The 144,179-nt window shown below is 41.4% G+C and overlaps 2 protein-coding genes and 1 long non-coding RNA gene across 5 annotated transcripts; all 3 read right to left on the bottom strand.

Moving 5' to 3' along the window:
- Nucleotides 1-52,923: 52,923 nt before the first annotated feature.
- On the bottom strand, nucleotides 52,924-70,226 carry LOC117261948 (uncharacterized). The gene is made up of 4 exons (XR_004502085.2): nucleotides 69,920-70,226; nucleotides 63,859-63,927; nucleotides 57,197-57,258; nucleotides 52,924-53,244 (listed from the first exon to the last, which is right to left on the bottom strand). It is a non-coding gene; the product is annotated as an uncharacterized LOC117261948 (long non-coding RNA).
- A 7,467-nt stretch (nucleotides 70,227-77,693) lies between these two features.
- Nucleotides 77,694-117,175, bottom strand: grxcr2 (glutaredoxin and cysteine rich domain containing 2). 3 transcript variants are annotated; one of them, XM_033639735.2, is made up of 7 exons: nucleotides 116,681-117,175; nucleotides 109,916-109,985; nucleotides 89,468-89,619; nucleotides 88,857-89,040; nucleotides 85,490-85,599; nucleotides 81,889-82,107; nucleotides 77,694-78,900 (listed from the first exon to the last, which is right to left on the bottom strand). In XM_033639735.2, the coding sequence occupies exons 3-7, from the start codon at nucleotides 89,522-89,524 to the stop codon at nucleotides 78,727-78,729; spliced, it is 744 nt and encodes a 247-aa protein (XP_033495626.2). In that variant the 5' UTR covers nucleotides 89,525-89,619; nucleotides 109,916-109,985; nucleotides 116,681-117,175; the 3' UTR covers nucleotides 77,694-78,726. The 3 variants fall into 3 exon arrangements, with proteins under 3 accessions (XP_033495626.2, XP_033495607.2, XP_033495615.2); XM_033639716.2 differs by lacking the exon at nucleotides 109,916-109,985; XM_033639724.2 differs by lacking the exons at nucleotides 109,916-109,985; nucleotides 116,681-117,175 and having other exon boundaries at nucleotides 89,468-89,790.
- Nucleotides 117,176-119,851: 2,676 nt separating this feature from the next.
- Nucleotides 119,852-121,791, bottom strand: LOC117269563 (7-alpha-hydroxycholest-4-en-3-one 12-alpha-hydroxylase-like). Its single transcript, XM_033646662.2, has one exon. It carries the CDS (start codon nucleotides 121,741-121,743, stop codon nucleotides 120,214-120,216), a length of 1,530 nt encoding a protein of 509 aa, XP_033502553.2. The 5' UTR covers nucleotides 121,744-121,791; the 3' UTR covers nucleotides 119,852-120,213.
- Between the last annotated feature and the right edge of the window lie 22,388 nt (nucleotides 121,792-144,179).

Here is a 144,179-nt window from a genome sequence, read left to right as displayed (position 1 = left end):
TGATGCCTTCAGTGAGAATCTACAATGTAAATAGTCATGAAAATAAAGAAAACGCATTGAATAAGAAGGTGTGTCCAAACTTTTGGCCTGTACTGTATATATATATATATATACAGTACAGGCCTGTACTGTATATATATATATATATATATATATATATACAGTACAGGCCAAAAGTACAGGCCTGTACTGTATATATATATATATATACAGTACAGGCCAAAAGTTTGGACACACCTTCTCATTCAATGCGTTTTCTTTATTTTCATGACTATTTACATTGTAGATTCTCACTGAAGGCATCAAAACTATGAATGAACACATGTGGAGTTATGTACTTAACAAAAAAAGGTGAAATAACTGAAAACATGTTTTATATTCTAGTTTCTTCAAAATAGCCACCCTTTGCTCTGATTACTGCTTTGCACACTCTTGGCATTCTCTCCATGAGCTTCAAGAGGTAGTCACCTGAAATGGTTTTCCAACAGTCTTGAAGGAGTTCCCAGAGGTGTTTAGCACTTGTTGGCCCCTTTGCCTTCACTCTGCGGTCCAGCTCACCCCAAACCATCTCGATTGGGTTCAGGTCCGGTGACTGTGGAGGCCAGGTCATCTGCCGCAGCACTCCATCACTCTCCTTCTTGGTCAAATAGCCCTTACACAGCCTGGAGGTGTGTTTGGGGTCATTGTCCTGTTGAAAAATTAATGATCGTCCAACTAAACGCAAACCGGATGGGATGGCATGTCGCTGCAGGATGCTGTGGTAGCCATGCTGGTTCAGTGTGCCTTCAATTTTGAATAAATCCCCAACAGTGTCACCAGCAAAACACCCCCACACCATCACACCTCCTCCTCCATGCTTCACAGTGGGAACCAGGCATGTGGAATCCATCCGTTCACCTTTTCTGCGTCTCACAAAGACACGGCGGTTGGAACCAAAGATCTCAAATTTGGACTCATCAGACCAAAGCACAGATTTCCACTGGTCTAATGTCCATTCCTTGTGTTTCTTGGCCCAAACAAATCTCTTCTGCTTGTTGCCTCTCCTTAGCAGTGGTTTCCTAGCAGCTATTTGACCATGAAGGCCTGATTGGCGCAGTCTCCTCTTAACAGTTGTTCTAGAGATGGGTCTGCTGCTAGAACTCTGTGTGGCATTCATCTGGTCTCTGATCTGAGCTGCTGTTAACTTGTGATTTCTGAGGCTGGTGACTCGGATGAACTTATCCTCAGAAGCAGAGGTGACTCTTGGTCTTCCTTTCCTGGGTCGGTCCTCATGTGTGCCAGTTTCGTTGTAGCGCTTGATGGTTTTTGCGACTCCACTTGGGGACACATTTAAAGTTTTTGCAATTTTCCGGACTGACTGACTTTCATTTCTTAAAGTAATGATGGCCACTCGTTTTTCTTTAGTTAGCTGATTGGTTCTTGCCATAATATGAATTTTAACAGTTGTCCAATAGGGCTGTCGGCTGTGTATTAACCTGACTTCTGCACAACACAACTGATGGTCCCAACCCCATTGATAAAGCAAGAAATTCCACTAATTAACCCTGATAAGGCACACCTGTGAAGTGGAAACCATTTCAGGTGACTACCTCTTGAAGCTCATGGAGAGAATGCCAAGAGTGTGCAAAGCAGTAATCAGAGCAAAGGGTGGCTATTTTGAAGAAACTAGAATATAAAACATGTTTTCATTTATTTCACCTTTTTTTGTTAAGTACATAACTCCACATGTGTTCATTCATAGTTTTGATGCCTTCAGTGAGAATCTACAATGTAAATAGTCATGAAAATAAAGAAAACGCATTGAATGAGAAGGTGTTTCCAAACTTTTGGCCTGTACTGTATATATATATACATTCACAAGCATTGCAAAACTGTTAGCTTTTCTGACTTCCAAATAGCCACTGCTTGTCATTAATATCCATAAAGTTTGAATTAAGTAAAACAGTACAGTGAACACCACGCTGATTTGTGTGTGTGTGTGTGTGCGTGTGCGTGTACGTGTGCGTGTGTGTAAAGCTACAGTATCGATGCAGTTATGTAAAGTATGCATGACTTACAGTGTGGGCTGAAACATGAAAAGAACACTAGTTTGGTGATTTCACAAAATGCATTGTAGGTGATGATCATGGAAAACTATCCTTTCACACTCTCCTCTTTTATCCCAAGATATAAGAACCCCTAGGGATCCATGAACTTTGCAAACCATTAATTATGTAAGTCTGGAATATTTAAAATTGCAGTTTGTATTTTTTTTACTCATCTTAAACTCCCTTTCTTTTCTTTTGTACACAGGGTGCATTATGGTTAGGGAACAGTTCCAGAAATTGTTGCTTTCACAGCCACTTTTTACAGTCATTATAAACATAGACTATAAGATCAAACTGCGTTTTCATAATGTCATAAAACTGAGTGTGAAAAAGGGTTACAGCAAGATAAACAGAGAGCGTTTTTGTTGTGTGTGCATGTGTGTGCAACAACAAAAGTCCCACTCAAAAGTGTATGCACTATAGTATTTCACACAGGGACCTTTAATTGTTAGGAAAACAGCTGGGTAGAATCTAAAGAAAATCTGCAAAGTAAAGAATTCTTCCACTTACGATGTGTTTTGCATCTTTACACAGTACTCACGTTTCTTGAGCATGTGACTCAGCTTTTCTTCCTCCCCTTCTCTCTATACCCCCCATATCCCCATCTTTTCCTTTCTGTCCACTTACCTTACCTCCCTCGTCCCTTTATCTTTACTAAACCCATCAAACCCCTCATAAGCTTTGATCAAAGACCTCAGCCCATGTACTTGACAGCCTGCATACATAGTGAATTACCATCAGCTGGCGAAAGCGGTCATTCCCCTAACTTATTACCAAGCTATCTTCCCTGGAAGGCAATTGAATGGAGATTGATGTCTTGGTAATGGTCATTCAGGTATCACTCTGCATTAAGGACTGCTAAGGGGGAAGATATCCACCCCGCAGACCCAATATGATAAGGGTCACACTGGTGGAGGTTTAAATTGATCCTGTTTGAGAGGAACACCTGCTGACTCGCAGACAGAGTCAGATTGCTCAATATGTCATGGTTATTTTAGAGTTAAGTCTCCTAATTTCCACATGCCGCAACTTTGGTCTACTTCCAACATCACTCCAGTTTGGTTTGATGAGAGAATATTTCAACATGGCAGGTTATAAAACCAGTCAACCAAAAAAAAAAAAAAACTTACTACAAGCTCATTGTCAAGATGTTATGGATAGACTGCCAAGGAATTGCACTAATAATATACAGCTATGCTTATTACCCAATCAGGGAAACCATAATTACATATCCTAAAATAAAACTTTCAGCACTTAATTTATCCCAGCAGTCCAAGTGGGTCTATTTCAAAGCCTCCGTTGGTGAAACAGCTGCTCTGAGCTGTAGCCAGAAGATTGTCTGTGCCTTTCATGACAGCAGCCAATGAAGGAATCTGTGGAGAAAGCTATCAGGTTCAAAGTAATAAGCTCAGAAAGGCCCGACATAGCAGACAGGTACCAGCAGTCTAGACAAACAGACCCAAAACATTCTGTGGGCGAGGATTTTAGAGAGTCCTTGTAGAAAAAATCTTAGTTCTTAAAACTCAAGAACCAGACTTTAAGGATTTCCCAAGATGCAACTTCCAGGGCCAACACAGAAGTGCCAAAAACTGCAGTTCTTTGAACGGCCACTTGAGCCTGACTCTGGAAGCCAGTCAATCCCCATAGACCCCCATGTTCAAATGCCCAACTTTATAGCTGAAATAAACGTATTTTACTGCCTTGTACAGAAATGCTTTTGGTATCTGTAGCTAGTATACTCATTTGTGACAACTGTACAGCAGGTGAATTTTTTTATAAGTCACCTGTTCACATTTGGTTTAGGCTTTAAATTGTGCATAATTAAGGGTGGCCTGCTTTGAGTGTCCAATAGTGTCCTCGGGTTCTCAGTCAGATCCACCCTTCTCTCCTCCACAGCTCCAGCTTCTCATCCAAATATGGTCACTTCTGGCTCCAAATAATCAAGATGTCGACAGCCGTAATGCCGAACTCGAAGCAGGTCCATAAATTAATGGGTGATGTCATGGTAGGTACATCTATTATTCATACAGTCTATGGTATGTCTTGATCCTCACTGTCATGCTCTGTGTGAAAATGCTTGCAGCTCAGTGTACTTGCTTTGAGTATCCTTGCCTTTCCAATAGCAGCAGCAGCAGCAGCAGCAGCAGCAGCGAATGGACCTTTTGCATTGCTGGAAGAGCCATTGAACAAAGGACAGCGCTAAAGCCATCCACAGTGGATGCTATTCTCTTCCTTCACAATGACTCCAAAGAAACCATGGAAGACTGCTGATGGCACTGCATAATATCAGCATGTGTGAGCTGTGTGTTAAAACAATCTACCTATAGCCTATACGAAAAAAAAACAACAACAACCTTTTGACGGTCATTTTCCAGGTGACACGTGTGTAATCATGCAAGCTGTAACCATGGTAACACCTATAGCACGACAGGGACTAACTCAGTAAATTAACTGCCTCAGGCTCGGGTTGGGCTTGGTTACTGCTTTCCCGGGCTTAGGTCGGGTTTGGACTGAAATATGTGCCCTGAGCCGCACTTCTTAATGCACACAAATAGTATGCAGATGAGTGTAAAGTGGTCGGGCTGAGGGTCATTGTGAGGCCATGATGAAATCAGTAAAACAGCCTTTCCATGTAGGAAGAAAGTTGCTGGTCCAAGTGGGGAATTTCAACCATCTCCAGGTCTTGCTCTTGCGTAGTATGGAGCAGAAGGTGAATTGGTGCACCTGCAACAGTTATTGCACATGACTGTGGTGGTGAAGAGGAGCTGAGCTTAAAAGGTAAACCTCTTTGTTTAAAAGTAACAAACATACATTAAAACCTGGCATGAACTTTGGGTCATGACTGAAGAATCAGACTGCAGATACAAGGAGTCTGTATGATTCCTTGGCTGAGTGTCCAGACTGGGCAGGGTGAGGTGCTCAGAGCTCATAGAACTGCTGCTCCTTTGCAATGAAAGCAGCCAGATGGGAGGGTACGGGCATCTGATCATGATGCCTGCTGAGCTCCTCCCTGTGGAAGCATTCTAGGCACATACAACTGGGAAGAGACCTTGGGAAGACGTGCTGGAGGAGTACAGTACATATCAATCTAGTGTGCCAAATAGGTGATGCCTTTGAAGGATGTGTCTGGGCTACTTTGCTCAGTTTGCTGCCATTGCTCATGACTCACATATGCCATGGAGAATGGATGGGTGGATTGAAGGATGGATGGAGGAATAACTCAAATGCCAAAGTTTTTCAGTTTTTCTTTATTTTATCTGGCAAATGGTAAACTGCACTTTATACATTACTAACTTAGTATTACTCTACACCTGGTTAACAATATTAAAAAAAAAAATACAGCATACTGTTTGGATTAAACGCCACCCTTTTAAAAGCACGAATCTACACTTTGTGAAAGGAAATCTAAACATTTAATTGCATTGTAACTTTTCCTTTTTATCGTCAGATTTTCCTGCAAGTTATTGATTTAATTTGAAGGAGGGGGCTATAAACCTTTACTTAGTGTGACCCATTAACTGCTCTGCAACTCCATTATCATATTTCATCTGGACTACCAAAATACTGTTTATGACTGTTTCAGTGGATTGTCTGCCAGTGTTCTAGTCCGCTCCACTTGAGAATGGCATTTTAGTAGGTGCAATCTATAAATGCACCGGAGGAAACCATGGCTGACCACACAGACATTGACACTTTCTGACACTTCAGCACATCGATCGTCCGGGCTGATTTAGAGGAGATTAATTTGTGTGATCTGACAATGACAGCTGGCTCTCTGAATTTCTAAAGCAAGCAATTGGTTCATCAGAAAGTGAAAGAGGCAAAGCAGTTCAATCATTGCTGTGGTCACAAAACACTTTGGTTATTGGAGAGAGCTTAAAGCTGAAAAGACCGATTATCAGCAAGAGAACACTTGACTGCCTCTGCCGAGTTATTCTCATGGGCGAAAAATCACAAGCTGTGCCAAGATTTGCACAAAAGCTGTTCTCCATTCTGAGACACCACATGGCTTACCTCAAATTATGCTCACATTTAATACACCCTCCCTAATTGACCTTAACAATTAATACAGCTAAAAAAGCGTTAGGAATAGTTCAGAGATATGAATCACGAGTGCACAAGAATTTGCGATAACGTTGACTTGAAAATACAAAAAATCTGATAATGACAAATTTAAGTAATCAATTAAACAAGCCAAGCCACCATGGCAACAGGATTACAATTATTCTTATGAAAGAGCTAAATACACATATTCACGAAGACAAACTGACACATACACACCAGAGCGTAGGATGAAGTGTGAGGTTGTGGGGGGATAAACATGGATTGAGGTGGGTGTGCTTTGATAATAGATGCAGTTAATAGAGAAAGAGGATAATTTGAGGACAAGAGAAAAATGATGAGAGAAGAAAGAGATTGTGGCAGGCATAAAGAAGAGCATCAAATAAAATCATCTAATATACCGCTGATGTCTGTCTTTAATTTACTCCCAGAACTACTTTAATGTGAATAAGTTTTTTGGTGGAATGAGGGACAAATGTTGGTAAATGGAGACAGCAGCCGTCCAGCCAGTCAGCGAGGTGCACCCACGGCTTATTAACCTTTGAATTGAGATCCGCTCTGGGAGCAACCTTGTCAATCTTTGTGTCAGAGAAGTGGGATGTGTGTCAGGCGCTCTCTGTAGACTCTGAAACAAACTGTTGCAGATATGTACTGTGCTTCTCAGAGGGAACTATTGATTTCTGTTGGATGTATTCCCAAAAGGGGAGCTACGAGTGCAGATGCTTTATTTATATTGTGTGCATGACTTTATTGGTGAACAGGGAGACAGATTGATCCTTCTGTTTCTTGTTAGAGGCTGAATGTTGTTACAAAGTCTCAAGGGTCGGTAGGTATATTACTGTTACTCTGGATACATTTAGCATTTTATCTCTTTAAACGCACATATTTGACAGTTCAGGTCAAACTGATAATTCAGACAGTGAATTTTTTACTTTAAAATCTCTGATACATCCGACTCGGCAGTAAATAATAAATAAGTGTCTGAACAGAATACAGATATGCTTCCCTCATTTTGCACATTTTTTTTCCCAAACAAATCTGCTCCTAAAACAGCAGTAGCTCTGTGTTAGATAACAATTGCTTGTGCCGGTTGCACTCCGTATCACTTATTTGCAGAATTAGTGTCCAATGGCAAAAAGATTTCAAGTTATAACCACAAGGATCTTTCCCAGTAGTACACTCAGTCTCGAATAAGAAACTTTTACAACTAGTCCCTCCATTCTCCCTGTATGACTGAGGAGAAACGCTTTCTATCTTAGGTAAGTGCTGACTTGGCATTTTAAGACTCCATAATTACCCTAAAGGTTGAATTCCAACCAAATGTTACACACGCTGAATTCACTAATTACCTTCCCTGAGGAGGGTTTGTGGTTGACAGACAGAGTTTTTGTGAATTTGATAGTACGATTGTTTTATTGAAAGTACAGTAGTACCATTGCCAATAGTGGGATAGTTAGTGGGCTAAAACTGTACATTAGTAGTTGAGGTAGCACATTGAAAGGCAGAAAGTTAAAGTGTTTATATGTTGTATTGACTTAAAAGTGGGGCACACTGGTAGAATGACTGACTGACAGAATGACACACTTCCCGTGATTATGTACAGCATACCATACCATGACTTAGTCATACCAAAAATTAGAAAAAACCCAACAAACATTGGTCCACAGGGGGAGCCACAGCGATTGGTCACATTTTAGCCATTTTTAAGCATTTTTCTGTTACAGCACCACCCAGTTGCCAATTAGAGTTCAATTTCTCCAGCCACCTTGAGGCGTCCTGTTCTACATATCTACCAAGTTTAGTAAAAATCAATAAAGCAGTTAGGCCTAGATAAGAAATTAGCTCTCTAGCGCCCCCATTTTTTTTGATTGGCTCAATAATGGAGGGGTCCCCTCAGATTATGTGTGGTCATATGCCTACAAAGTTGCGTGGTGATGGGTGAAACCCTTGAGATGTTATACACCTTTATGTGATGAGCCACGCCCTCCGCAATATTCATTGCCTTATAGAAGCTCAGTTTTAGTAAGTTTTCCAACTTTTGCCAAGAGGGAACTTTAGATATTGGTCCCTAGATTATGTTCACCCAGTTTCATGCAGATTGGTCAAACTTCCTATGAAGAGATCGATTTTAAGTGTTTTTCAAAAAAATTAAAAATGGCGGAAAATCTATATTACTGGAAGTTATGGGTTCTTGAGGCAACTTTGTTCCTCATGAGGAGAGGCATCTCTGTGCAAAGTTTCATGTCTCAAGGACATACGGGGCACGAGATATGCCCATTCAAACTTTGCAAATTCAGTCGGTTGCTATAGCGCCCCCCTTTGGCCAACTGATGTAATATTGCTTCATTCACATCCTCCCATGACCCTCTACCACTGTGCCAAATTTCACATGGATTGACCAAGTCAGTGAGGAGAAAAACATGGAACAGAGACACAGAGACACAGACACACACCCACACACCCACAGACTTTTCGTCATTATATAGTAAGATAGTCTTTCACTGGTGTCAATTCTTGTGTCCTCCATGATTTCAAAACAAAAACAGCCAAAGATGGAGCACAGATAGAGATCTCATATCTAATGGGATCAGATGGAAAAGCCCATTATTCATTATGTAAAAGGGAAGTCTCTGAAGCCATCAGCTGTCGGTCTGATGACAATGGGCCTCAAGGGCCAATATTTCAGGATATCCAGTGTAGCAAGCACATATGTGGGCCAAAACTTCTTCTGTGTGTGTGTCATTTCTCCTAACCTCCAACCAGATATCTGAGTGAATCCTGCTAATAAATAAAAAAACAAATATGAAGCTAAATTTTCAGAAGAGAGCCGATTGGTTACTAAATTGCACTGCGGCCAACTGCTGCTCAAATGGCGAAACTCAGACTACAAATGAAACCCAGAACACCTCCAATGATAAAACTTGTCCCTGATGCTTACAGATTCTGCATACATGTGCAGGTATCTGTTTAGAGATTATGAAGGAGACATGATTGAAGAAAGCTCTAGTGTGTCAGAAAAACCAGGTGCAAGATGCACCTGTGTGATTTAATGAATGGTGCAATCTAGATCACAAAGCTTATCTCAAACTGTGGAGACTTTCTCTTCTGTTCCTTTTCTCCATGTATGACTGAGGAGAAACACTTTCTATCTTAGGTAAGTGTTGACTTGGCATTTTAAGACTCCATAATTACCCTAAAGGTTGAATTCCAACCAAATGTTACACACGCTGAATTCACTAATTACCTTCCCTGAGGAGGGTTTGTGGTTGGCGAATGCTGCATGTGTAACAAAGTGAAGGTCTTTGACACCGATGACCAGGGTTTACTGCCTGTCTTGTCAGTTTTAGAAGACAGACATGTAGGTGATTACTGAGACGCTCTAAGAAAAAAAGCACTTCAAAGCATCTCAAACTGTTGGTTGTCTAAACTACAGTTTGAAGTTAATTTTCAATGACTGAATAGCTTTATTGAAAATTCTAAATCTCTCTAAGAAAAGTTTCCAGCACAAAAGGGGCTTGCTGGGACAGTGTTATGTGTGGCCACTAATTGTCATCAGTGATGTCGTGATCTGGTTCCATCTTTGTCCTTTGCCAGTACTGTGTCCCCCAGATCCTTCAGAGAGACAGAAGCCAGTGTCATGGGAAAGAGAACAACAGATGGCCACCTTTAATCTAAGCAGCAAAGATGAATCAAGTTTAGAGTGTAAAGCAAGGCTGCTGTACCACTGTGGCTCTGAAGGTGAACAGCAGTCTTCAGGGCCACACAGTTACTCAATGGGAAATGCTCACACAGAATACTGAGAGTGCAAACTTTGAAATCATCAGCTTTTGATGAAATGTGTGCTGTGAATGAATCGTTCATGACTAGTTTCTGAATAATTCTGACTTAAGAACTAGATCATGATGAGTTACTTGGGAAAAGACTGGGAGATACTGCACTGCTCCAAAAAAAAAAAGGGAACACTCAAATCTCACATGAGATCTTGATGAATGAATTATTCAAGCTGAAAATCTTTACTGATCTACATTATATAATTTGTTGAGAACAAAATGACATAACAACAGTCAATGGAAGCCAAAATCATCAATCCACTGAGAGCTGGATTTAAAAATCTCACCGAAAATCAAAATAAAAAAAAATTGAAATCACAGGCTGATCCAACTTGAATTTGGATCAGCCTGAATTATATCACACAACTCATAAATTGACTCAGTAGTGTGTACGGCCCCCGTGTGCCTGAAAGCACTCCCAAAAACGTCTGGGCGTGATCCTCCTCCTCCCAGGCCTGGGTCAGGGCATTAGTGAGCTCCTGGACAGGTTGTGGGGGTACTTGTTGGTGTCAGACACACCGACACATAATGTCCCAGTTGGATTTAGGTCAGGGGAACGAGAGGGCCAGTCAATGGCATCAGTGCCTTCATCATCCAGGAACTGCCTACACGCTCCGGCCACATGAGGCTGGACATTGTCCTGCACCAGGAGGAACCCAGGGCCCATTACAACAGCGTAAGGTCTGACAGTCACTCTGAGGATTTCATCCCGGTACCTAACAGCAGCCAGGGTACCGTTGGCTATGACATGGAGGTCTGTGCAACCCTCCAACGATATGCCTCCCCAGACCATCACTGGCCCACCGCCAAACTGGTCATGCTGGATAGTGTTACAGGCAGCATATCCTTCACCACGGCATCTTCAGACTCCTGTCACATGTGCTCAGTGTGAACCTGCTTGCATCTGTGAAGAGAATGTGATGCCAATAGCAGACCTGGCAATTCTGGTGTTCTCTGGCAAATGCCAATCGAGCTGCATGGTGCTGGGCTGTGAGCACAGGTCCCACTAGAGAATGTCAGGCCCTCATGGAGTCTGTTTCTGACAGTTTGGTCAGAAACATGCACACCAGTAGCCTGCTGGAGGTCATTTTGGACGGCTTTGGCAGTGCTCCTCCTGATCCTCCCCACACAAAGGAGCAGATATCGGTCCTGGTGCTGAGTTGATGCCCTGTCCAACTCTCCTTGTGTAACGGCTGGTCTCCTGGTATCCCCTCCATGCTCCTGAGACTGTGCAAGGATACACAACAAACCTTCTTGTGACCGCACATACGGTTCAGAATCAGTCAGGAAGGATAAGGAGAGTGTAACCATCTGTGGCCACCACATGCAAAAACCATTCCCTTTTAGGGGATTGTCTACCTCTCCAATGCACTTGTTGTCACTTTTATTTGCACCAAGCAAATAAAAGCAGGTGAAATTGGTTCACAATCACTTGTGCTTCCTAAATGGACAGACTGAGATCCCTGAGGTTTAACTGACTTGGTGTTATACTGTGACCATTAAGTTTTCCCTTTTTTTTTTGACCAGAGTGTATAAATGATTCCTTAGATAATGATTGGTTCATGCCTGATATCACACTGTGACAGATTACTGTGAAGGAGGGGGGATTCTATATTCCATAACCAATCACTGGAGACCAACGTATCCACTTGAAACATGAAACATAGACTGATCTGCAGCTATGCTAACATGTCTGTTTTGTCAGGGCATGGGAAACATACCATACATTGCCAAAGCAAGTGTCAAATTACAATTGAAATTGTACAATAAATAAAGATCTATTTGAATTTGGTTTATATATACATTGCTACTGATTAGGTAACACATCATTTAACTTGTAAACCGTAGCAAAACAGCGTACACTGTTTTCAGATTGAACATGGCCCAGATTGACAACAGCGTTTGTCTTGCCTGTGGTACTGATTGGGTAATTGTTAGACCCCCCACACAGTGCTCATTGGAGGAACAGCTGTTTCATGATGCCAAATCAATCAGTCAACTCCGTGGAGTGGGCAGATTCTAATGTCTGGACCCAGACATGATTGGTTCACAAATATCTGTGAATGAGAATAACACCTATTTCCTTTCTGGGTTGGGTCTGAGTTGTTCTTCATTACTAAACCAGCACAAAATAGTAACAATTCATTAATTCATTACTTAACCATTAGTTACTGTTTTTTGTGCAGGGGAAGCTCACTTTAAGTTTACATCATAAAATTTGTCATATTGTAGCAAGGCAGTAACTTATAAAAGGAACATTTAATTGAAGCCGTTTTTCAACCACACTCATGCCATAGAACCACAGTAAAACACACCTCAAAGATTTTCAGATGGGTTTAAACACGATAACCCTTGTTTATAGTGTGTGTTGTGTGTACAAACAGTGAAAATTAGTTATATAGATTATGGAAATAAAAAACGTAGGAACGCACGTCACCTACATCGTTGTGAGCATTTATACTTGTGCAGTGGTGTGTCTGTGTCACTCTGCAGTTACACCTCCAAAACACTAGTCGGCGGCGGAGGTTTCTGTGAAGTGCCGTTAAGTTGATTCAAAACACACATTAAACATGGCTTAATAGAGACAATTTCAAACACAAGTACACAAATCTGTTTCACTATAACTCGCAGCATTGACCGACAAACACTTGTCTTTATCTGGACACATTTTCCCCACAAATACAATATGCTAATGTTATTAGCACGAGCCTATGGCATTTTACATTGTATAAATTAGCCTAGCAACTAGCGATCTTTTCCTCTTCTCATATAAAACCAGGGACAAAAGAAACATTTAACAAAGGTAACGGCACACAATGTGGCTCCATTATAACTCACAAGGTTCACTGACAAAACAACTGTCATACTAAACACGTATATATATAAATATCCGGATGGGACTGCGCTCAAAATGCGAAGCGCTGTCAATCACAAAGTATTCAGCCTTTTAGACAGTTCCTCCAATCATCATGCATACACCGAGCGTCCTCTCCTGCCTCCCGCTCCATTAGGTCCCAGGGAAGCTGAGCCTCCCTGGAAGTGATGATTTTGTCACATTTATCCAATGACCATCTCGCTTTGCTGCATGAAAAAAACCTTCTCTGCACTGTCTCATAGGAATGCTTGGAAGCTCTGCGTCCGCTGTGCTGACACAGGGAGGTCACATTTGAAAACTGGTGATAAACACGTTTGAACATCATAGTCATGATGTTAAACGCATCCTAGCCCACGTTTAATGCAATGTAAATTCTTATTGTAATGTAAATTCAATAGTGCGTATTTGACCATTTCTTCTATGAAATTCTAGAGGAAGTTCAGCCTCCCTTGTTGTCTCAGAGCAGTCGCCCCTGCTTCAAACCAGTATGTCGCTGCAACTGTAGATACTCAATAATTGTCTTTTCACTAGTCTTTGCTCTTATGGTGGAGAAACTTTTATTTTATGTTGGATTCTTGATGCTGGTATGTTTATTAGACACATTAAAATTGACATTACTGTACGTAACTATGCTGACTGTAAATAGAAAACTGTGGGAATTCTTCTACTTTTTGGCTACAGGAAAAAAAGAACAAACAAATGTACAGTATGCCTTGAAATGAGGGCTAAAAATCCAACATGTCCATTTTTCTAAGCTTTAATAAACGTACCATTTTATTTAAACAGAGGACACGTGTCACTGCCTGTTAAATGTGCTGGTGCTTGATGCACAGCAGGTGTTAGAAAGGCAGCCTTTTACCATCTGTATAACACATTAGCAATCATGGTGTTGTTCATTAGCCGGACAGCACCAGTCATGATATCCCATTGGCGTTGGCCGTTAACCCGGTTCATGTTTTTCTCAATTAATTGCTTGAGCATTTAAAGACTTAGAAGCCAGAAGATTTAGAAGCTTTATTTCTCACTTTTGACATAATTGGAATCGGCCTTTCAGTATATCTGTTCTAAATCCACATGCACTGATGCCATACGAATGTTCGTGGAGTCAGTGGAGCAGTATGGTGTGCACACTTGTCTGCTCAGTGACCAGAGTAGCAATGTTCAGTAATTAAACAAAGAATGTGAATAAATCAAAATAACATCCTTCACTATTTCAGTTTGCATTATTTGAAAACAAAACAAAACAAAAAAAGAAATTCACCAGTGTATTGACTTCTTGTCTGCAGCAATTTGTATGTGTATTTGTGTCTGCATGTTTGATTATATATGGCATTCACTATTGCATATTCAATACCGGAGGGAGAAATGGTGAGCTGCAATGTAGAGGAAACAGCAAGTATTCAGTGTTTTTGTTTCTTTGTTTTCATGCTAATATATCTAATTAAAGGGGAAACAAGAGAAGCCATGAGTAATAGCCTAGAATGAAAAATATCTAAAATATGCTGTCTGTATATGCATGCATGTATGTTTATGAGTATTGACAGTATCTGTGAAACATGCTTTTGTGTTTCGGCAGAGGTATTCATTTGTCTATATAGGGCTCTGGGCTGGGGTGTATCACTGAGGGAGAGAGGAAGAGAAGAGAAGAGTGGACGATGCGGTGCTGCTCTCATTTAGTAGTTCAGTCTTCAAAGAATTGATTCCCCAAGGAGAACTTGCAGGGAACTAATAGCTGTGAGCTTCAATAAAAATGAGGATACTGGCAGTGTTTTGATGGCATACACACCAGCCCAGTGTGAGAGAAGAGAGGAAACGGAAAATTAGTGGAGTGGAGGTACTAAAAGTAAATGCTTAAAATAATACTCGTTCAAAAAGCAGTGCTGGAACCATTCCGGCCTTCAAAGAGGAAATTAATTTTGATGTTTTGCAAATTTTGTTAGGTTAATTAAAAAAATACTTCAGAAATGCCCATAAAAGGATCATTTCTATATCAGTTACTCACCTTGTGTTACTTGAAATTTTGGTGATCCTCCACAAATATCAAAAAAGGACAGAAGTTTTGAGTTGATTTGCAGCAAAACTACATCAAAACATCCCTTTACAAACTCTCACACAACTCGTGCAGTATATTGCCAGTCCCATTTATCTGCTCTGTACTTGCAATACACATGCATTTTTTACTAAAACCTTACTTTTTGAAAAAGCTCCACATATGAGTAGAGTGCCTGGGCAAGCATTTGAACTCTGCTTGTGTATTCCATTGAGCAGAGTTTAAACACACATGCTTACGCTGATGTGCTATTTGCAGTGTTTCCCATACATTGACGAGACTATGGCAGCCCGTCACTCAGTAGCGCACCGGCTAGAGCGCGGCATCCGTCAAAAATAGACCCGGCGCGTATTATTAGCAGAGTGGAGCGCCAAGTCGCTTCTAGGCTGCGGCTAGGACGCGCCACTAGTGTTTGTATCAGTAAAAATGGAACATTTTTCACACATAAAAAGCACAAAGATGTTGAAATCTAGGCATATTCTGCCATCATAACTTGGCTCTCACACCGGAATTCCACTGGATGCGTGTCCATTGCGGAACCGCAGCGCTGGTTATCCGCTGTGTGCTCTGCCGTCCATCAACATCCAACGGCTGCGTTTGCTGTGCAGAGCAGTGCAGCTCCACCGGAAGACATCTTGACATCCTGACATCTCGGTGCACCACCATGATTAACATCTCCTCATCCATGGTGTCAACGGGGTCAAATGACATCTGAAAACCTGTTGACTTCAGGCCTGTCTCTGCCCATGATGTAGTTTTCAAGGTGTAGTGCAGGGAGAAAGAGACAGAGGGAGGCTGCTTAGTGAGAGAGCGCAGGGTGGGCGGAGGGGGGGAGATCAACGCCTCCGCCCACTCGACACTAACGCACATGTTGCGGAGCGGTGAACAAACTGAAGAACACAATGTCAGGAGAAACTGAAAAGATATGCCGTCTATGTAAAGTCAACTTGCTAATTAAGGAGCCATTACATGTTCAAGAGTTTTATAAAGCTGCTCAAACGCCAAAGAGAGGCTATAAGTGAACGTTTCAGTGGCGACTCGTAATGACTGCGACCCCCACATGCATTTTTATCTCGGATGTCTGAAATTTTCTTCACCCCTTCTTCGTCCTGCAATGAATGAGTGCACCGGCTTTCTACTGCGCCACAGCGCCACTATAGCGCTATTCCTTTCCTTTCTGGCATCTTAACATCTTTTCCCTCGCTTTCTCCACTCAATGCGACTCAACTACTGCATTTGTTTACTGCTGCCCGTAGCCATCAACATGGCAGCGACGTCCATGGTGACGTCACTGTGCCCGTTCCCTACTGGGGGTCAGAATTCACCAGACTGATGCCTTTAAAAATCCTGTGGGAAACATTGATTTGTCCATGTGTGAGACTATTTATGGTTAAGTGTTGTGAGATTTTATTGAAAAATCATAAGTTTGGTAAGTACTGACCATGACTGGATAAATGAGACTTAAATCATACTGCATGAGTTGTGTGAGAGTTTGTAGTACTCCTTTAAATGACAAGAAGACATGTAGAGGAATAATTTACTGACAGAAAGGTGCAAGGCAGTGAAAAAAGATGGGCCGATCACACCTCCTTTTAGTGTGAGTTTGGCTGAGAAGAAAATGCTGCAAATGTTCCCCAAACATTAATTAAGCTCCTGAGCAGCCTTTGTCTATTAATATAATAGCAACATCCTCCTACCAGCCCTGCACGCCTCTGCTAAGTGAGAGATATGTCAAGATACAGTAACAGACAATATTGGTAGTGAGAGTGCGTTTTCTGCCAAATAAATGAGACTAATTTCCAAGCATATTATATCAATTAGGCACGGCAAATCTCGCTCATGATGATGTTTATCAACAGTGAAGTTGTACTGAAGGCTGCAAACCAGCTGGGTGACCATTATTCATGTGCTCTCATGTTGAGGAACCAGGGAAATACGAAATAGATTTGCAATAACATGTTAAATGTAGATATTAATCTCTACTCCAACATTAAATACTGATTTCAAGCAATGAAATTTGATCTATTACACTCTTGAGAAGACGGCTGTGTTTGTTTTAATACAAGCTTGATACAATGGTAGCATTTGTGATGGGAATACTTTATATAAGCACGATTTAATGGAGGTGATAACTTACAGTATACTTTATCTAACAGGCTGATGTTGAGGTGGGCACTTGCATTGGAATTGCATCAGCCGGCATCTCTTGGTGGCCAATATACACAGGAGAAACTGTTACAGCAGCCAGTGTACATATGGGCATGTGATGGAATAAGATCTATGTTGGGCTCCTTACTTTACTCAGAAAATGCAATTTATTACTCATTACTCCTTTGAAAAGTAATATTGTTACTTTACTTATTGCTTATTCATCACACTACTAGTTATATTACTTTTCAGTTACATCCCACAAAATTAGTATTTGCGTCCTTTCGCCTCAAAGTTCAGACCTCTCATGTGAACCTCTGTGTGTATGTCGGGGTGATATCCATTAAGCGCAATTAACGCCTCGTTTCCACTTCCGTATGCGTATGGAGACGAGGCACTAGGAAGTCAATTCATGCGTATGGGAATCTCCTTGATATCCGATGTGCCTGCGAAACTCCTCCCCTCCATAATATTTTAGTCCAGGAGTCGCCTTGAGAACATCAAAGACATTGAACTTTTGGTGTGGATTTCGGAGAGACCGTATGATGGTGTGCTAGCTTAGCTAACAGGCTGCTAACTAGCTAACAGGCTATTTCTTTCAATGCAGTTGCCTGTGTTGATCGTCAAGTGAGTGTATGATTAAAAAGAAATTATTTAGTTTGAACAAACTGTGAACCTGAGTAATGTCGTTCTGCTAACATATAGCTATACATTATGTACAGTCAGACTGTCATTATGACTCGTTCAGCCGTTCATACGTCTTTTTAATAAAATATTTCACAAAACATGCCACATACCTGGCAGGTCCTGTTTCTGTCCCTGTAATACTCCAAGTGCATATTCCAAACTACTGGATGGCGGAAAACTATACACTGAAAAACTGACAAAATTAGCCTCCCCCCCATGGCTACAGGTGGTTTCTTTCAGGTTTCTAGCCATCTGTAAAGAAATGCACTTCCTTGCGTTGGACACTAGAGGCATCATCCATATATTTATGGATCTACGGACACCAGTCACATACATAAGTGGAAACGAGGCGTGAGGCTAGAAAGCTTGTAAATTATTTTTACCTGGAGATCTCCTGTTGCCTGTGACTGGTATTTTCCAAAGGATCTATCTGAAAGACAAAAAACCCCATTGATATAGGCAACATTTCATCCACCACATATCCAGCCACAAGCTTCATCCGGTGTTTGTCTCCTGTAGCCTGCAGCTGTCCATGATTAAAACCCAGTTTTGGTTATTTGTAGCCGCAGAGGGCTCACCTATGGTTGGTTATATTCCCACGAGATTCATCTTGTTGTGCTGTCTGTTGCAGTAGAGGACTAAGTACAGTACAAAGAGTCTTAGTACAACTATGTGGAACAACAATGTTCTTGTAATCTTTCCCCCCCGACAAAATCAAAGTAATAAGAATATTTCCAGCTGCTGAATGTACAGTAAGTGGTGCATCTAGCTTGCTGCTTTGTGACGTGCATGAACAGCTTGACAATTACAGAAATGAATCCTGGAATGTAACTGATTGTTGGATTTCAAATCTGTAGGGGGGTGTCAACAAAAGCAAGGTTGTAAGGGGTTATTTGTTTTTGTGGTGCCTGTAATAATATTACTGGAATTTCAGTAGAAATTCATTACTGGGTAAGGTTATATTATACGGAGCCCCTAAAAGGACATGGAAGGAAAAAAAAATAGACGGTTGGAAAAAAAAAAAGTACTTTTGCGAGATCTCACAAAACTTTCCTTTAAGTAATGTACTTCCAGGTCAGTTTGGCCCGTAGAGACTGCAAACAAACGCAACAATGGAGCGCATTCACCCGTGGGAGAGGCTCATAGAGTTTTATTTTGAGATTGGCCTCAAATATAAAGACATTAAATCAGTGTTCGTGAGTAAAAACGGGTGAATGCACTCCATTGTTGCGTTTGTTTGCAGTCTCTATGGGCGAAACTGACCTGGAAGTACATTACTTAAAGGATAGTTTTGCGAGATCTCGCAAAACCTTTGCGAGATCTCGCAAAACCTTTGCGAGATATTGCAAATGTTTTGTGAGATCTCGCAAAAGTACTTTTTTTTGTTTTTCAATCGTCTATTTTTTTTCCCTTCCATGTCCCTTTAGGGGCTCCGTAATATTATAACTGTATCACTGCCAAACATTAATTAAGATAGACTCGAAAAAAGTGAACTCATCCTATAGGTTTAGTTAAATAAAATAAAGTATCAATTGAAATGCATTGCACTGTCCTCCTCTTCAAAATACTCTACAAAAGGCACCTGAGGTGTATTGTCATGAGTCAGAGACACAGGAAATGCTACATTTAACACAGTAAAATGATTATTCATAGCACTATGCCTATGTATTTGTCACGTCATAATGGTCTATAACACTTTCCAATGTTCTCTGTACGTCACTGAGGGTTTCAGATGTCGTTGGGTGGAGAGGACTACAGGGAGACTTTGGCAGAGATCAGGCTTGTTTTCCTCTCTCCGACTGGGGGCATCACTATAGCAGACTGCTGTTGCAGTTGACAACTGCATTTCGGAGGGCCAGTGGATTGCTTCAATTTTATGACATGTTGTCAGAGTCAAAGTGTGGGCTACCTTTATGAGCCACTGTCCATCACTGAGGGAAATTCCACATGGAGAGGCAGACTGAGAGCCAACAGGTGGAGCAGACTGGCTGTATTTCTGCCCTAGCTGCCCTGTGCTGACTGTGTGTGAGTCAGCATGTGTCAGAGTAATTCGCAGCATGTATGTTCATTTTCTTCCCTTAATCGAACACAAGTAGCCATATTCCATTAAATGTAAAGCCTGTTTTGTTCTGAGTTCAGCAGGTGGGAAGCCACATATAATGTAAATGTCCACTGAGGTCGATCTGAGGGTTTGACACATAATGCATGCTGGTAGATCAGTGTTGAGTACTGTCAGTTTGAAGGCAAAGTGGTTTGTCATAATGGACTCAATGTCGAAATGTGGCGTTTTAGAAAATGGTAATACACATGCAGTCATCTCTTCCCTTCTGAAATCTCTTATCCTACGACTGAAATGTGACCAAGAAGCCAAACGTTTAGTCAATAATGATGCAGCTCAGGACCCCAAAGTAGAAATTATGTTCCTTGTGAACTTAACTTACCTCTGCCTTACATATGCTCGTTGAACTATTTACATTTGGTCTGTAGGCTGATCAAAGGCCTCAATCTTGAGATGGTTTTAATGAGAGCTTCCAGCAGCCAATTATTCAGAATGACCTAATTGCATGGGATACTTCTGCCACACACACACACACACACACACACACACACACACACACACACACACACACACACACCTCTATTCCTCTTCCCTCTTTCTCCCTTTTCTCTCTGCTTGCCTGTCAACTCTTATCTCTCTACTCTTTCCCTCTTCCTTGACCAGTCTCACACTGCTATTTCCTGTTTTCTTTCTCTCTGCAACATGCATTCATCGTGTTTGTGCAAAAGAGAAAGAAACATTGATTGATCCGATCAAAGACTCACAGACGCATGTCAAAGAATAACAAACATGTGGCCTATTGATTTCAAGCCGATTCCCCTGCTCCTTACAAACCCCACTGCAGCACTTGAAGTGGTTTTGCTGCATTCAGTTAAACTTGAGGTCAAATGTTGCAGCAGCATGGCGATAACTTCTATAGTAGCTTTTGTTTTCAGCAGTTTGGGTTAAAGTTGCATGGAAGCAGCATCTGGATGATATGATCAAGCAACTTAAACAAAGTTGAAAAAATAACTAAGTTCATTAAAGTCCCTGCACAAATAACAAATAATACTTCCTCCATTTGTTTCATGGTCCATCACAGTCCTTTGCTTCAACCCAGGGCCATCGCAACCGGACAGGCAAACTAGGCAATTGCCTAGGGCCCCAAGCTGGAAGGGGGCCCCCAGAGACGGCTGACATTGGTCCATATCAATGACAATATGATGGAACCCCTATAGACACTGCAACAACGACAACACGTTAGAATCCCCCCTAATGGGGCCCCCTACCAGCTGCTGCTTGCGAGTGGCTAAGTAGGGTGACCAGACGTCCTGCACTGTGCAGGACTGCACAGCATTTCTGTCTCTTCTCACACATCACGCAAATTGAGACCATGTCTCGCATGATTGGTTGCCACCCACGCTAGCATTGTTGGAGTACCGTAGTACTACGGTACCTCACAGTACCACTACTGTGGGATAAGTTCAAAGTCCAATCGCAAGAGGGTGAGTGTCCATGCGCCGTCCAATAACGGTGCATGCTGGCCACCTGGCACTCAATATGCTGCTGCAGTGGTTTGTATCCAGTGACATTTCAGGTATTAGCTGAGCTATTAAGTATCTTTAAGCAGTGAAAGTTATTATTTATTTCTTTTTACTTGTAGGTTAGATTTGTTTATATATGCTACAGTGATTTGTTTTCCACAGAGCTCTACAGTGCGAGCATTTTACTCGCATTTGCAACTAAAAATAGTTTTGTGCGAGCAAAAGAAATCATTCAGGAGCACGCTGTGCGAGTACAGATTTCAACCAGCAGCAGAAACTAAAGGCGAATCCTGCCGGTTGTGGGTTGAACGGGGGTCACAGACGCCGTATTCCTGTCAAATAAGGCGCAAGATAAGGCTTACCAGTGACGGAGAAGTCCAGCTCCAGGTCCAGTAATTTCCTCTTTGTTGATTTCGTGATTGCCCAGAAATACCTGAACAGCCGAGCCTCTTGGCTGGGGCCCCCAGAGTGTCTTGAAACAGCCCTGCTTCAACCTGCTTGATTTCTTATCTAAAGTTTATATACAAACAAGAAACTAAATATAGTCCGTATTTATGTCTAGAATGTATTTTCTGGCTGAAAGGTGTGAAAATTGTAGGTGACAGACAAGAAGATATTTGACACTCCCTGCATTTTTCTGCAATGAAACCAGACTTCACACTTCAGTAGAGATGCAGAATTATACTTAACTGTGAATAAAATTCAAGTTTTAATATAATATCGGTGGTGCATTTGGTTTACTTTGACATTGCAAATATGATTAAGGTATTTGAAGTACTTTCTTAAAGAAAGCAGTCCGGCTAATGAAACCATGTGAAGCAAGGTCAGCATTGCTTTCCAAACCCTTCTCTCCTAACATTCTCCACTACTTATTTAAGTCTTAATGCTGTTGATCAAGAAATCATTGAGCTCACAGCGTTTTACCTGCGAGGTCCTTTACAGAGTCACACGTCATTGTCTTTTACCACAGATAATGACTCCCATTGCTGCCCTTTATTCTAGTCTCCGTGATGGATGCCTCTCTCCCTCTACAGATAACAGCTCTGTTTGGTTTCCTGTTCTGCAGTATCACGGCTATAATTCTTAAATCATGTGAGTACCGCTCAAGATGCATCTATGAGCGTGGCGTGGGAAATGGTTTTGTGAGCAGCAGGATGGAAACAGGGAATGCATTAAAAAAGAAGATGGTATGCGTTTGGGAGCTGCTCTCCCTCTTTCTCCACTTCACTGTGTAAATACACACGTTAGATATGTAAATGATCTCCATATGTATGCAAAGCTTAGTCAAACCATTTGTTTTCAGTGATTGTGCTGTCATGATAGCAGCAAAAAGACAAGAGCTCCCCCTTTCCCATCAACATCTGTGCTAGCTGATGCTGAAGTGCCGTGCGTGTTTGTGTGTGTGCGAGTGTATGCATGTGCGAAGGTATGTGTGTATGTCTCTGTGGGCCTCTGAGAATGTGCCTGTGTGAAAGAAAAGGTGCTTGGCAACTGTGCATAAGGAGAATCAGAGTTTTGTGTGGAATGGTTTGATATGCTTGGGGTCTTGTTCACGAGTGAGGGTAAAATGGAGCAGTTGACTGGACAGGCAGATTGGGGTGGTGTTGCTGCGGGCGTTTTGCTGGTCTGTTGTGGCAAGGAGGGAGCTGAGCCAGGAGGCAAAGCTCTCCATTTACCAGTCCATCTGCGTCCCTACCCTCACCTGCAGTCATGAGCTTTGGGTAGTGACCGAAAGAATGAGACTGCTGATACAAACGGCTGAAATGAGTTTCCTCCGTAGGGTGGCTAGGCTTAGCATTAAAGATACAGTGAGGAGCTCAGTGGAAAATAATGCCGTGAAGAAGGATGTTTGGAATGCCTTGCTTAGCGTGCTGCCCCCAAGACCTGGCCCCAGGAAGCAGAGGTAGATGAATGGATGAGTGGATAGGTATACCATATACACAAGTAAGATTGACTCATTTTTCAAGCTTCAAATCTTAGACCTGTCTAACAAACTTCTGGGGTTTGCCTTAACTGAATTGGAGGTGATACAGTCACCGACTGAAGGTCTGTCTCCTAAACTGCTGCAGGAAGGGGTTGTGTTTTCAAGTTCTGCCATTTTTTAAATTTTGTTTTTCTACCTTATCTAGATTTCTGCCTGCCCCAGTTTTAATGACACTGCAGTATTGCACATTATAATATTTAAATGTTTAAGGTGTTTTGTGACAGCGTGCCGCCAGCAGCGATGTAAGTTCTGAGTTAAGCAAGGTTTATGCCACTGCGCACCTAGGACGCAGAGGGCTTTGCGGAGGCATTGCATCCCTCTGCAACCAACAGAGACATGACGTGCAACTCCAAAAAATTGTAACCATGCGTCAAGGCAACGCAGACCCAATGCAGACTGCAAGAGCTATGATTGGTCCCTCAAACTACATCATTTCCAGCATTTCGCAAGGTTTCACTTCCTGCTCCAGTACCACAACACCACCTTGAGCCATTCAACGGGCATACAGACCATCGGCGCAGTCGCCTCTCTCTTCGTCGTCGTCGTAATATTTGTAATAAGAGCATTTGTTGTTCAATGTCGATCATTTCGAGCTCCAGCAACAGTCTTTCTCTCTTGGTCGCCATCTTCACTGTGACTAGAGCAAAGCCGGAAGATAAACAAACAATGAACGAGCAACGACCACAGACGTCACAGAGTCTAGGTAGGTATATAAAAGAACACCACGCCCCCAAGCGCTTTGGCGGGGAATTGCATAGCAACATAGACCAACAGGACGTAGAACTACGATAGGCACACAGCAACTGCGGAGCAACTGTGTGCACGTTGCATGGAGTGTACACAGACGCATAAAGAAATTTTTAGTGGCCACAGAGGAAATTTACAGCAACAACTGCAGATCTAAGTAAGTAACACAGTAAAGCTCAATGTGCAGTACATGAGACCTACTCAATATAACCGACGTTTAGCATTTCTGTTTTGTTTATCAGCAGATTTTAATTTGTTCATCATCTGCTGCTTCAGCATCTGTTTTGGCTTTGTCAGATGCCAGCCAGCTCTGCCTCGGGGCTCGACAGTGTTTCAACATAGACAGCTCATCCACATGATGTACAGTATGTGTTGAGAGGACCATCTGAGTTGGAAAAAGAACAAGCACCTCTTTTCCTTTTCAAAAGTTAGAAAGATGTCAATGTGGAGGACTTTTTTTATATAGATGAAAAACCTTTCATCTTGAATGATAAGATTGTGAGTCATGGCTCGGCCCTCTGCATTTTTCAGTCTACACTGAATTGCCTCGCCCTCAGCTCCCCCTCATCTCCCTGATCACACTCCATTCTTCACTGTTGCAGACGATTTTAGGCATCATCTTCAGCCACTTTTCATTAAGTTGCTCTGATATCCTAACTATGTTTTTGTGACACAAAGTTAAATATTTTCTGGCAGGTTATTTTGACTTCCAGCCTGTGTAATCTCATGCCACATGTCAGTTTCCTAATTTAGTCCTCCAGTTTCCATCCTACACTCTGCAGTCACCTGCCAGCTTTCTCCTGTGCCCTGCCTCTTGTTTACCATTCTCCAGTCAACACCTACAGCCTTCTGCAGCAGTCTGCAGTCCATCTTACTCTAATGACTGGTGATCTTTTGGTGTGCAATGAGTCCCTCCACTCTCCTGACTCTTCAGTACGGAGTCCTAAAACCTAACTGTCTCTGCATTGTTGAGGTCAAATGTTTTAGATTCAGAAGTTCTTTGTCAGATTTTCTGATAAAGTAACTTAAACTTTATGCACCATTTGTCTTTTCTGCATCCTGCCGGTTATCATGAGCAGGTTTAGACAAAGACTTAAAAATACTGCCATACATACAAGTTAAATTAGGTAAATTGTTGAGTTTTGACCTATATTTGCACTCTCAAATGATGCCTGATAACTAATCTTTCATTTGTAGTCTTATTCACACTGCAAGTATTAGCTGTGGACCTGATCTGATTTGTAATAACTGCAGAGATTATGTTCTTAATCCCATTTAAATCTGTAAAGTAATAATTCCTCTGCAACTGACCTACTACTGTGCATTCAGCCCCAAAAATTACATCTGATATTAGTCCAATGTGTATTTAATTGTATCAGTAATTGGTTTGTCCAAACTTTATTCAAAGTATTATAAAAACTGAGAGAACACTGATTTAGATAGATGTTATTAGCTGCACAAAACATGGAGATGGAGTGGATAAATAACAGCATGGCAGACCACATAGAGTACAGGCATAGCCATGGCTTTCATCAAAATTAATTGTAACATTTTGGTCACTGAAAAATGCCTTGTTCAGCATTTGGCCGTACTGAAAGACCCTCTAAGGAGTTGGATATTCAGTTTTTCATGTAAGTACATTTTATTTCAATGGTTCCATGTCTGTTTTTTTGATAGTGAAAATTATCTTTAGCATTATCACTGTTAACCATAGCTGTACATGAACCATCCTAACCAAGCTAGCAGTAGGGTTATCTCCACCCTCTCGTCCAAATATGGTCACTTCAGGCTCCAAATATCCAAGACTTTGACAGCCAAAATATCAAACATGAGGTTTCAAAATGGGAGTCCAGAAACCAAGGGGTGACATCAAGGTAGGTGTGTGTTATTTTACAGTCTATGCTTGAGAAGCGAGAATGGAGTTGGAGTTGATCACACACTAATCTTTATAAACACATATCTGTATATGAATGCTGAACAATTTAAAATTAAAATAACCACACCCATGGTTGTATGCCTCTAAGTTTCTCTTAATGTTTAAATCCATGTCTGTATAAGCAAGTATGCTTCACACACATCTTCCCCCTGACAGCACAAAGGATCTATACCATCAGCACAGTTTCAAGGTGGGTGCCCAAGATTAGTGTCACCAGTTCAGTATCAGACCAAATGTCTCCCCTTCTGTTCCTGAGATATGACATTGAGTTATGGCCAGAAATGTGTTTAATGCAGAATATTACAATGTCACAGTAGAACTGACCTTTGACATTTTGGAAATAAAATGTCATTACTTTACTATTATATCCCATTAGACATTTGTGTGAAGTTTTGTCATGATTAGCGTAAGAATTTCTAAGTTATGGCCAAAAATATGTTTTGTGAGGTCACAATGACCTTGACCTTCGACCACAAAATACTAATTGTTTATTGTTCAGGCCAAGTAGATGTTATGTCAAATTTGAAGAAATTCCATTGAGGTGTTCTTCGGATATCACGTTCACAAGAATGAGAGAGACAAGGTCACACTGACCATGCCCTCTTACCTATGACCACCAAAATCTAATCAGATTGTTGTTAAGTCCAAGGGGAGGTTTGTGCCAAATCTGAAGAAATTCCCTCAAGGGGCTCTTGAGATATCTCGTTCACCAGAATGGGATGGATGGACAAAAGCGTAATGCCTCTGGCTATGGCTATCACCAGCGCAGAGGTATAAAAAGCTAATAAAAAACACTATTGTCATCATGAGAGGTTCAGAGCCAACGGGTACCCGCAAAAACAGCTGATTTGCGGGTGGTTTTTAAAAAAAAAAAAAAAAAATTCCCGGGTTCGGATCTGGGTGGAAAAAATAACATGCGGGTCGGATCGAGGGTTTTAGATAAACACATCAGTCATTAGTTCGGTAAACTACAGATAACTATCTTGGTCATTATTTACTCTCTGAGGATCGCTTCCGCTATTTCGCAGCAGTCATTGGTTCAGCTGTTTACACGCGTTTCACCATCTAATAACACAATTTGTGATTGGAAGACAGAATCAACATGGCTGCCATCATCTGACAAGCGCCACTTCCAAAACAGTAAATAATTATTTAGGTATTTGAGAAATAAGTGGATAAAACGTACAACTATCACTTTATAATGTTTCTGAAGTGTTTCCCTGATGGATTACTTCTCTCCTCGATGGATTCTAAAAACACGTGACGGCTCGTAACTGCTGAACGTCGCTCTGGACAGAAAGTAAGTCTATTATTAGACATGTAAAGTTCCTTTACATAGATTAAAAGTTTAAAAGCATTAAACGTAACAAACGAGTGCTTTTACACTCGTATGGGAGAAGAACACAGAGGATTGATGATGGAGCTGAAGTCAGGTTTTTATTGTGAGAGCTGCTTCATTCAGGTCGTTGTTTACTCACTGGCACCTTAACTGTGGCGATATGCTGTTCAATATTCAGCCAATATGACCCAAAATGATTACTTTAAATCCGGGTTACGGGTCGGGCTGCGGGTCGTGTTTCAATGGATCGGACCGGGTACTAATTGGCCTGATGTGTGGGTTTGCGGTTCGGGTGTGGTTTTGTACGTCCCCGGGTCGGGGCGGCGCGGATCTTGAAAACTGGACCCGCGCAGGACTCTGGTTCAGAGATTACTTTAGGCAATAGCGTTGCGCTGCTTTTGCTCTCTCCACACGAATTGTTAACCTGCATGCATCCAAAGCCCACTTCAATATAAGTTAATGTTTATCGGACTGCAAATGGAAACCAGAGCGCTTCCGATACCAAAATCTTGTCCTATTGCCTACAGATTCTGCATTCATATACAAATATCTGATGATAGAGATTACCTGGTGAACTTGGTTGATAGTCAAAGATGGTGTAATCACTGGAATGTGTCCATGAATTAGAAGTCCACATAGACCAGGCATAGATGTGATGAATGTATTTCTTAATCACATAAATTCCTCAAATAATTCTGGTCCAGTGATAAAAAGACTTAACTCAAAAGAAATAGCTTGAACTTTCAAAAAACTTACCTTGGACTCTGGATTACTTGTTTTATGGATTACATGCTCAATATGAGTACTTAAATGACTATTAAAATGTCTTACTCTGAATTAGTGGGTTTGGGTGTAATTTATGAGCCTGTGTAATTCATTACGTCCATTACTGTAAAAGTATTTCCACAGGCCTTATTGTGTGTGCCTGAGAAGTAAGATCTGAGTTCCAGTCCATGAGGTTTAAGGTCTTTGTGGATAGTCTGTTCAACCAAAAGATTAATTATAGTGGAGAAAAAAGACAATGTTTCTACCCCTCTGCTAATTATATGATCCATTATTGGACTCAAATGAGCAGCCGACATGACAATCCCATCTATTATCACTCTCTTCAAATGGATTAATTATATGATGGCTTGTCCACTTTTCCCTCACCGAGGTCCCACAAAGCAAATCTCAAAGTTCTTTCATTTGTTCTTCACATACTGCAGCGTTACTTTAATTGATTGGCAGGATGATTGGTCGCGCTCTGCATTAGATGCTTGATCTTTGTGTGATACATCATTGCAGATACTCAAAGTGTTTCTGCAGACAATTATAGCTAAGAATTAATCCTGTTTTCCCCCACATAAAATGTATTTCTCATTCACACCTCCTATGGATATGTGCTCTATCCACTGTATATGTTTAAATGAATAGGTAACAGCTAACACTGAAGCCCCCAGCTGCGACATATTAATATTTTTAGTTATGGGTGGGCGATATATCAAAAATACTTGATGCATCACAGCTTGTCCCAGGTGGGTAATATAAAATGACTATATTGTGAACAAAGTATAAACTGCCATGTCATTTTGTTAAGCCGCTGGCATGAGACTTGCTCTGGCCTTCAGTTCACTCACTCTCTTTATGGCTCTCTCCCTCTCACAGTCACAAAAAAAAGATTGCAATTCCAGCCCTGCCCATACAGACTACTCTGTCCTGGGTGATAGTGTGTGAGCAGATGTGGCGAGTGGTTTTCTACCTGCAGGGTCCCACATTAGAATTTAGGGGAATTGTGCGACCATGGAGCACCAGTGTGACTCACAAATATTGGAGTTTGTTTACCACTCACAGTGAGTAAATCCTACCATTTAATGCTGCCGTCTTAACATTCAGCTAACAGCTAACTGTTAGCTTCAAGCTCTTCACAAAGACATCAACACCTCCAGCCAAAGATGGGGCAGGTGCTCCCAAATAAAACACCACTGATTCTGCTTTAATTCATTTCATTATAACAAGCCTAAAACTACGGCGATACCATTTATAGGCCATATCGCCCAGCCCTACTTTTAGTCAATAAAACTATAGGTAGTTCCAGATGTTATAAAGCTGTGTAGCTCAAATAGAGCACTTGTTAGTTGGGCTGAATTTTTACTTTTATGCAACATTCATTCTGTTGAAGCTTTTGTGCCAGAAGAGCAGATTTTACAGAATAAAGAGATTCACTTTTTCTACACACCCTGCTTTTAGAAACAAAAGCACGCCATGGCATATAGCTGCCATCTAGCTCCATAATTCCCGCTCTATAATTCAGTTCTCTGTTGAATCTATAACCCGCTATCAATCGTAATGGAAATGACTTGCTAATTTTCTCCCGATGCAGCAACCAGAGGAATTCAACATCTTCCAGTGACAGACAGACCCAATTCTTTCCCTCTGCCTCATCTCACATTTTCATACTCTCATATATTCATATTCTCAAATGAATTGTCCGCCGGGCCTGTTATGAAGCAGGAAATATGTATGAATTTGACTTGATAGCTAATAAACATCCTCAAAACAGTATGCACACAAACACATATAAAGGAGAGAGGGAGGGGAGGGAGAGAGGCACAGGAGGTGGAAGGAGAGAAAAAAAGAGGATATGACCGAGATAAAGAAAGAGATCAGTGAGGAAGGGATATCTATTATAGACTCTTTTGGCAGAAACATATCATCACAATGTCTTTGCAGAGAAAGGAGGAGCAATTGTGCCATTGATTAGCATTTCCTTCCCACAGCCAAAGAGCATCAAAATGGACCGGGAAGTCAGGGAGTTCCCCAGCAGCAAGACGTACAGTGCAACACTACAGGACACCTACAGAGAGAGAGAGAGACTGGACTAAACTGCCAAACTATTCTAAACCTCCCAAGATGACAAACTGCAACATTTTCACAGACCCAGAAACACATTGTGTGCCACATACATTAAAATGCACATCAACCTACTATAATTTCACATGTTGATATTAATACTGGACATGTACAGTATGTATGCAACCTAAATTGATTAATGTGCTTTAAATGACATATATGACTATTATCTTCTTTTTTTATCCTCTTTTTTACTCCTCTCTGGTTGAACAATTCATACCCCAGTTCTGGCATCATTTGCAAATGTCATTTTTTAATGCTCTGGGCAGAAAATTCGATTCATCTCCACCATAGTAGAGCAGTGGCAGAAGTCTCAGTTGCACATTGGCACATAAAATCAAATAGATCAGCCTTGATTGATACTACAATGGCAAAGTTGGACAGTTTCCTGACTGTGATTTCAATGAACTGACCCTTAAATGTATGCCACTGATCATGCCTACCATTCTCTCCCAGTGTAACAGAAATCTAAAATCCCACAGTGGCACATGCAAAATGCTGTAACCAGGCCTCCCAACCATTTTTACCAATGATTTTTAAACTTTCGAAATCTTTTCAATAATATTTTACCTAATTTCCATGACTTTAAGTTGTTCAAACTGGTAATATTAGGCCTATATAGCGATCATCTTAACCCAGTGTCCAGTAGCTCAGTGGTTAGTGCAGGTGCCCCATGCACAAGGGCAATGTCCTTGCTACAGCAGCCATGGGTTGGATTCTAGCCTGCAGCCCTTTTCTGCATGTCATCCTCTCTCTCCACCTTTTACACTTAGGTCTGTCCTGTCAAATAAAGGCAAAAGACAAAAAATTCTCTGTAAAGAAAAAAAAATGCAGCATGGAATATGGAATGATACGTCTTTGTTTCTACACATACAACAGACACAAAGGTAACATTATCTGGCCTGGCAGGTGTGAAGTATGTGTCGATGCTGGCAATCTGTTACGTGGCCTTTTGGTTTTCTTGATGCTTTTTTCCTTTAGCATGGCTGACCAGAGCCACTTCCCCCTTGTTGCCAATAACATCAAATGTTTAGGTGCAGAGTTTACATCCAGTGTGGCTTGGGTCTGCCTCTCCCTTGAATCGTATCGTATTTGTAATTCAAATGCCATACATCATTATACATGAACTTCCCAGGCATTTGTGGGTAAACAAACTGGGAGCGCTCGCCAACTTTACTGCCTTGTTTGACATTTAGTAAGACAGTAGACAGTAGCTGCATACGCCAGTAATGTGATACTAGTGATGTTTCAGCACCTGATTTTGAATTAGTAATATAAGGAAGTGGAACATTTTGCGTAACATGAAAATACGTTTTGGCATTTTTCTGAACATATTTTAAACAACAGCCAAAACAACGTAAATTGAAAACTTGTCCAACACATTCGGCGTTTCTCAATACCAAGTAGGCTACGACAACTTCGGACTTAAGCACTTGGGAGTTTGGACTTGGCAAGTAGAGCTGGGTTGAAAAAATTGATTTAATCAATTCGAATCGATTTTCCTTTAACTGGCACAATATCGATTCATTAATTAAAAAATCGATCTTTTACTATAACTATTTTCCTCCGTGGACGTGTTGTACAGCTGGTAGCAGACTGCAGCAGCCTGCAGTACTATCAACCCAGGTAGTCTCGCGAGATCAGCATTTAGCACCTGAGGTCATGGCGAGAGATCTTGCAAGACGGCCAGACACTGAATGAAGACAGAGCAGCAAACAATGGTGGGAGCGCGTCCACTGAAGGCATGGGTCTACGGTGCGAGTATTTTCACTTGCATTTTCCCCTAAAAATATAACACTAATAATGTACGAATGTTTATTAAATGCACATTAGTTTCACAGAAAAGATTAAGAAATACCACTAAGCATCAGCACATTGCTAACTGTAGTCTCAGTTTGTACCTCATACAGATCTGCTGGTAAAGTTAACTTAGCGTTAGCAAGCGTGATAAAAGACGGCAGAGAGGCAACGTTGTGCAAATAAACCAAAGATTTATTACTTCTCTGTAGCAGTAAACACATGGTCCGATAACAAATGTGTTAACTAACTATGCTAAAGCTTTACAAGCTATTCAGGGCTGCCGACGATAACGTTAACATGACAAACAGCAAGGCTAACGTTCTGACGCTCCTCAGACACTCACTCACACACACACACACACACACACACACACATACCGGACAGCCTCTCAGTCCTTAGCCGCTAACGTTAGCTCATGTACAACACAGGAGGTACAACACAGAAACTTTTACAAAGGGTCATAATGTGCTTCTAGTGACTGTCAAATCGCCAGCGAACGTTGTTTACACTGCGGACATGGAGCTGTTAGTGCCTGCTCTCATGGGACAAAGATCCTCTGAGAAGAAAGACGGTTCACTCTGCTCTGCCGCCAGGAACAAACTGGAAGGCAAAGATCCTCTCTGAGGAAGAGGGTTTACTTTGCTGCAGGGTTCACCTACGCATATTGTTTCTCTTCTGATACAGTCAATGTGTGCATCACAACCACTGTAGTGTATTGCACAAAAGCTTTATAAGACGGTTACAGGCAGCAAACTTGTGGATGTCTTTGTTTATATTTTTTGTAGCCACTTCATTTAAATTGTCTGCCTTGTGATTAGATTTAACCTAAAATATTTATTTTGTATGTGTTGGTCAGGTAATGTTAAATAAAAGTACATGATGACTAATGTACTGCTTTGGGGTCAATTCTTAATGTAAATAGTATTTTTAATAGTAATGCACCAGGTCAGAGGGTTCCTTGTTAAATATACTTCGTTAGTTCTCAGAAAATATCTTAATATCCAAGCAAATTCTGTATCATAATTGAAATATACTTGACTGAATCGATTTTGAACTGAATTGAATTGAATCAGATCGAACTGAGTCCTTGAAAATCAAATCGAATCGATCTGGAAAATCTGAATCGATACCCAGCCCTATTGGCAAGTTCGACTCAGGAGTACAAACTCCCAAGGACAGCTGCCATTGCCGCTGGTCTGTGAGAAATGCATTCTGGGATACCTGGCTGTCAAAAGTCCACACAAGTCACCTCCCGATGCATCCCCGATGGAACGGGCAGAGCAGGTTCACATCCGGGCATTTGGACTGTACTTGGCTGGATGCGGACTTTGAATTGGAACAGCACTTGGGCTACAACTGATGACGTTTCACAAGTCCGCAAGAACTCAGATTGAGAAAGGCCTATTCTGTTGATTCCCAACCATTCTCAGACCTGGAAAACATAGGATTTGTGGCCCACCACAATTAAAAAATCTGCCACTCCATTTTGATTTTCTATTTTTTGAGCTCAACTGTTCATTAGGAGTGCTGTTGTAAATCTTATTTTCTTATTATTCAGTCTCACAGCAGAGCGTACTCTGAGCACAGATGGAGCAGCAGCAATTCAAGTGAAACTTGACCGTAAAAGTATGCTTTCACTTACAAACAGCTGCTTCTCCCATTCATCAATCTGATCAGACTGACTGATGCGTTATCCACTCCAACTCTACAAGCTGCTGCTGAAGAAAAAGATGACCTGTCCATCTGTGTTACCTTCATGGACCCACAAAATCTCAGAATTTAGAGAGAGAGGAGACACAGATTGATACAAAGGGAAACACAGGCAAGGAAAAAAGAAAAGAAAAAAAAAGTATTACCACCCCATACTTGTATGCCTCCACACCATGTCTGTATAAACATGGCTGCTTCACACACATCTTTCCTCGGGCAGCACAGAATATCTATTCAATCAGCACAGTGTCAAGGTGGGCATCCAAGATTAGTGTCACCAATTCAGTGTCTGACCAAATGTCTCCCCTTCTGTTCCTGAGGTATGACATTGAATAATGGCCAGAAAAGTGTTTAATGCAGAATAATATTATGCCACAGTGAAGTTACTTGCTATTGACCTTTTGGATGTAAAATAGCACCACGTCATCATTTTATCATATATTAGACATTTGTGTCAAGTTTTGTCAAAAATAACCTAAGAATTCCTGATTTATGGCCAAAAGCATGTTTTGTGAGGTCACAATGAACTTGACCACCAACTTCTGATCTTTTTTTTTTCTTCAGTCCAAGTGGACGTTTATGTGAAATTTAAAGAAATGCCCAGAAGGTTTTCCCAAAGACACTGTCTTCACAAGAATGGGATGGATGCAAGATGACATCGATCTTGATCTTTGACCATCAAAATTTAATTAGTTCATTGTTGTGTCAAAGGAAATGTTTTTGCCAAATTTGAAGAACATCCCTTGAAGTGATCTTGAAAAATCCTATTCACAAGAATGAAACAGATGCAAGGTCACGCTGACCTTGACCTTTGACCACTACAATCTAATGATTACATCATAGAGTCCAAGTGAACTTTGGTGCCACATTTGAAAAAAATCCCTCAAGGTTATCTTGAGTTTAGGGCTGCAACTAACGATTATTTTCATTGTCGACTAAGCTGTCGATTATTTCTTCGATTAGTCGACTAATCATTTTATCGAAAAATGTGTCAAAATGTTGAAAAATGTCGGTCTGTCTCTCCCAAACACCAAAATTATATCATCTAAAGTCTTGTTTCGTACTCAAGTCAAAGGGTTTTAGTTCACCGTCATGGGAGAGTATGTAAAGCTGCCAATATTTGAACGTAAGAAACTGCAATAAGAGTATTTTGGGGTACTATTATAGTACTTCTCTATGAAAAATGACTCAAACCGATTAGTCGACTACTAAAATAGTCACCGATTATTTTAATAGTCGATTAGTCATCGATTAGTTGACTAATCGTTGCAGCCCTACTTGAGTTATCACGTTCACAAGCATGAGACAGACAAGGTCACAGTGACCTTGACCTTTGACCTTTGCCCACGAAATTTCATCTAATCAGTTCACCCTTGAGTCCAAGGGGATGTTTGTGCCAAATCTGAAGAAATTCCCTCAAGGCATATTGACAGACAACCCAAAAACATAATGCCTGCAGCGCGTGCACACACACACACACACACACACACACACACACACATCAATTCTAATTCTGTGGGGAACAGTTTTTCAAATTTCCTAACTTTTCCAGGAATTACACAACCATGAGAACCCTGTGTAACCGTGAAATTGTTAGTCATGTTACAACTTTTTGAGCTATGACAGCATTTCTTGCATTTAAACCTAAACTGAAGTCCCCAAATGTGACTCAGCAGATTTAATTAGGCACACAGACAGACACTCAGCTGGAGCCCTAAATATACTGGCAGATCTCTCTCCCCCTCTGTGACCACTTCCACTGCTAATAATACTAATTAAGTGGTTCTTCAGTTACTTCTATACTCATTCTGTTTGCTTAGCTGCAAACATCAACGTTCAAACAGTCTGTGTGTCTCTCTCTGTCAGATTATGTAATTATATAGGCTTTCCCCCATGAAAAAAAAGCACATCACTGAGTACTATAAACAGGTCAATAAATAACTGTATAAATCGAAGAAAACAAAATACTGTTTCTCTGAAACATCCAAATGTTTGGACCTTCCAACACCGCCAGACTGAAAGTGATGATAAGTGATGAGTGGTGATGGCTGTCCAATTCTCAAACAAACTGTCCAAGGCTCATGAGGACTTTGTGTGTTTCCCAAAATTCCTTTTACTGTGGATGTGACTGACATGAAGACATTTACCTTTTTTTAATGAATCATTTTAAGAAAAAACATGAGTATTGATGTAGCAAAAGTTGAAATTGCACAGATTCATAACAGCTTGTTAGCTTCTTTGCAGCTAAGCCACGTTGTTGATCACAGAACATTAAATAAAATGGAAGCTGTGTGGATATATTATGTTTTCAATTGGTTCATTTTGTAAATATTGGTATTGAAGAACTTTTTTTAAGCCATTTCAGGGCAGCTTGATGTTGAGCTGATAAAGGCTACCTAGTGCTCCCTCAAATTGGGACACAGGCACAGCCCTCTGTCCCCCTTCATTCTTCAATGCACTATTAACCGCTAATCTTCCCGCCATTTTGATGCTGCATCTAGAATACTATAGCAACTATGCAGAGACGGCCTAGCAAGCTACTTAAACACAAAGAAAGGCTAGGTTAACATCGTAGCAGTCATGTAGCAACAAGCATTTAGCCACGTTTAAGCAAAGCATTGTATAAGACTGTTCTCCTCAAACAGGAAGTGCAATTAAAACTTCCTCAGAAAATTCTGACTTTCTAGTTTAACACTATGGATTTGTTTTTGTTGGTATATATTATGACATATTTCCACAGCTGCTGAACTGGATCAGATGCTCGTTTCTTGCTCAGCAAAAACAACTTTTGAATCAAAGTGGATTTAATTAAAGGGAGAGGGCTGAATATCACAGTGCGATGGTTTTAAAGTTTGTTTGAGAAAGAATGAGAGGAATAGAGAGAGGGGATGAAGTGGAGTGAGAGATACAGAGAAACCCACAAAAATATACCAGGAGATAGAGGAAGGACAGCTGGAGAGTGAGAGCTATAGGCACAGAATGAAAGGAAGAGAGAGAAAGAAGAAAAGAAAGAAAAAAAGAATCAAAGGCCGGTATCTTCAGAGTAGTTGAGCAGCAGGTTGTGATAGAGGCAGCCTTCTGAGACTAAATGTGTTCTCCAGCTCTGGCGCCCTCACTGCCTGCTGTGTCAGCCCACACAATGTCTGCCTGGTCAACCATAACATTCTTGTCTGGACACACATATAAACACACAACCACACACAAGATGCACACACACTTGCACAGAAAGACTTGCTCCTCTGACTTACTTCGTGTTACCTCCAGCTTCCACCATGATGAAAACGAGTGTAGGCTTTTGTTCAGACACAAGGGGATTGGCACTCCTCTCTCTCACCCTTCTTTTTCCTCTTTTTTCACTCTTTCCCTTGCTAAATAAATCCAGAGTAAGTGGTTCCAGTCAGGATCTGTTCTGCTTCTTTCTCACTGATTTCTCCCTCTGTCTCTGTCTCTCTTGGCATTGCCCCTTTCTCCTTCCTCACTACCAATCACTGCTTCCTTAATTGAACCTTATGGACGCAACTTGCAACCCCAATTGTGTTTTCAATCCTAGAACGAAGACAATACCGTATGCACCCACATTAACACATAATTACACTCAGCTAAACTTGGGCCCAGAGGTATGATTTCCAATGCATAATGCATGAACAAATTGAAGCAAACCCATGTGAACCCCAGAAAGCAGGGTCGTGATTGAACCATGGACCCTCTTGATGTGAGACAGCACTGCCAGCCCCCAAGACAACACAAATATGACAAAAATACAAACTAGTTTTTCTTTCTGGGTATTATATTTTGGTCTTTATGCAGTAACTTTTGCAGGGTTTTACTGCAATGCATTCTCCTAACCCACGGATTAAGACTCAATCACGGCATCCGTTACCATTAGTTTATGTGAGTGTGTATGCGTTTTTATGTTAGTACCAGGTGAAGTTTGAAATGTTTAGAGCAAGTACATTTTTCAAAGTGAGAATATTTTGAGAAATGTGCGCTGTGTTTTAAGTTGTGACAGATTATTCAGTCTCTTGTCCCTATAGACCCAGCTAGATGAAACATTTCAGGTTTGCGTTTCCCTTTGCAGAGAACCATGGCCACATTTTCACTTCAAAGAGAAAGATTTATGTCTGATATACTGTGTTTGTAGGCATGCATGTAAAGGTGTGTGATGCACTGTATGTGTGATGCTGGCTGAGGTTGCACGCTTCTTTTTGAGGTGACATCATGCAGTCTGTATCCCCATATGGTCCTGCCCTGCCCCAGAAAAACAATGTGAAAGGCTAGTGCATATCAGCAGTTTGGTAAACAACCTCCTAATTAGACTCATTGATTACACACACCTGGCTCAGTCAACCATGAGATAACTGTGTCTAAGGGGCCAGCTGACATTATGTCAATCTAAAAGCTTTCATACTGTAGCCTCTGGTATGATGAAATGTCTGAGAGAGAGAGAGAGAGAGAGAGAGACAGACAGAGAGTGAAGTCATGCATCACGCATGACTGAAGAAGAGCATTAAGTAGAGGAGGTTATTTCAGATTGCCAGACCAGTATAAAGTCAATCTTTGCATAGGTAATTGCCTTTAAGCTCAATTCCAACTCTTTCATTTACCATGAAACACTCTACATTTAACCATTGGTGCCCCACCTACACATCATGTCTTGTGCTAGGCATGGTAGGGTTACCAAGTCCACCAAATTAAACAGAATATACCATTAGTCATTGCCTTCCAAAACAACAAGTACAGATGGGGCTTTTTCGGTAGAACGACATCATTTGTCAGAGCTCACCAAAGCTACAAAGCAACATACACTCAATTGCCAGTTCATAAGGTACACTGATCTAAAACTAATGCAGTCTAATTGCAGTCCAACAATTTTACAAATTTTACATTCACGAATGCTATAATGTTTAGTTTTTGTTAAAATTGTTTTAGAGAGGTGTTGATTAACCTTTCTGATTCTGGAGGCTGCAGTTTGTGATGCTGTTAAATTGTACTGCATTACAGTGACACGGGTTTCTAATATTTTTGTCAATGCCAAGTAAACCAATGAGGATAGCAACAACAACAGAAACACCTGTCTGTATCAAATAAATGGCAACTAAGTGTATTAATGTACGAGAAAATGATTGTCAAACAGTGGTCTCCAGGTCCAGGTCCTCCCTATGAGGTTTTGTGGCGCTTAATCAATGTCAGCCTACTCCCACCTTTGTTTCTTATAGAATGACTCATAAGTCATATGGCCACTAGAACATTTTCTCAATTATGTGCTAGAAATTTAAACAGTTCAAGTACAGTGACTATCCTGAAATGGCCCAAAGGTAATGCCGCATGCACATGGAATCAGGTAGACGGCAGGCGGCAGACGGGAGACACCTGCTGGATGGAACGGGAGAAATAAACAAGCGGTCCGATGGAACGGCATGACGGCAAAATGAGACACACGTGACTCATGACATGTGATTGTTGCTATGGCGATGTTTTTTGCTGCAGACTCGGTCTATGGGCTACAGAGAGCTAATGTTAGCCAGATAGCTTGCTAAGCTAATAAAGCAATTCATAACGATACGTTTTATATTATGTACCTGGTATTCCACCCAGCTCTGCGCTAATCGCGTCCCATATGTACGCTTTCTTGGAAGCATCACGGTAGGCTTTTTAAGTTTGGTCATATAATTCTGGGTGCTGCTGCACCAAAAGCACTAGCTTTTCGTTGTCGAGTTCAGCCATGTTTTCTTTTCTGTTTTGGAACTAGGTCACATTCGGTTGAGTATTCCGTGGCCGGTGAACGGTAAAAGTTAAAATATTTTAACTTTGGACGGCATTGCCGTCTACCGTTGCCGTGGACGGTATTCTCTGCCGGCCTCGCCCAAGTTTTACCATCCTTCTCTCGTCCACTAACATGACATCCGGTTTGCCATCTGCCGTTTGCCTGATTCCATGTGAATGCAGCATAAGCCATAAACTGCCAGAAGTATAAAGTTACAGTTGCCAAAAACGTTTCTAAAAAAAGTAAAATTTCAGAGTTATAGAAAAGGTCCTTTTCGGAGAACAAGCAATGGGTTAAAACTTACAGCCATTTTGCAGCAATGAAAGTAAATTAAGCCTTAAAAGTTGATAGACAATTCCCACAGGCGTCCCCAGATTTGTTGATTACTTACAAACCTTCTGTTTATATAAACGTGATGTTGGAATTGACTGTGTTATTACACCCTCTTAAGCATTATTTGAACAATATACCACGGCAGGAAGTAGTATATTGCTATCATAATGGCAAGAGAAAGACAAAAGAAGCCTGACAAACCTTTATATTCCTTCACAGTACAGTTCTTCCCTTTAGAGAAATTACAAAGAAAGCCAAGGTGTCAGTGATAGTACAGTTTTCTACACCATCAAAAGGCACTAGGAGACGGGAGGAAACTGACAGGAAGAGGTCTGGCAGACCCAAAGCCAAAACAGCATTTCTAGACAAATTCTTGAGAGTAAACAGCTCATGTGATAGGCAGCACACAGGACAACAGGTTCAAGCACAGCAGCTGGGTTTCAAGTGTGACTTCAAGACTTCTAGCTGCAGTGCTGACAAGTCAAGTGGCAGTAAGAAAGCCATTGCTAAGATGGCAAAAAGAGAAAGAGAGGCAGGTCCACTTGCAGGCCATGAAGCACTGCCAGTGGACTACTGAAGAAGACTGGAAGAATCAAAAATTGAAATCTTTGGTTCATCACAAAGGGCTGTTGCATGCCAATGAGTAGGCGAAAAGATGGTTCCTCAGTGAGTGACACTAATTGTCAAAGATGAAGGTGGAGGCATGATGGATGGGGGCTCTTTCACTGGATCCAGAGTTGGCCACTTGCCCAAAGTGACTGGCATCCTGAACCAAAAGGGCTACCTCAGCATTTTTAAGCACCATGCAGTACTCTCTGGTCTATGCCTGGTTGGTCAGGGGTTCATCCTACACCTATGTAAGAACTACCTTAGAAGAAAAGAACAAGATTGTACGCTTGAAATCATGCTATGGCCAGCACAGTCTCCAAACTTAAACCCTATTAAGTTGGTTTGGGATGAACTAGACAGAAGGGTGAACACATAGCAACCCACAAGCTAACATATTTGTGGCTGAGTGTTGCGTGGAACTTTCTAAACAATATTTGATTTCCATTGTAGAAGAATACCTAGCAGTTCTATCCATAGACTGCATTAAAAAAAAGGTTTTCAGGCCTTGAATTTTGCATTTTGGCAGTCGCCATCATGTTTTTTTGCAGCCAGAAGTGACCATATTTGTATGAAACGGTGGGGCTGGGGGGGAATGAGGGGTGGATCTGAGTGAAAACCTGAGGACACTATACACGCCCACCTATAATGGCAGCCTGGCTGGACCTCGCCTTTGGCTACAGTATGCAAAACCAAGTCCACCACTATTTAAATGTACATAGTGCCATGGATATGCATTGCTACACCTCTATCCTGATTGACAGTTCACTTCTCAATCACAAGGTAGGCCTGCCCTGAAGCATCCCCTGCTTTATTATTATTAATGTGCGTGCCTGTGTGTCTCAGATACTCAGGTAATTGGGCCATTGTTGTTATGTAGATAGGTAGCTCGCCTGCTGCCCCGAAGCCAGCATTGGTGTAGAGAATGTCACAGCAGGGTAGAATTACCCATATGAAACAAGTCACTGTTATATTCAGATTGATGAGTGCCATCAGGAACAACAAGACTTTGTTTCTCTGTCTCATAGAGACGGCAGCCCTCATTTTGGCAGAGAGAACATGGCTGCTCTCCAAATCTCTGACATTCAGAGGAGGATTGCAGTGCCTGCAGAAAGTCTACTGGCCTATCCTCCCCGTTCCTGGACAGTTCTATTATTATGGGTATTTAGTCTGCCCAGTCTACCCATAGCTGCAAGGTGAAGCACAGACTTTCCGTAATATATGTAAATTTTGCCAGGAATATTGCAATAATATATTGCTTCAAATGTGCTTCCAAAGATATTCGGCTTACCTTTAGGTTGGTAGTGAAGGATTTTTGGAGGACAGCACCCCAGAAAACATTGTTCTAATTAAAACTTTGTCCATTTGTGTTAATGGAACATTCGCTGTATCTTTTTTTTTAAATGAAAGAATGAGCAAAGTGTGAATTAAGATGTAAATATGCAGTGTAACTGGGTTCCCTCCTGCTCTCTGCTTCAGAAACAAATGACAGACGACGACATAGACATAATTATTGGAGTGTGTAGGAATGGCTTATTACGATCAATAATGATACTTTAGAGGTTGTGTGTGTGTGTGTGTGTGTGTGTGTGTGTGTACATTACAAATGGCCTAAATCCATAGGAACTAATCTGTCCCACCCTCCTCTAATAAAAAGGGCGTAAGAGCACTTGTCACAGCACTAGCAGCCTTTTCTCCTCATCCATCTAGACTGACCTCACCCTCACCTCTTTTTCCCACTTCTCTTCTCTGCATAGTTTTTTAGCTCGTTTTCTTTGTCTTTGTTATTACATTTTCCCCCTCTTGAACAATTTTAATCTTACCAGTTTACCTGGGATGTTTGGTATACTGTAAATCTTGCAAAGTGTGTCTTCTGTCTTACTGCATTGTCCACGTGTTTATGTCACATCTGCACCATTACTCTGCTTCACCCCTCTATATTGCACTGCCCCCACAGTCTCCTCCTCCTCTTTCTCTCGGCCATCTCATTACGAAAGCTAAATTAACCATGGCGCGTTCCTTCAGAGCATGCAGCGGTTTTACAGCGCCATCGGTCTCGCCTCACAAAAACTCTGTCATGTAATTGAATATCAAGTCTACCGAGGCCCTTCATAACTGACTGACACTCTGCAGGCACATAATTGCACACACAGATGCATCTATACAAACAGACACATGTAAAGGCATCTTAGTTGGCTAGCTGACGCTCTCATCTCCGGTAGCTTACAGCGAGTGCGCAGCGCCTTGCTCAAGGGCAGTGCATATGGCTGCTGCTGGGTCTGACGCCAAATCAGCACAGTGATGAAGGTATCTGTAGCTGCAAGGCCACACTGCTGCCAGTGTGTACAATGTAGACAAGCACACAGGCAGTAGGTGAGCTAGAAAGAGTCTTTCAGTCGAATTTAGTTGACATTATTATTGTAGCAATAAATAATTATCTTTCTTGCCAGAAATGTAGTTCTGTTGTTAACTTTCCTTATGGTTTCTTTAAATGCCACAAATTCATTATTACTGTCGAGCAAACACCCTGGATAACTAACAGGGTCTGGCAGTAAAAAAAATAAGAGGAATACATTTTGTCCTAGATGATTAGCTCCTAGACAGGACGAACTTGGCTTGCTTAGCCGAGGTTTCACCCAAATGAAATATGCTGTATTTTGGCCATATGAAGAAACAACTTGCAGTCTAAAAATTATTCTTAATCTTACTGAATTCTTTACTTATAATTAGGGTCAGGTACCGAAACTGGTGCCAATCTGCCACCAGTTTCTATATGACTGGTACCTATCAAACCAGATTAACAATGCAGACTTCAGTGCCAGATTGTACGCATAATAAGTGTGTGGTTGAAAAAGGTGTGAGTGCTGTTTAGGGTATTCGTCAGTGAAGAAGTTCTGAAGCTCCTCAAGACCCAAGCCAGGCTCCCATGCTACTTGCTAGCTGCTGATTATAGGGACTTAGCTTACAAGTTAGCAGGCAAAGTTTGCCCCCCCACCCCCATGGGAACCTGACCAGGCTCACTTAAGCGGGATTGTTACAGTGGACAAGCTGTTCTCATTGTAGTAACAATGTCAGCTGCTCCTAAACAGAAAATGTAGAAACTTCTGGCTGCTGAGTCTCTGCTGAGTTAGAGACAATTATCGATCCCAATTAACAAATGACTTTGCTGTTAATGATAGTATAACTGTTAAATTTTGAATTTTTGTAGTTGGGTTAGGTTTAATTTATTATGTGAATTTGTCAATAGTGTTTTGTATTTCGCAAAAAAAAAGTTCTTTAATGTTGTTTACCACTCCTTTATTGTTTCTTTTTTTGAGTTTTAGTTTAGGCACTGGTACCATTTTAAGGTTATGGTTTCAGCAAGGTATTGGAAAAACACAAACGATATCCAACCCTACTTAAAATCATCCTTTGTGTGTTCTCTTATGCAAAGCCAATATGGCTGAGTCATCAGTATATAAAGATATGTTTTCAGCACAAGCCGCAAATAAAGATGTAACAAATTATGGAAGATTTATAGTTCTGTGGTACTTTTTCTATAAAATACACCAACAGCATCACAATAGAGATCTGTTTTGATTAAATACTTGGCTTGTGTTTTGTGACAGAACAACAAATTCTCTTGTCTCATTATTGTCAATTCTGCCTGCAAGAAAAGACCCACTATTGAATCTCCTGAACACTCTACTGCATGCAGTACAGTTTGATTCTTTTGTTGATACGGTACACAGTGAGTCAGTACTAAGCAAGGTTGGAAATAAATGTTTTTGTCCATCTGCCACTGTGACTGGTGGATTCAAAAATCTACTGGCCACTTAATAGATTAGCATTGTTTTTTGGCTGGGGAGAAAAGAAAATCTAGCAGCCAATTGCATATTTTACCAGCATTTGTCTGGTGCTGATTTTTAACCCTGGTATTTAGTAAACCACAGTGATTCAAGTTTTTGGTGCAGTCCTTACAGACTTTTACAGACACATTTCAACTGGCTGATGAGATATATTATGGTGGTATTATTGTACAACTATTAAGATTAGGATTTAAGATTTGTTTCTATATGTGATGTGTTTGTTTGTTTTTTTACATTAAATTGTAAGTATATAGATATTTTGTAAGATATTACTGATGACTCTTTAGGCTCTTCATGGTCTCTGTCCCAGCTTTATCTCCAACCTCCTAGTACCGTACATGCCAGGATGTCCTCTGAGGCCCTCGGGCAGAGGTCATTCGTATGTTCCAGAGGTCTGGCTGATACCTAAAGGGGACAGAGCGTTTGCGGACAGGGCCCCAAGGCTCTCGAACAACCTGCTCGAGGAAATCAGGTTGGCCCAATCTGATATTTTTTAAAAATCCCTTCTTAAAACATACTTTTATCGGAGAGCCTTTCCTTATTTTAAAAAGTTCATTTAAACCGTCTTTTATTTCCACATCAGATCTTTTAAAAGCTGCTGTTTTCATGTCTTGTCTGTTTTAATTATTGACATGTAAAGCACTCTGTAACTCTGTTTTGAAAAGCGCTTTATAAATAAAGACTAATATTAAGTATTTCATTTGCATTTTCTTTTTTGCAGTGCAGAGTTACAGTTAATCTTTATCAAACTGATTCTGGCTCGAGAGCATTTATTTGAACTCTTAGAGGTATCCCCATAACTTATATTTCATGGACAAATCTCATCAGGCACCAGTATCTGTTACAGGAAGTATGTGTGTGTGCTGAACCTCTCTCCTGTATGTCTTCGTGCATAATATATGGCTTGAGTTTAGGTCACTCTGTCTCCTTTACTTGTAAATGCACTACCTGTCTCCACCAATACATTTATAGATTCATGTGTGTCCATTACTGGGTGTCACCTCTCAGACAAGAAACAAAGTGCCTGTCCATTCATTTCACCTCAGATTTAAATAGAAATGGAAGGTATAGAAAACCTGAAATGTCATGCTCTCAGCTGAACCTGTCTGGGTACTGATGCCTCAGTATGCCAAAGTATTGGCAGTTTGTATCAGCTTTGCAGACATATTTTCAATCCCAGAATGCGCATTCATATTAAATGTCAGACATGCACATCTATATGCATTACTGCACTTCAGCCCAGCTGTAATGACAAGAGGCTGCCGTTAGTCTGTGGGTATTTGCCCGCATAAAAAAGCCTGTTTTAACATTGAGGTCCTGTCAATTTAGGTTCGCCTACTTTACATATTCCTGTTTCCTGAGGCTTGTCTTTGATTTCACACTGTCTTTTAAAAAAGGCTTTGTTGTATCACAAACTTCAATCTCTATTGCCCTTAGCTGTTGATTCTTTTCCACGGTTACTGATTTTGGTCCATCTTGTTTGCCCCAAATCCCCAAACGCCTCCAAGCTTTACTGATGCCGCATGCTGCCCCCTACGTTCAGCCTCCACTAATACAGTCTGCGCAGCCAGCTGTGGTGTAATTAATTTCTCATTAGTCTAGGCAATAATGACTATCTCGCAATCTTGCTTGCCCTTTCTCTCTCTCTCTTTCTCTCTCTGACTCTGTCTCCCTGCTTGTGTATCTTTTATCGTCCCCCTCCCCAATCTCACCGCTGCCGCCAATGCCCTGCTGGAGGGAAGTATTCACATCCTCTCGAGAAAAAAAAAAAAGAAAGCAAACAAACAACAATTAGCTTCCTGTTGACATGGAGAATGGTAGACTCATCTCCTGCAAATTACCCCTCACTGAAGAATGGGCAACTGAGATTTTCACTTTAGGTGTTCTTTAATGAACCGTCTACGTCAAAGCTAATCATTTACTGGCATGTAGCAGCCTAGCCCCCACTGAAAGCACACACCAAACACACAGGACAAAGCAGCTATTCAGACAGCCACTTGTAACTATGCAATTACCATAACTGCATGTTTTAAACTAAAAGCCAATTCAACCTGTCTTTCTCCTTTCTGGATCAAAAAGTGTCTCACTAAGTCTTTCTTTCTTTCTCTACACCTTTAAATTCAGATGGTTTGGTGATACAGGTATGAGATGTTGCTAAATCTTTACTTTTCCTCCTTTTATCTGTGTGTATTTACCTAAAAACAGAGGATTAAAACTATATATAAAGATATAATAATAACAATAACATTCATCATATCTGACTAAATATAATAAAAAATGTTACCTCTGGGTATCATTCTCTCACAACCAATCCCCTCCCTCGCTTGAGTTACTGCTTCAAGCAAAGGAGTTCAAGTGTCTCAGGGTCTTGTTGAGTGTAACTGGAGCGTGAGATGGATCAGCAGTTTGGTGTGGCTTCTGCAGTGATGGGGGCGCTACGCCTGACCATCATGGTGAAGAGGAAGCTGAGCAGGAAGGCGAAGCTTTCGATTTACTGGTCCATCTACTTCTGAACCCTCACCTATGGTCATGAGCTCTGGGTAGTGACCAAAAAAATGAGATCATGGATACAAGCTGAAATCAGTTTCCCCCGTGGAGTGGCTGGGCTCAGCTTTAGAGATAGGGTAAGGAGCTCAGACATCTGGAAGGAGCTCAGTGTAGAGCCGCTGCTCCTTCGCGCCAAAAGGGATCAGTTGAGGTGGTTCGGGCATCTGATCAGGATGCCTCCTGGGCGCCTCCCGTTAGAGGTGTTTCGGGCACGTCCCACTGGTAGGAGGCCCCGGGGCAGACCCAGAACACGCTGGAGGGATTACATATCTCAACTGGCCGTGGGGTCCCCCAGGAGGAGCTGGAAAGCATTGCTGGAGAGAGGGATGTCTGGAGTGCTTTGCTTGGCCTGCTTCCCCCACAACCCGGACTCAGATAAGCGGATGAAAATGGAGGGATGGATGGACAAGAAAGTTAAAGCTGACAAATCACAAACAGGATTTGGCATGAAGGGAACACTGGCTTCCTATCTGGGGCAAAATGTGCATTTAAACGTTCTGATTATGACCTTTTCTCACAAAAGAATAAGGACTTTTGAACTTAGTCAGAGAAAATTATCTTTTTTTCTGGCCATCTTGACATTTTTTCAAGACATTTAGGGAAATACACAGCCCTAACACCATGACATTTGGAGCACAAGAGCATGAAATTCTGTTCATCCTGTCTTTCATGAGCTAATGTGCCTCTCGCTCACTCTGCACCATATCCATTTTTCTGCATATTTGATCATTTTTTCCTCTTCCCTCACTTTCCTTCGCTCCTTCCCCTCATCCATACTGGTATGAGCCCCACTGCCCATCGCTCAAACTGCATTACCGTGCCAGATAAAAGTTTGACTTTGATCGCTGTCTGCCAGCTCTGCTCCTCACTTCTTATCAAATATACCACTGTCTAATTTTAGTTCTGCTCAGAGCATCTGTTCCACTTGTTCATTATGCTTCACTGAAAGTTGACAAAACCTTTGTAGGCTTCTTCTTGGATACCAAGTGGCATCATAATGAAGCAACTCATCTTATGCAAAGTTTGACCCTGGATAGTCAACGTTTGAGTGGTGACAGCTTGTTTTTAATTCTGCTTGTGAATTAGTATTTTAGTTGTCACCTGGATTAGATTCTTTTTTTCTGTTGCAAGTTTCTTGCAATAGAGATGTAAATCCTGAATCTTGAATCATGACACCTTTGATCTGGCTGTATAGTCCCCCGTTTGTTTTTCACTTTACAACTGCAGCATAAATATTTCATTTTGTTTCCAAAGAAGTAGGTGCAGTCTAAAGTTTTCCATCCAAGCCAAGTCTGAATGATATATAATACAATTAAAAGTAGTTCTAACATGCAATCCTCCCTCACTAAGTCAAGGAAGCTAAATAATTTAACACTGCTTATTATTAATCATTTATCAATTAAATGCAGGCCCATCCCCTCTTATACAATGGAACTTCGATATTACAGGGAGACACTTTCAATCACTGAGTGTTCTTCCTAATTGGGTAAACAATGCTGGGGCTTATTACAAGAGAGATCAAGCTATTAGGGGGTCAAAGAGATGAGCTGAGACCTGTGCTGTCTTTTTTTTTTCCTCACTGTGCTTCCAAAGCCTGAACACACACGTTAATGTCAAATAATAAAATCCTGAATGGAATTAAGGTAGTGTTTATTTTGGAAAAGCACAAGAATACAGGGACGTAATGCCAAAGTTCACACAAACACAGACAAACAACTGCAGCGTAAAGGTCTTAGGTTTGTTATTGTACATTGTGTCCACGTTTCAGGGGTGAGAAGCTGAATTAATTTGTTTGAACACAGTAAATGAGTGTTATCTGCAATGTCAGAATGCTTGCACACACACACTCCAGTCTCCCTGCCGATCTGCTGGACGTGTGCATCTGCAAAATCTTTGGGTGCATTTTAAGATGATACAGCTTTGTGTGGCTAAATGCATTTGCATGTGTGCATGTTTGTGTTCCCATGTACGTTGACACTAGGGTTGAGTACAGAACTCGGTACTTTAAAGGGTACCAACTGAATCATGCTGGTACTACCAAGTACCGATTCACGTTAAATCCATCTCTGCCAAATTTCAGTACCTGAGAGTGCACCTGGGTGAGAATGTCGTGTTTAGGCAAGAGGCAGAAGACCTGCAAAGCACCCAAAAGCCTGGAAGCCACCCCCAAAGTCTCTTTAATGCATGCAGCATGGAGAGGAGACCCAAGTGTTCTCTGACAACCTTCAGAATGTACAGACTTTTATACCAAACTGAAGCTCTGACCCCAGGTTGCACCCACCAGCTGCACCTGCTCCCCATAAAACAGGTTTATCAATACAGGAAACCTCCCCCTACCAAATGTAAGGTCATGACCTCAAGATGTAGAGAACTGCTCCCCAATAAAGATTCCTGGCTAATCCCCACAACGGAGCTTCACAGAGTCGCTGAGTTCACTTCAGACAGGAGGTGGGAGCGCTCCACAGCCAGGAAGCTGGCCACAGAGCTCCATTACTGCTCCACTGGCTTCCCAGCAAGCCAAAACTATCGCTGCAGCGCCGATCTGCCCCAACAGTTTCAGGGTCTGGTATATTTTCTTCTCTATATTATTTTACTTATAGCCTAGTTTCATGTTTCACTGCTAGACTAGAAGACATACCAACTTGCAGACAGAGACAGAAGGCCGTATAAGACATCGTCTGGGTCTGGACACGGGGGATGGAGAGGAATGTCATGTGGTGCCCCCCCATTGTTACCCCTCAATCTGCCTACTGTATATGACAGAAAATAGAACAGACTGTGAGGGAGAGTAAAACAGAAACTTTAAATTCCCCATCCCATCCCACCTTTGAGATTGTTTTTGCCGTAAATTATGATTAGTCTTAAATGTTAAGCAGCTTTTTGTACAGAAAAGTGCCTCCAATCATTTCGTGCTATTATGAAAAGCAGCTACACAGAAATCGTCATCTGGAATATCAGCATTGTGCTTTTTCCAGCCTTCCATTATTGTAATTGAAATACTGTGAAACAACTAAAAATTACCAGAGCATTATCATTTTTTTTGTATAGAAATTTGTCAGCTGCAGAGAAGTGCTAAACTGATTAGGGTTCAAGTCTCTGTCACGTCTTAAGACAAAACTAATTATGCACTCTTTCGGCTGGAGTGGTGGAAAATTAGGTATACATGGAGGACCACCATCCGCAGAGAGTTAATCAATTCAGCCCATAACACTCAAACTCAAACATTACAATCCATTTTTCACAGCTTGTAAATCAACAGAAATGCATATAATGCACAAGCTAAACAACCCAAGGGAAAATGGGTGACAGCCACTACAGGAAATTAATTCACAATCAATATCAATACAAATACTGAATATAGGTAGTTTTAACAATTAGCTCACTTTCCCCTTAACCAGCTGTCTAGAGGCCGCAGCAATAATGACTCATGTTGGTCTGGAGCAAAGGAGGAAGTTAGGTGACCTCATTATCAGTATTGAGCAAGTTACTGAAAATTAGTAATCAATTTAAATCACACCTTCTCTCAAAAGTTATTGTATTACTTTATCAATTACTGCATAAAATAATAAGTTACCAGGGAAAGTAACTTTTCCGGTATTTTTCAAATATCTGCTTCAGTTCTCACCTTAAGGCAGTCAGCCATATTATTTTTGTGTTGCTGTGGAACAGTGTGGGACAAGACAAGTGCCATATGTCATCTATGATTGTACCCATTATCACCATGGTAAAAAATTAGTAGTGGAGCAATAAAACACAATAGATATATTTTAATAGGCCTATTTATTGTAGTCTCGACAGCCCTTCAAATCAAAACACAAGTCAGTTTTTACTCTTTTACTATTGGCTGATCATTTGACAGTAATTTCTTCTGAAAAGTGATAAAGGTTATTTACAGAAAGAAACGCATCGAGTTTTATCCTTTAACTTTAACAGTAATTTAAATCCTGCAACTCACCATTCCAGGACTAATTTGTCCTTGATGTTGAGGAGGGAAAAATAATGTCTATTTTCTAGGTAAGCAAACTCAATTGCCTGAACTGTTGGCCATTGTGTGCAGTGACAGTTAATGCTTCACAGCAGTTATTGCACCGCTGTAAGGTTGGGTGACTAGTGATTAGGGTTGCAGTGATATAGTGGTTTGAAGGTATACTGTGGTATGTAAAATTGACAGTTATTATTCCGTGTACATCATAATCTAACCTGCACACTGCAGTGCAGTAAAAAGCCAAAAAAAAAAGTATTTTTTCATTCACTGACTAAAATGATGTATAATAATATTAATAATAGCAACTGTGTAATATCATATACTGTGATACCATGGAACTGCCATACTTTGTGATACAGTTACCGTATCATGAAAATCTCAAACCGTTGCAACCCTACTATAGCCTGGAAATCCAGACTCAAATCTAGAAGATTCTGAGTCTGGCCCTCATCGATACACCCTTCCTACCCAAGGGGTGGCACTAACTGAGGCATATTAAATGCTGCTGCACGCAACTGGATAGCACGATAGCCAATCAGAGCAAAAAACAAGGTGATGTAATCATTGCAAGTCCCATTTGTTTGACCAGTGGGGCTAACTGATATATTATGCTTTTTGCTGTATCCCATCGGCAAAACAACAAAAACATCCTTCCTGGAAACGAAGGCTTCTAGGGCAGTCTTCTGTTCCTCTCTCAAGGAAAAAGATAAGTGTCGTTGGCTTAGCATTTCTTCCAAAGCTAAACTGAATGGACACGGTCCTTCAGCAGCTGCCATCTTGGCTGTTTACTTTTAGACTCCTACAGCACAGCGCTATTGTCATCATGTTACGCCCGCCCAGAGCCCACCTCTGTCAGATAGACTGATCTGATTGGTCCGATAGGCGATTCAGCGGGCTCTGCTCGTTGGGGCCAGATCCCTGTGCAGAGCAAATTCAAATTTGCTGGGGGTTGGGCATCTGGATTTCCAAGTTAACCCTACTAGTGATATCCTAGTCGACCAGTGGGTCCTGCGGTGTTCGGAGTAACATTAAGTTATCAATAACTTGCACAAACATTGCGTGCAATAGTCCACCTTCCACCTTCTCTTCCACTACCTCTGTGTCTCTCTCTGTCTCTCTCAAACACACACACACACACTCACAAGAGGGAGGGCCTGAGTGCCACTCACCTGAGCTGTGCATCACTAAGAATGTTATCATATCCAGGAAGAATTCTGAGGACTAGCCAGCATTTGTCTACTATGATCAAGAAAGAAGTAACAAGTCCATTTGAATTTCAGTAATTATCATTGTGTTATTTTGATAAATAAATTAAAAAAAATTGTCAACTGGCTAAATATGTTAATGAGACAAAGGTTTTTTATACTATACTATATTTTAAGCATTATCTGCTAACCCTATGAATTATTTTTTAGAGCGCTCTATTAATAATTATCCAGTAGTTTAACTTTAAAAAATTAAAGTACCAATTAGCATGCATCTTTTTAAGTAGTTCCAACTCTGGCATTACTTAGTCAATCCTATGAATCTTTTATAACTTAATTAGGCTAAAAGTTAATATTTATCAAAAAAAGTTGTTGGTGGTATTGTTAGTCAAATTAATTGTATTGATGCCACAAACAATTTTTTATGCTGAAAAACTTTTTTTTTTTGAGTGCAAGTCAATTTCGTGCCCAAACCTACTAAAATGACTGTAGCCTTGTCAGATCATGAAACAATGTTTTCGTAGGCACAGACAAATTGTTTCATCCTAGCAATTGAGTCTTTGGATCAGAAAATGCTTTGTGTTCTAACACAATGAAATATGATCAGAAATACAGAATACTGTGGATAGTTTTGTTTTGTTGTGTGAAGCTGTATATAATTAGTTGCTTGCACTGAGATAAAAAAAAGAAAATGGCAGAAATAACTCTGTTTCATCATCATGAGAAAAATGCTTTCTCCTCAGATTGTGCTGAATTGGGTTTCTTTTTGTACTCACACTAGACACCCAGAATTACACTGTATTGACCAGAGACCCACCATCAGAAAAAAAATGCAGCCAGATGTACTACCTACTTGAATTTATTTAATGTTCTGAAGAGTGCCTATAGTGTTGGCAAGGACTCATCTTTAGTTTCCTGTTGTTTCCCCCCTCAGTCTTAGAGCCCAGTCTAATAAGTGGACTCAGCCTTGTACACTCCCACATAAACAACAAGACATGCTTAGAATGTAGATGTGTACATTTACATACATCCATGTTTATAGGAACACGTCAATGCAAAGTCCAAGATGAATGTGAGCTCAGCTGTCAAGCATCAGGCAGTCAGGATGGGTCGTACAAGCAACAATCATTCACAGCATGTGAGGACGTCAATTTATGTGACACTGCTTTGCATTCCCTTCAGCTCACAGCACGACTTCAGCAGGTAAAGTTATTCATCCAGCAACTTCTGCAATCAGAACATTCCCCGTTATTGAGTAAATCTTACAGCTAATCGTGTAATCTGCTGTGCTTGATGTGAATTTGCAAGCATTAGAGAACATGGCGCTCTGCTCTGAGCTGATCTCTGGAGCCTGGTCTTACAATAACCAGCAGCTCTGCTTTGCTGTCTGGTGAGTAATGGAACAAATAAATGATGCATTAAAGAGTTGGTGGGGAGAAAGGCGAGAGAGGTGGAGGGAAGCTGGGAGTGAGGGAGAGGCAAAGACAGACAGCAGTTAAGAGTAGTCTCCGGCGTACTTGAGTATAGGTCAAGAGATGGGGAGGGATGGGGGAGAGTGGCAGGATGTGTAGTTGATCGATTGTGGCTTTATCTCAGGGAAACTTAACAGAATAAGAGAGAGGAGTCCGCTGACCACAGATCCAGCTATGAGACTCCGGAGTGCAGAGCTGCCTTATACTGTAACACACATTCTTTTATATAAAAAGTCAAGGAATTGATTTGAAAAACCAAGGTGCCCTGAACTTTCTACCCAAACTTATAAGAGTACTTCTTTTTACCGACGTAAGCAGCACGCAGTGGACTATATACAGTGTTGAAGCAATATTTTATTTTTATTTGACATTTTCCTTTTCTAGCAGTTTCACCATGGCAAGACTCCATAAGCAGTCAGTGTGTAACTGCAAATGTTCTCAGAGGAAGTACAGAGTATACACCCAGCAGATTGGGCGAGGGGGTCTTTCTTTACAGGGACACTCGATATTAAAAAAATATCATTAAAAAAAACGTGCACATTCAAGTTTAACCAACTTTTTGGGGAGACAGTTTAAACTTTGTAACATAACAGTAAATTATTCAGGCACACTTGTCTCTTGGTTTCCACTTCTTTTTCCATTCAAGTGAAGAAGTAAGTGTACACAAATAAAAAGGTAAAGATGACATTAGTCTTGCTCACCAAACCTTTCTCAAGAAAAGAAAGGTCTGACTGGGCCGACTCTCACTTTAAGATTGGAGGAAAAAAACATCCCGGCTGCTTGTATTTCTTTCAACCAATCACAATCGTTCTGGGCGGTGCCACAGCAACAGTGCACTTGCAAAAATATTGCCGGGGGAAACAGGTTTTGGTCTATCACCTACAGGACGCGAACCATGGCAGAAAAATGGCTACATCCCCGCAAGATCAAACACCGCAAAAGTTAGTAAAGGACGTGTTGAAAACGGTTGAAAACTGCTACACAACCGGAGGTGGTAGGGCGGGACTTCAGCGGGTGGCTTGTTCCGCCCAATGAGAGGCTGATCTCTGCAGCAAACTTCCGCCCACTCAGACTAAGTTGACATAACTGCTGATGCATGAAGTATCAAGTATTTCATACGGTACTTTTAAAAAAAGGTGGACCTTCAGGAGATTTTGAAGACAGACGGATTCAGCTCACCAAACTGAGTTCGGTAACTAAAGGACCTCACAGAAAAAGACATATCCACATTGTGTATTGTTTATTGCGCAAACAATAACGCTCATAAGAATAAATAAGGAAGATCTGATCGGTGGGTGGCATGCTTGTGGCCACTCCATAAGAGGCCCATACCCTAAAGACTGGAAGTCTGTGAAGTCACCAAAGTTCATGAACTAATAAAAATAAACCCTCCCCTACATTAACAGGTAGGGTAATAAATCTCAAGTTGCATTACAGTACAATATTACATTGATTCTCTGTACAACAATACACTATCACAAGAGTTTTCTAAGATACGATTTTGATTAGATTCAATTCGGAGGCCTGCAATTACTATGAGACGATATCAGTAAATATCCTCATTGTCTTTTTCTTGGCTTCCCGCCATTGTCTGCCCGGCACTAGGCCACCAGCACTGACTGAATGTTTAGGAGGGTGGTGTGCTTGGATCGAAATGGTGACACAGATGTGCTACACGAATTTCAAAATAAAGGAGTATCTTAAAGATTATATACTGATCAGCCACAACATTAAAACCACTGACATATAAAGTAAATAACTTCATCAACTTGTTACAAAGCAGTGCTCTGCTGGGAAACCTTGGGTCCTGCCGTTCATGCGGATGGGACGTGCTGGCACTGTACCACGCCTCGCAACCAACAGGACTCAAAGGATCCATGCACAATGCCCTGGTGCCAGGCATCACAGTACACCCTCAAAGATCCTGTGTCCTGTGCCTCAACAGGTCAAAGGTCATAGAACTTGGCACAGGACCTCTAGGGTATCAGCATGTCCCACGGATGCTTGACCGGATTGAGATCTGGGAAATTTGGAGGCCAGGCTGACACCTTGAGCTCCTTGGACCATTCCTTGGCAGTTTTTGCAGTGTGGCAGGGCTTGACGCTAACTTTTTTCCCAAGGAGCACATGTGCTCCTAAGTTGAAAAAGTAGGGAGCGCACAAAGAACTTTAGGGGCACAATGTAAATTGATCAAATAATGTGTTTTCCGTAATAAACGTGATGCAAATAGACATTTACAAGCAAAATTATTTAATGAATTTATATACAAAATGTACAGAAAAGTAAAATCATCAAGTTTTGAAAAAGTATTGCAATTTAATTTTGTCTTTAATGTTATTATCTTATATATATTATCTTTGTAATATGATTATCTTATATAATGTTATTACTATCCTAAACCATTCTCCAGGTCCTCTGAAACTCTGCAGGACTTATTTCCACCCTGCCCAGCAGTGGTACCGTCAACGGTCCCTAACTGCGGGGAGAATGGAGCAGGCTTCCCCGGAGGTCCACCGCTTTTCCCGGTCCCTCGTCTCCACCACTCTTTGACTTATTTCCACCCTGCCGACAGTGGGAGTTATATTCATTGTGCCGACAGTGGCTTGGAAAACCGCCCATAACCTTGTCACACGGGGAAGAGGGAAGAGGGAAGGTGGCTGGAGTTCCTCCAACATTTGCGGTTAGATTATCATATTTTTTTATTGACAAAAATATAGGCTGCTTCGGCTGTTTTTTTTATGCGCACATGTGCCCCTAAATATTTTTTACAGTTCGCACTCACTTATTTTTAGTCGCAAATGCGGGTGAAACGCTCGCACTGTCAAGCTCTGTGTGGTATGCTGTATTGTCCTGTTGGGCGGGGGGGCACTGCAATCTGGGATTGCACTTGGCCTGTAATGGCGTTAAGATGGGTGGTGCCTGTAAAGTGCCATCCACATAATTGCCAGGACCCAAGTTTCCCAGCAGATGATTGCACTGATATGAAGTAATTATTATTCACCTTGTCCATCAGTGGTTTTAATGTTGTTACTAATTGGTGTGTGTATCAATGTTTTTACCGTACATCAATTATATTGGCCAGGCATTGTAACCATCACAACTCTGACTAATTGCGAGAAGATGTCTGGGTGAGTTATTGTAAACTTCAATGTGGGAGAAGTGCAAAACATATATCACAATATACATCATGAATATTTATAATGACAATAATCCCTGCAAGTGGACTGGTATATCTCAGGGATCGCCACTAAATTTTGCTTCTCAGTTTTTGTCTATAAATGTGTAAATAACCAGTTCTGCCCCAATAAAAACACATTTCGCTTTGATCAGCTTTTCCTTTTTCATAAAGTACAATTCTTCATTATCTAATGAAAATATGCCCATAATTAATACACTCAATGATTAGATTCAGGATTTAATTAAGATACAGCACACTGATTGAGTACCTTTCAAGAGCAAGTAGTTACCACTGCCTTAATCTCCTCCGCCATCTAAGTACTATACCATCTTTTCCCACTACAATCAGCTGTCATTTATGCAGACTTATGGATGTGTTGAAAACACGGCTGTTGACTCTAATAGAAATGTATAAGCACTTAAGCATGTGCACACATCCCAAGTGTAGACACCTTCACAGCAAACAGTCAGACACATGAACACATCCTAACTATATTCTCAGCACGATTCCACAAACACTCGTTAATCACCTGTGTTCCTGGTTGCAGTGATGTCCCGATCCTCTGCACTGTCACTCGCTTCATGGGGAGGCCTGCATTAAAGAGAAGAGACAGGAAATAGGAATCTGTTCAACCAAGGCGTATTCGCAAATTAGAGTCTCTTGCATCTATGCAGAAACTGGCTAAGACATTCATTGCCGAAAATAAGGTTGTAAATGAAGGAAGGATATGGAGCGGAAGATGCAGAGAAATGGGTAAATACATTGAAATCAAAAGGACCGTTTTATTTATTAAGCTACATTTACAATTTGATTTGGTCCCAAATACAAAAAGGCTTTAAGAATGGGGTGGATTGAACATGCGAGTATCATAGCTCTGACAACTGTCCTTGTTGTGGTATCTGGTGGTATCTAATAGCGTCTGTTAGTCAAGCATCGAGCAATTTCTAACTTCCTCTCACTGTCCAGACCTGCAAGTCATTTGTCTCGTAGCGTTTGTAACACACAGCTATTCAGCTTCACCTCAGAAAAGATCTGTGGCACAATTGATGGATTCTGTCGAAGAGGACAGTACCAATCTTTATTCATCATATGCAGGTTAAAAGGCAAATCAATCTGTGTCTGTCCTGTTTAAATGAGAAGAAATACTCAATTAAACAAAGACAAACATGCTCCATGCTTGACAAAAGCTTACGACAGGAATCCTCTGTTCTTATGAGGTCATTAAACTGGAAAAAGATACAACCTGCCGAGACATATAAATTTCACATCCAGCCATAAAGTAAAGACAGACATTTCTTCTGAGATCTCTGTCTCTCCCTCTGAGAAATAGGGCACAGGGGTGATATTATACATTGGTGTCATTCTGTTGCTCAGGGCCCATAACAGTGTGATAACCAGGGACCTAAGGGCCCTCACCGCTGATGGAAAATAGATTATATCACTTGAAATGGGGAAATTTTCCCAATATGCACACGTACCTATATACACATCCAACAAACATGAACACCCACACTCACACAAAAAAGAAATCCCTCCACATCCTCAGTAATTCATCTTCTTCTGACTGTTGTCGGATACTGCACTCTGATGACCTTCCAGTCAGCCCTTTAAAATACAGCGCACATAATTTAAGCCTGTCACATGTAAAACATATTCTCCCATCTATTCTTGCACTTGTGGGTATCTCAGGAACAGAGATTGGCTGTAAAATGCCAATCATATTGTAGGAGCGCAGTGTTCCAGCCCCCTAATGGACGACGCTCTTTTTATCACCACTGACAAAAAGTTCTATTTTTAGGACGACCTCCTGCTTCAATCTCAAAGGGACACAAAAGGCACATTTCAGAGAAAGAGTCACAGAACCACAGCTTGATTTTGCTGTTGACTGCAGAGATTCATGTGCACACCAAAGCACAGCCTGTTCATCTAATACAGAACTTAAACCACACCGGTTTGCCCTACAGTATTAAATGGTAATACGTGCCCCAAAGGGAACGTCATCAGTCTGAACTACGGAAATCGGCCCAAGCAGGCCCAGATAGAGTTGCACTAAGACCAGCGCCGCAAGCTGCTCCTAGGCCAATTGGTGTGATTGAAGTGAGGGTACTATCCAATCGGCACATGGAATGAGACACACCTGAGCCCAATCCCCTGATGACAAGCCTTACAACAAATGAATTCATACAGTGATCCAGGTCTATTAGCAAGCTCGTGATCTCGATCATTTGGTGGAAGGTGGTCATAAAAAGCCTTCCTAACTGTCTTAGGTCAGTCTTTTCCTCATTTTGACATTCTGACATAATCAAACATATTTAATAATATAATAAGTGTTTAGTCTTGGCTTGTGCAAATACTGAAATTCAATGACATGAACACTGTCAACAACAAATAGCTGCACTCTCTCCATCATTTAACAAGAAGCAGCAGACCGGGTAGACATGAGGGGACCCCGGGGAGGCACAAGAACTTTAACAAGTCTTGGTTCTCTTGGACTGTGGAAAACAAAGAGAGACTTGTGGAGTTGTGGAGAGAACAAGTCTGTGTTTAATTCAGCACGTATCTGATCCACCAACTGGCACTTATTGTAGTGAGAAATCTTAAATTTTGAAATGGTCCTCTCATAACCATGGTCTTCTCCCACTCAGCTAACCAACAGAGTCTGGCAGCAAATTGAGGCCAAAACATAAAGTTTGTATGCAAATACAGTTTGATTGTCGACATATGACACCTTTGATCTTGTGTTTCGAGAGTTATGAGCTTTTGTGGATATGTAAGGGATAATTCTTAATATGTGATATTTCTCAAAGTGAATTTGGTGTAACATTTTCTAACAAGAGCAGGATGGGAAATAACGTCTCAAGGAATCTGGTTGTAGTCTTGAAAATAAAGACCCTGCAAGACCCCAAACCTAGGTTGTCTTTAGATATGAGATAGTGTCAAGTTTTAGTCTTTTAAAAGAAGCCTATTTTCAAAGTCTTTTCAAAGTCCTCTAGTGTTACTTTGAGAAACACCCAGCCAGCAAGTTGGACCAGACTCTCCAACTCTCTTCCCCTGGCATATGATTTGCTTTCCTGCCTTTAAGGTGGTTAAAGGGACCACCCAGCTCAGAACACAAAGAATTACAATTAGTTTTCTTTGCAGACTTTTTCTCCAGGTACTTTCTATATTGTGAATATGGGCTGTTTCCCCTCTAGTTGTCCTCAAATCTGTCCCTTCACTAAGCAAAAAATAGCCGTAGACATGGTCAATGTAAGGCAATTTTCCAGTGTGCCTCCGTCTAAAATCTTATTTTTGTGGTAAGCTGTGGCCCAAGGGCATCAACATATGCTCTTTATTTCACTTTTTCCCCCTTGACAGAAAATATAAAAATACTGTGGATCTCATGACATGCTGAGGTCTCATGACATCCGCCTGTCAAAAGAACACACTTGCTTACTTGGCACCTTGTAAGCATTATACTAGAGCTAATTTAAGGTGGAAAAAAATCACGTAGTAATGAGAAAAAAGAAAAAAAAAAGTTAAAATATAGTAGTTTCTGTCACCAGCTGGCTCTCTAGTCGAATCTCACACCATTCCTGCTCTCAGCAGCAACTCCTCCACTCTTTCAAGCCTCTCCTCCTGCTGTCACTTCAGCTCACCTTGCAAGTTCTCTGCTAGCTGGAGTTAACTTGCAAAAAGGAGAAATCAGAGTCAGCACAGCGCCCAAAGCGTCTCCACATCTCCTGACGAGAAGTCCATTTCTAACCTCTCAACACGGAAAACACTGCATCCCTGCCAGATCTCTCTCCCTCTCTGTCTGTCTTTCCCCCTCACCATATCCCTTCCTGTCTCTGCTCTTTGAAGTATATAAAACAGATTACTAACTTGGCAACTTAATTTTCCCAATCGTATCATATACTAAGCCTTGAGCTATGCATAATTTTCATAATGCACAATTTCACACTTAAAACTCCAGATGAACCTTAAACCAAAGTTGACCAAAACTGTTTGTAGTTTTAGGATGTGCATACAATTAAGCCCAAAGTGCATCAACTTTATTTCTGATGCAGTTTCCTGTATCAGCCACAAATATTTCCTTACCAAGTTTCAGCTTTGTTCAGGTCACAGCACATAATGTGTACGAGCCTGTTGACACTGCGGTTTGGTGATCTGAATACAATGGACAGCTGAGAAGCTTGCAATTCACCCATGTCAATCATGTCAAGCACTAGTGTCCAGATATGGTTACTGCCTAGGTCACTTAACGTTGAACATCAAAGGGCCCCGTGCACAGCTATTATGTCTAGAAATGCCAGTGGAGGAAAAACAAAATATCAAAAAGAAATCTATAAAGAATGTGGCTTTTGCCTTCCTCTTCCTTAGGTTCTAGCTGAGACGCATCTAGTAGGTGACATACTGTTTAAGGTACGAATACGAAAGCTTTGTAAAAACACAAGACAAACAATTTCATTAGTCCCAAAGCTGTGAAATGATCACATTCTGACTAACACAAACCCACACACTCATTCACACCACACACTTGTGCCCACAGCTCTCAAAAACTATTCTTATAACTGCCATTGTCGTCCAAATTAACCATCCTTCTGTATCAATCAGCCTCTCTCTCATAATGTAATCTACTGCTGCAGCTGCCTTTACCATCACAGCATCTCTCTCTTCCTCTGTTTCCATCAGTCTGCCTCAATCCAAGATAGGTTGGAGAGCGGCCCAACAGGGTGTAAATTGATGCCTCACCCCCCATCTCCTTTGCTGATTGGACTCCAGCTCTTCAAAGATGAGCACCTTCCTAGCAGCTTGGCTGGGGCTGCCATGGCTGGTGTGGTGGGATTATGGTGATTATTCTGTGGCACTGGCAGCCGGTGGCAACTGATAGCCTGGTTGACTCACCGCCTCGCAGTTAGACATGTGGCTAAGATTAGGGAATTGTTTTGCGGGTAAAATTTTTACAAATTTCTCATTGGAGAGGGACGAGAAGTCAAACTGATTTAGAACCTCACATTATTTCTCATAATTCCTCGTTTCACTGTTCTAATTTTAAACATTGTGAGCGAGCAAGCAACATCTGTTCTCACATTGTCTTGGGTTGCATGATTTTAGATGGAAGAAGAAACACTATTTTACAAGGAGAAGGCAATATGGAGAAACTTAAATTTCAAAGTATTTTTGGCCAAATATTTTGATATCAATATTGTGGGGCTGACTGCTGCTGCTTTCACAAAATATTTGCACAGTGAGACTTTTGATACATAATTATCAGTAATGTGAATATAATGACTAACTGGGTAAAAGCAAATGATAAAACAACCAGAGCAGTCTGATAAATTCAGAAAATTGCATAATTTTATTTTAATGCAGCCTTAAAACCAGGAAAAGATTACACTTACAATATTACCACATCCAAAATCTAAGACGATATCTAGTCCCATTGTATGATATCCATATATTACCCAGTCCTATCCACAAGAAAGCTGGACTCGCAATGTATCCTTAGGGCCCAGACACACTGGGGGGCTTTTGCCTTTAATTGACAGTAAAGAGTGAAATGGGGGAGTGAGAGAGAGTGGGGAGATGACATGCAGCAAATGGTTGCGAGCCGGAGTCGAACCCGCGACCACTGCAGCGAGGCACCATCTCCGCACATGGGGCGCCAGCACCACCCACCACGCCACCAATGCCCCAGGAAAAAAGAGATTTTAAAGGCTACAGTAGAATGCTTTTTAAACTCTGTTTCCGTTTCGTTTGCCTGTAGCGTGCGTATGCGTAATGACATGAGGCATTACGTGGTATCAGACTGGTCATAGGCTGTACTTGCCAATACCTCGGAGGCATTTCCGATACTGGGATCGGTATCAGTACAGCTCTATCAATAACACAACCACATGTCAAATGAACAAAGCAAATTTCCTGTTAACCAGTGAAATGACACAAACAATTACGAACTAATTCTGCTAAACAGCACAATAACCAAAAAAAAATCATACCTAAAATAACACGTTACACACGTCAAATCTCATGCCCTCTTAAATTTAGCTATTTGTTTGCTTTCCTTACTTCTGCTTCTCTTATCTTCCACTGAGATGATCTGCCAATCAGAGTGATTTCACTCACACACAGGCTCCGCCATCTCCAAAGGCAATTCAACATACTAAATCACACAGTGCACAGTGCCGGACACACTGCAAATACCAGGGCAACAGACATTCACTGACGGCCCAACATTGACCCATGGCGGACCGTCGGCTTGGTGTGTTAGGGCCTTTAGGTACAAAGTTTCGATGTAGTTTTGGCTTGCCAGTCATATTTGGTTTCAGTTTTGCGGCTTCCAGGTCATTCAGTGTTGTCAGATCGTAGGATGGGGTACATTTGGATAGGATAGATTGGATGAACAGGACAGGAACATACAAAATGACCTAACCATTGTCTTTGTCTGGCCTATCATTATCACCATCTTTATTATAGCACATGCCACATTAAACTGATTGTAAAACTGAGCCCTCATTTCCACTGACCCTCTCGGCCTGCTGTTTCTGTGAAGTGGCTTGATTAACGAAGGAGGGAACAGGTTTTTCACTCTGTTGTGTGTGTTTGTTAGAGGTCAGAGGGTCATACTCTCGCACTGGGGCCCAAAGAGCGATTACCTGCTCGTGTCATCTGCTGAAATCATTTATAATAGCATGAAATGTTATCAAAGTAAGCTGCATGTGCTGTAACTTTTCCTGCAATCCTGAGCTGACCTCAGTTAAAGATGCATGTGTACATCCTTTAAAGCTCTTGCAATTGAGCACATACAGTACATTCTGAATGTATAAATAGATTTAAGTGGACTGTTATTTTGTGTCTGCATCCTTTACTATTTATCTGATTCAAAATAGTTTAAATTCTTAATGTAAAGAGGGCTATTCATGGTTATGATGGACGCATTACCATATCTGCAAGGATGAAATATTCTATTTTGAACTACAGCAACCTCAATGTTATGCATATAGACTTTTTGAGTAGTAGCGTCTCCGCCCAGGAAGGAGCCATGGATTGTATCTTTCTTCACAGTAGTAAGTCAATGGATTCCATTTCTGGTGTGTTAGATATTTCTAACCGTAATAATTGCAAATGCATTATAAGGAGGGCAAAGTGCAGCACATGCAGAGTGAGGACTGCAGGAGACAGCAGTGTGGGTGCTTCAGTCATTCTCACCCTTCAGCAGTGGCATCGAGGTATCACCTTCGGGTTTGGAGGTAAAGAGAAAGCATGGCAGGGTCAGGACTAGGGGAGGAAACAAAAGATACAATCAACAGAACTCTGAACAACCTTTCATATACACCTAAGATGAATCACAAAGATGATTTGTTGTTTTCATCCTGGAAAATGCAATATGTGCCAAATTGTGCATTATAATGCAAATACAGACTCAAATACATGAACAAGCCAGATGCATGTTTGTCCGAAAATGTGCTATAGAGATGGCAAGATAATGTAGTTAACTGCAGTGACAGATTTGTTCGGAGTTGCCAACAGTTTGCATTCTTTTCATGCAGTCATTTTCAAACTCCAAATCACTAACAACTTGTTAATAATTCAATATTATACAATCAATGTTGAGAGCACAAATGTTTGCTGTAAATGAGACAAATTGCTGTCAATGCAGGAAGACATGAAACTGTGTAATAGACCGAAACAAGCAGATAAAAGACAAGTTAACTAAGCAGCAAAAATACTGAAACAGGCAGAAATATAATAGAGGTGAATGACAATGAAGAAGAAAAAAACACTTCATCAGTCATCAGTCAGATCAGCTGAGGAATAACAGCCTTCATATTTACATTGTGTGAGACAGATGGTGGTGGGAGCTCATATAATCAGCCGAGAGTTAATAAAACAAACATAAAATCAGCTCAGTGAGGGAGTTACTGAGATGATTACCAATGAGGCATCGCAGTAACTCCACACTGTAGTCACGCACACCTCCAGCTGATCAGAATCAGCTGACATACAAACACCAATCACAGTCATTACAGACAATGAGTCGTGCTTTATAATCTGACCAGCACTCGGCTCTGCTGGTAATGCTTTGCTGCTACCTGCTGCCCACTGACTGGACTGACTGATATTCTCTCATCTCCTCAAGTCCTTATTACCACACTTTGCGATCATATCTCTCATCTCGCGCGTTCTGTATATCCCATATCTCAGTGTTATGTGTCTGTTGGGTTCTGGGCTGTACAGCGCCGTGTGGGTTTTTGTGCTCCCTGCTGAATCATATACAGCTGCTGCTTGTAACCATTTATGGGATGAATGGTCTCCTTCCTACTCCGATATGATTCTCTGCAAGAATACCAAACATGCAGGAGAAGGCCATCTTTTCTTTCTTTAAGGCAAAAATAACACAGAGGGTTTTACAAGATTTCAATCAGCAAGTCCTTATCAGCACAGGTGTCCAGAGGATTGTATGTATCTGGAGCTTTCTAAATCATAATTGGTAAATTTGACTAGTCTAAAAAACAAAAGGAAATAGAGAGAAACAAGATAAGGCACTGTGCATTTTAATGCAGTTACACTATTTTCACCCATTTACATACTGAGAAATTAAATCCAGTTTTTCCTGGTGGATAAACTTTGGCTCCTAAGTTTCTGAATTCCATCATCCACTTGGGATTTTGTTTGGAGATCGATTTTGCTTAGACGCCCATTTTGACTGATAAATATTCAGTGTGTGAGGAAATTTTTTGTATTTCCTGCAGCATGAAGCAAGTACTGTCTGAGATTGTGATTACACTGGTCTGTGTTTGCTCAGGGGGGAACATTTACCCTCTGTTCTTTTAAGCTTGAACAATTAAACTCGCCCTTTGGCTTCAGGACCAGTGTGCATGTTTTAGCCACTTTAAATAAAATAATGGCTGTGAAATTACTTGGAAACATAAGCAAATGCTAATACAAGAATTAGGGCTGGGCGGTATACCGGTTCGTACCAATAACCGGTATTTATTTTCATTATGATATGAATTTTTCACATACCGCAATACCGGTGAATAGCCCAAACAACGTCCGGAACGTGCGGGGCGGGAAAGTGCTTCAGCGGGGACCCATTTCACCACTGCACACCACAGGCACGCTTGAGCGGGTAAGAGTGAGAGCATATAGAAAAGTTTAAAGGTGAGAATGGCTGCCGGAGAGAGTCCTGAAAGCAAAGCAACTGTACACGATGACCCAGAAGAACTCATACCAAAAAGAGCAGTGTTTCCCTTATATGCAACTAGCAGCGGCGCACCGCCATTTACAATTCTCCTCTGCCCTCTGTATCGCGCACGGCGCAGTTTTGCCCCGACGCACGCACACACACACACACACACACAAAGCGCACACATACAGGTGAGCACACTAGAGCATGGCTCGAGCCGCATTTTCCTGACCGAAGACGACCCGTCCCGAGTCCGAGACAGTTATAACCGAGCACAGTACTAATGGAGCGGCGCGTGTGTTGCGTTCAGGCGTTGTCAGGTAAATAACAAATTCCGGCACTTGAATAGGAGGCCATAGCACAATACAGCAGCATGTCAAGTTGGCCAAACCTGAGCAAAATACCGTGAAATACGGTGAAACCGATATCATTTTTTCTTAAAACCGTGATATGAAAATTTTGTCATACCGCCCAGCCCTAACAAGAATACATTGATGTCCTGAGCAGCAGCCTTGACAATCTGCTTCATGCATCTAGTTGATAGAGTTTTAAGTTCATGGACTTGATTTTTCATTAAGAAAAAAATCCTTTTAGTGGTGAGATGCACAACAACAGCAGCATTATGTACAATGTGGTGATAATGGAAATTCACTGGAGAAAGATTTAGTAGTGAAAATATGATAATTACTGTAAATATCTTCACATGTGTGTTAGGTAGCACTCTTTTTACTATGTTTGTCAAAACAAACATGGCAACTTAAAACCACTATGTATGAGGACTTATGTGATTATTGCATCTCTAAAAATATTGTGATTACATACATTGTTATTTTCAGTAAAAATTAAAGAATCATGATGTGAATTAGTGCAGTCTGTTTTGCTTTAGTCCATTTATCTTGGCATTCCTAGGATCCCAAGTTTCTACCACTGTCTTCGAAGTTCTACAAACAAAAGTACGACCAATATGGTCACAGTTAAAGGCAAAGATCACAGTCATGGTTAAAAAAAACAACAGTTGACTGGTGGTGGGAAACAAGGTGTGAACAGCAGTCTTCCGTGTCAAAATGACATTGCTTTCTAAAGTGGCGTTCATAAGGTTGGAGGTTCCGAGATCCTGACCATTAACTCGGGGGAAAAGTGCTTTGAACACGTGGTCGGTGCGGAATTTTTCGCTCGGAACGTCGTGTGGAAGTGTAGCAACCCGAGGACCCAGAGTTGACGTGGCATGACATTACAGCAATGGCAGCCCCCTTCGCTACCGGTGAGTCAAATAATTTTTCTTGGGTAAAAAAACGCATCTCAAAGAAGTCTTTAAGCAAATTCTCCACTGCTACATGTAATTTGTACATTCCGTGTATAATTATACTTAGAATTAGTAACATTGCCAACACCATACATTAGCAAAATGTCTTTGTCCTCTTCATTTAGCCAAAAAGGCTAACAACATCAGCCAAGCTCCACTGGGCTACAGATTTATGCGTTCTCGTTGAACACAACACAGGAGAGCGAAAATCTTCTTGCGGGCATGCAAGTTTGTTTGTTTATGTCCAAGGTCCGATGTGAGGCGATGAACGCACTTTTTCCAGAAGTAGGGGCTTTTCCGGGCTTTTCACATCAGGTCCTCGGAAACCTCCAAGCCCTCTGAACTTATGCCCAACATCCACCTCAACTTCCTCCCTACAACTACACTACACTACTTCCACCATTGGTCCTGTTTCCTGACAGAAAGAAATGAACACTGTTAAAACTATTATGTGCCTATAAAAGGGGTTAGGTGAATTAACTCCATAATTCACAGATTATCAATCGATTTGAATTAATGACAAGCATTTTCCTTTGAACGAACCTATCATGTCTAAACCATGTCTATAACCTTTTTTTTATAGTTTAACAACACATTCAGTTCCAGCTAATATACAAATCCAATCTTTTACAATTTCTGATATAACTGCAGTGAAACAATATAATATGACTCATCTCCATGAATTTTAAAATTATATTCTCTGTGTCTCATGGTAGTATGCTTTTCTCCTCCCATCATACACATGAACACAGAAGTTGCCAGTCAAGCCTCTAAAATGGGAATTGGGAGGCAGTAAGAGGAGCAATCGTTGAGTGTGCTTGAAAAGCAATGGGGAGACTTTAATTTGTTCTTTAACTCCTTGAATCTCCCTCGCTCCCTTTCTCAGCGTGAGCAGGTGTGCAGACTGGGAAAGGATAGATTCATTAGACGTTTCAGACTTGGGAGGTGGAACCCAGGGATGTAATTTGAAAGATTCGCCACAGTTTTAGTGTGTCTTTGACACCGCAGAGTAAGAATGCTTTTAGTATTCTGGGTGTTTCCATACAGCCTAGCCCCAGCACACTATGATAAGCAGGGCTGGAGAGAGTACGCTACTAGAATATTATACTCAATTACTGTTACTTCAAAGACATTTTACTCAAACACAAGTAAAACTGCTAAAAGCACTTAGATAAAAGTAAAAAGTAGGTCAGTTAAAATGTGCAGTGAAGTTACATTTTTTAAACAAGGAAAGAAGGTGGACGGTGTGTAAATAAAAAAATGTATAATGATAATGTCACATGAAAGACCTACTGAAGTAAAGTATGCATTTTTACCATAACATTAAATTTCATTATTATATCCATTTTATTAGGTACACCCTGCTAGTTCTGGGTCCGACCCTCTTTTGCCTTCAGAGCTGCCTTAATTCATTGTGGCACAGATTCAACAAGGTGCTGGAAACATTCCTCAAAGATTTTGGTCAATATTGACATGATGACATCATGTAGCTGCTGCGGATTTGTCAGCTGCACATCCATGATGAGAATCTCCCGTTCCACCACATCCCAAAGGTGCTCTATTGGATTGAGATCTGGTGACTGTGGAGGCCATTGGAGTACAGTGAACTCATTGTCATGTTCAACAAACCAGTTTGAGATGATTTGAGCTTTGTGGCATGGTGCGTTATCCTGCTGGAAGTAGCCATCAGAAGATGGGTACACTGTGGTCATAAAGGGATGGACACGGTCAGCAACAATACTCAGGTAGGCTGTGGTGTTTAAACCATGCTCAGTTGGTATTAAGGGGCCCAAAGTGTGCCAAGAAAATCTCCCCCACACCATTACACCACCACTACCAGCCTGAACCGTTGATACAAGGCAGGATGGATCCATGCTTTCATGTTGTTTACGCCAAATTATGACCCTAGCATCTGAATGTTGCAGCAGAAATCGAGACTCATCAGACCAGGCAACATTTTTGGTGAGCCCATGCGAATTGTAGCTTCAGTTTCCTGTTCTTAACCGACAGGAGTGGCACCTGGTGTCGTCTTCTGCTGCTGTAGCCCATCTGCTTCAAGGTTGGATGCGTTGTTCCTTCAGAGATGGTCTTCTGCAGACCAAACCAGTGGTTATTTGACTTCCTGTTGCCTTTCTATCATCTTGAACCAGTCTGGCCATTCTCCCCTGACATCTGGCATCAACAAGGCATTTTCGGACCATCCTCTGTAAACGCTAGAGATGGCTGTATGTGAAAATCCCAGTAGAGCAGCAGTTTCTGAAATACTCAGACCAGCCCATCTGGCACCAACAACCACACCACATTCAAACTCACTTAAATCACCTTTGTTCCCCATTTTGATGCGCGGCTTCAACTTCAGCAGGCCGTCATGACCATGTCTAGACGCCTAAATGCATTAAGTTGCTGCCACGTGATTGGCTGATTAGCTATTTGCATTAATGAGCAGTTGTAGGTGTACCTAATAAAGTGGCCAATACATATATTACTTTACATACTGCTGCACAGCTTGTGCATTTTCCCCTAGGGACCAATAAAGCCTTAGTGATTTCAGTCAATTTACTTATTGAATTTTGTATTGTATTCTGTTGTCACAAAGTACTTTAAGTACTATACATTTGTTCTAAAGTAGGCTACAGAACTTGAGTAAATGTAGGCTAACGTTACCTGTTTTCACCACTGCATATCCATATCATACAACAGAGCCCTTTGCGTCCAAACAAACAATTAATTTTCTTTCTGAGGCACTTTGCAGCTTGTGAATAAGCTAGTTAACTTACCAATTACACAGCCGTCTTGTTCAGTTTCGTCTGACCACAATGATGCAGCCACAAACATACGTTACACAACGGCGCAAAAAGACAACTGCGCACTTTTAAAATAGCACACGCGCACCCAACGCTACCTTAAAAGGCAGCGTTGACGTAATAAACAACCGTCACAGTTAGCTTGTTGTCGCACTCAACTGTGTGAACGTCACTCTCCTCCTCAGTCTGCTTCAGGTTCGTCCACTCTGCTTTTCTGTCCCAGTATTACCAGTCCACTGAGTGCCCCTCCCAGTATTACCAGTCCACTCTGTCCCTCACAAAGGCCTCACGCGCCTCATTAAAATTCCCTCAGTGAAAGCTGGTATCACAGCTATATGATTGCAGCTATACCCAGCATGCACCTGTCAGGTGTGTTTGATTTGGGTCACTCAGCATGCTGGCAGGGTGCTGAATTATATCACTGATTACTGTAATTATGGTAGATGCAACCTTTTGCTCTTTTTAAACTATGCTGAGGTGCAATAATGTGAATCTTAACTCATGATAATTCTGCTTTACATTGCATTGTTTTACTTATACAGAGTAAAACAATGCAAAACAATGTAAAACAGCTGGACCCTAACTTTATCAGGACTTGTTTTACTTTTCATTTTACTCAGTAAGATAAAGAAAGTAGCAAATCTTACAGGGCAGTAATGATAATATTTACCTAATATTCAAACTTATTGCTAAGAAAAATAAAAATATTTTAATTGCTGTGGGTACAATCAATGACGAACACTGTACTGTGTCTTTATTTCATCACTTTCCAATCTATTTTAAGACTGTACCAATAATTACACCTCACCTCCGTCAGGACATGCATCAAAGGTAACATTAATGTCAATACATTATTTTGGGCTGGAAATGTAATTGTGAAAATAAATGATATTTTGCCAAGGTGTCAGACCCGCTGGCACATTTGGCTACGGCCTTGAATAATGGAGGTTAAGCATATTTGAGGACAGTAAAATTATTCCAAAAAAAAGTACAAGTACAGTAAATGTCATTTGTTACTTCCACCCCTGGTGTTTTGGGGTGAATTTGAGGAATTGCTTTATAAATTCACTTCATGTAGTTTTAGGTTCTGGAACAAAGACCACGCCTCAAATGCATCCCATTTATCGCCCAAAAGTATTTAAGCACACCTGATGCATTCTCTTTCTCTTCGACACATTTCTCACATCCCACCCACCCAATACCTTCTCGCTTCTTACATCTTTTTCTCTGCTCCTTTCTGCATCCAGGAACCAGTGGGGGCTCTATCCCAAGCTGAATCCGAGCTCACGAAGAGACAACTCCCCCACTCAGTATCACTCCCGGGATCCCTCCTGGTTTCTCGCCTTCGACCCAACACATCCATCATCGTGCTCGCTTGCTACTCAGAAACCCAGCCTTCATCCCTCAACCCTCAGTCTTCCCTCTCTTCATCCATCATCCCTTCATTCCTCACTCTTCATCCCTTAATCCTTACCCTGTCATCCCTAACCTTTCATCCATCAGGCCCTTGACCCTCATCCCCTCATCCCTTCATTCCTCACTCTTCATCCCTTGATCCTTACCCTGTCATCCCTAACCTTTCATCCATCTGGCCCTTGACCCTCACCCCTTCATCCCTTCATCCCTCAACCCTTCATTCCTCACTCTTCATCCCTTGATCTTTACCCTGTCATCCCTAATCATTCATCCATCTGGCCCTTGACCCTCATCCCCTCACCCCTACATCCCTCACCCCTTCATTCCTCACTCTTCATCCCTTGATCCTTACCCTGTCATCCCTAAACTTTCATCCATCTGGCCCTTAACCCCCATCCTCTCATCCCTACATCCCTCACCCCTTAATTCCTCACTCTTCGTCCCTTGATCTTTACCCTGTCATCCCTAACCGTTCATCCATCTGGCCCTTGACCCTCACCCCTTCATCCCTTCATCCTTTAACCCTTAATTCCTCACTCTTCATCCCTTGATCCATACCCTGTCATCCCTAACCTTTCATCCATCTGGCCCTTGACCCTCATTGCTTCATCCCTTATCCCTTCATTCCTCACTCTTCATCCCTTGATCCTTATCCTGTCATCCCTAATCATTCATCCATTCGACCCTCGACCCTCATCCCTTCATTCTCATCCTTTCATTCTCTCATTCCTCCATCCTCACCCCTTCACGCTTTCCTCCGAACCCATAATCCATCATACGCAATAAACCATTCGAAATCTTTACCTTATTGGTGTGGTCTTTGTTAGTGAATAAACTGATACTTCCACCAGACCAACCAACCATGCAGGACACATGATGTCAAAGTGTCAATGTTATACAAACATAGTGATATTTGATAGTGTCATCTCATTTGCTAATACATGGTGTGGTCCTACCATACATAATGTATCAAGTACAATTATACCACAAGGCAGAAAACCCAACACCCCAGAGGAAGAGAACCGTGTCCTGTTACATCTTGGAGATGCTTTTTCTGTGCTTACTTGTAATCGTCAACATGTAAGACTTGTTTTGTAAAATGTAAAATCTGAAATACTACATGTGCTAACAGAGTATGTGAATTAATCATATGTGACATGTTAAGTTCATGTGAAAATACAGCCTATGGGAAACTGATGTTTTCACTTTTGATGTGTTAAACTCAGAGGAGAATTTCCAGAGTTTTCTCTGTGGGAAAATGTCTGAAAAACACATGCTATGTATCAAAATCATAACCCTCATTACTTAATTTAAACAGAACATGATAGTTAAATGAATACCATGTACTGTATTTGATTCTTGATCCTCTTTGACGTCAGAATATCAAGTTTTTCTTCATACATTTACTTTGACGATGCTGTAAGAAATGTGAGATAATAATGAATGCAATAACACAACACAGGTCAGAGGTCAGGTTCAGTAAAAAAGACGTGTTTTGTCAAATGATACTTGTTGTGATGGAGGCTTAAAGCCCGATCCATCCATTCAAGGGCAGTGTGGCTAATCACTACACCACCATGCTGCTCCAACCCAAGGGAACAGGCACGTGTCTGAGGTCTGTTACTTCTTGTTTAGCTCTTGTTTATCTCTCGGCAGCGTGGAAGGCCTGCAGACCAGGATTAACACCAAACTCTGCATTAATGGCAAATAATAAGCTCAATAAGGTGGGCTGCTGGTGATTTACGCAAGAGAGATTCATAGAGATCCATCCATTATAATGATGTGTGTGGAGAAACAAAAGGAAAGTGATGGAGAGGGAGAGCGTAAAACAGACGCGGTCGCAGATTAAATGTGGCTCACTTCCACACTGTGCAAAATATTCCTGCATGAGAATTTATGATTAATGTACCCAGTCTGCTCCCAGTCTGCTTCCTGTGTCGTATATTACAAATGGGCTTTAAGAGATCGCAGATATATCTATAAAGCATCATAAATGATGATGCTGCCACCGGGGAAAAGCCTTTCCCTCTATATTCATAAGCCATTGTTTGCTGGCTGCTGTGATTAAACAGGCTATTATTTGATAATGGAGATATCAAATAAATGGCAATTTTATGTATTGTTCCACAATACAGTATAGCATATGAAGAGCGGATGTAGTGGTGTTACATGTGTGGGTGGTATGTGTCCACCCATAGTAGTAAACAAAAGTCAGTGAATATGTCTATAAAAGCTTGTCAGGTATTTTCTGTATTGCTTTGAAGAGCTGTAAAACTGTGGACAGGTTAAGAGCTGTGTTACTAATAGAGGGGTATGATCACCGTCACAACATTGTAATCTTTTCAGTCAAGTCAAATTTATTAGTATGTTTTACCAAGCACATTTTCAGGTTTTTATACAATACAAATAACAAATACAAGAAAGGTACAAGCAATGGAGTGTCCACAGGCTGGTTTATAGCTCCCAAACTTTGTGAGTAACTTTGTCAAGAAGACATTTTTTGTCACGTAGGTACACTGAGGTCAAGAGGCCCAAAGACAGGAGTGGATTACAAAAAGGTGTTTTCAGTGTTAGACCCCCAGAATTTTTTTTTATTTATTTTTTTTCAGTATCCTGTCTCCTAATGGACTCACTGAGGATTCTTCCACTCGCCTATGTGGAAAGCCTAAGGCAGAGAGAACACATCTCTCCAGCCTTCTGCGTGCCTACATGGAAAGTCTGAGGCAGAGAGAGCACACCTATCTGCCCTTCCATGCACGAACGAGAAAGCCTGAGGCAGAGAGAGCACACCTCCCTGCCCTTCCATGTGCGAACGAGAAAGCCTGACGCAGAGAGAGCAAACCTCCCTGCCCTTCCACGTGCCTACATGGAAAGCCTAAAGCAGAGAGAGAGCAGCAGAACAGAACAGAGCAGCATCAATGACAAACAGAAATGGCATTGATAAGTCAGACACAACATGAAAAGGAGGGGCTGGGGTGGAGGTGGGTTGCAAAACGGCTTGCAGAGGAAGCAGCGACAGTAGGCAGGCCAGAGCAGTTTAAATAGGGCGCCCTGAATGAGTTTCACCAATTGGTTGCATAGAAAGGAATCATGTGATCTATCAGCTGACTCCCTTCCATCAGTCAGCTGCTCCATCAGTTGATTGGGCTGTTTGAGATCAGCTGATGTAGCTGGGATGTGAGCTGAGCTTGTCATTGTGTCCTGCCTGAACTGCACTTATTCAAAGAGTTTAATTAGTTGATCATCAGCATAATGTAGTATATTTTGTGCTTGTATACACCTTGCACTTTGTCATGTTGGTCATTTGCCTGATGAGTTGAAACATCGTATATTAATACTACTCAAGCTGATAGAAGACTGAATCTCTGAATTTGATGTGCATACAACTACCATACTACCATGCTCCAGATTCCTCTATTTGTATAATCTCCCCTTTCCTGCACTGCACCAAAACCCTGAGAATCCAGAGATATCTTTTTTTATTCTTGTAAGACTCATCTGGAGCATGTGTGGGGATTTTTTGATATGCTTTATGCACTGCAAACCCACAGTATATAGTATAAACACTTGTGTGTTTTTTACCTGCACCTTTATAAGCCTACTGTTGGTCCTGCAGGACAGACGAGGCCAAGAACAGTTCTGTGACCCAATTTTGCCTCACTTTGGCTCCCTTGTGGAATACTAAGTGAGAATGGGAGCTGAAATGACAAAGCTCAGTTTCAACAGTATGGGTGGCAGATTTTTTAGCAGACCAGTTAGAGAGAGAGAGGGAGAGAGGGAGGGAGAGAAAGTGGAATGAAAAAGAGGGAGACTGGAGATTCAGGTTCCTCCTCTCATCCCAGAAATAGCAGGCATTTGATTGCTGATGGGGCTTTTGGCCAGGCTGCTGATAAGCCATACAGTCTGGTCTTTAACTGAGTGTGAGGCTATCTAACATAATAGGACAAAATAATGGAAATGCCAGCACAAAGATAGGTATAGGGGCAGAGATAGCGGGCAGTAATGGTCTGGGGGTGCTTGTTCTGCCGCGACTTTGGGCAACCAACACCGTAGAAAATGTGGTCAGTGCTTTCAGCTGCTAACACTGATTTTGATTGATCATCTCTGCCTTGCAGCATAAGGATAGTGGTAAGAAAAAATGCCATTTCAGCAGCCACTGCAAAATATCCTATGGCTCAGTGCAATTCACATCCGAATACAAGGCAGGTAGGGATATTAGAGGGGCTTTGTTACTGCATTGCTTTCAAAAACTTGTAACTCCACCTACACCCATCTGCAAACACAAGACAAATGCAAAATTAATGTGGTTAACATCACTATCTGATGTTTTAAATCAGATTTATGGTAGCTTGTAATGGGTTAGTCATCCTGGAAAATGCTGATGTCGCCACAGATGAAGTGCATAATTGCATGAAGGTGATCACTCAGAGCTGAAAACTATCACTCTACAACCCTTTGCTACTGAGGCGATATTATTTAATTTGGTTTCTTTTTTCGTTGAATCATCCTGTTTAATGGCACAATACAAAACATTGTGCTTGATTGCAGCTGATTTGAGGTTTAATGATGAAAATGCAATGACTGGGAATTATGCAGCGTGTTGCATTTGTGTTTATTGTTACGTTTCGTTTGCTTTTCAAGCTGGGAACACACAAATAAACACTCCCTAACCCACTGTGAAAACACTTCAAACATTTAAGGAATGACTTTCACACATTACAGTCGCAGACGTTGCTGTTAGAATTCTGATGCAGCTCTGTCTACATTTAGATTTGTCCAGAATCAGACATGTTTGATGTACAGACACTTCTGACTTATGAGGCTCAGAGAAGACACAAGAGAATGATTCCTCATTCTCATGCACACTGCAAGAAAACATAAGGTGACTGTCCATGACCTTCACGATCTTTATAGACTAGATAAGCTACATTTTAATCATTAAGAATGTCAGTCAGGGGTGTTGTCATTGGCTGTGTAATAAAGATGGACGACATGACAGCTCCCAGTAACAAAAGCAAAGCATTTCAATCACCTCCTGGTGGCTGGCTGCAGTATAGGCCATAAACCCTGCCCCGTCTATGTTAGCAGATGGGACATGGGCCAGACTAAAAGGCCAAAGTACATGTTGAATCATTTTTTCCCAAAGATGGTTTCTGTCATTTTCGATAGTTCTTATCACGCTGATGTATGTTGTTTTTTTGGGGTTATTTTTATCAATTGTTTTTAATGAGTTTTTTGATGCTATAAAAAGGGAGTCTGATGTCATGACTGACAGCTATGTGTATCAATCAGTGTGCTCATGATCAATGGCGCTGTTCACAATTGGTCAGACTGGTGTATGGGTTGGAGCTTGATGCTGCAGGGATCACTATTGGGAACACTCTGGCTCCAAATAATGTCACCAGTATAAAATGGCAGCTGCTGGATCCAGAAGTTTTTGGCTTCATTTTTTGTGCAGTGGGGGTGGAGATGTGTTGTCCATTTTTACATACAGTCTATGGGGCTGTACAAATTCCGTGTCCTTAACCGCCTGGAAAACTTGCTTTTAAGAGTGCGGTGGCACCTTATCATAGCCTATTTAGCCGAAATCCTGAGTGCAAAGCTGATCTTCTTCCAGGTGCTGTTTATAAGTGTGTGGGCATATCGTCCATGGGACAGATGTAAAGCTCTGGCAGCCCTGCACCAAAATGATCAACTTTTCCATATTTACTACTGACACATACTTATGGAAGAGAGCAAAGATAAATGTCGGCTGTGATTGGTTGTTGCTCATCACATGACATGCGGTGTGTGCTGCTGGGTTCCAAAAGTTGAACTCTGTTTATCTCGGGGAGCAGCCATTGCGCCCTAAAAAAATAGGCGCTTGGGAACATGTGCGCGTCGCGATGGCATTGCTCTCATGTTTGGGCACGCCTGCCGCACGTGTACATTGAAAACACTGAGTCTAAAGGGTGCAAAAAACACGGCATGTGTACGCCCCCTAAGAGTGTTGTTGTTATAATAATGTGTGTGTTAGTAATACAGTACAAACAGGGGTGTAGGCTTCATTACAACGCAGGGTGGGACACATATGTAAAAAACGGTTTGGGGGTTCACTTCTTGAAAATTTTGCATTAAAAACTTAATTTCTTGCTCTCTGGTGAATATTTAATTCACCCATTTGAGCACTTTCTGCATTAATTTATGGTGTAAATGTCTTTAATTTAAAAGTCCTCTGTTCCTTTCCATTATAATTTGTCCCCTGCATCCCCCATGAAATCTACGCCTATGAATACAAATAAATAAAGCACAACTTTCAGCAGTTAATGGACACAATAAAAGGAGGCATTGAAAAGTAATTAGGTGTTTTATTTCATTCATATACCAAAACTGTGGGTAAAGCTTTGAAACTAATTTTAATGGCAATAACCTGAGAATGAGATTATTAAAAAATAATAAAAGAAAACATTATAATTGCCATCATTTAACCTACTGAGCAGGCCTACAGTTATATTATCAACTATTTCACTGTTCTCTTTTTCTTCTCATCTCATCGTAAAGTGATATTCAACCCAAAGTCAGTATTTCTTTTTTTTTTTAAATGTGGCTTTAAAAAGTGTGACACTGACTCTTCACTGACACCAGTAGCTTGCTAAATAGTGCCTCTGTGTCACCTTCCTTAAAGCTGGAATGCATTTTGCCATTGTTTGGGTGGAGTGCACTTGATCAAACTTGATTTATTTTATTGCCATTTATGCAGCTGTCTCCTTTTGACTCGCTCTCATCTCTCATATTGGCTGTAGTTCCTATTATCCCTCCATCTAAAACTCTTTATCTCCCTGTCTCCTCTCCCCCTATTTTGACAAAGAAAAAAATTAAAGCATCAGTTACCCTCGTATAGTACAACATGTTGGGATACAAAGGGCTTCATTCTCTCTGGTGAACAGAGACAGGAGATAGGAACAGGGCAGCCTTCCCAGTAGATGAAATAAAGAGCAAAATGTTTGCATCATTTTAATTTAACTGATAACTCTGTCGTGGAACCCGGTTTTATCAGAAAGAAGGGTGCAGATGCAAAATAGCCTGACAACAAAAAAGTGATTATGCGTTTGTGTTATCGCAAGCCATGTTCACTGCACACAGTAATTGTATTTTATGATTTTTTGCCCGCTGCACAATTCATAATTCCCCCTTTCCAATGATGGCTTATGTTTCCTAGTAGTGCTTCGAAACGCCCCACCAAGAACACTTTGGATTAGAGCAATATTGCCGCTGAGACAATTGTGACAAACCCATAGCACATCGGGCACACACTCACTCACAGCTACACACTCTCATTCACTCACTCACTCTCTCTGCCAGACATGGGTGTCAGCCAAACAGTGCTATTTGCTGGAGCAGGACTGGCACTTCTCCAGACCATGGGGGTAGCAGGCTTGGCAACGCAGATCACTGATGGACTCATTGAAGCGGTTCGCCAGCATGGACAGCTTGCTACCGTGACACAGAGAGCAGGGAGCGCAGCCCGAACCGCCACAATCCTGGCAGCTGTCTGCCTCCTGGAGACAGAAGAAACACATTAGAGGAGGAGAAAGAGGAGGTGAAAGAGAGGAGTTGTAAGGTTAGGCAAAGGGTAAGAAAGGGAGGAGGAGGTTGGAGTGGGTGAGAACGACAAGAAACATATATATAGAGAACTGAAAAGAGAAGTTGGAAGGGAGGATATATTTATATGTTGTGTCAGTGCATCAATAATCTACAATAAACCACCATTTTTACATCACAATATAGTACACATGTTCACACTGCAACTGTTTCAAAGCTGATTAACTTGCAACACCTTTAGCCAGTTCATGAACAGTGACAATTAACACAGCTATCGAGTTTAACTGGCTGGCCTGCTGGCACACACTAAACAATGGTAACGACATGGAGGATTTTTCCACTATTATTTATAATTAAACACCTTTGGTAAGTAGCTGTGTTGCGGGATAATGTACAGCCAGCTGGTCATTTATACAGCCAGCTGGTCATTGCAACTAAATGTACAATAAAAAGCAGCTGCCTGTAGAGTAACAATGACACGAGGGGTGGATACTAACAGTAGATGTAAATCTTTACAAACTACTGGATGTCCTAAATCAGCAGGAAATTGTTTTCCGGGAAAACTTTGCACAGCAAGGCCTGTGTATTTTTTGGAATAAGCAGCATGTTGTTGCTGTTGAGGTTGCAAGTGCATTTAAATATTTAAGTGCCACAAACTAAATGCCATTCATCTCTGACCCTTTAGGATTTTCCTGTGGGAGTCCCAAAGTAAAGTAAAACAGAGATGGCCTGCTTAGTGAAGCATGCTAGATTGCTTCAGAGGAAGATGCTCCATGAATCTAAAAGGCATGTTTTTTAAGCTCCTGTTTAACAGTTTAATTCTGAAAAAAAAGGCTAAAAGTAAGTGAGATGCTATTCAGTTTGGATGCTGCTTTTGTTAAGATTACTGGTTACACTTTGAGCAAGATAATCAGTTACCTTTTGACCACCACTGCCATCAAAACCCACTCAACATGCTTACCCTACAAGCAAATGTTTGCAGCTGACATACACCACAAACTCTCACCAAATTTCAATACGCACAAGATTTTCCTTTTAATGTAAGTTGGTGCTTTGACTGCACATAAGGCTTAGTGGATTGCATTGTGATGATCAGTTATCATAGCGATAGTGAAATCTCTGCCCAGTCACCACAAAAAAAAAATGTTTTTCCATTTGCATGTTTTTATGTAGCAGATACACTGCAAATTTAAAAATCAACAATGTTGTGGCAGACTTGTGGTTAGATTTAGGCACAAAAACCACTTGGTTATGGTTAGGAAAGGATTACATTTTGGCGAGGCCGGTCTCATTCCATACTCGTCGAAATCTGATGCTTGGGCAGTGACTTGCGGCATCAGAAACCAACGAAAAAAGGTGTGTCATGGCATGACACGGCTTAGGAAAAAAGAACACGGGTTGGCTTTAGAATCTTACAGGACGTGAAAACCGCTTTCTCGGGTGAAAGTCAGTGTTTGTTAGACCCATCCACCCTCATGCCGACGTTAAAGGATGCCTATTTTCGTTCGTTTCTGACACCGCCAGTCACTGCCCAAGCGCTGGATTTTCGACGACTTCCGCGCGAGACGGTGCTCGATTTTAGGAGGGGAGAACTCCTGGCAGTAAAAGCAGTGATGTCTAAGCAAAACACTATTGCTTTTCATGGCATTATCCCTGCTGTACAAACCCTGGTCGTTACAAAAACCCCACATTTAGAGGCTAAAAACCTGCTGGGAAAAACACTGACATGTTGCCACAAAATACCCATGTTTGAAGCTTAAAAAGCTGATGGATAGAAACAAACAGCTTGCTATGAAACACCCACATTTGGAGCCAAAATGCTGCTAGGTACATCGCTAAATCACAACTTTTTTTTTTTTTGGTCTTGAACAGTGATCTGCAGCTTGGCAAGCATGTCACCTATGCAACACGCCAACTACTATCCCCTCCACTCCCTTATGACAAAGTCATCTTATATGTAACTTTACAAATGCTGATATGATTCAGTAAAACTTATGAGACACATGAGTGCAACATTTTTCTTCTGCCAATTGGGCTGAAAAAAAAGTCCAGATTGGTTAAACAGTTACAAAATTGCACATACAATGTATAAACCTTAGTCTATGTTTGAAATTAAAAACACACAGACAGTGAAAAATTAACTACCTTAGAGTTTGGCCAACAAAGGCAAAGATGATAAAGAAAAGAAAGTAACAAAGAGCGGTGAGATTGCCAAATAATGAAAAAAAAAGGAGCTGAGAATGAACTTTTTTTTCTGGAGGCAGAGAAAATGAGAAAATAACGAGAGAGGTGAGAAAAGAATGGAGGGAGTGAAGGGAAGAGAACAGTAATCAGCCGAGGAGGTGATAGGGAGGGGATAATAGCAAGCTGGGTATCCTTGCAGGCTGGCAAGTGGCAGGCAAATGCTGCAAGGGCAGAGTAAAACTGTGGACTCATCAGTATGTGTTCACAGTTGACAGATAACACTAGGACAATGGGGTGGTGGTTGTTGCAGCAGCAGGAGGGGGGCACAAGAAAAGAAAAGAGAAGGGGCACAAATAAGGTGGCAGTTACAAGGAAACACAGGGGGGGACTGTGGGATGAGAATAAACACCCCTCTGTGAACAGTTTCAAATTACAACACTATGGCTGCACAGACGATCCTGCAGTTATGCTCTCGAAAACGCAGATAAAGTGAGCAAAAAATGGTTGAAGACATATGCAAAGACACAACGTACGGGAAGGAGGAGGAGGAGGAGGGGAAGGACATGGTGAGAGAGAGAGAGAGAGAGAGAGAGAGAGAGAGAGAGAGAGAGAGAGAGAGAGAGAGAGAGAGAGAGAGAGAGAGAGAGAGAGAGAGAGAGAGAGAGAGAGAGAGAGAGAGAGAGAGAGAATACCAAGAAAGAGAAGCAGGGTGATAAAAACCCTACCACACCACTGAGAATAATTTGGCCAAGGATCATTACCTTGGTCTCTGTGTCGCTGATCTGTTTCTCCTCCCCTTCCTGTGTGCAAAGAGCTTTAGCCCTCCTCCTGCTGCCCCTCTCCCTGGCCTTTGGGTATCCCTCAAAGTCCAGAGGAGGCACTGTATGGTGCCGTAACGCTTCAGGCTTCCTCGGTGGTGCTCTGATGATGCGCAGGTTGCTGGTGTAGATGATGATCTTACCAAAGTCCAACACTGGGGACTGAAGGAAACCAAAATAATCCTATATTAGTTAATATTAACAACAGTGGGTGCATCCTAAGATTAAGTATTTTACTTAGCCTCTACTTGTGTTACATAGTTCCAATAAGTCCCAGATTTATTTCCTGAAACTCCAAGAGAGCCTGCCCACATTTAGCTATGGGCTTTGTGTGCGCTTGAGAAGAGTGCAGAATAAACGCCTAAAAACTCATCTCTGTTCATCAAAATTCCATATTCAAAGGTTTTGTCCATTAAAACAACACCTTTATGCCTTAAGACTGCTTAGATATCACTTCAGACCTTTGCCTTATTCAGTATATGCAGAAACATGAATATGCAAATTGGTCACCTCCTTGATCTCCGCCCACTACTGTGCCACTTGCCTGCAGCTCGAGCGTACCTGCTCACCTTATGCTCATCGTGCTCTACAACAAGATGTAACAAAAAGGAAATAGATGACATAAGCCTTCCCCTTAACCACAATATCAAACAGTTCACAATAGCCCCGTTTCCACTGAGCAGTACAGTATGGTGCAGTTCAGTTTAGTACACTTTTTTCCCATTTCCACTGTACAAAGTTGTGGATGGTACCAATGGGGCCGTTCCGTACTGTCCCCATTATTGGTCCCCCCCTCTGTTGGGGTACCTAGCACACACATCTGGTACTAAAAGGTGGAGCTGTGAACACTGCAGTCTGTTGATTGGTCAATAGTAGACAGTCACTCTACTCAGGGCTGAGTTGTGGCTGGTTTTGAGGCTAATTCATACTGTGGCGAGTTTTACATATATTAGTAAACTGTAACTATAAAATGAGGCAGCAGGTGTAGTCTGAGAAAAACAAGTTAATTCACTCAGTCAACTCCCACTTTTATGGTGGAACGGTAACTTGTAATGTTATTCAATGCATGAGGTGACGATGTGCATCAGCACACCTTAAATTTTAACTGAACTTTGACCATTACTTTAGTTTTCATTGTCTCTCTTGGGTGACATACACTTTTAGTAATGAGTGGATCCGCAAGCATTTATATATATTAATTTCGACCAGATTATGTGAAATGCATAATGCATAGTCCTCACCGGGAGCAAAAGGAAGTGTCGCTGTGGGTTGTTCCTGTGGGCTTTGGCAACATTAAACCCCTGAGCTTGCCTTAGAAGGACTAAATGCACAAACTTGCTATTTCTAATTTTCCCATGGAGAGAGACTCACTGCAGCCTGTTCTATTTTATTTTGAAAATGTCGGCATGCAACCCCATTCTGTGGATGATACGAGGTGCAGACTGATAAAGGAGGAAATGCAGTGAATGCTGGACGGAGCAGTGAGTGACAACAACCCTGCCTACATGAAAGAGTTTGTGGTGGAAATGCTAAGCAGACCAAGGGTCTAGGGACCATGTCTGAAGGGTTATATTTGGTTCCAAAGGTAGCATAGGAGAAGTGTTTGGTGTAAACAAGGCTAATGTGTTGCTATGTTAGACCCTGTTCCTTATCCCCAGCTCTGAGAAGTTGAAGTGAAAGTGAAACTTAGCTTGCAAAATACTGATACGTAGCCTGGCTTCTCATCTAATACCCCACCAATCCTGTGGCAAATTGACGAGATTGGATTCTTAGAACTGTGACATATGAAAACTGATCCAGAGATGAAACATAAACCACCGGTAACTATTTTTAGGCTACATTTATGTGACGATGTAGGTCATTCTGGCATAGTGGATAGTTCAAAATATTAAAACACCTGACCACAAGTGTCATTGTAAAGCTAGAGTTATGGCTGTAGCAAATTCAAAATGCTTCATCGTTGTAATTGAGAAAACATAGTACCGTAGTTGCTGAATTATTGTACCAGAAAGAGAGCAGAACAGAATTTTAAGCTCCATGGTTGGATCGTTCTTGCCAACATGGACTTTGTGATTCATAGTTAACGTGTATCTTCAAATTGTTATTCAAGAAACAGATATTTTTCTGCACATTTTATTTATCTTTTGCTCTGATAGTTTAACTGGGAGAGTTCCATGCCGATCCAAGCTTCAGAAGTGAGTCAACATTGTCTATGAGGAAAGTGAATCAGAAAAATGAACAGATCCATATCGGCAGGGCTGAACTGTTGATCGCCAATGACTCAGTGATTACTTTGCTAATCCCTGACATTTCTGACTCTCCAAGCTCACTTTCTGGCCTGTTTTGGAACTGTTTAATTGATCTGTTGGGTTTCATTTTAAAAAGATTCATAATTAAAAATCAGATAAAGAGCTTCTTTTTTCCCAGTGTAACTCCCTTATTATATATAAAACAGACAGAGAATGCACTGAAGTCATACACAGACCAACTCATTAGACCTTCTACAGTAGGGGTACTCCTCTAGGACCACCACACAATCCTTTCAATAATGCCCCAAAAGGATAAACTAAATCCAGATTGCTGTTTTCTGCTGATAAATGTGATAAATACAGGCCTTGGTCACCAGGGCCAAGCTTGCCTTTGTTTAGAGGATAAAAGAATGAAACTGACACTAAGCCAGCAGGCGATGTAGCTGACCTCCCTCTCAGCCTGCTGCACTAATGAAGCCAGTGCCACAGTAACAGTGGCTTATTTCTTTCAGATGAACAATTTTGTAGCCGTTGTTCGGCTTTAATTGTTGTACAATTTTCACAGAACAGCATGCAGTAGGTGCTTTAATTGCCCATGGTTTTTCTATTTTAAGTCTGGATTGCTTGTTCTGTTCTAAAGATGTTTGAATTAATTATTAAATTACTCTGCGTTGGCTGGTAATTGTGTATGTGTTTATGTTGGCGTGTCTGTTTGCTTTTCAGCATATGTAGACTTGCAATACTCTGTGGGGTTTGAAAAATAAATACCAACTCTTCCAAGGAGCTGCAAAACTTTATTATACTTCCCTTTATGTAAGTATGTACAAAGAGATGTTTCACAGTAATCATGCTCCAAAATTAGCAGCCGTACAAAGGGTGTCAGAAACACTAAATATTACACTTAAAACATGTTAACAACTTTTTGTGTGGGTGTTGTTTAAATTCACAGACAATAACTCTATAAAAACAACATGCATATTTTAGTATATATGCTGAACTGGCAATGTTTCAGGTGCTACATCACAATCTCCATTACTAAACTGCTGTTTCTTAAGGTCGCATTAAAGTAAACTGTTGCTTTGATGGACATTTTAATTAACATTCAGCAAAGTCTTGTTATTTTTTGATTACAGTTCATTTAAACAGGGCTGGCGAATTAATAAAGACAATTAAGATAGGTCTCAGTACTTGACATTCAGAGAGACAAAACTGCCACCGCAAGTGGGAAATCTAATCTAAGTTGATCTTGATTAATATCAAAATTTAGCAAAATCAAAATGAGTTGCATTGCTTACTTTGGCACCATCCTCTGTTTCCTCAGTCTGGCCTGCAGCAGGCTTGTAGCTTCCCATTCCTCTGTACACGTTTATTCTCTGGGCAATGAGCCCTGTTGGAGGATAGACACCTGCGTACAGAGGAAAACATGTTGTCAGGATGAAGTGAGAACTTGTACCAGAGATTTGAGGCATTCAGGTTTCATCCACCAACAAGTGAAGTGTTAATTTGCAAAAAGAGACAAATGCCATTCTGGTAAAAAATTAACTGAGAGTTGTAATTAACAATTTACATAGAGCTGTTTTCAGATCCAAAATATGTTTTGGTGCAAAACCTGATAATGCCTATGGGAGACTGGGTCAAAGTACATGTTTTGTGACAGATACTGCTAAGTGCCACTGTTGAATCCATTGAGTGAATCAGCGCAGCACGTTTAGACCACGATACAAAGATGGTGGCACCAGCATCTGTAGCAACCGGAGTCTGAAGCGGAGTTTTCGGGGTAAAACCTGCTGGAGTTTGTATATTAGCATGGATCATTTTGATGAAACAGAAGAGGCTGCTGTTTTATTGCCATCTGGACACAAAAAGAACAGGAAACCAGATGAGTATGCTCGTATTGTGGTGAAAAAAGCATAGTGGAGGAGTACCCATCGTTCATGTGCTTGTCTGAATGTTTGGAAGTCGTGGAAGGTTGCGAGACAACAGCCTACAACCACCAATAATAGGTGTGTACATCAGTAACTATGACTACCAGGGGACTGTCCATTGTTCCAAAAGCCCAAAATTTAAAAGCCTCATTCATCCGAAAAATGTCCCATTGGACTAACAGCCCATTTGTCTGACAGTCCGTTATCCCCAAAACAAACGCCCATTGCTCTTATGTTTCTCCCATACAGTGCATACAATAGGTTTCTCCATAAATACACCCTGCAGTTAGACAACCCAATCACCAGAAAAAAATGTGTACATTTTCATTCTGTAGGCCACGGATACATCGCATTTGGCGTTTGTTTTTGGGATAACAGGCTGACAGAGACTTATCAGATTAATGGGGCTCGGAACAATGGCATAGCACTGATTACCAAGGCTAGCTGTTAGCTGATTAGCAATTACCCAAGCTAGCTGTTTGCCAGCATAGCATCTTAGCCGTACCAAATCCTCATCTTAACAAAACTGTACTTATGTTTTTGAGTGATGGGTGCATTCCAGCCCAGTCGCAAGAAAAAATATTGATATTGTACGTTTCTGCAAACCACAGGTTCGGGTTGGGTCGGTTCTTGGTAATACCAATTCGGTTCAGTACTCCATCTTGGACCGGGATTTTTTTTTTTTTTGAGACCAACCGGACCGCATACGTTATTTTACAGCCTGTGTCTGCCTCTTTGCCAACCGCACAGCGAGCAGGAGAGAGAGGGGGGTGGGGGTGGGGTAGGGACTGAGCTAGGAGGTGTGAGTGTGCATGCGCCGAGGCCTCTACTGTAACCTGGAGTTTGTTTAACAGCGACGGGGAGTCGATAATGGCGGACAGTTTAATCTCGTAGAAATCAAAGAATGCGCCACTATGGCAACACTTTGGCTTTGAGCCAGACGAAGGAGGCAACCCTTGTTTGCACTGATTGAGTAAGCTAAACCTACAAATTTATTTGTAAGGAATAAAAAAAACTACGTGTTACTGTCACTCTGTTGTCCTAAGGTCCTTTTTTATTTTAAATGAGTCAATTGCGCCCCCAAGTGGCGAAAATCTGATATTATCGACTTGATGCACTTTTTCACAAAAACCGGACCATGTTTTTTTTTTTCTCATACCGACCCAACCCTACCACAGCTATGTTTGAACATTTCATATGTATGACACAGGTCTCAGCTGAGTATCTAATCCACCGAAGGATGGGATGAGGGTGGTGGATGATGTGACACCTAGGCGAGGACACCAGCAGACCACTGTTTGAGACCAACAAAAGCAAATAATTTTGGGGTTGGGACATTGCCAGCAATATTTGTAACTACAGAAGCAAGTATTTAAGCCAATATTGTTTTTCGTATCCCAACCAAGTGGTTTTTGCCTTAACCTAGCCAAACGTTAACCACAAGGTTCTCAACACATAAAATTGAAATGTTAAGTTTCAACATATCTGCTACACATGTAATGTTCAAATGTAACTGTATCTATGGATTGAAGAAATGTAAAACGAAAACATTTATTCTATTGAACTAAAAATAAATAAATAAATAAATAAATAAATAAAAATGAGCAGATGGGACTAGTTGCCAAGCAACCAGATGAGGCTCCAGGAAGTTACTGGTCCATACCAAAAGTTCAACACAGTATTGGTCAAGCAGCTGGTTGCAATTTTTAGATTCAGTTTTTGTGCATATTGAATTATTAATAGCATGTGGACAGAGCCAGGCTGGATCCCTCCCCTGTTTCCAGTCTTCATCTAAGCTAAGTGGCTGCTGGAAGTAGCTTCAGCTCCTACAGACAGGCCTTCAAGTGTGGCATCGGTCCTCTCAAGAACTCCCTGCAACAAAGCAAATAACTGTATTCCTCCAAAATGTCAAATTATTACGTTAACTGGACACCATACAATATTTCTAACAACATTTTAAGTTGTTCACTCTCACAACAGTAGAAACTTGGGAAATAAATCATATTGTGGGCATGCTAAGATAGCTCTATATCTGAGCATTTTATCTTTGAAATTGGTAGTGCTCCAAGTTCACAGTATGACCGACCACCTCTGGTGCATGCTGCGACCATTTCCTACATATTTACTGCCAACACAGTGGACCGTTATAACATTTGCAGTTAGAGTTAGCAGTCTGGCTAAAATAAAATCGAGCTGATTACTATCATCAGTTTAAAGGAAATATGCTTTTTACACAACTGGATGAGAGGAACATGTTTCAGCTCAGCATGTTCTCCACCAGTTAAAAAATGACTGGAAAAACATAGCATAGGTATAGCTATAGAACACACCTTAACAATTGCAGATAACAACATGATCAGTGCACATAGGTGAGCTATTGAGCATGTAATTGTGTAGCCTTGAGATGTTCCCCATCATTGTCACACAGACTGCTGTAACCCTCAGTATCTGAGATGTTTGTTAGCACACTGGCAGTCTTACTGCGCACATACAAATAAATATACACTGTACAGCAGGGTCGCAATCATGCACAGCCATTACTATGAAAGCATGGAACATGCTCAGGCAAACATGGCCAAACAATTTCATGGAAACCACTCCAACATATGGGCTGTAGTTGCCATATGCAAATGTAATAAACACATCTCGTTGGTCTACTGGCTTAGCGCCCACACAAACAAACCTCAGTGCAGTCATATCGAGTAAGACATAGTGGTAGTGTATGATAAAAACCCACCTTGTTGGTCCCCATGAGAATCCTCAAACCCACAGAGCTGCTCCACCTCCAGGTGGCTGGGAGGGATCTTGCGGTGAACGAAGCTGTGAGGGTATTTCTCCTCTGGACTGTCCAGCTCCTGACCGTCCTCATACACGTGCTTCAGCACCCGGCCGCTGTAGGATGACGCCAACTTGAACCTAACCTGTGGTTTTGAGTTGAAGGTGACATGTTTTTACTTCACTCCCCAGAAGGTATTACATGCTGAACTGGTGTTGATGACTAATTTGCACAGCTTGTTAAGATTTTTATGTAGAGAAAAAACTGATCAAAGGTGCATACAAACATTTCCATGTCAACATATATTTCCGTGTCATCATCCAAGCTAATGCTGTTCCATTTCTCAGCTTGCAGTTTGACAACAGATGCAGTAAGAAGCCAGATCTTGAAGCACACCAGTTTCACCTAGCTGTGTGCTTTAATATAAGACAATATGCCACTGATGTTAAAGCAACTGCATAAAAAAGCTCAGTAATGACCTCAATATGTCTTTTACTCAACACAGTGAAATAATTTATTAAAGTACTTCAAAACCCATGAATCTGACAGTAAGTGATCTGCAAATAACTCACCTTTCTGGGCTTGGTGCCTTCATAGCGCTGATTCAGTTTTCTCTGGAGTTCCTCCATGGTGGCTGACTGAGGAGAGGACGCCGAGGGAGCGTCAGTCCATCCAAGGAACACCTTACCTGGGGCGAACTGACATCAGCTGGACACTGTGGTGCCTGGTGCAATAAAAGATAGTACGGATAGACGGATAAAAGAATGGACTGATATTCAGCTTGACTGAAGCAAAAGGTACGAGAGCCCAACTGAAGAGCTTGCGTGTAAGGGGTGGGTGGATGACTAGATGAGATAAAGCTCTCTCCGCCTGTCCTGCCTCCTGAGTTTGACTGTACCTGCTGTTTTAAGGGACCACCTTTCTGGCTCCCCGTGCTAAATTATTCAAAGCGAGATCGTGTGTACAAAAGGGTGGTTGAGAAACCAGAAGCTCCCTCATCAAATAATTATGATCACCAGAATAGAAGGTAGTTGGAGTCCGTGTGGAGCACTGTGTGTTTGTGTGTGTTAAGGAAAGAAAGAGAGAGTGAGGCTGTGTGTCTGTGTGTGGGAGTTGTTAGATAGTTGTAGGGCTGCCTGTCTTTGGACTGGAGCCGAGTACATCAGTGTTGAACAGTAACATGACATTTGATGTATGTTGCTGTCATACTAAAAAACAGATATGTCTATGATCACAAAGTTCAGAGCTGTATTACACTGAAATAACACTTTGTTTTTAGTTTGCTTCTTTGTATTGTCGCCTCCACCGATGAGGATGTTTTTTGGTTCTATTTGTTTGCAGGATTACAGAAAAAAAGTACTGGCTCAATTTTCATTGGTGGAAGGCTGTAGCATGGGTCAGGGCAGAAGTCATTTAATTTTCGAGGAGCTCCGCATCATGGATACACAAATTATCTCTCACTTTTGTTAACATTGTGAGATGGGGTGTTTGGCCTTGGCGGAGGTCTGCACTCTTCGAAAGTCTTTCTAGTTTATATATGCATTTCTATACTGGATGTGTCTGTCCAAGGTGAAGTAGTGTCGTTCATAGCACCGAATCTTTAGTGTTTTATAGAGTCTTACTTCATGACTCAGTGGAATCTGAGTCAGACTCTTTGAAAGTCTAACCTAAAGAAAAAGACGTTCCAGTAGGTCTGAGGTAAAACATGAAATATAACATTCTCCAGCAGGCAGCGCTCAGGGAGCTCCTCTGGAATCTGAGAAGATTCAAAGACAAATCAAACAGGCTTATATCACAAATGCTTTGGATGTCACAGACAAAAGATGAGAAAGTTTATTCAGTCCAGACGTTTAACTGAGGTGAACCCCACCAAAAACTTATCTGTAACTTGTGGATCTGCTCCTGTTTCTGGAAAAATGCTTTCAAAATTATATGCAGAGAACCTATGCTCATTTTTAGGTTCATACTTGTACTCAAGGTCTCTACCAGAATATGTGTACGTACTTTAATGCTCCTCATACTGTCTGTACTAGAGCACCTGTATTCATACTCTGTCTGAGATGCTCCATTTAGTGACTGTCACTTTAAGCCCCCCTCCCGAAAAAGGGGAACTGCCCATTGGTCCGACATCCCATTGTTCCGACCATATTAAACCCATTGTTCCGAAGTCCTGTTGTTCCGAAATCATCATGATGCCCTGTGGTTAAGGTCTGGTTAGGTTTAGGCACAAAAACCACTTGGTTAGGGTCAGGAAAAGATCATGGTGTGGGTTAAAATGAAAAAGAAAGTGGCAAACACATAAGCCGTGAGCCTGCTTCGCCTCAAGCCTTTCCCAGCTGACCCAGAGCAGGTCACGGCGCACCATCAAGGCAGAAATACGCCCACCGGGAGCCGTTCAGCACTGGGGAGAACTCCCCACACAACCCAGACCCCAGAGTTAATAACAGGAGGTTATGGTGTTTCACTCTCTCCTCTCTATGACACTTGTATCTCGACCAGTAGCCTACTTTTGTTGCATCTGCTGATCCTCTATGGTGCACAAATACAGTATAGCCTAGTATAATCACATATCGGAACAACAGGACGTCGGACTAATGGGATGTTGGACCAGTGACATGGACCCCCGAAAAAGCCCAGTCCGCTCTGATTGTTAAGCATTTCCGAGTCTTCCACAGCTTAGCATCTCTGCCTCGTCAGTGCAGCTAACTGTAACAGAGAATAGTTACATTTTCTACTTTGGAAGATCACCAATAAAAGTTTCTACACACACCCAGACATGTTCCAGCAGGAATAGAATCCAAAATCAAGGAAAAATAAACAACATCAGCAACCAAGACTACATTTTGTGTAGCTACATGGATGTTAGCACACTTGCAGGCGAGGAATGACTTTAAAAGAGAGTAGTGGTGGTTTTCACTGTGAAAAATCACCAATGAATGCTTCTAAACACAACCTGCCATGTTCCAGCAGGGATATCATCCAAAATCTGGGAGAAATTATTAACATTTGCAACCAAGTTTACATGTTTCCCAGATGCTAGCATGTCACTACATGTAGTAGTGTAGGTTACTGATGTAAACACTTGCAGTAGCGTGCCTGGAGCAGATGACCATACAAGACATTTGACAAACTATGATGTCATACTGTAGCCAGAGTTAAAAGAAAAAAAAAGGTTGGAAAAATTATTTAAAACTTTGGCCATGTTTAAGATGATCACCTCTCATATGGAATTCAAATAATGGAAAAGCAAGTAAAATTCATCCCGACATCATTTGCAACATTTCCTTTTACAGCAAAAGCACTAGGTGAGTATAAAAAGAAACATTATGAAACATGTTGCAACTAAGAAGAAACGAAAAGATATTAAGAATAGTCGTTCAACTGAGTTAGGGAAAAAATAATCTACAGAAAAATATTTCAATTTAAGGACATCCTTGAAAGTATACAATTAAACAGTTTTCCTCTTCTTATCCTACAGTGTAATTACTTGGGCTGATGAGTCATACAATTAGCGTTCTAACTAAATCACCATGTGCTAAGTGTTTTCCTGTCTAGTGCAATGGCTTCAATTATTTGGTAAATTACGTATCCTTATTTTGTGTTTAACTTCAAATTACCCACTACTTAGTGTGACTAATAGGAGGGGTTACCATGCATTAGACACAGTGTAAGGACTTGTGGTGTGGTATAGTGATACTGAAAGAGAAGGTTCATTTTTTTTAAAGTACAGCTTAGACTCAGACTACTTCAGACTCTCCTTTAACTTACCTTACTTACATTTTTATAAGTATAAATTATATACAGATGTGTGACCCTGTTCAAGTCAAGGTAAATAATCATCACATTCATACTAAAGTTATGAAATTTCTTTGCAAACATTTTTTAAACTGTTATTCAGTAAAGCCCAAGGATAGAAACAGTTCATGTACATATGTTAGGCCAGTCAGACAGTGTTTTAGAACAAAAACAGAGGTGACAAATATATATTCACCTTCAGCCCTGGACCCTCATAATTGATAAGGTAGAAATTCATTTTAGTTTAGTTCTTCTATTTGCATATAAATGTGTATAGGTAAGACAGTAAGAATTTTAAAAGTTCAAACACTGTGCAGGAGTGGTTAGAAGCCAAAAATGTCTTATGGAGATATCTTCCCTATTAAACAGCAATAATGACACAAAAAAGAAATAGCATAACTAATCAAAGTTTCCACACTCGCAGTATTACAATTCAATTGAAATGTACAAATTATAAAAAACAAAAATGTTTTTAGAAGCTAAATTTCATCACAAGTGAGGCAATAAAGTGTTAAGAGTAGTTGTAAATTATAGTCCTTTTCAGACATTTTTTTTAAATAACGATAATGACAATGTTGACTGTTGTGATGGAAATACATTGTCCCAAAGAGATGGTCCTCTGTGTTTCAATGACTATTGATTAAGGGAAGTCTGAAAACATGGAAGACTTTTCCTGTTAGACCAAACATCAACAGGCTTTTTTAGTGGGGCACAGTTAGTACAGGCAAATATTCTCAAAAGGGCTTCAGATAACCCAAGGTAGAATTTAAATGTTATCTCTTATTCCCTTCATGGAATGGATATTCATTCATCCATTCATCCATTTTTTGTAACCGCTTATCCTGTTGGGGGTCGCAGGGGGGCTGAAGCCTATCCCAGCTGACACTGGGCACCCTAGATAGGTGACCAGACTATCGCAGGGCTAACACACAGAGACAGACAACCATGCCTCCACGCAATTTGGAGTCACCAGTTAACCTAGTCTGCATGTCCTCGGGTGGTGGGAGGAAGCCAGAGTACCCAGAGAAGACCCACACTGACACAGGGAGAACATGCAAACTCCGCACAGAGGGGCCTGGTTCGAATCAGGAACCCTCTTGCTGTAAGGCGACAATGCTAACCATTGCAGCACCTTGCCACCCATGAAATGGATAGACGTATCAAAAATCATTTTATGCTGCAAAATACAAAGTGATGAAATTGGTCAGTGCATTAACTCACCCCATATACCAAAAAGTGCAGAATAAAACCACTCTGGAGATGGTTTCATTCTACATGCAGTGTTTTAACGTAACTATAGGCCCGTTTCCACTGAAGAAGTTCCTGGTACTATTTGGGGGGCAGGAACTACAAGAATGTCCTCTCGCTCGGCCCTCTCAACCGCCGTGTCTCCACTGAGAGAGCGGAGTAGGAGGAAGGTTCCTGTAAAGTTACCGGGCTCTGGATGTGATATAATCGTTGTGCGACCATTTTGACCAGGGCGACGTAGGGGCGTAGGGACGCCGTTAGCCGTTAGTGGTGTCTGTAATAACTCCGGTCACGGTCCGTGAAAAAAATATTTTTTCCAGCGGATGTCTTAGTTACAACATGATTGAGCTAACTGGAGTAGTTTCATGTCGTATCCGACAACGGGAGGCTTTTAACAGATGACGTCCTGATCTTAGCTTTGCTGCTGCTGTTAGCTGTCCCTGTTAGCTGATGCTTTCTAGACATCATGATTTCCCAAAACTGAATAAATACCACACATAGCAACACAAAACTGCTTTGCTAGCTCAATCATGTTGTAACTAAGATATCCACTGGAAAAAAATATTTTTTTCACGGACCGTGACCGGAGTTATTACAGACAGCGCTAACAGCTAACGGTTAGCCCAGCTAATCTACAATAACCATGTTGTTAATTACAAAGCACATCCCGCCTTGAGTATATCCAGTCAGCACCAAGTAATCACCAAGCTCCAGCCAGGAGTTTCTTGGGGCCGTTCTGAGTACCTACTCCGAGGCAGGGACTTGTTTAGCCCCTATAAAAGTTAATTACCCCGAAGTTCCTGCGGTGGAAACGGGCCTATTGGTTTTTAGACCATAAAAAGTGGAGGGGTCCAATACTGCCTTCTGAAAAAGTCTAAGGTCATGCCCTCCCCATGTCCCCCCAGTGAATTATGCCCCTGATTAGCAGAATAAAATCACTCCTTAGTAAATTACTAAATGTAGTGGGGATGCTGTCAGTGGAGTCTATGAGTTTGATAAGCCTTTTGTGATTGAAGTCATTCATCAGTGAGCTGTACATTAATTAATATTAATAAGCTTGATACACAACTTTTTTTTTTTTTAAAGATATGTTTTTGGGCATTTTTGCCTTTAATGGATAGGACAGCCAAGTGTGAAAGGGGGAGAGAGAGAGAGGGGGATGATATGCAGCAAAGGGCCACAGGCTGGACTCGAACCCGGGCTGCTGCGGCAACAGTCTTGCATATGGGGCGCCTGCTCTACCACTAAGCCACCCGATACACAACTTTTACATTACAGTCAAACGACCCATGTGGTGGAGTCTTTTCTTTTAAAAATGAGAGTACCTTTATATGTAACCTCTAACCGTTTGTTAAACACATTATGGAATTAGGAGTAACTCAGTGTTTCAATGTATGACCTTTAAATACTGTTTAAACAAGCAGCTCCCTGATCTGTGAGTGTATATAGGCTACAATGTGTGAAGCACTATGCTGCTCATAAAGCTTCTCTATATATCTATATTCCAAATAAAGCTATAGAAGTCTAATCATAGGCCTTTGATTTTTCCTATTTGATGTCCTCATCATATAAAAAGTATCGCTCAAATCTCTAATTTTGTTCTTTGTCATTTCCAGAATTGGCCTGTCTGATTCTTATTAAGCCTAATAGGGTATGATTCATGCTGTCAGCATCCCTTTAAGCTTCATTTTATCACTAGTTCGGGGATTCATTTAAGATTTCAATCACATCTGGGAGTGCCAGTTCTGAAGTATGCATCACTTTCTCCCGAGTCAGTGTTAGGTCACATCCTGGCATCATATGACGGATCTTTGTGGAGTTGGTGTGTGCATCTGTGTAAATATGTATGCAATAGCCGATTCATAAATGCATATATACAGCACTTGAATTATTCCGTTTACAGGGTTTGCAAAGTGTTATCTATATTTTGAAAGTGCTGATGGCAGCGGCAACTTTTTTTCCTGCATCTTCAAGAGGCCATTTTATAGAACAAACACTAATCTAACAAATGGATGCCATTAGCCCCATACATGTCGAGATCAATCTTACAATTATCCTTACAGATGACTGTTATTAAGCCGAGAGGGAACGGATGGTTTAAAAAGAGAGAGAGGCAGAGAGAGACTACGGGAGGAGAGACACAGAACCTCTCTTGTCTCTTCTCTGACCGAGCGTCGGCTTAATCAGATTGCAGAACAAGCAAGTACGGCCACTCAAGCGAGAAATTGTTTTGGGTGCATCGCAGTGAAGGAATCGTTTAATGTGCCAGGATTCTCGCTGCTTTCGGTTTAAATGATTGCCACTATAAATCTGTCTCTGTGTCTCCACATTAACAGTTCATGTATATTCTATCATCCCCATTATCCTCCCTAAATACAATATGCAATATGAGCTTCATCGCTCAGGTACAGCGCACGCTCCCTCACTAACTATAGATCTTCATCTAATCCATTTTCAATGCTCTGATGGTACAGATCGAAACTGAGAAATAATAGTTTTGGTTTTCACCGTGCTGGTTGGTAATACATTTGGACCCGAGCGCGCGGAGACAAGCCTCATTGAGCTGCAAATTTAAACCCAAATGGAAGTCTATTCCCCTAGGTGGCCTGATGCAACGTCTACGTGCTAACTGTTGTGGATGAGTAAATTAGAATCGAAACTCTATCTTTTGCTGTATCCATGCACCAGGTATGATGAGTGCTGAATCTTTTTAATTTACTTCTGGTTGTGGTCCGAGTTGTTTACGCCTCAAACCCTCTGCAGCTACTGTAGCACATCCTACCTTATTCTGGCATCAGTGGATGTTCATTATAGTAGATGATTTGCGTTTATCAGAGCATGTGTGTGTGTGTTGACTACTTCCCCAAGGGTCCAAGAGCACCCTAAGGAGGTATATCATACTCTGAAGTCTGTCTGTTCAGGCCTGGGGGCAACATACATCCCTGCCACCCATGTCTGTAATGTACTCTCTGTTGTACTCTCCCTCTTCTGTCTGTCGCTCCCTCTTCTCTCTGAACTTTTGCCCTGTATAGATAAAAAAAAAGCAGGAAGGTGAAACTCTCACTTTTAAAAGACACCTACTCATTATTTTGTCTGCACTATTCCTGACGCCCTCCCAAAGGGAATAGTATTGACTGAGTCTCATATCAGCAGTACCTATTTTCAGGCAACAATGGAACAGAGATCAGTCAAAAACACTGTTTAAAATTCTCCATAGTGGTCATCATGCTGAAGGCCTGTGGGAGGCAGATTTTTGGGGAAAGGTGGAATTACTCAGAGTGTCATACAAGGAGTTTCTAACGATGAACTGTCCCCTCAGGTCAGCAGCGAGGCGGTAATGATCACCTGGCGTGTTGCCATTTTAAATGGAAACCACTACTATTCTACACCCCCTTCTCTCTTCCTCTGCCCATTTCGGGACCAACCTCAGATTGTACTTTTTGACTCTCTCGCTCTGCCCTCGGGTGGCTGAAAGGCAGCAGGGAGGAGGAATATGACAGGAAGAGGGAGGGGGGAGGCAGAACTGGAAGGAGGGAGAGTGTGAAAGGCTGGAATTAGAGATGGATGAGTGTATGAGAGGGAACCAAGGGGAGATAAGGGAGGAGTGACGCAGCTACAAATGAATGTGAAAGACCATATTTGTCTTAAATCATATCTGAAGACACTAATGTGACATCCTCTCTAAAGGTTACAGACAAAAAAGGAGAAACGGTCGACAGTTCAGACAATATATTAGGGCTGTGGTTCGTCTAATTCACAAGTGTCTTTCTCGCCATAGTTTTATTACCTCTGTTACAGCTATAACCAAATGGAATATAATTATCCACATGTTCCTCATGGACAGGGCTGTTTATAGATGAGAATACAAGATATTGCTATTTTTAGCTGAACTTAAGTTTCTGTGTTATCTTTTTCTCAAAATAAGTGTTTTTAATAATGCGATAGGGGACATTCAGCAAGCACTGACAAATAAATAATAAGAATACACTGTCCCAGCTCAGTCACCAGGAGAATGTTGGTAATGTATGTCTTTTTGCAAACCATGAATGCATCACATATGCACATCAACATTTGTAAAGTGATGTAATATATAAGCTGAATTTGTCACCTGTCTGTGTTTTTCCAGCAGCTTTTTAGAGTTTATATGTGGGTGTTTTGTAGCAACCTGTTGGTGTTCTTCCACCAATAGTTTTAATGCATTTGCTACATAAAAACATGAAAATATAATGTATTCGTAATTTGCAGAAATGTACATTGCCAATAGTTTTACTGGCAATCAGCATTGGGCAGTAGTGTCACTACAAGTAGCAACGTTAACTATACTTTCTAAGTAGCATGGTGGTAACGTTACATCCCATTGTTCCGACCATATTAAACCCATTGTTCCGAAGTCCCGTTGTTCCGAAATCATCATGATGCCCTGTGGTTAAGGTCTGGTTAGGTTTAGGCACCAAAAACACTTGGTTAGGGTTAGGAAAAGATCACGGTGTGGGTTAAAATGAAAAAGAAAGTGACAATCACATATCGGAACAACAGGATGTCGGACTAATGGGATGTTGGACCAATGGGCTGTCGGACCAATGACATGGACCCAAGAAAAGAGCTGAGAGACAGAGAACAGTATTAAGTAGGAGACGTATTGGTGTTATTAAATTACTGTCTTTTATTTATTATGGTTTTATTGACTGAAAAACATATTTTGGAATTACTGAATTACTGACATAGCCAGCTTTCTGAAAGAGGCCGAGACAGGGAAATAAATTAAGCAGGGAGAGGAGAAAGAGACAGAAAGAGAGCAGTAGGCAGACTGCTGATGTCAGGTCATTGGAGGACATGTTAAAAAGTCTTAAAAAAAAAAAAAGATAAGAAGAGAGCTCTAATTTAAGTCTGTCATTTATTAGTAAACAGTTAAACTGAACATGTCTTTGCCTGCCTATTTGTTTGGCTAACAGTTTTTCTTATCACTGAGATAACGCTGATTTGCCAGAAAGTAAAAAAATAAAAGTCGCTTTGCAAGTAGCAAGCCACTTTTGCCATTTTCTCTTGGCTTAGAGTAGTAAAACTTTATTAGAAATGTAGAGTAACTAGCTGCTTAGCTCGCTAAATTTTCCAAGCAGCTTGCTCAACTCTGCTGGCGATTAGATTGTTTGTCCACACACTCTAGAAAGGCAGAACATAATTCATCTGTGCTTTCTAAAACTGTTGCAAATGACTGTCGAAAAAGAATTTGGTTTTATGATGTGACAATATAGTCAAGGTTTGGTCAGGTTTAAGTCAGGGATAGTGTCCCTGTGTTTGGCTTGGTGGAAGCATTGCTAGGGTTAAAAAAAAAGACCATGGCTTGGGTTAAAATAAGCACTTAGTTAAGGTTAATGATCATGCATCTGTTGGACACAAACAACAGTCTTCCATGTGAAAGACCAACGTTTTGTTGACCCATTCTTTCTCTCTTTGGATCTTGGATCGAAGCAGATGTCATTTCGGGGCACTTGCTGAAACGACTGGCGCTGCTGTTCTTCCTGGGAGGACGGCCTCAGGACATTTTAAAACAAATATTTCAATCCTACACAAGGCATTTTTTTTTAATAAGAATCTGAAACCATACACAGGTGAAAACTATGGGTGTCTCTGAAGAGTTTGCTGTAGAGAATGCATTGGCAGTATGTATGACTTTCTCCAGTCTTCATTGTCTGGCTGTCTGAAAAGCTAATAATGAAGTTGCAATCATACATCATGTCATAAACAAAATAAAGTGAGGCAATTTAAGTTACAGATGGCATTGATTACTCCAATATGTCTGGCCTAAAAACCTCCCACAAACATTTTTTTTGACATTACACTAAATGCCAAACAATGCTCTGGCCATAAAAAATGACAGTCTTTTTCCAACAAGTAAAAATGATGACTATGAGTAGATGTGTGACTACAATTTCTAAGTAGCTTGAGTTGGAAATGTTGCATTACTATCTGTCCAGGACTAAATCAGGTAAAATATCACTTCGCCACAAAAAGCAGCCTTAATAACTGTGATAAAATAAAATAAAAACGGATACAGCACGAGTTGTTCAACTTCACAAAGGCACTTAACTGATGACGAAGCAGAAACCTTCAACGCTGAATTAGATTAAACTGTCATTTTAAAAGATTCTGTCCCACAGCAGCGATGTTTTAAATAGAACTACTAATGCATTTAAACTTCATTATCTTAATTACAGTGTCTATCAAATGATAGATGTTGCAAGTCACAATCAAGTTAATATTTAATATTTCATTGGGACTGATTTTCTATCTTATTTTAATTAGCTGCATGGTGTCTGGCTCACAGGAAACCTGAAGCACATGTAGAAACTTGTGGCTGGGATGCTACACAGGCTTTCACCTGTGACCTCTCCACACCGCTCTAATTTAATCATCAGAAAAAAAAGGTTTCCTCTCTGAAATGATGCGTGACTGTCTCCACTAACTGCAAACCCAGAAATGAGAAAAGCAGCAGGGGAATCAGTACAGGGAAGTGGCAGGAATCAGCAGATAGTCCCAGTATGCTTAGCAGAAATATAATATTGTTGCAAGGCCTATTTGTAAATCTTTAAAAGGCTTGTGACTTGAGACTGTAGTTACTTTATCTAAAAAAGAAATCCATGTTGGCCGAGCGGTGTGGCTATCAAACACAATCTACTGTTGAGATTTAGCAACAGTACAGAACTACTGAAGCCCTGAGACACAAGTGAGAAAAAAATTCTGTTGATCCGTCTGATCTAAATTGGTTGCTCTTCTGTGTTCATGACTTCAGAACAGGTGAAAAGAAGGTTTTGCCAGGATAATCTTTCTAGATTCCTTAATTTTTTAATCTGTGAAAGAGGTGGGCAAATTAAGGAGCTATATGTAAGAAATATAAAGCAAATAGTCGTAAAATTATCCTAATATGTCACAGAGACTAAGGAATAATGTTCATATAACATACTGATCTCACCGACAACAATAGTACAGCCAGAATATTCGCATTTAAAAAATTTTTTTACAGTCCACAAATCATGTTTATGTTTTGAATTTGTGTTTTGGCCTGTTGTGCCACCCACCGCCATCTACCAGTCACGCAGTCAGTAGAGTCTCAGCATCAGTTACAGTTACGACTGAGCTACAGCAGCATGGCAAGCAGCATTAGCAGTGTCCCGGTACATAGCATTAGCAGCCGGCTTCTCCTCAGCTGTATCCCAGCAGCAGCGTTAGCAGTGTCCCAGTACATAGCATTAGCAGTCTCCTCAGCTGTATCCCGGCAGCAGCGTTAGCAGCAGAGAAGCCGGACTTGCTTGAACGGTCCGCTGGAAAACCGAAGATCAAGGACGCGGCGACGCGGCCCTGCCACGGCGGCCGCCCGTGGGCAAACAAATCAATCTCTAGCGTGCCGCTGTCCAGCATCCTCGAATCTGTAGGGGAGGGGGGGGCGGACACGACTCGCGGCAGTATTTTTAATTTGAGTGCAGTAACCGTTTTAGCCACATTCTTACATACAACGCCTTTTATTTTGACAGTAATGTTACATAAAGTTATATTACACTATATGTGCCCTGTGTTTGTAATGCAAGGAGACATTAAAACTCTTCTGGAAGAGAACGTGTATGCTTTCAGTCCTATTTAGAAACTGGGGCAGTGCACTTCAGCCCCCTGTGGCTGAAATGAGCATTACAACAAAAACCAAAAAAAAAAGATTCATTCATTTTCTGTAACCGCTTATCCTGTTCGCAGGGGTCGCAGGGGGGCTAAAGCCTATCCCAGCTGACATTGGGCGAGAGGCAGGGTACACTCTGGTCAGGTCTCCAGACTATCACAGGGCTGACACATAGAGACAGACAACCATTCACACTCACATTCACACCTACGGCCAGTTTAGAGTCACCAATTAACCTGCATGTCTTTGGACTGTGGGAGGAAGCTGGAGCACCCAGAGAAAACCCACGCTGACAGGCGGAGAACATGCCGATCTCTACACAGAAGGGCTCCCCCATCCTTGGTTCGAAACCTCCACCCTGAGTTTAAACCAAGAACCCTCTTGCCAGGAGGCAACAATGCTAAACACTGCACCACTGTGCCACATAAAGTATTGCTGTAATGAAATAAATCAAAGCAGAACCAGTTGTGGTTTTATTCAGAAGCACCTGGCACTTGAAGCCTCTGATCAGAAGTTAGCAGTTAGCAGTTAGCAGTTAGCTGAAAGCTAAAATGTTACAGGGGTGTCGTTAAATGGGAGGATTTATTCACTGTAAGTGGGAAACAAACTAACAGGTTTCCAGTTCAGATATTAATATTTGCAGCTCGCGCTGGTGCGTCATGATAGAAAAATTCAACTAAACACTCATGCGGGATCATCAGGAACCCTCTCGCTATCAGGCGACAATGTTTACTACTGCACCACCATGCTGCCCCTTTAAAAAAAGAAGACTGTCAGACTGTTTTGTTTTTTTTCTTACAAATGAACTTAAAAAAAACTGCCAAAACTTTCTTTTTTACCATCTGGAAGAACTTTTTTCCCCTCCTGTTTTACAGATGATCAAAAGAAAACAATTTAGATCAGACTTACAAAAATGTATCCCTTTTTTTCCTCTCACTTGCCTCCTAGGGCTTCTGTACAAAACAGAGGTTTAAATTTTAAGAAGACAAAGGGCTCCATTTTCATGACCCTGCAGTGCAGCTCAGATCACAGCTAAGTGCCTCTAGCATGGCTGAACAACAACATGAAACTCATTTGGGTATTTTTTTAAAAGCAAACTAAAAGGAACAGTGAGTTCCTAGTGATTCATTCCTGCATTAAAAAAAATTGAACGAATTGCTCTAAAATGGCTCCTACCCCACCTGACATCTGGAAATTATGTGGGAGACTACTCCAGTACAAACAACGTGAATTGGGCAGGAAGAAGGAAAATGTTCAGCTTCCATCCCTAGACATGATTGTTAGAGGCTGACAGGAGGATAAAGATGCAGAAAACCTACTCACAGAGACCAGATCTTAATTGTACCTCTAATCACCAAATTACAACTTTAAAGCTCAGTGAGGAGGACAGAGAGAAAGAGGTGCCCTCTGCATCAGTGGGTACAAAGAATGAAGAATGACAGTCCTACTCCAACCCCACCAAAGGGACTCCAATGGGATGCCATTACATGGTTGAGCTGTCAGAACGTCCAGCCTGAGTCCTAAAGTCACAAGGAATCAACAAGATCTCTGCTACTTCACCCCACAGACAGCCAACAGGACCCCCCAGAGGGCACGGCTGCTGTTGGGTATGTCATCACATGCGACAGCTATGGGGAGCACTACATCAAAGGAGCAGCAAGAGACTGAATGAACTGGCTTATGTCATGTGACCATGACTGAATCATCTCCATGACAACTGAACAAACTCCAACATTTCTTTGTAAAGAAAAATGAAAATGTTCACTTTCAAAAAAAGAAAGAAGAACATTGATCTATCCAAATGATAGATATCTATTTTTCAGCAGTGACAGGGATTATTTTTATCTTTCTATTCCAAACCACTGTGCCGTTGTCATGTCACAATGAATCTGGGAAACTCGAGACAGGCAAACCTGTCTTATTAGCATAATAAAGGACATCAGATACCAGCGCATAATCCATGATAGTTGAACCTGGGTGTTAAAATGTCACACTATTTTTGTAGGCCAATTTAGAACATTTTTGGAAGCAATGTAAACGTGCAGTGAAGTATCTCTGTATTGACAAAACCTGAAACTACTCAGATGGTTAAAACTTAATCAGGCAGTACATTTAGGCAGAGACAAAAATCTATTTAAATATTTGAAAAAGTATTTGATTAATGGATCAGTGCAAAAACCATTCTGGTTTTGGTGCGTTTGGTCATGTACTTTCCACATCTAGATACGATGTGTAAGGTACCCTGGGTACGTTGGTTGTTGAAGTTCTGGGACGCTGTGCAAAGTTATGCCTCTTACATGTATTGTCTTCTTTCAAAATACACTTCCATTTTCACAGGAAACGACCATTTACAGTCTCTTTCAAAATAAATGTGCTAAGTCAGTACAACAACTTGAATTGACGTTTTTTTTTTGCTCCAACAACTACCGCACTAGGTTGGGTTTAGGCAACAAAAAAAAAACAAAGTTAGGTTTAGGAAAAAAGAACAGGGTTTGGCTTTATAATCTAACATGATGTGAACACTGCTCTCCTGGGTGAAAGTCGGTGTTTGTTGGACCCATCTACCGCCACTCCCGCCCCCCTACTACGACTTTTGCCTCCTTAACTTTTGGTCTTATCCCAGCATGTTTCCCCCTGATGCCACCCAGCACTATTAAACTATAATGGCAACCAGCCGCCTATCATGCTTACATTAAAGGACAGCTTTTTTGGTCAATGTCTGATGCCGCAAGTCACTGCCCAAGCATCAGATTTCGACGACTCCAGAGTGAAACCAGGTTGGAGATGCATCATGCTTTCCACCAATTCCAATGTAAGCCCATCAATGTAGATGCTCATAGCAACAGACGCTTGAAAGTCTGCTCAGAGTGGGTGAGACAGGAGTATATGGGTATAACAAACACTGGACTTTGACCCAGGAGAACGATGTTTCAGACCAACAACCAACAACATTGGTTGTGGCATTTTAGGAACTCAAAATGGGGTGTTTTTTAGCAACATCCGCAATCTTTTCCTAACTATAGGCAAATGGTTTTGTTGCATAAAACCTAACCACTGGCCCCTTCTTACCGCTGTGTTTGTGCCTCTCAAACCAGGGTATTTTTAGCAACATCCACAATCTTTTCCTAATCATATCCAATTTGTTTTGATGCACAAAACCCCAACTGCCAACCCCTTCTTACTGCCTACCAAGATACAATGCAAAAGGCTGCCTCCAACATCATTTTAATAACACTCAGGCCTTCTGTGAGGAGCACAATAAAACTAGCATGAATACTCAGAACTAGTCCATACCCATTGAGTACAGCATACCATACCATGACTTAGTCATACCAAAAAAAAAAAAAAAAACAAAACCCCAAAACACTGGTCCACAGGGGGGAGCCACAGCAGTCGGTCGCATTTTAGCCATTTTTAAGCATTTTTCTGTTGTTATAGCGCCACCCAGCTGCCAATTAGAGTTAAATTTCTCCAGTCACCTTGAGACGTCCTGTTCTACATATCTACCAAGTTTAGTAAAAATCCATATGGCGGTTAGGCCTAGATAAGAAATTAGCTCTCTAGCGCCCCCATTTTGTTTGATGGGGTCAATAATGGAGGGGTCCCCTCAGATTATGTGAGGTCATATGCCTACAAAGTTGCGTGGTGATGGGTGAAACCCTTGAGATGTTATACACCTTTATGTGATGAGCCACGCCCTCCGCAATATTCATTGCCTTATAGAAGCTCAGTTTTAGTAAGTTTTTCCAACTTTTGCCAAGAGGGAACTTTAGATATTGGTCCCTAGATTATGTTCACCCAGTTTCATGCAGATCGGTCAAACTTCCTAGGAAGGGATCGATTTTAAGTGTTTTTCAAAAAATTCAAAATGGCGGAAAATCTATATAACCGGAAGTTATGGGTTCTTGGGGCAAACTTGTTCCTCACGAGGAGAGGCATCTCTGTGCAAAGTTTCATGTCTCTACGACATACGGGGCATGAGATATGCCCATTCAAACTTTGCAATTTCAATCGGTTGCTATAGCGCCCCCCTTTGGCCAACTGATGTAATATTGCTTCAGTTCGCATCCTCCCATGACCTTCTACCACTGTGCCAAATTTCACATGGATTGACAAAGTCAGTGAGGAGAAAAACGTGGAACAGACACACACACACACACACACACACACACAGAGTTTTCATCATTATATAGTAAGATTCACCCCAGGAGTTGATACTGTATCTAAGACTACAGTATTTGATATCAGTTGTACGAGCTGACAACATGTATCGGGGTTAAAATGTGTTATCGCTTTGCCTACCATGGAACAATAAAATGCAAGCATCATGCGAATAAACAGCATGCCCTGAACATGTCTCTGGCCAGTCAAATTACCTGTCTGAAGAGCCTACTCTCTGAATGAGAAAACAGCTCAGATTAGCTGTATAAAGGAAGGACTTCAATAGTGGATATGGGAAAAATAAGAGTGGGCTGATAACTTTTTGGCTGATAACTACGAGCTAACAAACAATATTGATCCGTACGGCAACTTGAGCTGATTAAGCGGTACACAAGACTTGACATGTTTGCAGGAGGGGAGGAAATAACCAGCGGGCAAGGTCAAGTTCGGCGAGGTGAAACTAATCCTATTCAGTTGAATGTCAGTGTGTTCTTGTTCTGTGCTGTGCGAGATACCAGAGTTTTGCTGTTTGTTTCCAAAAATAACTCAAAAGGAGCAAAGGAAACCGAGGCAGCCAAATGCTCTTCATCTAATGGTTTTTCTTGGCTCTTACAGGAGGCCCTTGTTTCAAGAGGGTCCTGCTGCATTGCAAAGAGAGAAAGGGCTATGGCAGATGTCACTTGAGAAGAGAGAGTTTATTCTGGAGTGAAATCAAGTAGAGCCAGTCCTTAATCAAGTATGAAAACAAGGGTGGCCCACAGAAAGATGAGGATTAGACTGAATGTCCAGTGACACTAAATGCATTGATTGAAATACCAGGAGATACGAACTTTTGTATATATTTTGATATGATGGCATCCATAATGTGTTTTTGTGTATGTATTATATAAATTAAAGAAACTTTGTTTTCTCATGATGGATGACTTTGTTGGTATGTCTTATCTGTTTCCTACCATTGATACTTCAGTCATGGCAGCTGGTGAGAAGACCCAAAGCCATGTGTTGAAGTGGGAGCCCTCATTCTTTGTGCTGTCAATAAGCTCAGGCAGAATTGGATTTAGCTTGTTTGATAAGCATGATAGGAGCTTAATATTTTAACTCTGACATGTATTACATCTATTTGTAAATCCTTTAATAAATGTGTGTGTAAGTCATTCATATATTCTTGTAACTACCAGCTAGTTTTATACTTATGTGTGAAATCAGGCTGAAAAAAATTGAAACTTTAGTACTTATTTTTAGGTGCAGAGTTTTTCAAGTGTGTCTTAAAACTCTCACAAACCCATACGTGCAGTAAAAGACTGTCTGTGCACCTCAATCATTACTCCGTCCACACTGACCATAGAGATCACTTCCTAATGTGATTTTAATGCAAGTGATGTCAGGCAAATTTAAATGTCATTGTTCTGTGCAAAAATGCATTTCAAAGTTTAGCCAAAGCTAATGTGAAGCTTCAGCTGTCAGTTATAGTTAAATCAGATGGTATATGTTGTGTTTTTATTACAGCTAATGCAGTGTATGCTCTCAACGGGTTGATTCCTCGGCCTCTCATCCAAAGAACTACACACTTGACATTGCACTGCCTTAGGTCCTGAACAATACACCTGCCATAACATATTTGCGTCCACTAGCAATTCCAGACTATAGATGTCATTTGTGTGCAAAAGCTCACATGAACATGTTATGGCTTCGTTTCGAAAGTTACATAACAGATGCTAGAAATGTTTGAGTTTGCTACAATGTAACATCTCTGGTCTCTCTTTCCTCATCTGTTCTTGAATGTACTGTAGCAAGCAACGGAAAGCAAACTGCCATTCATTGGTGTAACAGTTATTTGGGGTCCCCTCTCAATACTCTACACAGTGTGTACATAACACACTACCAATTAATGTTAACCCATCACTGCACTCACTGCACTCCTGTGGATCCTCAGCAATACGCCAGCCAAGTGTGAATATGATCAGATGAACAGCTATCGATAAAATCAAATACACAGTCAGAGTCCTTCCATTTTAGTTACTTGTTCTTTTTGGTACCATCCCTCTATCATACCTCTGCAGGAACAGAAAAAGTTCAGGGAAACAAAAAGAGAAAACTTTGCACAAAAGACTGACTTAGGCTGACTTCCCGTTGGGCACCGTCATGGAGCGGCTAAATTATTTCTGTGATAGCAGTTAATATATATATAATTCTTATGACTCATCCAACCGTTCTCTGGCATAGAGAAGCCAGGAAAAAAAGAAACAATCACCAGAGCGATGGTGAGCTAGTCGGCTGGCTGGCTAGACTAGCAAGTGACACAAGATGGCAAAAGGCTGCTAGCTCATAGTTGAACTTCTCCGGGAAGAACTTGAGCTCTCCCGTGAAGCTATCGTGACCGACATCAGAGTGGAAATTACTGTTCTTTGTATGGAGCTGAGGCGAGAAATTAAAGGAGAGGAGGTAAACAAACCTCACCAAGACCATGCACAGGTTGTGGTGGAGCAAACTGAAGTGGCGCACAGCCTCACCGATGCACTAGAACGCATCCAGGAGCTGGAGAACTCGGACAGGTCAGGAGCAAAGGAACTGAAGCGACTTAAGGACAAATGTTTTGACCTTGAAAGCAGGAGTCTGCGACAGACTGTGAGGTTTATTGGCATCCCAGAGGGAGCAGAGGACTCTAACGCCACTAAAGTCATGGTCATCACTCACACTCAAAGCCTAAAAAAGAAGCCTGGCCATGACCAATGATCATCTGGTTGCATTACTATGCACAAAAAGAGAAAAGACAATAAACAGCTGGTGCATCTTGCTCCTGTTTAAGAGATACACGTGAGAGGAAGTGTTACACAATGAATGTCAGAAATTAATTAACCTAGACAATGGGCTCATCAGACCTTTTGCAGAACCTGCACTCTATTGCCACACATAGTCTACCTCAACAAGTCTGCAAAGTTCTGGAAATGTACTTTGTGATTATGCAATTTTTGCAAATGAATTCCCTGGGGTATCACGTTTGTTTTTCCACCCTCTCTGTCTTTCCCAATCTCCCTTTCCCCCTTTCCCCATCCAGCATTATAATTGGTCTAATAATGGCGTAGATGACAGCCCGTGGCTGGGGCTCTGTGCTCAGTGTATTCAGTGTAGCACAGCGCTTCAACCTGTCATGGATTTCCATTATTCATCGTAGGGAGAACTGACAGTGCTCTCTCTGCAGGCCCCTCTTCAAAGATGACTTTTTACTTTTGTTTGTTCACATCCACAAGACCATTAAGCACAATTGTACGTCATTCTTTTTATTTTAAGACAAGCATTAGAGGTGGATGAAAGACAGTGCCAGAGTGGGGAGCAAATCTCTCTTATACAAAAAGATCCACATTTTGTATTATTTGTTTTTGTGGACTTTTTTTTTTTTTTTTTTTTAAAAAAACTCATTTCCCTGCATGACAAGAAAATATAGTCTGGATACTCGTCTTCCTCTCTGCTGTGTTTACATCCTATTAGTTATTATAGGATCCAAACAAATCCAGTGATGACCTTTAGAGGGATATCATTGTGCATTTATAATAACATGAGCATGCACAATAGGATTATGCCAGAGAAATGACAAAATAACAAGCATCACCTCATATTTATTATAGCAGAGGCTCCTGAATCTTATCGTTGCAGGGGTTTTTCGGTTTCAACCTCCTCCGGAAATCTGATTTCACCTTCGTAATCCTCAACCCAAAGTACAATACAAAAACACATGTACTGTACACACACAGTAATCGAAAAGTGCAGGATGCAACAACACGGATATCACATATGTTGTACATTATTATTATATTAATTGTTTTGTGATTCCTGTATATCAGTTATTAAAAAACTGTATGCATGAGACACATTTCTCAATCCTTGACACACTGAAGAAGAAGCAACAGAGAGAGAGAAATACTGCTGGAGCTGGTAAGCCTCTGAACCACGATGCTTGACTGCTTAGAAGAACGACAAAGCAGTGAGGCAAGCAGTTTGCTATTTTTTATACTCCCTGTCTAACTAAGTCATTCAGTGTGTGTGTGTGCGTGTGCGTGTGCGTGTGTGCGTGTGTGTGTGTGTGTGTATTTCTTTTCCTTGTTCTTGTAGCTAATGTTTTTTTTCCCTTTCTGCAAAACAAAAAGCAGCTTACCATCTCCTGGTTGGCTCTCTTGTCTGCTTGCACATTCTGCCTACTTAGCCTGTCCATCTCCTCCTGAATCCTGTACATAAGCCCAAAACAAGAGATGTCACCAAACACGCACAAATACACACGCACAAAAGAACATCTGAATAAAATTATTCGGGAAGACCTGCAACAATGGAACCAGCAGCTATAGCCCAGCAAGTTCTGGTGTGCCAAAAAGAAATATGTGCAAGGACAATTAAAAAGCTTCTGCCTGCCTGCTGAAACATGCTGGGTAATGTAAAAATGAAACAATGCAACAGCGTATCACAAATAATAGCTCACCACTACATTTTCACAAGGCTGACATAAATGTTGTAAAAGTTTTATGGGCTTCAAAACAATAAAACATCAACTCTAAACATTGTGGAAGGCAGTAATGGGCCAGTTTGTACCAGCAGTGCAAAGATGCTGATGCTTTGCCGTCATTGCCCACTGATGGGAAATTGGAAAATACAAGAGGGTCTGCAATTTTGGCTGCCATTTTGCCATTACTTTGAAATATAGATGATGGTGCAACAACAGCAAAAAATCAGCAAAGGATCTGGGTCTACCACTACCAAGACATCTATCACACAATCTTGGTTTAACCCTGGTTTTATAACATAAATAAACACTGGTTTTTACCAACCATTAATGTCAACCCAGCCCATTGTCCTTGCCGGAATGTCAATACCATGGTACAACATTGTCACACCCCTTGGTGTGTGATATCGACACCAAAGGCACCCTTAAAGGGAAATTTCGGTTTATTTCAACCTGTCTCCTATCGTCCTAAATTTGTCTCAAGTGACTAGTGACATAAAAATAACAGTTAGCATGTTAGCTGTTAGCCTAGATACAGCCGGGGCGCATAGTAGCATCAGACCTGTTAAAACGTAAGTTAATGGGCATACTTCAAGTGCAAAGTTAGTCCACTAAACAAGCTTTTTTTCCACAAAGACCGCCTCATATCGTTAGGATAAATGTCAGAGAACATATAGAAAACGACATGTAAACGTGTTGTCTTACCTTACTGGTGTGCTGCCATGTTTGTTTACCATTTAGCTCTGCTTTCCAAAGCGCGGCCGAAACATCGTGAGAACAAGCAGCGATCTCATACCGTGCCTGAAATCTCGCGAGAACAAGCAGCAACAGCTGGAAGGCAGAACCGGACAGTAGCCTGAAAAGTTCATTCATTTATTTTATGAAAGATTTATAGAATAATGGCTGACTTTTTGCCAGACTTCGACTTTGTGGAGGAGGAATTTGATTTTGCAGAGTTTGATGGCCACCCTTATTTATTTGAGCCAGAATACACTGACGAAGAGCTTTGTGAAATTGAAGAACGGAGGAGGAGAGAGAGGTGCAACAGGTAGAGGACGAAAGAGGAGGAATGGCTGCCGCAAGGCTGCGTAGCTCTGGAGATTGGTGGTGTACCTGTGAATGCTGTGCCCCAGTGCCCACAGAGGAGGAATGCCTCTGTTGCAAGGAATGGACCGGTTGCAGCCTTATTTTCAAGGTCTGGATGTGACCGAGGACGAGACACCTCCACCTGGAGTAGTATCCAGCTGGGCTTTATCTAGAGTTCGCGAGATATATTTCGGCTGCACTTTGGAAAGCACAGCTAGAGGGATAAACAAACATGGCAGCACACCGGTAAGGTAAGACAACACGTTTACATGTCGTTTTCTATATGTTCTCTGACATTTATCCTAACGATATGAGGCGGTCTTTGCGGAAAAAAAGCTTGTTTAGTGGACTAACTTTGCACTTGAAGGTTGCCCGTTCACTTATGTTTTAACAGGTCTTACGCTACTATGCGCCCCGGCTGTATCTAGGCTAACGGCTAACATGCTAACTATTATTTTTATGTCACTAGTCACTTGAGACAAATTTAGGACAATAGGAGACAGGTTGAAATAAACCGAAATGTCCTTTAAATGTCTTTATGAGATGCACCAGGCTTTTGAGTAACTATAATGTAAACCCTTCTGCCTCACAACTTAATGCTGAGGGCAACTGATGTAGTATAAAGTCCAGTTCGGACCAAAGATTTGTGACGAGTTGAGTTGAAACATGCAGCTACTCGCCGTGCTGCAACCTTCCAAAAACCTTAGGATTTACACTGCAAATAGATGAGACGGTGTATCATCTCTATGCAACAATTCTCTGTACTTCTGTTCTGATTTCCAACTTTTCAGACTTTTGTGGCGGAATATAATTTGTAGCTTCTTAAAATATGAGGATGAGGATAGTCATAGTGAGATACTGGCTACAGCTGCATTTGTAGTGGTGATGAACGGCAAAAAAAGACAAACAAAACAAGCATCAGACGGACTGTATTGATAACAAATACGGCACAATAATGTAAGTTAGCAGCACCAGTTAATCAGTCAATGAGAACGTGTGTGTGAGTGAGGGGGCATAAACACATACAGCGAGCAGCAGCAGTGACCCACCGCTCGGCACCAGCATACGTAAAGATGGAAACAGAAGGCTCGTTGGAGATGGTGCACCTCCCGTAGCAAGCGAAATCGCCACTTGCCTTCACTTTGACTTGTCCAGCAGACTTCACTACAAGCCGATTGGCTGTAGAAACAGGTGACGTGCTTTATGTTCTGAACCAGCCCCCAGCAATTTGACCAGGTGACACCATCAGCCGGCTTGAGTTGAGCTCAGACGGCCAGTTCACACCGCTGCAACTTTTCTCAGCAACATTCTAAAATAGTTTCTTCTCATTGCGAATCTGTGGTCTGAACTGGGATTAAAGAAGAGAGAGAAAGTTGGCATAGACTTTGAGGGAGGGGAGGTGGATGGGTTAAACAAAATTTAATTTTTATCCAGGAGACCGCAGTTCATGTCCCATGTGAAATAAAAAAAAAATCAATGTTGTTTTTATATATTATTAGCCAATCACCGTACGCTTGTCCCACACTGATGTCACAAACTGACCTAACTGATGTGATGTATTAATGGCACATTATGTCGAGTAACAAATATCCTTTTTTTTAGCTTAACCAAGTAGTTTTGTCACCTAAACCTAACCACAACTGTTTGAGAACCTTGTGTTACAATCTGTTACAGCTATGCGTCAGATAGATACACTGTGCATCACCCTCAGGTGCCATGGGGTGTGACAAAGTGTCAATATTTGACAACCTGGTAATGAGAACGGGTTCGATAACTTTGATTTCACTTAACAATGAATGTACCATTTTCTGGAGCCTGGGCTGCTCAGGATGTAAGCAGGAACTGACACCTGCATATTTAAATACACGTCTTAAATACATACACACTGGCTACTGTTTATCATCTCTCTAGTCCACTGATAAATTTTGACAGAACAGTGCTGAAAACACTCATGTAACACCATGCCGGATGATGTTGTCTCTCAGCTCATTTCGTCTCCACACCTCCTCCCCCACCCTGACCTCCATTCCTGCTCTCCTCCCTTCAGTCACCAATCCTTCTCTCTTCTCCTCCCTCTAAACCAGATTTTCCTGTCACACGTCACATCCCTCAGGCCTCCTCTTTCTACTCTCTTCCTCACTCAGTCCTGTTCCACCTCTTTTCGTACTCTTAGTCACACGCAACTGTGCTGCCTTCTCCTGACTCCAACATCTGATTTATTTGATACTCTGGGTCTTCCCTTACAAGGCTGGGGCTTCTTTAGGTGCAGGCTGAGTACTGCACCAAGCCATCTCCCACACAAGTAGCTTCAATTACACATGGTTGTCTGCATGATTACTGAGCGCAGACAGAGTATGACACAGAGCAGTAGTGACAGAACACGTAGTGAGGGGGGAGTAGGGGAGAAAGCAAGGTAGGGATGGTGAGAAAATGAGGCAGACAGAGATGGAGGATGGACTAAGAGAAAAATACTAGCCCTTAGGTCCTTAAAAAGTTTGAATCAGCTCTGATTTCATAAAACGAATACTCATAATCTACAGGGTTTGACAGTTACCTTTTCCAATTGATTAGATTTCTGTCCCTGAAACTACGTGGACATGCACTCTAATCAGGCTGAGGCAATATTCTGATTATTGCAGCCGTCAAATATCACCTTAACCACATTATCTTATTTGCATTAATGTCTTAATCAGAGCATATTGTTTCTGTCAATTACAGGCTGCCAATTTTTAGCAACAGCAGAAGATTGGCAGGGCATGTGGACTGTGTTGAACAACATTTGCTTCATGTTTTAAAGGTAGAAGAAAGCAGCAGAAGTCATACTTGATTCTCAATATCATTTATAATGGTTGCTTTTTTCATTTGGCCCATTTGCTCCACAATAAATGGTACGCTGCAGTGTAGTAGTACCATGAGCAGTACCAAGGGAAGCACTTAATACACTCCTCTACAGTTTCTTACCTACTTTAAACAAAGTATATCACCGGTTTAAAGTACAAGAGAAGGTTGTCACTGAACAACTTCTGACTTACCTGGCAGAGAACCAGATGATGGCTCTGACTATGAATTAGACATTAGCATTCTGCTGAACACTGTTTCGAGCTGTGTGCTATTAGAAAACATTACATCATCATTAGATGAGGGTAACACACAGTATATGTTCCTTATTAAATGGCTTTGGACTCTGCAAGTGTGTGTACTAATTTCCCAGAGATGTTGTGATTTTCAGACAAAGCTATAACCTTCATTATATCACACTAAAAGTGTGGAAAGCATGTCTGTTAATAATATGAGATCTAATTCCAGAGGGTTCATACAGGTATTGTAACTTTGGCCTTGTATCACTATTTAACAAAAGTCTGCCATTTGAAAGGCAGAAGCTCATTTTCATTTGTTTGTAACAAGCCAATATTGTCAAGTGCGTGTGAGCGTGAGGCAACAGTGGAAGGACGCAAATGCAGAAAGGAATAGACCAGGGATTTCATGACAAAAAAGGGACTGGGGTTGGTTGGCACACAGCTATTTTCTGGTTGTTTGAAGGTCAAGGGGAAAAAAGTAACATCAAAATCTTTGCTTTCTTGACTTGCACTCATCTACTATTCTAAAACATCTGAAAGTCACTTTAGGGTGAAGGCAACATTTCAGTGTAAGAGTATCGAAATTAAAAAAAACATAAACATACTATAAAAGTGTGTTGGATAGAGACATTGAAAATGTATTACTTCTAGTTACTAGACTAGAATCAGCCACATGTTGAGATAAGACCTGAATGTCTCAGAGGAGCCGGCAAACAATAAGTTCTCCACAAAGTTGGGTCAAATGTGAGTTGTAACTGCATTAAAACCATTTTAAAAAATGTAAAAACAATGTTCATATTGTTGGATAATTATTACTAGTCCATACCCATTGGTAGCTTTGTCACCTTCTTCCTATGCCAATCCTCAATGCCTATGTGCAGTTTCACATAGCTTGACCACGTCAGTGAGTAGAAAAACATGGGACAGACAGAATGACTGACTGACAGAATGACACACTGACAGTTTCCGTGATTTATGTACAGCATACCATACCATGACTTAGTAATACCAAAAATTTAAAAAAAAACAAAACACAACATTGGTCCACAGGGGGAGCCACAGCGATCGGTCGCATTTTAGCCATTTTTAAGCATTTTTCTGTTGTTATAGCGCCACCCAGCTGCCAATTAGAGTTGAATTTCTCCAGTCACCTTGAGGCGTCCTGTTCTACATATCTACCAAGTTTAGTTAAAATCGATGTGGCGGTTAGGCCTAGATAAGAAATTAGCTCTCTAGCGCCCCCATTTTGTTTGATGGGGTCAATAATGGAGGGGTCCCCTCAGATTATGTGTGGTCATATGCCTACAAAGTTGCGTGGTGATCGGTGAAACCCTTGAGATGTTATACACCTTTATGTGATGAGCCACGCCCTCCGCAATATTCATTGCCTTATAGAAGCTCAGTTTTAGTAAGTTTTCCAACTTTTGCCAAGAGGGAACTTTAGATATTGGTCCCTAGATTATGTTCACCCAGTTTCATGCAGATCGCTCAAACTTCCTAGGAAGGGATCGATTTTAAGGTTTTTTCAAAAAATTCAAAATGCCGAAAAATCTATATAACCGGAAGTTATGGGTTCTTGAGGCAAATGTGTTCCTCATGAGGAGAGGCATCTCTGTGCAAAGTTTCATGTCTCTACGACATACGGGGCATGAGATATGCCCATTCAAACTTTGCAATTTCAATTGGTTGCTATAGCGCCCCCCTTTGGCCAACTGATGTAATATTGCTTCATTCGCATCCTCCCATGACCCTCTACCACTGTGCCAAATTTCACATGGATTGACCAAGTCAGTGAGGAGAAAAACGTGGAATAGACACACCCACACCCACAGACAGACAGAGTTTTCGTCATCATATAGTAAGATTGCTTAAAAATGTAAAAATGTAGAATATTTAAAAATATTTTACTACATGTTCATGTTCCCTAGTTCTTGTTTTAATTAAACATGTTTAAATAGTTTCAATGGGTTGCTTCTTTTTTTTTTTTTTAACATTGTGCCAGCCAACCTCATGATGGGGCTAGTTGGCACAAACACACAACATGACTTTAATCATGAGTAACCTAATTTTAGAAAACATTTGCACACATCAAAACATATACATATATAGCTAAGACCTTTACATTTAATTTGCTGCTGATTAGATTATTCTAACATAAATTATGCCAGAGAAATATGGCAGACAGTGAAAAGTGTGCCAGCCAACCCTGGTCTTCCCTACATGAGCTTTTGGACAGGGGTAGATAAGTCCAAACAGAACTTACAGAGTCCATGGATAAACAGGAACAGGGGCCAGAAAAACATGCAGGCCAATAGAGATTCCGATTAGGTTCAGGTACAGACACTGGTTACAGGGTTGCAGGCTTCAGGTTTACAGATACATGTAGCTTGAAAGCAAGGCATGAGGCAAAAGGGTCTGGTATATGTACTGCAGGGCTGATGAGGGAAAGTGGAAACAGGTGAGAGTTCAGGTGAATGCAGGGCAGGAGGAAGTGGCTGGGTGTGAGAGTCAGGTGACTGGGAGAGGTGGAAAAGTGCGAGGGCATCTGGTGGATGGAAGGAGAATAGCAATGATGGCAAGGAAAGGCATGGGAGAAGACAGAGGTGACTTGAGGGACAGAGCAATGAGCAAATACAGAGTATGGATGGATTACCGAACAGGCCTGTGTCATCTGTCATGGCCCGCCCCTTGGCCTTCACTTGCAAAATGTCACTCAAATTGACATGTACCGACCAGGAGGGGACTCAAAATGAACACAAAGAGACACATAAGGGCCACAGAGAGATGCACAGGGACTGCAAAGAGACACAAAACGGGGGAAAAAAAAAAAACACAAAGAGGCAGAAAATGACCAAAAAAGACACAAATTACCTCAAAGAGACACAAAAGGGCTACAAAGAGAGGCAAAATCACCATGGACACAAAACCACAAAGAGATGCATAATGACACGCAAAACAAACAAAAACAGGAGAAAAATCTGTGTCTTGTCCCTGTGTAGGACAGATGGTGTGACCTTTTGCATATCTGTGCCTAGTGGCCCATGGTCACATAATCCATCCATGACACTAAGGCAAAGGCTGCTAGGCCTCTCTTATAGAGATGGAGCCACAGGCAGGTGAGGTAGTAAGATACTGTAGATATGCATACACCATTTAAAGTTTGGGCAAACTTCCAACACAAGAAAAGCAGGAACTTTTCTATTATGTGACTGTCTTACCAGCATGCTGCTGACACCATACAATAATACAATCTATTAGACACAAGTGTCACATACACAGTTCATACTTAACTTCAAGACAACAAGTTTGGCACCCAAATGGGGACTCGAGTTGCTTATAGCAAAGCCATGGCATGTTTAATCATTAACAACCTGTCACAGCCATGAGCCAGATCCTGTGTACTTTGGCCTTAAACATAAACAGCCTCTTTAGAGATAAGTGTTCAGCAATATAGGTTTGATTTCTTCTCTGACTGAACATTTGTAATTCAAATAATATTGTCATTCACAGTCACAATAAACTGTGAGGTGTAAAGGGTACAAGGAAAGTGTGTGTGAGTGTTCAAATATTGTTTCTGACCATTAATGTAAGTGCAGGTGGAAAAAAATATCTAAACATTTATAATCTGAATTAACATCTCTCTGATACACAAAAAAATGGACATTATGGGCTCTATTTAAGCATACCATTGGGAGAAGAAGCATGTGGAGGGTTTGCTGATCCTGAAGTGCACTGCAATCTTAGTGCCAAGGACAGACACATATTGTGCGATCTGCCCAGAGCAGGTCGACAACTCCGCACACCTGTGTCCTGTCATATTTCTATCACTTTAAATTGGTAAAGTGACACATAAACCTTTCTAAAGTCACACAAACCCCTGCCTGGTTTCAACTTTCTTCAACCAACCAATGACTTGAGGCATGTCCAGAGAGCAGCTTGCACTACTCTGTGCCTCACTTGAGCCAGCCTGATTATTCTGATTATGGCACAAATGCCAGCGAGACAGAATAAAGATTAATGAGTGATTCTCAGCATCTGTTATCCACCACAGCTAGCAGTCTATACTGACAGCCTTTCATTTGACTTGATGACTCTCTTTACAGCCATCTGAAGGCTGCAGGTATCTGTTCCATCTACAGTCTGTAATTGGAGTGATGGTGTCACTGTCAAGCCACCATTACTCACAGCAGATCTGTTTGTTGGACAACCAGCACAAGACTGTTGTAAAGAATCTCTGTGCATATTTAAATGACTGACTAGCATGATGCGAGAAAAATTGTTTGGTTATGGTGGAGTTTACATAAACAAGAGACTGTAAGCCTGGACTGGAGTCTATCCCAGCTGTCATTGGTTGAGAGGCGGATGTTGAACTGACCATTCCCCAGCCTGGGAGGAGAGCGGCTGCAGGGACAGTCCCCTCATGCTGCATCTGAACTCTGTAAAGGCAGCAACACACAGTTTGAGTTGGATAAGCAAGGATGTTAGCTAAGCAGTCCTTCAGTGTGACCATATGCAGCTCCGAACACCTCTGAATCTGGTCTGAGCAGTCAGATGTCAAGATACATTGAGAACGCATTCAGTGCATTCATACCTGTACTTAGTGATCTGATCACCTTGGATGCATGTTAACAGGGCTGCCAACTTTTCAAAAAACCTTGGAGTGAGATTCAGTGGGGCCGACCACAGTTTTGTCGTTTAGGCCTACGCATTAATACATTAGAGAGAGAGTGGGGGAATGACTTGCAATAAATGGTTGCAAGCCGGAGTCGAACTCGTGAGTGCTGCAGTGAGTCTGTATATGGGGCACCGGCACTATCCACTACGACGCCCCTGAATATAGAGATTAAAAGCTAAGGACTAACTTCTTCACAATGCACATGCCAACATACCTGGAGGTGAGAAATGCAAGACTTGAAATATTTCTTCTTCCTCTTCGTTCTATTAGGAGGGCATCATTCGTCATTGAAGGTGCTAGTAGCCTAGTTATTTAAGGTGGCGCCACCTACCCTACAAGAGTGGAACGACTACCAGCACTTTCTTTTTTTTTTCCCGAGTGAGAAATTGGAGGTGTGGCGTGAGACCATGTGAAATCAACCAATTGCATGACTCTCACGGCGAATGCGTGAGAATTGGCAGCTATGACAGGTGTAAACAGGGCCTCTTTTACATAACATATGCTTTAGGAATGATTTGATTTGGAAGTGCTTAAAAAATGTATATGCATTTCAGCTGAATATGTGAAGTGCAAATATTCTATTTCCTCACCTTGAGAAAAAAATGACGGAGCATCATTCTGGTGTGCTGTGGACGCACTGCAACCCTGAATACACCCATAACACAGAAGCTGCGGGTTTACAAGGGGTAACCCCAGACTGTTATTATTCAGGGAGATGATTGAAAAGCTGATACACAATGCAGAAAAAAAAATCAGAAATTCTCAACAGGAGGTCTTCAACTTTATTAACAGGCAGTATAAGATGGTAGATAATTCAGCTATACAAGTTAATCAGTAGCTTTAGCACTAGAGCTGTTACAGTGAGGTTATTTCATGTCAAGGGTGATTGAAGTCGTCTGTTCTGAGTGTTAATATATATATGGTAATGTTATATTTATTTACACTCATCTTGAAAGTTTTAACATTGCAAAACAAAACCCGAACCCCAAAAAAGAAAACTACATAACACAGAGTTATTGATAATGCTTGATAATGAAGAATCTCCATTATGGAATCTCATTTTCCAAGATCTTAATTGTCAAACTAAAGTTTACATAGACAGTCAAAATCAGAACATGTTTTCAGAATCTGAGTCTGTACTGAAACTGGATGTCTTTTACGGGATGAAGCGCTCCAAAGCCCGCTCGATGGAAGTCAGTATCAGGTATTTTTTCACGAGGATTCTTCAGCTCAAACTCAAAGTAGACCAACATGAGGAAAATAAACTGTTTCAGCTCATTGATGGCAAAGAACCTCCCAGGACACATGGAGACCCCAGCACCAAAAGGCATGTTATAATACGGCACCTTCTTCCCTGCTTTGTAGAAATCAGTTTTCTTGCTCCCATCTGGATTCAGAAAGCGGTCATATTTGAATGAATGTGGGTCAGGATGGATCTCTGGGTCAGTCTGGACAGTAATCCAAGGAATGACTGCACATCTGTCACCCTTGCGAATATGGTATTTGCAACCATCAGCCATGTTGTAAGTCATATCATGGCCCACTACTCTGGAGAGGAGAGGCATAGATGTGAGTCGCAAGGTCTCCTCTACAGCGCTATCCAGGATTGGTGTTTTCATCAGCATATCACAAGTCACATTGATCAAAGGGCCACCACATAGCACTTCCTGGCCAGACTCCTTCAGAACCTTCTCTGCCTCCCCCCTCACAGCCGTCATGGCTTCAGGGTGTTTCATGAGGAAGAGGAGCAGCCAGAATGCAGAAGGCCCTGTGTTGCCTTGGGAAACAAAAAGAAGCACAAGCATGTACCTGTCTATCATTGACTCCTTTATACCCAACTCCTGTCTGGCCAGCTGCATGTCCCACAGCCAGCGACTGATGTTGTCCTTGTTCCTTATCTTCTGCATTGACAGAGCGTTCCAGAAGAATGCCTTTACCCTCTCTGCCTCCTTCCTCTCCGTCAGGGGCACGACACCAAAAGCCAGATCAGGGAGGAAGTCAACAAATTTACAGAACTCAATAAATAAGGCTTCTGATTCAGTTTTGTCTTTCTCTTTGGCTTTGTCTACACTTCCTTCAGACTCGTGTGACGCATTGCCAAAAAGAGATAAGTAACCAGCCCTAAAAATAATATTGTAGCTGTATTTAAACAGACTGTCTTCTATCCAGGTCTTCCGAACTGCAGAGGAGTCAGTGTTCTGCAACATAATGTTCTGCAAATTACACATCATGGACTGTGTCAACACCTCCAGCCCAGGCCCCCTCAGGTGCTTGTAGCTTGTCACCATGAGAGTCTGGTGCTCATTCCCGAAAGATTTGTAACCAAAGATTCGGTGCAAAAGCTGCCTGGCAAACTTGTTGAAGTTCAGTTTTTCTCGATCTTCCTTAACAAAGGCCACCAGTGAGAGAGAATCCATAATAAATGTAATGTAATTGCCTCCCAGCTGTACCGTGAATACATCTCCATGCTTTTTCTTCATCTTCTTTAGGAACTTAACTGTGTCCTTGCGAAACTCTAAGGCATGACCCAGCCATGGGACAAGCCCCTTGTCCAAAGGAGGTTCTCCTGGTCGCTGCTGTCGAAACACCCCCAGCAGGTACAGGCCTCCAATTGAGAAGGCAAGAAAACCAAGAAGGATTGGTAGCAGCATAGTAATGATTAATTCCTCTAATCAGCTACAGAGGGATCTGTGATTAAGGTCCACATCCTTCATTATATATACACTCTTTTTCTCCGACCTTTGCTCATGTTTTTGCTCATGTGCGTTTAACCTACAAACATTAAACATTAACATGAATAACCCAGCACTTTTGGTTCCAGAGGTACTATATCGAAAGTGTTTGGTGGAAATGGGGCTCAACAAAACAGATACTTGGGAACCATCCTGGATGATATGCTAACCTTTGATGCCAACACCATTTTTATAATAAAAAATTAAACCAAAGACTGTTTTTCTTAAGGAGGTTCAGAAGATAATGTTGACAAGTCTCTTTCTAATGTGTGCTCTACTTCTTTTATTGGGTTATTTTTAACATGCACTATGATCTGCTGGTTTGGTAATCTCAGTGTGAAAAACAAAATCCAGTTTGTGAAAAATGTTAATGTGTGCCGTGAAGTGACTGGTGTAAATTTATCTTTGCCAGTTGTACCAAGTCAGAGCCACACAGAAAGCTCAGGTAATCTTATTGGATGTCCAGCAACCTCTACATGGTGACTTTTATTTCATCAGCTGTTGACTTTTTAAGCAAAATGGGATTAGGCGTGTGTCTCTCTCTTTTCCGTTGTTTCGTAACAAAATACTACAACAACAGTGGCACAAACCTGTGTATGTCTATGTGTTTATGTAGGTCTATATTGTATCTATTGTATGGATTACATTTTATTTATTGTTGTACTTAATATTCACCTCTATTGCCGGCTGTTTGTGAGAGAGATTGTCTCTAGAGGACATAAAAGCTTTAAAGCTTTTCTCTAAAAATAGACTTGCAGGGAGAGTAAAAAAAAAAAAAAAAAAAAATCTTAAGGTCTATAGAAGCTCTGTGAGACTGTATGTAGGCAGTGTGATGAGTTAATATAAATACTGACCAGTTAAAATCAATTAAACTATTTGTGTAGCAAATAATCTTTACAGATTATTCACAAGCTGATACTAAGGGCTCACATACAAGCAGTAAAACGAAGACTAGTGCACACAAGAAATTAAGTAAATTACACTTTCCTCATACAAACTGCATTCCAGTGAACTTTAATGGTTTATGCCCTCGGCGCACTACTGAAAACAGTGCCCCATTTTCTATTAATTGAATAAAGGAATCAGTTTTGAATTCTGAAATTGAACTGAGAGATTCCCAAAGATTCCAACCTCTAGCACAAAGCAGCCACCTCCCCAAATATATTTCCTGACTTTGTCTCAAGCACCTTGAAAAAACAGGCCAAGTGTGTTCACATTCTGATCGAATCTGGATGCTCATTTCATCCAAACTATTCCCAAGATATGGTCCTGTATATCAGAGAGAGGGGGAGACCAAAGGTGATGGATTATGCCATTATCCACAAACAGGTTTCTGCACCAGAATTTGTCATATACCTGACCTTGGCTGTTGAAATGAATAGTACCCTCAACTTGCCATGTCACCAAAACTTTTTTTACCCCCTATATCTCCTACTCTATTTCCCTATTGTCCTGTCCAAACAGAAAACCCCTCACAGGAATCCTGCATAGTTAGACCTGAGTTTTAGCTGAATAAATCACTATGTACTTAGCACTGGATGCGGTACAGAATATTGCAATGACACCCAATGGGATCGAGATAATGGAATTGTTATTGAATAAAAGAAAATTGGCATGCAGAAAACCACTCTTCCAAACTTTTAAATGGCTCCTGTTTTGAATCGATTCCTGAGGGACAAAATTTGTTTACACTCATATCTTTCCTGGTTGGAAAAAAAAGAATAAACAAGCAGCTGTCATTTTAAGGAAAAAAAATCTACACCATACAGTAGAAGTGCATTATGTTAATGCTTTATATTCATCACACACTCCAGAGACGAAAGACTGAGACACTGCCCTTTTACATAGCAGCCTAATTTTAGCCAGGGCAGCTATAACTACTTAGATTCCCTTTCTGAAGGGCTAATCAGGGTTAAACTGTTGCAGGGATGTGATCATGTTCAGGCAGAAAGAGAACAGATAAGGATGCTCAAGGACAGTTGTTTTGAAAGGCACTATTTGAAGTTATTGATTCCCCCCCTTCCCTTGTGTTAGCACTCATTTGAATGACCTTGCTGTGCTGTTCATATCAACAACCAAGGAGCGTACCACAGTGTACCCATCATCAGCTTACAGATGATCCCACGTATTTTAATTACTACGTGTTCGACGTTAAACAGGAGCAAGGAAACATTTTTTTCTATCCCTTAATCTGTTTTTTTTTTTTAATTTTCCTGTCTGCCTTCCCTTTATCATCCCTTCCTCCTGACTTTATCTAATTCCTTGACCTTTCCTCACCTCCATTTCTTATTCTTCACACACTGTCTGTGGATATCTCTTTCAGCTTGCAATCACTATGCCATAGTGGGGAGAGAAGGTGGTGTCTTCGTAATAAATTACAGCGTAGGGCATTTCATGGGAGCATTAGTCTAAAATGCCTTGCAGTACCAGGGCAAAATCCATATTTCTGGCATGGTTGTCTCCAGTGGAAAATGGACCGCAAAGCCTTCCGTGCCACATTCTCTCCATTCAGCTACATTTGTCATGCACAGTGCAGCAGGTAATGTAGTCTTTCAAGGCTAGACATATCAGCGTGTGTATTTATATGTAGGCTACATCTGGAGTCAACCAGGGTAGGATTTAGCTCAAATAGGGGTGAGAACAATGAAAGTGAAATCTGAAATTATTCATCAATGCAACACCTGAAAGTGGTGTTCAAAACAAGAATGGAGCAAATTTATCCACAGCTATAGCTCACATTAAAGCAATATTAAGTGCCCATATGTCAATTTGAAACTGAAATCCCCTCCTAATGCACACATGATTTGAGGCTTTGACTTTTTGAGTGTAGTATCTGTCATACAAATCCAGTGGTTATCTTCTTACGTTACGGTCTTTTCTCATACAAATGTTGTCGTTTAATATGTGTCGCTGTCTCTCTATGTAATGCCTCAGTGAATCCAGGTTAAGCGGGTAAACATAACAGATAAAACGTAAAAACAGACATGGATCAGGAAACCAGCCACAGGCAGAAGATCATGCAGGCAGGTAACAGGCAGATGAAGTGGTAAAACACTTAATGGACGACACAAGACAAGAACAGGTGGAGAAGGGCTAGTATATATAATGCAAGGGTAATGGGAGACGTGGGAACAGATGAGCAGGTGGATGGGGCAGTCAGGTGATGCGGAACGGTAAAACAGGGAAACAGGGGCTATTGCAGGTCAGGAGGGAGTGACAGGGTCTGACGGGAGAGTTGATATGCAGTTAAATTAACAGGCTGAGAGGGGAAAATGGCAAGAGGCTAATAGCGACACTTCACAACTCAGCAAAGAAATACAGTCTGTGGAAAGACAAAGAGGATATTTTGTAAGAATGCACTATAATTTTAGGAGATACTTGATTTGACTGCTGAAGCTCATGCTCCTTGATCCTTACCTTCAGACTGCAGGCAAATCAGACTTGCTACTCAAATCAGATCTTAAAGTCATACTGTCTGCACTGTTATTTGCAAGTGATCAGAGCATCGTTGTGTGTCCAGACAGCAACAACCTATCTGCATGGGTTGCTGCGGTAACGTTATGGCGTAAGCAACTAGGCTTAGGCTTTGTGTATGTTTTTCTACAAAAAGTTATGCACCAAAATTCGTACATATCCCTTGTAATCATGAGCCAGTAATTCATGCACAACCCATGTATTTTGGAAGGCTGGGCTTGCAGGACCAATGCCGTGATGGGGTAAAGAAGGAGCGGTCCCTGTGTGGAGGTAGGTTGGGGTGGTGGATGGGTCACAAAAAACAGGACTTTCACCCAAGACAGGTGTTTACAATGGGTTTACAACACATCCTCACCATGTTTCTTTTCTTAAACCTAACCCTTTTAACTTTATGTTAAGAGTGTAACATCATTCGTTGGGCTCTAATTTGTGAGATGTCAGAGGAACTGCTGTACGAGGGTACGTTGAGTAGCTACATAGCTCCATTTTGCAAGCATGAGAATTGGAGGCAAACAACAACAACTGTTCTAGCACAGAAAAAATGGATGAAAAATCACAGAGAACATTCAGTGTCAGATTTATCATTATGGATTTATTTCACAAAGCCTCCAAAAGAGGCTGCAGCTCATAGCTGGATTGCAAAACTTCTGAAAGGAATCTGATCACACCATGGCCCTCGTTGGAGCTGCATGAAGGTTAACGTTAGCTTCTGGGCAAAAATAATTTTCTTTCGAGCAGCATTCCAGAGATATTTATTAATGCTATGTTGCATACGACATTATCAACCCCAGGAATAACCTTTATAGTGTCTGGTATGTCAGATTTTTCTCATCAGTCCTATTAAAGGGTTGGTGGTGAGACCAAAGGGGCAAGACTAGGACACACCGGAGGCAATCACTGCTCGTCAAAAAATATGCCCCTGTTATTTTCAGTGTGCAACCCCTCACTGGTGGTGGCTACACGTGTCCTGGACGCACTGCCCTGCATCCAGCCTCGCCAGCCCCGGAATTAAATGCACTTTCCTCCCCACTCACTCTCTACTTGTACATACCAACTCCCATAGCAGCTCTTTTTCTCTGCTCCTATGGCAGCTTGACTCCTCTCCTCACCACTGAAGTATAACGAGAACTTGGCAGCTGTTGCTGTGTCTCATGTGTGACAAAGACGAGATGAAGACACGCTCGTTGTTGATGTCGAGATCCTGAGCTAACCGACCCACAATGCAGTCGTTATAAAGACAACAGCCAAAAAGATTTTGCCTGGCGAGTCATAGCTGTGGAAATGGGCAGTTTAGGTGAGAAATAAAGTTTAATTAGGGGCTGTCCACACATGATTTTAAGCTAACGCATAGGTGGAGGAAGGACAGATTTCTTGGTAAAAGTAGTAATAACTTTGTGTGGTTGTCTGTTGACGAGCTGCAGCGCGACATGTCCAGTGTGTGGTAGGGGTGGCACTTGATGTGTGTCACGTGATGCGCAGTGGCGTTACCCATGTGTTTTCAGCTGGAGACAGGCTATTGCAAATGTAGTTTGGATCCAATCTGTGAATCTTACATGTGTTTTTTTGCTTTTCAGTATTTGTAAACCAACCTGAATACAGTCTGGATATGCCAAAAAGCAGATTTGGGCTGGCAGTCAGGATAAGGCCTATGTTGCTCAATCTTTGCTCAACCTTATCCAGTCTTTTTTTTTTTTTTACATCCCTGCATTTGTGCGTTCACACCTTTCAGGGATTTTTCAATGTTGTCTAACCTTTCCGACAAGCCCTCTCTCATATCTCAGCCAGCACCTTGACAATCAGGTTGCTAGCAACTCCTTCCGCCTTACAAGCTGTAGTTGAGCTAGATTCCAGGTTGTCATAAGTTTACTTGCACCTTTATTTTTGTCACTCCTACTTTGGTTCATTACACTTATATTCCATTAATAAACCATTATAAATGATTTGTTAAACATGGGTTTACAGTCAACAGGGTTGGCAGCTCAGTTATTAATCTGTCATCACGTTGGGAGGCAAAGCCGGAAGCCCTAATTATGTGTCTTAAACTTGTGTCACCTTAAACTTTCTTTGAAATGAGTACAATTATTGCAGCAGCATTTCATGTTGTCAGTATGTTGTGGATCACAGAGAGTCAAAAACACTTAAGTCATCCGTTTTATGATGACTCTTCTAAATCTGATGCGTACAGCAGTGCATCCTTCCCAGCACATCATCATCTCGTCTTGTCATCCCAAAAAGAACTGATGCGTCTTGCCGAGACACAAAAAAAAAAAAAAAAACGAGGCTGAGTTGAGTGCATGCCAGCGCAGATGCCAGATTCTTAAAGGTCAATACACTCCAAAACTAAACCATACCAGACTGTGCCCTGGGGCAGGTGGGTTCAAATTCCAAGCTCGTAAGATAGTCTCGCTTCTTCATTTTGGCATAAACTGCAGCTGTGATGAGAAACTAGTTGTGAAGATGAACAAACAATCTGAAACACAGGAATAGGTGAGGCAGGGAGGAAGAGGAAATGAACACATCAGTGCTTTAAACATACTAATATCCTAGTGTTCCCACCTTCCTGTCTGTCATGTGTAAGATCTGAGGAGCTCCATACACTATGGCTGTCATTTGTTTTCCCTGCACTTGATTTCACACTGAGTCTCTCTGTTTTTCTTTGCCTCTCATCCTTGTCTTCTTTCTTTCTGATCCTTGCCTGCTCATTCCCTTTTACACATTGTTCCACCAGATGTCTACTTTGAAACGTCAACTTTCCCCCCTCTTTCAAATTGTCAATGAAACTCTGAGAAGAGGATACAGAGCATGTTGGTGGCTTCGTTTTCCTTTCCCCTCTCATCTCTCTTTTACATAAATATTTGTCCACTGGTCTTCGTCTCTGTCTGTTTCTGTCTCACTATTTTTATCACCGTCTTTCTTCCTGTCTGTTCTTTTGGTCTTCCCTGTCTCTTTTCTGTCCTTTACTTTGTCTCTCGCTTTCTATCCTCGCACCGCTCTCAGCTGTACTAATGAAAGGATGACTGATGTAGGTGTTGGCTGGGAGATGGAACCTGTCATTTATTTTCTGTTTTTCCGAGGGGCTTGCCTAAGGCCAGACTCACCTCGACCATACTATACATTACAATGTTCACACCCACCTTGGAAATCTGGGTCTTATTTGACCAGTCTATGCATCTCGACAAGCATGTCACATCCCTCACCCGCACCTGCTTCTTTCACCTCAGAGATATTGCAAAACTTCAGTCCATCATATCCAACTCGGAATTAGAAATGTCTGTACATGCCTTTATCTCACCAAGGCTTGATTACTGTAATTCTCTGTTCACCTGCCTCAACAAATCATCCGTCAGCCAACTTGCTAACTGCTCACCAGGTCCAAGAAATCATGCCACATCAAACTCATCCTTGTTGCTCTGCACTGGCTCTCAATTCAGAATTCATTTCAAGATCATGTTATTTACCCACAGAGCCCTCCACGGCCACGCCCCCTCCTACATATCTGATCTCATCCTCCCATATTCCTCCAGCTGATCACTACGATCAGCCGACCAGGAGCTTCAGGTGGTCCCCAGGACCAGACTAAAGACCAAAGGAGACCGAGCCTTTGGGGTAGTGGCTCCAGGGCTCTGGAGTGCCCTCCCCCTGGCCCTGCGTTCAGTCCCACCCGAGAGCACTTTTAAACAGCAGCTGAAGACTCACCTGTACAAGCAGGCTTTCTCCCACCTATAGCCAACCACCGTCCTCTTCTCGTCGTATTGGTTGTCTTATTTTATTTTATTACCTTGTATTCTATTGTATTGTTTATTGATGTAAAGCACTCTGTGCATTCGTGCTGTGATGGGTGCTATATAAATAAAGTTTTACTTACTTATTTACGTCCTATTACTATACAAGCTTTTAGACCATGCTGAAATAGCACACACTTGTATGGTATAATACTAGATCCATACATATGCACAGACAGACTACACATACTGCTCTCATCGTGCTGTTGCCACCGACAGACTGATGTTTGCCAGCGTCCCAGGGAGTGGGAGTCAAAACAATACCCTGTAATTGAATCCCTGTTGTCACCGTGTACCTCACTCCTTCTCTCTTATTGTGGCAACAATCTCTCACAGTCATCCTCACTCTTGAAGGGTGTTTGCCTCTTAGCTCGTCTGTCTTTCTTCCTTCTGTATATATCTTTACCTGGCCCTGGTCTTTTCCCTCTCGTCCCTATTTCCTTCAGATTTTGTGCCCTTCCAGCAGAGGTGGGACCAAGTCATTGCTTTTTAAGAAATGAGTAAGTCTCAAGTCATGTTACAAGTCCTGAACTTTGAGTTTGGAGTCCTAAGTAAGTCGTTATGCACTCTTCACCAAATGTAATGGCATTTTACACAACGGAGTAAATCTACATTGCTTTAAAAAGTGGTATTTATTTGTTAAGTCAAGTGTGACTGATGTTAATCATAAAAAAAGTGGTGCTGACAATGCACTTTCCTAACACTATTAACCACAGCAGAATTAATGTTGTGTGTCTCTGGCCTGTCTTGTTGTAAATATATTGTATAACAATCACTACTGTACATGGGGGCAGAGGTAATTTTTTCACATCTAGTGTTTCAGTCAATATTGTGAGTATTACATTGCTGCAAAACAACCGATTATGATAATATTATAACAAAATAACGCAAGTACAAACATTCAAAGAGCAATCAACCAAACAAACCAAGTGATGCCTCCTGCAACTAATAGTCAAGCTCAGTGAAGCTTCGGGAACACCGCAGTTAGGCCCACTTCAGCCTGTGTGCTGCTGAAGATGGATGCCTGGGATCTGGATGGTTTGCTGGTGGACTAATGAAGTGGAGGATAAAATTGTTGGGGGGGGGGGGGGTGAAACTACAAACGGCAGACTATTTGGCAACTTGCAGCCACTACAGAAATTCTCAGTAAGGTGTGTAAGGTGAGCCAGGAGAGGGACAGTGTGTCTGCACAGGGGCAGGTAGGTGATCTGGACGTACTATAAAGTTTGTAAGAACTGCCAGATGAGTGACGCTATTTTAGTTGCACATAGAGAAACTGTGTTGCGTGTTTTGTGTCATGTGATCGGCTCTTGACTGTAGCAGTGGCGCTAATCATTTACCAGCAGCAGAAAATAAAGGTGAAGCAATGCAGGAAATAAAGGGAAATAATTTGATTTATGGCACATACTTTCATCTTTGGGATTAGGCAAAGGTATCAAGTACTTGCAATTCAAAAGGCTGAAGACCAAGTGAAGTCCAAGTTGAATGCAAGTCGTTTTTGATTTTGTCAAGTCAAGTCTAATGTCATCATATTTGTGAATTGAGTCTGACTCGAGTCCAAGTCATATGACTGGAGCCCACACCTCTGACTTCCAGAGGTTAGTTTTGTCAGAATTGCTTTCACTATTTGCATGCAGTGGCATATCTTCCTATAGACAGCATAAGTAGAAGTCTAACTGTACGTTCACACCAAAAGCTGCCAGACCTGCAAAGGTGACAGGTCTTATCATTTTCAATGGACATGTGGTGACTAGAAGCGTTTTGAGCTGCAAAATCGATGAGCGGCGGCGGTTTGGCGAATTGAGCTGCAAATGAAAGCTGAAGACTGGGTAACTTATGTAAATTAGCTATGATGCATTTGAGCTGCAAATGACCAGCAACCAATCGGAATGTAGATGTCTATTGCTTGTGTGGAACCCAGAGAACATCCTCGGAAACTTTTAGTTCCTACCACACATTCGTTCCTACTTCAAAACAAGCAGCATGCTGTCAAACTGATCTATGTTCAGCCTGAAGTAGTCTGAGTGGGCGGAAGTTCGCTGCATAGATCAGCCTCTGATTGGGCGGAATGAGCCACCCGCTGAAGTCCCGCCCTACCACCTCCGGTTGCAGTTTTCAACACGTCCTTTACTAACTTTTGCGGTGTTTGATCTTGCGGGGATGTAGCCATTTTTCTGCCATGGTTCGCGTCCTGTAGGTGATATTTTTGTGGGCGTGTTACACCAAAACCTGTTTCCCCCCAGCAATACTTTTGCAAGCGCACCCTTGCTGTGGCACCGTCCAGAACGATTGTGATTGGTTGAAAGAAATACAAGCAGCCGGGACGTTTTTTTTTCTCCAATCTTAAAGTGAGAGTCGGCCCAGCCAGATCTTTCTTTCCTTGAGAAAGGTCTGGTGAGCGAGACTAAGCCTGAAGTAGCGCTGGAAGCTCTCCCCATCCAGCTGCAGCTCCTGCACCAGCCAATGATATTCCCCGTGCTGTTCACGGCCCCAGAGGATATCGTGAACCCAGACCCAACGGCGGCTACATCCACACAGGTACCACACGGCAGCACAAATTACAAGAGTGTCTTCTTCCATGTTGAATCGATACACAAGTGTGGACAAGCGTACGTACTTATACAATTTCTTTGTGTTCTGGCTTGTTAGTAGCGGGAATGCAATTCATTTGCTCTCCTTACCACCAGTTTAACTAATCGCACTGTAGGCACTCGAACCCAAACCATTAACAGTGTTTCCCCTAGGTTTACAGCTTTGGGGGGGAATAACAAATCAAAAAATTTTGCTCATATTCAGTTCGGGTTCGGCCCACTTGACATGCTGCTGTGTTGTGCTACAGCCTATTCAAGTACTGGAATTTGTTATTTACTTGACAACGCCTGAAGGCAACACAGGCTGTGTGTGTTTAATGTTTAATGTCGGACCTATTTAGACATTTTATTTCGTTTTCATTGTCCAAACGTGAAAGTTTCTGTACTCAGGCAAATGCACGAAGTCACATGTCTGTGCTCCAGCCAGTAACCTGCTTTGCGGCTCCTTTAAATTGAGAAGCATAATCGAACATTCAGAATTTGATGTCATGAGCGACTTGAGCTGCTTTCGCTGCCACAAATATTTTACCAGCGCCGCTGCTAGAGCGAATTCAGCTATTTTGCAGCTCTGGCAGCTTTTGGCGTGAACGTAGAGTAAAGTGGGATTTATACTCCTGCATTGAACTGACGCTCTGAGGCTCTGCATAAACACATACCCTACACAGAAGCCTGACATGCATTTCCTGGGAAATGTAACTACATGTTGTGGCGATGCAGACCTGTTTATTTTTTGTAAGCTGAAAACCATTTCACTTAGTGGAAACTTTAAATTACTTTTATCTCACAGATAAGAAACAATAAAGTGTGAAGAATAAAATATAGCCTCCACAAAATAGCATTTTAAGTCTAGTGAGTAATTTATCTTTGCATTATATGAGTAGAGGAAAGTCTGCTAGCCACAAAGTGGGGAGAGCATGTTTAGTGTAAGACAAATGTTTTGTCTAGGAACATTGTAAGTTATAACAGGGCCGAATTTTGTACTTGTGATTAATATTGTCGCTGTTAGGGCATGTTTTATGTGTGTGGTGTGTTTTGAATCAGTCAAACCAAGTAGAGTCTTACAGGTGTAACTGCAGAGTGACACAGACACACCACCCCATGGACACTTGCGTAGGCTCAGCATTAAGTTCTGTGGAGCTTTAAATCAGCCATAAGGCACCAAAATACTCCAAAATTGTTGACATTTTAAAAAAAAAATCAAACATAAGGGGAAATGGTGGAGTCGAGTGTGTGTGGAGAGCTTTACAGTGAGAGAAAATAAAAAGGCAAAAGCCATCTGGGGCACAGAAAAAAAAAACATGACAATAAAATTAGCAGATTTGCACATATTGTGTTCTCTTGTTGTTTGTCATTTATTAACAATGTTTGTTAGCGAAGTTGTTTAGTTATGTCGATTTCTCATTAACTGTTCACAGTTTGAAAAGTGTGCAACACATTTAAAAGTCGGGTATCTCCACTGGGTGAAATTATATATATCAGTGTCCATCTCTCTGCATGTGGTCATGAACACCACTTGTGCAAATACATTTGTGAGTGCAAACACACACATTTCTACTTGTGCTCATTTATGTCTTGCATATGTGTGTGTCCTCTGCGTTCTGAATGACACCTCAACCAGTCGGTCTCCTCCATGCCTCATCGCTCTTCATTGTTTTCCTGTTCGTCTGACTGACATGTCATCCTCAAAAGATGTTTGCATCGCCTAGGCACTCTAGATTGGACACGCTTGTGCGATCCCAGCCTGGGCTGTGTTTGAAGAAAGACAGGCAGTTTGGTTCTGGTTTATTTATAGTCTCCCACACTTGTTCACACTCTGGAGACTATGTTTTGATTAGACGTCTCACATGGGGAGATCAGGGCCTCAATAGTTACACATTATCTGTAGTATTTGCAGTATTTGTTTTAATGTTCTCGGATTGGTAAAGTGAGTGAAATCAGGCCAAGTCAATCATTTCTAGAAAGTTTTCTTTTAAAGGGAGACAGTACAAACTTGCCGGAGTTTAATGTTTGTTGTTTGTGTTTGTTCTTTAACATAACCACAGCACACCACATTGCATCGGGGTACAGTGTGCACATTGAAATCAATTAGCAACTAGCTCACAAATTGCAAGTAGGTCACTTCAAACTGAAACATAGACAGCCAGGATAGGATATCACTCACTTCACTTTAGAATGTAAAATAATCCAGGTCATAGTCCCAGGATGCTAAAAGGCACTACTTAGCTTTATTAAAGATGATGAATGTTGACTCAATCAGAAATATATCCCCAAGGAATGAATTCCATGTTAATATTTTTATTTTTTTAGCCACTATATCAGCATCTTCATAGAGATTATTGAGAAATTACCAGACAGATTGCCTTGAAATTTTGTACATACATTCATGATCCCCAGTGGATATATCCTAATGCTGATGGTGATCCTCTGACTTTTCCTCTATTGCCCACATGAGCTTCACATTTGTGGTTTTGAGTGAAGTGTCTCAACAAAAATTGGATGGATTGCAGTGAAATTCGGTACACACATTCATGTTCTCTCCAGGATGAAATACAATCACTTTGGCCATTACTTAACTTTTCACTCAGTCAACATATTAATTCATCCAGTACTTTTGTTTATGACGAAATACCTGCAGAACTAGTGTCATCCCCATCAACCTCTTCTGTACTTTGTCTTTAGTTCCAGGTAACAAATACTGTAGCCATCAGTCCCTCCAGGATTTTGTTGGCTTTTCTGGGATTGTTAAGACCTAAAATGTCTGATCTCACAGCAGCTTTTCTAAATAATTGTCATGCATGTAGCAATGTTTTAGACTCTTTTTTTTTGCAATGACATAAAAATTGCAAATAAAATTGCTTTTTTTGTGTGTAATTCATCAAATCAAAGATAATTTCCAGTGGGAATAAAACCACACTGTTCAAGTTTGTGAGACTACAATAAAGTTACCATTTACCATGCATATTTAATCTAACACACTTTGGTCTTTTCAGCACTTGCAAAAGATCCGGATGCAACACCCTCTCTCATGATGATTTGTCTTGTCTGTTATCCACACGTTTCAGCCGTTTTTTGGGTGTGTTTTGTGGTAGAAAAGTCAGTTAATTACTTTTGTTCATGTTTTGAGGTGCAAATCAGTTTACCCCCGTTTTAATGCAGAACATCAGGGAATAGCCTTGCACGGTCTTCAGCGGTAATTTTTGTTGGTAAATGTGAGATGTTGGTCTTGCACATGTTTGCATCTTCACAACCAGAAACAAGGAAATGAAGCTCAGTGTAAGTGCAGTCAGGAAGACTTTCTTTGTGCTCATCCATTCACAATTCTGGGTCCATCCCAAGTCTCTTAAATTACTGCTAGTTATCTTACCTAGCTGACTTTGCTAGCTGTTTAGCCCCTCCCACCTAGGAAAAATGCGAGGAGCTAGCGCTAGGAGCGATGAGTGAGCATTGTCGGTTTAAGGGACATGAGACGTCCTTTTCACTGAAGCGTCACGTGAAGCAACGTCCATTCCTGATGATGGTGGCTCCGTAAAACAGCCAGCGTCTGGCGTTACTATGGGTACATCCCAAGTCTCATTATATTCGCTGACCAAAACAGTAGCCCCCACCCCCTGCCGTCATGACTCTGGTCGCACACTTCTGTATGTAGCAGCCGCACATCACCGACAGTCCGATGAACAACGCAACGGGTTGTGACTGAAATAAACCTAATTGCAACATAACAATCTTGCATGAAATATCATTACTCTTTGAAGTAGGTACGTGAATTACAGCGATTCATTGCAAAGAATGCATGTAACGGGTACTTACTCTTGTACTGTTTCTCCGCCATCTCGTTCAAATGAGCCAGATGTAGAGGATGGGTATTTATACATCATGGCGTTCAGCTGAAAAACTCTTCCGGATAGGAAGCTCTTGACCATCCTAGCTTGTAGCTGCTTAAAGCTTGCTGCTAGCTCCTAGTGCTAGCTCCTCGCTGCACAAATAAGAGACTTGGGATGGCCTAGAAGATGGCGGACCTCGAACGACTTCCGGTTCAAGCGAGGAGCTAGCAGTAGCACTATAAAAATAAGAGACTTGGGACGGACCCTCTCTCTCTCTCCCACTCCCACTGCTTCCCCTATCAGCTGACTATGGGTGTTCACTCTTCTCATTATCCAATCAAACTTCGCCACAATCTCTATCAGCCAATCAGGATGCTACTGCAAAATTTTAAATCTGTTCCATCCTCTGCTGCTGTCAGCTGACATTTTAGGCAGAGGTGTCATGCCCTCCTCCACCCCGTTCACCTCCAGCCATCGTATCCAGAGTCCAGGACAAGCTCATTAAAGGCTCATTGAGGGGTTCCCTGTGCGACTATGGATTCATCACCCTCCTTTTATCATACCATCTCGATGGGGTCTACTCGCCAAAGACTTTTCACATTTTTCATCTTATGTGCACATGTTAATAAATATTATTTTCACTATAAAACCAAGTCTCTACTGTTTGAAATCAGTTTGGTGACGTTATGCGGGGCACTGCTATGACTGGTGAAACTCACGGGAAACTACGATGATTGGTCAAATTTGCGAAAAAGTTGTAAAATTGACTGGGAGTGGTTGAATTTGTGTCAACTGTCACAACATCCTGGCGGGGCTGTGCAATGTTCTGCAATATCAAAACCTCAATATGAATCTAATTGCCTTTGCCATTGCCATTGGAGCTACTTTCTACCAACTGAACCAGTGAGCCAACCTTTTAAAAACAACATCACCTCCTGAAGAACACAGCATTTCTGATCATTCTGAGGCACGTGGGTTGATTGAGGGTGAGAGGAGAGTGAGGGATGTGGACGGCTGAACAAGAGCAGTGAGCCACCAACCTGTAAGGAAAATTCTCTGGTCATATCTCCAAGTGACAACTGTGACAAGCACGCACACACTCATCCAGAGGTCTGTGATAAGGTAATCCATTTACTGGTGGGGGCTAGTATCCTGCTATCATGCTGAATGATGGAAACCAGCTTTCATCTTTCAACTCTCTCCCCCTGCATATAGCTCTCTCTTGCACACATATATACACACACACACACACACACACATACACATACACACACACTTTATCATTTTCAAGGATTAATCAGCTTATGACTATATGTAGGTGGTGAGAAGAAAACTCAGCCCCACAAAGATAAGCAGTTTCAGCCTGAGCCAGTAGGCAGGTGTAATGTAATTCAATCACAGCTTCTCAAATAGTTCTTTGGTTTGAGAGATCCTGTTCTGGTTCAATGCTGTACATGATTCTGCAGAGGTTGAAGACTACTGAAGGCTTTATAAAAAATATAAAACAGAATAATTAAGTACAGACAGACAGGTTACTTCAGAAAGTATTTGGATCTGGAAAGACAAAAGAGTCAGGAACTTTTACGGACACACACACACACACACACACACACACACACACACACACCTGTCACAGAAGAGGGGCTTCTGACATTTAGTTTATTGTGGGAAGTCTTTGAATTAAGCCACCGTCCATCTGTCATTGTGTGTGCATCCATATGTGTGTGTGTCTTAATGAGCTCCACAGAGCTACTTGTTTTGATGTTTTATTCTATTGTTTATTCTATTGAAATCTAGTGCATTTGGCACCGTGCGCATTGCTTCTTTTTTGTGCTTTTTGTGTGTGTGTGTGTATCTGTATCTTCATGTTTGTTTGCATCTACATCTCTCTTTGTGCATAAACATGCATAGGCACTTTATTTGTTGCTAATTAATTTTTTGCTGTTTTGGACATGGAAGCCGATCGACTAATGTTCCAGTTATAGTCCCGGAGGAAATTCAAATCAACAAACAAGGACCTTATTCTGAAAAACACAGAACAGGCAGCCTGCAGCTTGATCCCATGGTAATTCTTAGAAAATCCTTGAAGAAGCAGAGAATCTGGTTTCATCACTCTGTGTGAATATGTGATTGGAAAAACCCACATCAGCAAATATAAAGCAGTGGTTGCATGGGCCACTCGAATGTCAAAGGAGAAATTCGCCACAGTTTAAGTGGATATCCAGTCAGTGTCGGTGCTAAATGCAGTCAACTGAAGCAATACATTCCTCAGTATGTTTTGTATTGACAGAGACGCTGAGTTTACCTTTTTGCACAGCCTTTAAGTTCAGTGCCTAAATGCACCAGGATGCATTGCACTAGAGGTCTTGATGCTCAACCCCAAATACTCCCCAAACCCATATACTTCCTGTACATTCTATACTTCACTTTATACTTGACAGAAACAGACTCAGCCAGCTGTCAAAATCTTTGTCCAATAGTCGAACTGTAGTCTCCATCGATACAGTATAGTATTGCAATATTTTGCATGGCGATATTGTATCAATACATGGACGTCAAGTATCAATCAATTTTGTATTTATCGCATCATATTTTATTGCAATACTCAGCATTTTGCACACCTTTTAATATTGTAATAATATCGTATCGTGACCTAAGTATCGTGATAATATTTTATTGTGGGTCCTTCCCACCCTTAGCAGTTACACTGTAAAAAATATCCTGGTCCATAATCCTCTGCACTCATAATGTAGGATGCCATTTTGATGAACACACACCTAGTTTGCAATGCGAGACAAGAGGGAAATTTTGTTTTTGCATCTGGAGCATGCCCCTTGGATACCCAGAGGTGCAGACTAGAAATACAGCCAAAATAGCTTGTAGTTCTTCCGAGCACCCCTGATGTCAGTGGTTCGCAGAACAGCAGGTTTTAAAGCAGCTCCCAGAGACAGAGAAGTATAAAAAAAACATTTTGTTTTATGTCACACTTAGCCTCCATATACAGACTCTACATTCAGTGAATGTAGAGTCTGTAGGCAAACCCCGGAGATCTTGCCTCCGGAAGAAGAGCGGAAGAGCCCAGGTTTCTGGTTGTAGGCTGTTTGTAGTCTGCGTGATATTGACCAATCACGTTTGAGCCGGCTGCAGTTGTTGCCAGGTTAAATGGTCTGTGTGGTGAACTAACAAGGTGGAACATAATTTTTGTCACTGCAAACTCTGAATCCATCGCAATGGTTCAGCATATTTACTTATATATAAACAGAAGTCGGAAATGGAAATTCGCCTCCTCCGCCCAAATCAAACCAGAATGCCAAAAAATTGGGGGTCTGCCCCCAGAGGCTGTATCGCCGTCTGCCGGAAGTCAGATGGCGATACAGCCAATGGGTTCCGAGAATGTGTCACACTATACCCCAAACTTGTTTAGATGAAGTTAATGTTGAAAAAAGGCAAAGTTATCCTCTAATCCTGCGCTGTAGGTAAACAGAACAGAGGTAAGGATACGCAGAATGTACTCATGAATGGATTCCTGAACGGGCCGACCATTGTCAGGGGTACCCTGGCCTTTACTTGCAAAATGTCAAATGTCAAATTAGACACTAATTACTTCAAAGAGACAAAAACCCACAAAAAGATGCATAACAACTAAAACGAGAATAAAACCCACCACAAATTGTGTGTCTTGCGCAAGCGCCAACCTCTGGGGCTGAAAAATGATGCCAGTGCGCACATGCCAAAAACTGCACTTCCTTAAATGGCCACTTGAGGCTGGCTCCAGATACCAGTCAATCCTCACAGACACGCATGTTAAAATGTCCAACTTTACAGAAGAAATAAACATGTTTAAAGCCTGGTACAAAAATGCTTTTGGTCTCTACGGCTACTTCCCCTTTCTGACAACTATATGGAGGGATTTTTTTAATAACTCACCTGTTTACATTTCATTAAAGCTTAAAGTTACGTATAATTAAGAGAGGACTGCTTTGAGTGACAGGCTGTCTGCGGATAGTGTCTTCTGCTTCTCAGTCAGATCCACCCCTCGCTCCTCCACAGCCATCGCCTCTCACCAAAATATGGTCACTTCTGGCTCCAAAAACACAAGATGGCGGCAGCAGAAATGCTGAATTTGAGACTTCTAATTGGCAGTCCACAAACCAATAGGTGACATCAGGATAGCTACGTCTATTATTATTACTACAGTCTATGGTCTTGCTCCTAAGTAGGAGAGGTGGTGGGGCCCTTTGCATATCTCTGTCTCATAGTCCACCCATGAATGTACTTAATAAAGGTAACTTTAAGTACATAATTCTGAAGTTCTTTAGCCATTATACAGAACAAGCAGATACATCAGGAGTTTTTCCTTATCTGCTGTGAGGGTCCTAAGGACAGAGGGATGTCGTATGCTGTAAAGCCCTGTGAGGCAAATTGTCATTTGTGATATTAGGCTTTATAAATAAAATTGATTGATTGATTGATTGATTGATTGATTGATTGATTGATTGATTGATTGAGCACAGCTGGCAGACAGTGTGCCAAAGATGTAAATGTGTCGAGTGGGCAATAGATGACTCATCAGACAGTACTCGTGGATTAAGGTTTGCTCCCTTCGCATTCATGGATGGATTTCTGAGGGGCCCACCAGGCACAGAGCACAGGCCCAGAGGTTCAAGGGGCCTCCTGCAAGAGTCTCTGTGCAAAGTGCCTGCTATTAAGATTTCTCATTGCACAGTGAAATGCCAGAAAGTCCTTCTGGCCTAAACATACACTTTGAAGTTGTCACAAGCAAGAAGCCATCGTGACACCTTCAAAGGTAGTGTTTATTGCCTCGGGTTTTCTGTTGGACGTTTAGGACTAGTGCTCCATGCTGACATCGTGCAGTATTGGTCCTGGGAGAAATAAAAAACGAGCTTATTCTGAAGAACACAGAACAGGCAGCATACAGCTTGATTCCAGGGTAATTCTTAGAAAAGCATTAACGAAGCAGTGAATCTGGTTTCATCACTCTGTGTGAATATTTGATTGGAAAAAAATCCATATCAATAAATACATAACAGTGACTGAATGGGCAGCTTGAACTTTGATAAGAATACTCAGAATGTTATTAAAGGGCAGTTTATCAGATCAAGGTCAGTCAAACCCTTACACTGTGTACCTATGAACACTCTCAAGGCCTTGCATTGGGGCTGTGTGATAATTCATTGATAATAATTATCAATGAATTATCACACAGCCCCAATGCAAGGCCTTGAGAGATTCATTGATAATAATTATCAATGAATTATCACACAGCCCCAATGCAAGGCCTTGAGAGTGTTCATAGGTACACAGTGTAAGGGTTTGACTGACCTTGATCTGATAAACTGCCCTTTAATAACATTCTGAGTATTCTTATCAAAGTTCAAGCTGCCCATTCAGTCACTGTTATGTATTTATTGATATGGATTTTTTTCCAATCAAATATTCACACAGAGTGATGAAACCAGATTCACTGCTTCGTTAATGCTTTTCTAAGAATTACCCTGGAATCAAGCTGTATGCTGCCTGTTCTGTGTTCTTCAGAATAAGCTCGTTTTTTATTTCTCCCAGGACCAATACTGCACGATGTCAGCATGGAGCACTAGTCCTAAACGTCCAACAGAAAACCCGAGGCAATAAACACTACCTTTGAAGGTGTCACGATGGCTTCTTGCTTGTGACAACTTCAAAGTGTACTTACTCTTGTACTGTTTCTCCACCATCTCGTTCAAATGAGCCAGATGTAGAGGGCGGGTATTTATACATCATGGCGTTCAGCTGAAAAACTCTTCCGGATAGGAAGCTCTTGACCATCCTAGCTTGTAGCTGCTTAAAGCTTGCTGCTAGCTCCTAGTGCTAGCTCCTCGCCGCACAAATAAGAGACTTGGGACGGCCTAGAAGATGGCGGACCTCGAACGACTTCCGGTTCAAGCGAGGAGCTAGCAGTAGCACTATAAAAATAAGAGACTTGGGACGGACCCTCTCTCTCTCTCCCACTCCCACTGCTTCCCCTATCAGCTGACTATGGGTGTTCACTCTTCTCGTTATCCAATCAAACTTCGCCACAATCTCTATCAGCCAATCAGGATGCTACTGCAAAATTTTAAATCTGTTCCATCCTCTGCTGCTGTCAGCTGACATTTTAGGCAGAGGTGTCATGCCCTCCTCCACCCCGTTCACCTCCAGCCATCGTATCCAGAGTCCAGGACAAGCTCATTAAAGGCTCATTGAGGGGTTCCCTGTGCGACTATGGATTCATCACCCTCCTTTTATCATACCATCTCGATGGGGTCTACTCGCCAAAGACTTTTCACATTTTTCATCTTATGTGCACATGTTAATAAATATTATTTTCACTATAAAACCAAGTCTCTACTGTTTGAAATCAGTTTGGTGACGTTATGCGGGGCACTGCTATGACTGGTGAAACTCACGGGAAACTACGATGATTGGTCAAATTTGTGAAAAAGTTGTAAAATTGACTGGGAGTGGTTGAATTTGTGTCAACTGTCACAACATCCTGGCGGGCTGTGCAATGTTCTGCAATATCAAAACCTCAATATGAATCTAATTGCCTTTGCCATTGCCATTGGAGCTACTTTCTACCAACTGAACCAGTGAGCCAACCTTTTAAAAACAACATCACCTCCCGAAGAACACAGTATATCATTTCTGATCATTCTGAGGCACGTGGGTTGATTGAGTCAAACCCTTACACTGTGTACCTATGAACACTCTCAAGGGCTTGCATTGGGGCTGTGTGATAATTCATTGATAATTATTATCAATGAATTATCACACAGCCCCAATGCAAGGCCTCAAGGGCTTGCATTGGGGCTGTGTGATAATTCATTGATAATTATTATCAATGAATTATCACACAGCCCCAATGCAAGGCCTTGAGAGTGTTCATAGGTACACAGTGTAAGGGTTTGACTGACCTTGATCTGATAAACTGCCCTTTAATAACATTCTCAAGGCCACAAAGTAACATTGTGTGCTTGCATTGGGGCTGTGTGATAATTAACAAGTGTCTCTGAAAAGACGTCTTTATGCATGTGTCACTATGTTGAAGATAGTATTATAACGTCAGTATTCATGAATGTGGCCACAAGGTCATACCACTGTGGCATCATGGGAGAAACATTAGGCTTGTGGTTGAATAGTGTAGAGAGACAGTGACATTTTACCATTACGTGCAGGACACGTCTCCAGCCATTAATCTCAGTCTGTAAAATGGGAGCATACAGGACTGCTAATGGAACAGTCAACCCATGTAAACATCCTAATTGGAGTGATGCCTGGCTGTGATTATTGGCCATAATATGATTATTATGTGCATGTAAACATAGCCACTGTCTAGCTCCACTTACCCTCATTCATTTTGCAATGCATGCCATATGCAATTAGATCTTTAAAACTGGTTCGGAATGAAGTCATGCACCAGCTAACAATCACACCCCAAATAGACAGACAAGCGTGAGGCACAGGCAGAAACCACTGCAGCTGGATGTCGAGGTTAATGTAGAAAGGCTTTGGGAGATTTTTGTTTTTGTTTTTTTAACTGAAACCCCTAAACTTCAACCTGAAATTGAAACAGTTGCTTTTGCAATGAATATTTTAAGGATATTCTGACTTCTGAGAATTGTTGTTTTTAGACACCACACAAAAGATGCATCACATCGACTGCCAGAAGTCACAATGATGGATGACAACGCATTCAGGTGACTGATGACCAGTTTATTAGAATTGGAATATTATTTAATTGAATAAAATAATCAGAAATATACCCAACAACCACGGGACATTTTAAATAACAATGACAGACAGAGAAATGTGATTTTACTACCATGACTATAATATGTTAGAATCTACAGTGTATGCAGTCATTACTTACTGCAAAATAACATCAGAGCTGTCCTGGTTGATCTCCGTCTCTGGCAAGCTCAGTAAACGGCATTTTGTTTTATCTCTACAGTATTGTATATATGACTAAGATGGTCAAAGTTCAGGGTGTTACATTATGAGGACTTTTAGAACCTACTAAAAGTAGGGGAGACTGGGGATGGTCGTAACATTTTTGACATTTCTGTCTGTAACTCGGGTCTCTTTTAAACCAGTGCATTCAAAATATGATACAAACTAGTTACATCTGTCAGCTATTAAATGGTGTAGTTGTTGTCTCTGCAACTCAGACAGTAAACCCATGGTTTAGTCTCAAACACAAGGAGTGAAATGTTACAATCTACACCATAGTCCGGGTTAGTTGTAACGGACCATGGAGTGAAATGTAACATTATGAAAAAAGGGTATGACAAGAACTTAAGATACTGAAAACTTTTTATTTAGAGCTTATATAATTTGTGTTATGTGCTCCAGCTTCGAAACTTGAACATCTGTCTCTTTGTGTGTCTTAGGCTAGCAATTATATACAGCTATAAAACTGAACAAAATGCACAAATATGCAACAGAATCAACAACTGAACATTAGTGTGTGTGTGTGTGTGTGTGTGTGTGTGTGTGTGTGCGCACGCCAAGTATTTTAGTCACTATCACCATCGGAGTCACAGTGGTGACAAATGTATGGCCCTCCTGGAGTGCAGGCTTCGTGGGCCCACAGACTACAGGCTGTACACTGAACCCAAACTTCTTCTGGTTTTGAGTTTTTGAAGTGT

The sequence above is a fragment of the Epinephelus lanceolatus genome, chromosome 11 (genome assembly GCF_041903045.1).
Source record: "Epinephelus lanceolatus isolate andai-2023 chromosome 11, ASM4190304v1, whole genome shotgun sequence".
NCBI lineage: Eukaryota > Metazoa > Chordata > Actinopteri > Perciformes > Serranidae > Epinephelus > Epinephelus lanceolatus.
The sequence above is the reverse complement of the archived record's forward strand: the minus strand, read 5'-3'. Positions and strand labels throughout refer to the sequence as shown.

What these genes read in the sequence shown, in the direction of transcription:
- grxcr2 (XM_033639735.2), bottom strand. Translation starts at nt 89,524, where the DNA reads ATGGAGGAACTCCAGAGAAAACTGAATCAGCGCTATGAAGGCACCAAG. An exon ending in TTCTCATGGGGACCAACAAG is followed by an intron (nt 85,600 to 88,856) that starts GTGGGTTTTTAT and finishes CTCTGTACGCAG; the next exon opens with GTGTCTATCCTCCAACAGGG. An exon ending in AAACAGAGGATGGTGCCAAA is followed by an intron (nt 82,108 to 85,489) that starts GTAAGCAATGCA and finishes GGTTTCCTTCAG; the next exon opens with TCCCCAGTGTTGGACTTTGG.
- LOC117269563 (XM_033646662.2), bottom strand. Translation starts at nt 121,743, where the DNA reads ATGCTGCTACCAATCCTTCTTGGTTTTCTTGCCTTCTCAATTGGAGGC.